This window comes from Leptopilina heterotoma, unplaced genomic scaffold (assembly GCF_015476425.1).
Source record: "Leptopilina heterotoma isolate Lh14 unplaced genomic scaffold, ASM1547642v1 Lhet_472, whole genome shotgun sequence".
Lineage (NCBI taxonomy): Eukaryota > Metazoa > Arthropoda > Insecta > Hymenoptera > Figitidae > Leptopilina > Leptopilina heterotoma.
In genome coordinates, this window is record NW_025111099.1 from 82,105 (window position 1) to 226,283 (window position 144,179).

A 144,179-nucleotide genomic window follows, 5' to 3' on the forward strand; every position below is an offset into this window, starting at 1 on the left:
AAGGAATGACGTAAACTAGGTAAACAAACATCATTTTCCAACTAATATTTCTCTGAAACAAAGATACACTTTTTACAAAAACCTGTCAACGCACAACGGGCAAGCACATAGCACATTCTAAATTACAATAATCAAAAAGATTTTTTAAATGAAAAATTGGAAAGGTTGAAAAGTAACATTGACAGGCTGCAAGAAGTGCTTATAGCCAGTGGCCAGTAGAGGGCAGAAGCATGCAGAGCGAGTACAATGGCACAGCTATTATGATATCGTTTGCTTTATACATTACCTTCCAATTTTTCATTTTATAACCGCATTACTGCATGAATCTGAACAATATTTTCGATTATTGTAATTTAGAAGATGCTTACCTATTGTAGTTGACATATTTTGTAAAAAGTGTCTGTGATTATTTAAAAATTAGTTGGAAAACGTTTGTTTACCTATTTCACGTCATTTAAACCAGTCACTGCCTTATTCTGTTGGGCGATAATCGAAGGCCTCACATAACCTCGAAATATCAGAGATCTTCCAACACCGTTAATCATATTTAATTCATTATTATATAATTAATAGAAACATTAACTATTAATTTATGTTGATAAGTTTAGAGTCATCAACGATGACAACAAACAAATATGTTCGTTATCGTCTGCTATACATGTGACAAAAGATTGACCAATTACCGAGTCTCCACCAATTCATGCGCAATGAACTGTTTCCCCCTTACCTACGACGGTCTAGACCCCGCAGCTTAGTGCTACGTCCATTTACTTCTTACGTCCATGGAAACATAGGAACACGTTCGATGGTTCGCTGGTTCGATGCTGTGATTGTTGCTAAATAAAAAATTTAAAATAAGAAATAAAAATGAACCAAATTAATTTAAATTGACAATTTTAATGTAATAAAATATTTTTTAGGTATTATTTATAACAGATATTTTAGTAATCTCAACAAAAAGTGCTCAACAAAACGATTTTGTTGACATTACAATATTATTTTTCTCAGTGTAGGACTTTATAAAAGACCCGGTTCAATGATGCTAACTCTCTCCTACTTGTTTAGTAACTTGATGTCTTTTACTGCTGTTCTGCTTTTTACTTGAAATAAGCCTCTCACATGTTCATTATAGAATATATGCATAAATGAATGTAAAGGTTAAAATAAAGGGTTTTTTTCGACGTTCAGGCTGACAGTGCTGTGAAAATAGCAAACGAGGTTGGTTAGTGAGTAAAATTGTGAATTTTGGTTGGCTAAAGTCTAAATTGACAGTTTTCGTGCTATCATTTGATGCCCCAGTAAGAAGAGGAAAATTGAAAAGAATTCAAAAGTTGTATTCTTCTCAATAGGCGAATTTACCTCGGATCTCTATTCCACGGGAACCATCAAAATTTCAGAAAAATCTTTTATTCTGAATTGACTTCACAAAATATAAAACGCGCATTCAAAAGAATGAGAAAGTACAACAAATCAGTAGAAATTTCTATTCCACTAAATTGACTTGAGGTTATGTTTCAAAACTTTTCATTAAACATAATTAAACTTGACGTTAAACATTAAACACTTCAAAATTTCTTTCAATAAGAGCATTTTACATCCTCTCTTTGCCTCGTGGCGCGTAGGCGCTTCCGTAGTTTCGGGATATAGCTCCTCCGACGGCCGCAAGCGGCCGTCTACGGTGCTAGTTTTTATATGTCCATTGTCCAAGTCCATTATTTTATTAATAATAATATTCAAATTTTTTCAGTTAATAATTTGCTTATTTATATTTGAAATGTTGACGTTTTTTTGACAATGCAAAATAAGATTTATTATGAGTACTTTCTCTTAACAAAAATAAAATTTATATATTCGCGCTCTTTTTAAATAACATACGACTGCAGCGCCACCTTCACATGTACAAACAATTTTAAAAACACCCTTCTATTAAGATTTTACATTCTCATTGCCCATTCTTTACTTTGATACTTTTCAATACACTCGACCTTTCCACTCCATGTCTTTTTTAAGAAAGGATACTTTTCAATACATTCGACCTTTCCACTCCATGTCTTTTTTAAGAAAGGATGTAAAGGCCTAAGCACAATAGGTTTGCGAAAGTCGTTCGCGAACGCAAAGCATGAGTTAGAAAAGGACAGTGATATATTTGTGTCCTTGTCTATCTCATGCGTCTCGTTCGCGAACGACATTCGCGAACCTACACTGTAAAAAAATCTGGTGTAAAATAACACGAAACTTGTAATTTCACACATCAAAATTATAGGTTGTACGTAGTAAATTTATTTCGTTCCAAAAGTAGTTTTACTATTTTTAATAATTTTACATTATACGACTATGTAATTTAATAGTTTTGTGTAAATTTACTACGTCCGACGTAGGAAAATTTGATCACTATGTCCGACGTGGTATTTTTACATTGCGTGTATTTCTACACTTTGACGTAATATTACGTCGCACGATCTGTACAATTACATGGCGAATGTAATTTTCTTATTCCTTTAAGATTTTCAAAAAATTTTCAAGTTTTTATAAATAACTCTAAAAAAGTGTATATAATGTACATTTATAGAAAGTATATGCTAATTTATAAGTAAATAATAATATTACAAAAAGTTTTGGGCTATATTTCATAAATACAAAAAGTTACGACTGAATATATTATTTCAAAAAATATTTGCAGGTTATGTAGATTACAGTCGGCGTGTAAAAATACCACGTCGGACATAGTGACCAAACTTTCCAACGTCGGACATAGTAAATTTACACCAGATTTTTTTACAGTGTATTGTGCGTTGGACTTAAAGGCCAACGCACAACTGCTTCGCGAACGTCGTTCGCGAATGTAAAGCATGAGTTAGAAAAGGACACAAATATGTCTCTGTCCTTTTCTGACCCAAGCATTGCGTTCGCGAACGACATTCGCGAAGTAGTTGTGCTTAGGCCTTAGGGTGCAATCCCATTACAGCAGAATACGTCGACCGAAAACAGAAAATCATGAGTGCAAAAGAGATAGATAGATATTATTGTTCTTTTCACTCTCATGATTTTCTGCTTTCGGTCGACGTATTCTGCATACATGGGATCGCACCCTTAGGGTGAAAAAAGAAAATAAATAAGCAGAAAATCATGAGAGTGAAAAGAACAACAATATCTATCTATCTCTTTTGCACTCATGATTTTCTGCTTTCGGTCGACATATTCTGTTCACATGGGATCTCACCCTTAGGGTGGAGTCTCATGACAGCGTTTTGCGTTGCGTCGTAATGGGAGAGAAAAAGACGCAAATATACGTTTGCTGCATTCTCTCTCATTACAACGCAACGCAAAACGCTGCCATGGGACTGCGGCCTTAAGATTTACATACATTTTGAGGTTAGAAAGCATATATCCCGAAACCGAACCAGTTGTGCTTAGGCCTTTACTTGAACTTGATTCAACATTTTACGCATGCGTCATGGAGCCACGCGATACAACACGCGATCGTCTTGCGCAGTGTGATTGGGAGATTCCGATGATTTTTTCAATGTTGCGTCTGTCGTCTCATGTTGTCTGACCAACTTTGTCTAGTTTTGGAATTGTTCAATTTAGTGAAACAAAGTTAGAAAGAACGAAAAGAAAGATTCCTTGCAGATTGAATGGGTTGGTCAATTATTTTATTTTTAGTCAATTGTAGCTTGTAGTTTTTAAAATTAAGTTTCAATTTAATTATTGACAAAGTTTTAAGTGAGTTATTTCTTTCAATGCAACTCCTTAATCCGGTATTTTCGGAATTTCTGACAAATAGTTAATTGTTAAAATTGAGTCTGCAGCATTTCAAAATTCCATTCAGTTTGTAATTATAGAGAGATATAATGAAATTAGAAGTAGAATATTTAACACAGGAGCATCTGACTGGCTTCGAAAATTATAAAGTAAGTAATCACTAATTTAATAATGTTTTTAGTTTACTGATTCTGAATGATAAAGTATATAACCTCAAAGTTATGAAGAATTTCATAAAGTTTAAATTTCCCGAAATTCTTAATCATGATTTCATTATACTTACAATAAAGAAAGAAATAAAAAATTCGAAAAAATCATTCTTTCATCCCTTTTGTACCGAATATAAAAAGATATCCTTTTCACTGAAATTATATATATATATATGAAGGGTGGCATGTCAAAGGAATCAGCGCCAATTTTTCGAAATTGAGATTTTTTCATTAAAAAGTCAAGTAAAGTTACTTGTAAAAGGATTTTCCGCTTAATTGCGTTTTAAAACTAGTTTTTAATCGAAATTACATTTACAAATTTACATAATTTTTATTTACAATGCATCACAAGTAAAAAACAAAAAAGTTTACAGTCAAAATTATGAATAATTTAAAAAGGTTAAAAACATTGTTTTATTTTTCATGTCCTTCAGTATATGTTAAATTCTGCTTTCAAATTTTATGTTCATTTAAGAATAGTTATATTCTTTAAGTCATTTTGAACAATTTGAATATTATTATTTTCGTAATATTTAAATATTCCGAATTCTATATTATATTATATTAAAAAACTAATTTCCCGCAGTTTATCTTTAAATTCTTTATTTTTTTTAAAGCAATTAATGTTAAAAGGAAAGATATGCATTTGACATAACAAAACTGCAACCTTTAAATTATTTTTCTATCTATAGAATAACATTTATTTTTTTAAATCTTAAATAAATAAATATGTACAATAATATATATTTTTTTGATTCTAGTATGTATTTTAATTATGAAATCCTCGGATATTATGATTTTTTCGACTATTTCAGGCATCACAGTTGGTCCCCTTATTTCAATTTTATCACCTTTTTGACGATTTGTCACCTTTTTCCCCTTTTTTGCTGATTTGTCCCTTTTTTCACCTTTTCTAATCAAAAGTAATCAAGTTTTTCTTTTTTTGAAATCTTTTTCAAAGTGTAATCATAAAATTTACTTTAGACACAATGTTATAGAATTTATTGAGCTTTATTTTTGATTTAGATAATTAACACCACAACATAATATAAATATGTCTTTTTATGTTATTGATTTAAATAACATATATTATTTACAAATTGTTTATAAATTTCTTCGCAATAATTTCATTATTTTCATAAATAATCAAACTCGTCGAAAGAATTTAATAATTTAAAAATTTGTTGATAACATTCTTTATGAGAATTTAATATTAAGAAACATTCAATTATTCAATATAAATTATTTATTTTTCGATTTAAATAATTGAATTCTCGTCGAATTTTCTAATAGAAATTGATTTAAAAGTGAATTTCAGTTAAAATTTTACATAATATTTGAATATTAAAAGCATTATAGCTAGAATTTTTAGAAGTAATTAAATTTTGAAATAGTTTTAAATTGAAATCTGAAAATCTGAATTTTTTATATTTTTAACTAACAATTCTGTAGAATTAATTTTTTTCAAAAAGTTTAATTGAAATTATTCGAAGTTTTTATTTTCTAATATCTATTTAATTGAAAAATTTCCGAATAGTCGAAATTTTGTAAAATTGAATTGTAAATAAATACATTTTTGAAAATTCTCAGAATTTTTGAAAAAATGACTATAAATAATTGATTTAAAGAAGAATTTTATGCTTAAAAATTCTAGAAAATAATAATTGAATTGAAATGATTAATATTATTTTGAAGAAATTACAGTAAAAATATTTCTTATTTATAACACCTACAAAATAATGATCTTATTATTCGATCATCTTTAATTATTATAATATATTGTTGAATTTCAAAAAGATATGAATTTGAATATTTTTTTATTTCTATTATTATTAGAGTGAATCAGAATATTCTTTAAGGTCAGGGAAAAAGTCAAAATTTTATAGAAGTTATATGATAAAAAATTTGAATTATATATGCAAGTTTTATAAACAAATAAATTTTTGTCCCCTTTTTGTACCCTTTTTGAGAAATAAGATTCCCCTTTTCACCTTTTTTGAGGAAAAAAGGTACTGTGATGCCTGTGTTTATCATTATTATACTACAGTATTACTACTAGTATTATAATATATGTTATAAATCGAAAATGAATCCTATGTAACTATTTTTTAAGGGCCTATTATATATGTTATAAATCGAAAATGAATCCTATATAACTATTTTTTAAAGGGCCTTTAGCCCTTTACCTAAATAAATAACACTTCATCTAAATAAATAAATAAAATATATCGAAACAGCTTTCTTATTTTTATATTAAAAGACTAGGAGAATTTTTAAATTTACTTATTTTCTTTGCTTTCTGTTAAGTCAGGAAATAAGTGCTTAACATCTTTTGACATGCGTTTTTCCAAGTACAAACATTGTTTTCTAATTTTATATTTTTTACTTTTTTAAAAATGAGTAGTTTAATATTGTTAATGGAATTTCACTAACAATTAGATCTGTTTTATTAGAAGTCGAGAAAACCGTATAACTAATTCATTTAATGAATCATATGACTAACAATTAGCAGGGTGGCCGCTGGACCGGGAAACCGGGAAATGACAGTGAATTTTTTTGGACAGGGAAAAACCGGGAAATGACAGTGAATTTTGATCTTGACCGGGATTTTGGAATTTTGTTTTTAAAAACACACATTACTTTGTGAGAAAAAATAGAAATATTTATTTTAAGACTTAGGTATTAACTATATTTCATTAAAAAAGATTGAATGATCTTCTATAAAATCTATTTATATTTTGTCAGAGAATTTTATAAAAAGTACTATAAAAATATTCAATTTCTAGAATTTATAAGAAAATTATGAATTTTGTTGTCCAACGTAACAGACTTAGAAAAAGAAAATATTAAATTTAATTTTAAATTCTTTCTATTTCTAACAATAATTAAACAAAATATAATTTTAATTAAATTTGTCAAAAAAATTTCAAAGAGAAAAAATTTCACATCCTATAAAATAATGAAAAATAAATCAATTTAAAAATTTTTTGCAATTAATATTATAACAAAACAAATAAGAATTATTAAAAATTTGAACTAATTAGAACAAAAGTGATACGAAATTTATAAAAATGAATTTTTGAATAATAAATAAAGTAAATAAAAATAAATAAAATTTCTTTTCTTAGAAAATAAATTTTAAAAAACCGTATTTTTCATTAATATCAATTAGTTTTTTTACAATTATTCATAAGCAAATTTTGCGATTTTTTAGAATGTTAAATTAATATTACTGTGCGATTCCATGGGAGATTTTAGTTTTTTCGGAGTAAGTAAACCAATTGCAATGAAATTTTGGAATTTAAATCTACACATAAAAAGACATATTTCCACCAAATATTACGTCAAAATATTCAGTAGTTTTTGAGATGTCAAAATTTTGGAAAAATTTTGAAATCGTTATATCTTCTTTCCATCTTAACCAAATCACTTAATTTTTTTTGGAGAAAATTCAGCATAAAAAAACGAAAAAGTTTTTTTTATATTATGTTTATACAAAATTTTTATAAACAAAAAAGTTATTAAATAATAATTGAATAACTTTTGAATAGCTTCACGGAATTGAATGAAATAAGCACTAAAATAATCTTACCTTTGATTTCTTTAAGATTCCGAAAAAAATACCTGGCAACGAGATTGTCTTCATATAATATTTTAAATATTTTTGTTCACTTATGAGCGCAAACATTAGAAGTTTCTGCTACTTTACGTGCAAATTTAGGTGCGAGTTTCCGGTTTCAGAGAGAGAGGTCTGCGCGCGCACCTGAATTTGCACGTAAAGTAGCAGAAACTTCTAATGTTTGCGCTCATAAGTGAACAAAAATATTTAAAATATTATATGAAGACAATCTCGTTGCCAGGTATTTTTTTCGGAATCTTAAAGAAATCAAAGGTAAGATTATTTTAGTGCTTATTTCATTCAATTCCGTGAAGCTGTTCAAAAGTTATTCAATTATTATTTAATAACTTTTTTGTTTATAAAAATTTTGTATAAACATAATATAAAAAACTTTTTCGTTTTTTTATGCTGAATTTTCTCCAAAAAAAATTAAGTGATTTGGTTAAGATGGAAAGAAGATATAACGATTTCAAAATTTTTCCAAAATTTTGACATCTCAAAAACTACTGAATATTTTGACGTAATATTTGGTGGAAATATGTCTTTTTATGTGTAGATTTAAATTCCAAAATTTCATTGCAATTGGTTTACTTACTCCGAAAAAACTAAAATCTCCCATGGAATCGCACTACTAATATTATTATAGACTGAATTTTAAAAAATTTCAAATTGAAGTTTTAGAAAAGTTGAATTTTAAAAGATTTTAATTAAAAATTCTGAATAATTTAGTCTTTAAAAATATTTTTATTCACATTTTTTCAAATTAGTTATGTTTTTAAATATGTAATATTTAATTAAAAAATTTTCAAATTATTCAATATTTCATGAAATTGTCTTGTAAACAAGTGGATTTTAGAAATATTTTAGTTATTTCTAGAATATAATTGAATTTAAATTTTGAAAATAATTTTTAATAAGTTGCAGTAGCAATTCTTAAAAATTATTCAAATTTAAAGGATTTGAAATTTGAATTTTTTTTGAAATTTGAATACCTACTATATGGAAAAATAATGGATTTTAATTAAATATTTATTTCAAAAAATCTATTTAAGTTCAAAATTATTTTTAGAGTAAACTAACATATTTTTAGGGTTTGGGAAAAAGTCAAAGTTTTGTCTAAAAATCAGGAAATTCTTTCAATCTTTCATGAAATAATTTATTTTCAGAGTTATTATTTATGACCGGGAAAAATAATTTATGACCGGGAATGGACCGGGAAATGACCGTGAATTTTTTTTTACAAAAAAAGTGGCCACCCTGAATTAGTGAAATTCTACAAAAACTGTAATAAAAATTCATAAACAATTAGTTTATTTTAGGGGCCATTCAAGTATTACGTAAGCATATTTTTCAGGTTTTTAGACCCCCCCCCCTCCCCCATCGTAAGATTTTTTATATCCATTAGCGCCATTTTTTCTAATGGAAATAAGCAATAGCTAGACCCCCCTCCCCCTTAAATGCTTACGTAATACTTGAATGGCCCCTTACTAATAAAAATTCAGAAAATAAGTCGTCCATGAAAATGGCCAACAGTATAATCAGTAAAATTTTACTATTAGTATTTTTTCACGAATTCAGATTTCAAGATCAAATTGAGTTAAAATAAGATACATTTTTTACAATGTTTATTTATTTATTTATTCAATCTTACACGGGTTCAAACGATCCCTTTTGTTTTAATGTTAATACTTTTATATTCTTAAGAAATAAATTAATATATGTGACGCGCTCTGAAGAGAGGTACTTAAAAAGCAAAAAATTTTATAGATTATGTTTGTAATTTTTTAAATAAAAATGTACAAAAGAGGATAAACTGTAAAACAATTTATAAAAACTAATTTTAGTTTTACACAATTAAACAGAAACTTTTAATTATGGTAAAAATAACACAACCAAACCAAAAAATTATTTGCTTTTTAAGTACCTTTCTTTGTAGCGTAACACATGTTTTAAAACAAAAATATTGCGCAATTTAATATTTACATTCACGCATTATTAGAATATATTCTTTTTTAATGTAAATTTTAACACAGAAATATTTTTTTGCAGTATAGTTGTATGGACACAAGTCCTATCAGCATTTACATCACTCATCCGTTTTGGAACAAAGTTGTTCAGGTAAATAAAATAATTCATATTATGTTTTATTATATATACTAGCACAAATAACGCGCGCGTGAAGTTTCTTGTTTCACTTTTAACATATATATAACAATAATGTAATTTTTACATTACATGTCACATGAAAATTAATAAAAGCGTAAATGCCAATGAGACGATAATGAAAAATATGTTCATTACATTATTTTTGACTTATTAATTATCAAAAATAAATTACATTTAATTAGAATTAATTATTTATTTGTTATTTTGTTTCTAATAGTTTTCTAGTCAAAATTAATTAATATTATTTTCATATCACTAACATTCAAAAATTCAATTATTCAGAAGAATTCTACACAAAATCACTATTTTTCTAAATTTATTCAGGGAAATCAGGAAAAAGTCAGAAAATTTTTTTAAAAGTGCTGGAATAATATAGGTAGGTAAACCTACAAGTACCACTTTCACAAAAAAATTTTTCTTCTATACCAGAATTAAGAACTAATTTAGTGCTAATTTAGTACCATATTTAAAAATTTAGAGCTGCTAAACTTTTTAAAAAAACGTATGGTACTGCCAGCTTGACGTATAGCTACAAGTACCATACCCTAAAAAATAACAATTTTTAAAAAACTTTTCCACAGGAATTTAGAACTAATTTAGTGCTCTAACATAGCATTAAAAAGAATTTTCCAAAAACTACCCTTAATCTCAAAAACTACCTAACGAAAAAAAAATATTTTTTCAAAATTTTTTTCATAGAAATTTAGAATTAATTTAGTGCTCTCACATAGAATTAAAAGGAGTATTTTAAAAAAACTACCCTTAACCTCAAAAACTACCTAATAAGAATTAAGAAACAAATTTAAAAAAAAAATTTTTCGATAGAATTTTAAAGCTAATAAAGTTCTCAAACTTAGTACTGAAAGATATTTTCTAAAAACTAATTTTAACCTGAGCTAATTTAGTGCTCAAACAATGCACAAGAAAAATTTTCAACAAAACTACCTTTTACCTCAAAAACTACAAGAAAATAAAGACATAATTATTTCTTAAAAATTTTTTCAGAGCAATTTAGAGATAATTGTGTGCTCAAGAATAGAAATTAAAAGTAATTCACAAAAACTACCTTTTACCTCAAAAACTATCTACAGAAATTAAAAAGGCACATATTTCCAAAATTCTTTTCATAGCATTTTAGAACTAATTTAGTGCTCTAACATAGCATTAAAAAGAATTTTCCAAAAACTACCCTTAACCCCTTGACTGTGAGGGTACGTCTATAGACGTACATTTGAAAGTGGGCTTCCAGTGTGAGGTATGTCTATAGACGTACATACAACAAAATTGATAAAAGGCAGAAAAAACAAGTAAATTTACGTCAAACATACGTTACTTATGGTATTTTCGACGCTGAATCCGAATCTGAAGTCAAATTTCGAAAATTTGAAAACCAAAATCCAATATGGCTGCTCAAAAGTAGACTGTTTTGAATGATACTTTTATTATATTAAATCTCAGGCAGCATACATTATCATATCAAAATAATATCTCACACAATTATATCAAAATGTTTTCGACGTCGCTGGTTACGAATATGAATTTCGATGACAGACTAATTTTTTTTTAATTCATTGAATTCGCTTGAAACTTGTTACTCGGGAGTTTTCGAGGTCGCTGATTCCGAATATGAAGTTAGATTTTTGAAATTCAAAATGGCGGATCCAAAATGGCGGACATATTTTTTTGAATTCATCGGATTCGCTTAAAACTTGTTACTCGGGGGTTTTCGAGGTCGCTGATTCCGAATATGAAGTTAGATTTTCGAAATTCAAAATGGCGATCGTATTTTTTGAATTTATCAGATTCGCTTGAAACTAGTCGTTACGTTTGAAATCGCTCGTAAAAAACGAAAAAAATAAGAATTTTTTTAAAAATACATGATAAATAAGTAAATACCTAAGTTGAGTCTTTCTTTTTTTATAAAAGCAGAGATTTTCCAAAATAAAGACATGATTTCTGAACACTCCCTATTCTTAGAATGTAATTTGCACAAGGCATATCGTCTTTTGTTTTGATATTTTACATTAATCAACTTTTCTATAATAAAATCGTCTTATTATCGTATATTCGTCTTATTAAAATTTTGGACACTCGTACATTTATAATATTCTTTGGATTTAATTTACTCAAATTGATTCGAGAAACAATAGGTATTAATCCGACTTCTAAGTGTTTACCTTTCGTTTATTTATTACTCGTGTTAGTTACAGTAACGAGTTTCAAGCTAATCCGATGAATTCAAAAAAATACGTCCGCCATTTTGGATCCGCCATTTTGAATTTTGAAAATCTAACTTTAGATTCGTCATCAGCGACCCCCAAAACTTAAGTGTACTGAATCTCACAAATTTTGGTTGCCAAAAAATTTCTTAACATCTTGGACCTACTTTAAAGATTTTTCTCTTCACAGCGAAGGAATTAATCTCAAAAACTACCTAACGAAAAAAAAAATATTTTTTCAAAATTTTTTTCATAGAAATTTAGAACTAATTTAGTGCTCTCACATAGAATTAAAAGGAGTATTTTACAAAAACTACCCTTAACCTCAAAAACTACCTAGCAAACATAAAAATGTATATTTTTTCAAAACTTTTTTCAAAGGAATTCAGAGCTAATTTAGTGCTCTAACAGAGCATTAAAAAGAATTTTCTAAAAAATACCCCTAACCTAAAAAAGTAGACAAAGGAAATAAAAAAGCATTTTTTAAAATTCTTTCTTCACAACAATTTAGAACTAATTAAGTGCTAATTTAGTACCATATATAAAAATTAAGAGCTGTTAAATTTCTCAAGAAAACGTATGGTACACTAAAAAGTAAGAATTTTTAAAAATCTCTTTCACAGGAATTGAGAATTAATTTAGTGCTCTAACATATCATTAAGAAGAATTTTGCAAAAAACTATCCTCAACCTCAAAAACTACCTAACACAAATAAAAAGGCATATTTTCAAAAACTTTTGCCATAGGAAAAATATTTTTTGCAACACTAACCTGTAAAATTGAATTTTACACACTGAAAACAGTGTGTAAAGTGATTTTCAGTGCGTAAAATGATTACTTTACGCATTCCCCAGCTGAAAAAAATCGCCTGGATTTTCCCATGGATTTTTCAGGTAGAAATCCATATGGAGATTTGAAACTATCCACATGAAATCCGCATGGATTGCCATGTGGATTTCCGCATGGATTTTTTTATATTCTTAATAAACTCCAAATATGAACGAAAACCTCTTTAAAAATGCAGAAAGTAGTGAGTGAGACCCCTTCCGGGTCTCAGAATTCGAATTTGATGTTTATTTTTGAAAATATTTAAAAATAGAAGAAATAGAAAATTTCCATGTGGCTTTCCATGTGAATTATTTCAAATCTCCTCATGGATTTCTGCGTAAATTTCCATGTGGAAAATCCAGACAAACTTTTTCAGTTGGGTCTAGTGACTGTTTGATGTGAAACAATGACATAAAGCTTTGAAACAACAATTTACAATCACATTTTTTTATTTTAGCTTCAAGAAAACTTAATTCACAGTTCCCCCAGTAATCTTTTGTTTCGAAAATTCTCAATAATTAAATAAACGAAATATTATTTCAATATAAATATTTTTAAAAATTCTGAAGTGTAGTAAAAGTTATAAACGTTAGTTAAATATGTAGAAAAGCAAAAATTATTTTTTAATACAGAACATAATATTACACAGAATTAGAAATTTCTATACTAAGTAGAAAATATGGAAACGTTTACTAATTCAATAGAACAATTTGCTAATTTCTAGTATAAACCTACTCAATTAACACTAGAAACTTAGTAATTTTATAGAAAAAAACCAATTATACGTATACCATACAATAAACTGCATACAAGCAAATTTTAATAATAAAATTATTAAATTTAATATGAAAACTGTATAAATCTAAACTGCATACCGTTAAACTGCACATAAGTAAACTGCACAAAAGTCTAATTTTCTATTAAATTTATAAATAATTAATATTAAAAAAACTCTACACAGTTAAAGTGTACATTGGTAAACTGCATACAAACTAAATTTAAAAAATTAAATTAAAAATTTATTTATTGTTCAATTGCACACCGTTAAACTAAACATTGCTGAACTGCATACAAAATAAATAAACAAATTTAAAAAATTTAATGTATCGTCAAATTGCAAATCGGTAAACTGCATACATATCGAATATATTCATAGAAGAGAACTTAGCTGTATATAGTTGATATGTATGCAGTTTACCGATGTGCAATTTGACGATACATTAAATTTTTTAAATTTGTTTATTTATTTTGTATGCAGTTCAGCAATGTTCAGTTTAACGGTGTGCAGTTGAACAATAAATAAATTTTTAATTTAATTTTTTAAATTTAGTTTGTATGCAGTTTACCAATATACACTTTAACTGTGTAGAGTTTTTTAATATTAATTATTTATAAATTTAATAGAAAATTAGACTTGTGTGCAGTTTACCAATGTGCAGTTTAACGGTATGCAGTTTAGATTTATACAGTTTTCAAATTAAATTTAATAATTTTATTATTAATACTTGCTTGTATGCAGTTTTCCAGTATGCAGTTTATTGTGGGCAGTTTTCCTGTATACAGTTGAATTGAGGGCAATTGATACCGCCCCCTAAATTAGCTATAAATTCCTATGAAATTTTTTTTTTAAATTTCGCCTTTTTATTTTCTGTAGGGTAAGTGCACTAATTCCTGCGGCATTTCAGCTAAGATATCCTTTGCGTAGAAAAAAAATATTTATAGCAAAGGAATTAAATTACAATTTTTTTAAATTAATTGTTTGTACTCTTAAGAAATTTTTACAAAAATTAATAGCCTATAAAATTAGAGCGTTTGATTATAATTAAATAATTAAAAAGTATATCAAAAGCTTCTAATTCTGCGGGCTGTGTCAATTGCTGCGCGTCAGTTTCTGTGGCCTTAATAACATACATTTAGATGTCATTTTGTCCACAGCAATTGAAGTACATGCATTTTACAAGCATGTTTCAATTTCTGCGGTAAGCAGAATTGAAAGTAAAATAATTAAACTAATTATATTTTTAATGTGTATCTTTATAGTAGATCATTGTATCACGTATTGATCAAAATAATTTTTCCAAACATTTTTAAACATAATTATTTTGTTAAATTATAAATAATTACACATTTCACAAACGCGCAGCAATTGACGCAGTTACCCTACTATCCGCGAGAAAATGATAGGCCCCTGAAAAATTTTTGAATTTGACTTGAAATATCTCTGTTAAAAAAATTATTTGAAAAAAATGAGACATATTTTTGGCAACTGTGGAATCTCATATATTTGTATACGAAAGGATAATATTGAAAAAAAAATTTTGTACCGTACAGGTGCAAAATTACATCACAGCGTACCCCATTTTTTGACAGTTTCAAAAATGGTCAACTTTGGTACAAGATTTTACACGGAAGCGATTATTCAAAAAATTCTAAAAAAGAACTACTTATTAACTGAATCTGTCAAAACGAATCTGCTTCATAATTATTAATAAATCTTAATTATTATTGTATTTATTAACAATAACAGGAGACAATGTTATCTCTGGTTCTAATAGTCTAATTGAAATAAATCAAATTGGAAGTTGTAAATAATTAATCTTTTTATTATCTTAGCTTATTAAAAAAAACGAAATTCTTCTATTAATTACATTTTTCAACATTTATTTGGACAGTTTTTTTTTCTTGAGAACAAGTGTAAAACGGTTGCAAAAACCCAATTTTTTTTGACAAAATCTTAACCCTGTCATAAATAATACTACGAACTTCTCCAAAATCAACTCAGAACAAAGCTTAGAATTTTTTTCACATAGGCTATACAGTGCATGCCAGATTTTTATTTATGACAGGGTTAAAATTTTGTCGAAAAAAATTGGGTTTTCGCAATCGTTTTACACTTGTTCTCAAGAAAAAAAAACTGTCTAAATAAATGTTGAAAAATGTAATTAATAGAAGAATTTCGTTTTTCTTAATGAGCTAAGATAATAAAAAGATTAATTATTTACAACTTCCATTTTGATTTATTTCAATTAGACTATTAGAACCAGAGATAACATTGTCTCCTATTATTGTTAATAAATACAATAATAATTAAGATTTTTTAATAATTATAAAGCAAATTCGTTTAGACAGATTCAGTTAATAAATAGTTCTTTTTCGAATTTTTTGAATAATCGCTTCCGTGTAAAATCTTGTACCAAAGTCGACCATTTTTGAAAATGTCGAAAAATGGGGTACACTGTGATGTAATTCTGCACCTGTACGGTGCAAAAATTTTTTTCCAATATTGGCCTTTCGTATACAAACATATAAGATTCCACGCTTTCCAAAAATATTTCTCATTTTTTTCAAATAATTTTTTCACGGAGATATTTCAAGTCAAATTCGAACATTTTTCAGGGGCCTATCATTTTCTCGCGGATAGTATAGGTAGTTTTTGAGGATGAGGATAGTTTTTGGAAAATTCTTCTTAATGATATGTTAGAGCACTAAATTAATTCTCAATTCCTGTGAAAGAGATTTTTAAAAATTCTTACTTTTTAGTGTACCATACGTTTTCTTAAATAGTTTAACTGCTTTAAATTTTTATATATGGTACTAAATTAGCATTAAATTAGTTCTAAATTCCTGTGAAAAAGTTTTTTAAAAATTCATATTTTTGAGGGTATGGTACTTGTAGCTATACGTCAAGCATATGTAGTACCATACGTTTTCTTAAGAAATTTAACAGCTCTAAAATTTTTATATATGGTACTAAATTAGCATTAAATTAGTTCTAAATTCCTGTCAAAAAGTTTTTTAAAAATCCATATTTTTGAGGGTATGGTACTTGTAGCTATACGTCAAGCATATGTAGTACCATACGTTTCCTTAAGAAGTTTAACAGCTCTTAATTTTTATATATGGTACTAAATTAGCACTTAATTAGTTCTAAATTGTTGTGAAGAAAGAATTTTAAAAAATGCCTTTTTATTTCCTTTGTCTACTTTTTTAGGTTAGGGGTATTTTTTAGAAAATTCTTTTTAATGCTCTGTTAGAGCACTAAATTAGCTCTAAATTCCTTTGAAAAAAGTTTTGAAAAAATATACATTTTTATGTTTGCTAGGTAGTTTTTGAGGTTAAGGGTAAAGGGTTAAGGGTTTAATTTTTGTAAAATACTCCTTTTAATTCTATGTGAGAGCACTAAATTAGTTCTAAATTTTTTATGAAAAAAATTTTGAAAAAATATTTTTTTTTCGTTAGGTAGTTTTTGAGATTAAGGGTAGTTTTTGGGAAATTCTTTCTAATGCTATGTTAGAGCACTAAATTAGTTCTAAATTCCTGTGGAAAAGTTTTTTAAAAATTGTTATTTTTTAGGGTATGGTACTTGTAGCTATACGTCAAGCTGGCAGTACCATACGTTTTTTTAAGAAGTTTAGCAGCTCTAAATTTTTAAATATGGTACTAAATTAGCACTAAATTAGTTCTAAATTCTGGTATAGAAGAAAATTTTTTTTGTAAAAGTGGTACTTGTAGGTTGACCTACCTGTTTCATCAAATTTAAATGAATAAAAAAATGTGTGCATCTGAGGGTTAATATACTAATCATGTTTACTGTGATAGCGGCATATTCATCAAACTTGTATATGAAGCAAATAGTTTCAAAAATTTTTTGAATAATTGGATGTTTTACCTCTTATCATGTACTAAAAGCACCCAAAGTTAGAGAATTTTAAATAAATTTGTATAAGCTAGAAATTTTTTTTTTGTGATTTCCAGGAAAAATTACATATATTTTCCATTTAAAATTTCAGTCGACTAGAGGCACTTGTTAATATTGTTCGATTTGCTTCTAACTTTCAGGAAAATTTTTTTTTATACCTTGATTAATTTTTTGGGGTGAGACCTATGATTTGGATACATTGCCAAAATAAGAACCACCCTACTATATGTGACCTGGACAGTGAAAAGGGACCTTACGTGCGAAAACAAGTTTTCGAGAAAACAGCAGTTAAAGTTTAACTTAGAAAAACCCTTGTAACTTTTTTAAATATTAATATTTTTTAATCAATTTAGGCTTATTTTCTTCACCGTGAATCACAGTATCTAAATAAATAACATAGAAGTAATAAAAATTTTTTTTAAATAATTTTTTATATAAATTAATAACAAACTCCCCAAACATAGAAAAAATAATCTAAGTTTTCTAGCTTGCAACAATAAGTATAAATAAGTGATACATGTTTGTAAGGGTTTTCGAGGCCGCTGATTACGAATATGATGTTAAATTAACAATTTGACAGTTGACAGCTGTCAACTTCTCTAAAAAGTGATCGTTTTTTGTAAAAAAAGACAGTAATAAGTTTTTTGAGGTCGCTGATTATGAATATGATATCAAATTTGAATTTTAACTGTTGACAGTTGTCAAAGAAACTGTCAACTTTTCTAAATAATAAAAAATTATCGTCTTCGTTATTTTAATTTGTATAATAACAAAAAATCAGTTTTTTCGTATCAACTTATGATTTTTTGGTTTTCACCATCTTAAAGAGCGTTTCAAACTCTATCCGAATCAACAAAAAAGTAAAAAATGATTTTTTGACACGTAAGGTCCCTTTTCATACTCCAGGTCACATATGACGGGTTCCATGTCAAGTGACCCAGGTCAAAAATTTACATGGAATATTTGAAAAATTTGTAGTTTCTGTAAAACAAAACGAAAATACGTTTTCTATTTTGGGTTTTGCTGCTGTTTTTCAACACTTTCTAATAGTGTGAACAAATGTAGAGAAAAAAAATTGTTTGACCTTGAAAAATTAAATTAAAAAATAAAATTTCATTTTTTTATCAAATGGGCAGTTTTTATTTTTTTTAAAAAAATTTTATCATAAAGGTGAGGTTTTTTCCTAAAAAAAATGTATAGGTCAAAACGTGGGACAAGAACTTTTAACTGGTCAAATTAAGCATTTACTTCTGCCGTGCACCGTCCCACAGTGGAATTTTTTTACAATTTACTATTAAAAAATGTCTATAGCTTACAATTTTTAACCGATTTGAGTGTTCTTTGTCTTAAATTAAAGGGGAATAAATTCTTAAGACATCCTTCGAGGCCGATTTTGGAGATTTTAATTATTTATAATTTTTTTTAAATCAAAGTTAACAAATTAATACACTTTTTTAAAAAAGGAGGTTTATTTTCTTATTCCGTTGATGCACATGATCTAAATAAATTTAAATTCATCCAATATGACCACCAGATAATTAATAAAGCATAAAATAATTTATTTCAATTGTTATAAACAATATATAGCCCAACAACGAGCAGGGGCGGTGGATTGCAGAAGTAAATGTTTATTTTGACCAGTTAAAAGTTCTTGTCCCACGTTTTGCCCTATACATTTTTTTTAGGAAAAAACCTCACCTTTATGATAAAAATTTTTTTTTTTAAATAAAAACTGTCCATTTGATGAAAAAATGAAATTTTATTTTTTAATTTAATTTTTCAAGGTCAAACATTTTTTTTCTCTACATTTGTTTACACCATTAGAAAGTGTTGAAAAACAGCAGAAAAACCCAAAATAGAAAACGTATTTTCGTTTTGTTTTAAAGAAACTACAAATTTTTCAAATATTCCATGTTAGACCAAAAATTTAAACTTTGACCCCCTCCAGTTTTTATATTTGTTTAAATAAATTAATAATATTTGGTATTTTTAATTGTATCTAATAGGACTACTGTTTCTGCAAAATTTTTACCCGATCGCAAACATTTAAAATTTTGACCTGGGTCACTTAACGTGGAACCCGTCATATATACTTTTCTTTGAATCAAATTAATTATATTTGATTTCAATAAAATTTTTCTCTATTTAAAATAATTTTTACTTAAAAACTTATTTTATAATCAGGGTGTCTATTAACCGGGAAATAGTCGGGATTTTAATTTAACCGGGAATAAGCAAGGAATCTTATGCCAAACTGTGAATTTTTTCACCAAATTAAAAAAAGATTTATTATTTTAATTTGTTTTTAAAAAATCGCTTTTCATTTCAATTTTTATAGATATTTATACTGTTCTCTAAATTTGAATTAGTTAAAAATAATTAATTTGATAGTAAAAAATCAGTCACTGATTCAAATATAGTATGTAAATAAATTAAAAAAGAATTATCGAATTAATAGAAATTTTGTGAAATTTAACTGAAAATAATTAAATTTGTTAAAGAATTTCATTAAAAACTTTTTAACAAATTGAATTTTCAAAGTATTTTAATTTATCTAATAATTGATAAATAATTGAATTTTACAAAGAGTCACATTCTAATGTATTCATGTTTCTTAGTGCGAAGATTAATAATTAAATTTTTTATTAGTTAATTTAAAAAAACAGACTTAAAATTTTTTAATAAAATTGAATTTTTGCAAAGTTTTTTTGAAAATTCTGAAACATAAGATTTTTGAAATTTTTCAATTTTATTGTTTCAAGATAATTGAATTTTTATAAACAAATAATTGAAAATTTTTGAAATTTCTTTACATTCTATTAAAAATAATTAAATTCTTTTAAAAAATTTTATTTAAGCTTTTCCAAAATAATTAAGGAAAGTTAAATTATAATTTCATTTTTAAAATATAAAGTCCCTTTTAAAGTTTTAAATCAATTTTTTGCTTTTAGAAATTATATTATTATTTCAATATAATTATAATTATTGAACTTCTCTTAAATTTCTGAATATTCAAATAATTGATATTTATTTATTTCGTGAGCAAATTAAATTTTTATTACTTATTAAAAACATAATTAATTATACTACTGTTTATTATTTACACAAATTTTAATAAAATTCTTCACAAGAATTAAATTATTTTTATAAATAACATTCTCTAGAAGGATTTAATTACATACTTTTATAAATAGTAAAATTCTTTGCAGAAATTCAATTTTTAATTAAAATTATTATTAAAAAACCATTTTCAAAAAATTTAAAGAAACTCGTCAAAAGAATTTAATTATTCATAAAAAGTCTAATAAAAATTTGTGAAGCCATTTGTAGATTTATTTATGTTCGAAATCAAATAATTTAAATTTGATGAGAAGAAAAACCGGGAAAAACCAGGAATTTATTTGAACGAAAATAGTAGACACCCTGATAATACCTACATTTAAAATAACACAGGTCAACGAAAAAAGACTTACTTTTTTTATGAGATATCGGAATGGTTTCCGATGTATTTTTGGACGCTGAACACGATCCCGACTTCCAAAATTGCCCATCACGTCAGGATTTTGAGAAAAGTGAGGGTAAAGACCCCAAAAACGCTTTTTTGAGGTTTTTCAACATTCTTTTTCTCTTTAACCTAACGTGTTAGAGACTTCCACATGGTCTTAAATTAAAGCTTGTAATGTACACTACAAGTCCCATATCCATAAAATAAAAAAAAATAAAATTTTTTTTTAAAAAAATGGGGTTGAAGACACCAAAAATGTGTGTTTTTGGATTGCTTTAATAGACTTCTTGCAATTGCTTGGATTCGCTTGAAAATGGTTGCTTAGGGTTTTTGGGGTCGCTGATTACAAATCTGATATTAGTTTTCAAAAATTCAAAATGGCGGAACCAAGATGGCAGACGTAATCATTTTCAAGCGAATCCAAGCAATTGCAAGAAGTCTATTAAAGCAATCCAAAAACACACATTTATGGTGTCTTCAACCCCATTTTTTGAAAAAAAATTTTTTTTTTTTTATTTTATGGATATGGGTCTTGTAGTGTACATTACAAGCTTTAATTTAAGACCATGTGGAAGTCTCTAACACGTTAGGTTAAAGAGAAAAAGAATGTTGAAAAACCTCAAAAAAGCGTTTTTGGGGTCTTTACCCTCACTTTTCTCAAAATCCTGACGTGATGGGCAATTTTGGAAGTCGGGATCGTGTTCAGCGTCCAAAAATACATCGGAAACCATTCCGATATCTCATAAAAAAAGTAAGTCTTTTTTTGTTGACCTGTGTAATTATTTATTTTTAAATTTTAAAATAGTTGTCGATAACGAATATTTATTGTTTTAATGATAAACATTATACCGGAGAGAAGCAATATGTTAAAATGAAGTATTAAAAATTCTTATTGAGATATGTTTCATTTAAAATAAACTTGTATTTCACTAGATTAGCTAGTGAAATATAAAATAAATTCAATAACAATTTTGTCAGATACGGAAAATTTAAGAAAGCGTAGTTAGCGAGCGAGTACTTTAACTTTGCATATTTATAAAAAAAACAATTTAAAAAAAAATGAAACGAAATAAATTGAATATTTATAAAATATTTTTAATAGTATTGTTTATTTATTTATTTGAAAATTATCGAGACAGCCCCTTGCGTACATTACAATTGTAACATATAAAGAAAGATACAATATCAAGGTTGGCGCCTTAAAAATTACAGCCAGCGATATAGGTCTAAACAATGTTGTAGTGAATCTTACAAGTGTGATCATAAAAATGAAGTAATATATTTAAATAATAAATTTGTTTCTCTGTTGAGTCTATTAAGAAATGAGATGTTGCCGTGATTAAGCCTACAAACTAACATAAAAGCATTTAGATTTCATCTTGATAAAAAAATTATTAAACAATTAACGATTTTTTAATTTTTTATAGTATTGTCGTCGAAAAAATGACAAAGAAAAAAAAGATGAGCCTTATCATTTCCTACAAGGTAGAACTTTGCAAAATTCAAAAATTAAAATTGTTTTCCATTTTTGGGCCGTTTATTGTTGTACTTTAGTTCGCGCCCTGTAACTATAGGAAAGTTTTTAAAAAATTGAACAAAAAATATTGAAAGTTTTACAGAAAATCTTATTGTGACTAGACGAATGTCTTTTATTTTAGGGTGTACTGTCCCCTTAAAATATTACTGAATGAAAAAATACGAATTTGAACAAAAGTTTTGAACAATTTTTGCTTTACGTAAATATATATTTTATAATTATCAATTTACAAAAATAATATATCTGACACGTGTCCAGGTAGCACAACATTTTTTTAGCAAGTTTGCAATGCAAAGTTTTTTTCTGCAAGTCTGTAGCAAACTTATGGCAAATAGTAAAATGTTCCCCTTTTGGCAAAGTTAAACTTAATTTGGGGAAGGAACCGTTTATCAAAATAATTAATAATATTTAAAATATTTTTTATATAAAGTTTAATGTGAATTATAAAATTAAAAAGAATGCACTGACATTCTTGTTGTTTTATTTAATAAACATGGATTGATTATTTTTTAATGTTATACATGTTGTTTTAGTTCTGTCCAAGATGGGTTGCTCCAAATGTCTTAACATTCTTTGGTTTTCTGTTTACTGCTTTGAATTTCGTCTTGTTTGCCATTTACGATTACTACCTCTATGCATCGAGTGATGATCAACCTGCATATCCACTAATTCCAAGATGGGTTTTTGCTGCGGCGGCCTTCAATATTTTTGTAGCACATACTCTTGGTAGGTTGATAAATAATATTTTTTATTATTATCAATAAAATTTTATCTTTTTACGTTTCAAGGGCACTGCCGTCCTTATCAGAAACTAACAATGTATTAAAATTTTTTTATAATAAATATTAACAATTATTCATAAATATCAATTACAAATTATTGTAGAAATTCAATTATTTTCAAAAGTAATAAAATTCTTTGCAGAAATTCAATTACGCTCAAAAATTTTAATACAATTCTTGGTCAAATTTCAATTAATTTCAAAAATTTTCCTATTGATTTTCAATATTTATTATTTTAATAAAATTTCCCAAAATATATATTTAATTGAAAAATATCCGAATAATTGAAATATTGTAAACAAATGAATTTGAAAATTCTCAAAGAAATTTTTCAAAAGTTATTATAAATAATTTATTCAAAGAAAAAATGTAGTTAATAAAACATTTTAAAAAATTTAATTTTGGAGAAGTTACAAATTATTGCAGAAATTCAATTATTTTCATAAATAATAAAAAATTGTAATTATTCTTAAAAATTTTATTAAAATTCGTCCAAAGAATTTAATTATTTAAAGTTGATAAAATTCTTTATGAGAATTCAATATTAAGAAACATTCAATTATTCAATAAATTATTTATTTGCATTTTATTTGTATTTAAATAATTGAATTCTCGTAGAATTTTCTAATAAAAATTAATTTAAAAATGAATTTCAGTTTAAATTTTAGATAATAATTTAATATTAAAAGCAATACCTATAGCGTGAATTTTAAGAAATAATAATTGAATGTTGAAATTATTTTTTTTTTAAATTATTTGAAGTTTTTATTTTCTAATATATATTTAATTGAAGAATTTATGAATAATTGAAATTTTGTAAAATTGAATATTTGTAAATAAATAGATTTGAAAATTGTCAAAGAACTTTTTCGAAAATTATTAATAATAATTGATTTAAAGAAGAATTTTAGTTAAAAATTCTTGAAAATAATAATTGAATTGAAATTATGAAAATAGTTTTGAAGAAGTACAATATTCTCATAATATAAAATAATGATTTTATAACTGGACCATCTTTAATTATTATAAACATGAAGAAATTTAATTTATAGTTTGAAGTAAAATGTTCTCTTATTTGACTCGGACTGATTATATTTTTGTCAGTAATTGGTCCGTGATTTTTTATTTTTGGTCTGTAAAGTCCGTATTTTGAAATACTTTTACTGGTTCGAGCCCTGAAATATATATAAAAAATATAACGTTTTACAAAGTTTAAAATACTTTTTATAAAATTGGAAAATTATAAAATGAAATTATTACCAGTAAAAATTATATTGAAAGTTTTAAATATCTAAATATCTAACATTTTAAAAAATTGGTAAATTTTTAAATATTCTGAGCAACGTGCATTGCTATTAGACACTAATTTATATCCACTTATTGTTAATAGGTTAATGACCTTACTTCTCTGTCCAACTTTTGTCATATTTTGTAATTCTCTTATATTCAATAAGTAATATCGTTATAACTATAATTAAATATTGTACTCTCATTACGGTTAATACTAATTAATTAGGGTTATACTTTAGTTTACGATAAAAATTAATTTTCAATTTTAGATGGAATTGACGGAAAACAGGCGCGACGAACACAAACGTCAGGTCCATTGGGTGAACTCTTTGATCATGGATTGGACAGTTGGACAACAATGCCAATTGCAGTTTGTACATTCTCAATATTTGGAAGAACAGATCACAGTGTTAATCCACTGCGAATGTACTTTATTCTCTGGACTGTTTTCCTCAATTTTTACCTGAGTCATTGGGAAAAATATAATACTGGAGTTTTATTCTTGCCTTGGAGTTACGACGCATCCATGTTGGTTGGTATAAAATGTTTTTTTCACAATTGACACTTGACCGTTTTCCGTGTGAATAATTTGACTCTAATAATAGAAAGTGTGCGTGCCGCTAAATGGGAAATAAGTATAAAATATTTCAATATATTTAACGATTATGTAATCATTTAAACTGTACAGCGATTCATTGATATGCAGAAAGCTTGCAACTATCTCGTAGCACATTTATGATTAAATCATATTTATGTGTGGGAATGATTAATATTTTCATAAACTTGCGTAACAATTTTATATCTTGTATAGGAATGATTCTATAATTACAAAAAACAATATTCTTTTTCAACCTTCCCGTATTAGTTAATTAAATGCTAACTAAAATATGTACTGAACTATTAATTATTTTTGCTGCACGAAAATTATAATGTTGACAAACACAATTGTACTTTCTATGATTAATTCACTTTTTTATTACGTTTTTTTTTTGAAATGTTACGTACATTTTGGAAGTTTTATCCTTTTAACGATTAAAAATTTTAGGAATATTATGGTTTCCGAAGTTACGCGTAACTTCGAGTTTTCTACAGAAATATACGTTCCGAACCCTGGGGATGTTTAATTCCTATAAAAACGTAGTTCTCATTTAAACGATTTAAAATTTCATGTAATTTTAAAGTGCTACCTATTAATAAAATAATTATAATTTGGTTTCAGGGGACAACTGTACTCTTTCTTGTAACATATATCTTTGGTCACAAATTGTGGAAGATTCAAATATATGGTGATATTTCTGTTAGTGAATTGATTGAAATACTCTTATATGTAAGTGCCATAGGTTCAAGTGTTCCAGTAGTTCTGTGGAACATTTATAAGTAAGTCTTGTAATATTTGTTGTTTTATTAGTTATATATTTAAACACAAATATTTTATTTAAAGAATTTATTTAAGAAGTATCTTTGATGTTATCATTACAGAGTCTATATTATAACTGAAACTATGGTAGCTAGTCGTGAAACGTATCACTACGTATTTACACGTAATAGATTAACTAGCGACATCTCGACATCTCCCTTTTTTTTATTTAGTTAATTAATTTTTTTTTTTTTTTTAAATAAAACAAAATGATTAAGTTACAACGTAGTCATTTAAATAATCAGGAGGCTTTACATTTCTACCGCTTCTCGTAGTTCGGTTTTCGAATGTAACTTTTTTTCGTACATAAGCTCTTCGTTGATTGTCTGGATTTACATTTCTGTCTGGCGGAGGCATTGGATCATTTGGGATAATTTCCGCTCTTTCTCTAACAATTTCTCGAGGAGTAACATTACTTGAAACTGGACTGTCGTAGTAGATTTCTGGGTTAATTACAAAATTTTGTTTGCGATCGAGTTTTAGAAACCTTCTATTTCGTATAAAGATTTTTCCCGTTTCAGTAATTATTTTATACGATCTCGGATTATTCGTGACATCTATAACTTTAGCTTTTTGCCAAGTTTTGTCTGAAAGTTGCAATCGAACATTATCATTAATTTTTAATTGTGAAAGATTTCTCGATTTTTTATCATAATACGCCTTTCCATATTCCTGCCGCTTTTTGAGTTCTTTATTTAACTTATTATTCTTTTTATTATCCGATTTTTCTATAAAATCAGGAAATATTCCGCGAATATTTTTTCCGATTAATGTTTTGTTTGGTGATGGAATTTTGTTTGAAATTGGAGTGTTTCTTAACTCCAAAAGCGCTAGGATAGGCCAGTCGGTGAGTGCAAAAAGTGCACATAAGTGCAACCTGAAAAGTCGAAGCAGTTTCTTGTAGTTTGAGGGCCCCAAATAAAAGCCCCATAGTTTGCACCACATTTCCGGTTGCGAAAAATGGTGTAAACAATCGCCAAAGTTCGAAAAACATGGTTTTTCGATGACTGTTGCTTCCGGTTAAATTTTAGGGGAAAAAGTTGTGATTGAAAGTTATAGAGCTTGGAAATAGCTTTCAAATGATTGGTCGCAAGTTAAAAAAGCTTAATTAGTTTAGTTGCAAATGAATTTAAACCATTAAAAATAGCACTTTTTTAATTGTTTAATAACTTTGTTAATAATTATCGAATTTGTTTCTAACTTCCCAGAAATATTCCCCTTGCAAAGCTGAATAAATCCCAAAAAAATTCAACTTGATCGGGTAAATAGTTTATGCATAATTCCATTTGTTAACTAAAAACATGTAATTTTTCAACGGAATTTCCCCACTTTTGGACCTGCGAATTTTTTTTTTTTTTTGGAGAGTACAGTTAAGGAGTCTAACTTTAATTCCATTCAAATGGGAAATTGATTTTTTTTATTTAAGTGCATAATAATAGACGTTAAAAAAGGGTATGTTTTTTTGACATAAACAAATGGAATAACTCGGCCAATTTTCACTTTATCGATTTCGTGTAAAGGGCATTTGATTTCATTTGTTTTCACAAAACTTTTCCAAAAAAAAAATCCGATCTAACTTCAAGAGGTGGAGAGTTAACTTTTTTTTAAAAAAAAATTCCTGACAAGTTAATCATTAATGTTTTTTATTGAAATTCGCACCACTTACAGTTTGATACATGTATTTTATGTAAAAAAATTAAACATAAGGTTTTGTGCATTTTTTTTAAATTTATAACAAGTAAAAGTAAATGTATCCATTTTTCAACCTCTGAACGGCGGAGTGGGGGTACCCGGAGGAGCGTGATTCTCGCCGCCGCAACTGAATTCAGCTGTTCAAATTTGCAAAAATGGTCATAACTTCGTTAATTATTTACCGATTTTTATCTTTCTTTTTTTAATTCGATGTATTTTTTTACGCTGAATCCAAAAATAATTTTATATGTTTTCAAAATACAATATTTTTAATAATAAAAAAGAAAATTTTTTTTAACAACAAATTTTTAATTATTATTTATCATATTTGACAAAAAATTCTTTTCGTACATATAATTCCATTAAATTTAAAATAATATTATGACATAAAAAAAATAAAATTATTTACTTATAAGTGTGTAGCATTGTTTAATTAATAGTTGAACAGGCGTGCATATGTGAACCTGATGCTACAAGCTTATATATAATTAATTTTAATTTTATTATGTCATAATATTATTTTAAATTCAATGGAATTATATGTACGAAAAGAATTTTTTGTCAAATATGATAAATAATAATTAAAAATTTGTTGTTAAAAATTTTTTCTTTTTTATTATTAAAAATATTGTATTTTGAAAACATATAAAATCATTTTTGGATTCGGCGTAAAAAAATACATCAAATTAAAAAAAGAAAGATAAAAATCGGTAAATAATTAACGAAGTTATGACCATTTTTGCAAATTTGAACGGCTGAATTCAGTTGTGGCGGCGAGAATCACGCTCCTCCGGGTACCCCCACTCCGCAGTTCAGAGGTTGAAAAATGGATACATTTACTTTTACTTGTTATAAATTTTTAAAAAATGCACAAAACCTTATGTTTAATTTTTTTACATAAAATACATGTATCAAACTGTAAGTGGTGCGAATTTCAATAAAAAACATTAATAATTAACTTGTCAGGAATTTTTTTTTTAAAAAAAGTTAACTCTCCACCTCTTGAAGTTAGATCAGATTTTTTTTTGGAAAAGTTTTGTGAAAACAAATAAAATCAAATGCCCTTGACACGAAATCGATAAAGTGAAAATTGGCTGAGTTATTCCATTTGTTTATGTCAAAAAAACATACCGTTTTTTAACGTCTATTACTATGCACTTAAATAAAAAAAATCAATTTCCCATTTAAATGGAACTAAAGTTAGACTCCTTAACTGTACTCTCCAAGAAAAAAAAACGAAATTCGCAGGTCCAAAAGTGGGGAAATTCCGTTGAAAAATTACATGTTTTTAGTTAACAAATGGAATTATGCATAAACTATTTACCCGATCAAGTTGAATTTTTTTGGGATTTATTCAGCCTCGCAAGGGGAATATTTCTGGGAAGTTAGAAACAAATTCGATAATTATTAACAAAGTTATTAAACAATTAAAAAAGTGCTATTTTTAATGGTTTAAATTCATTTGCAACTAAACTAATTAAGCTTTTTTAACTTGCGACCAATCATTTGAAAGCTATTTCCAAGCTCTATAACTTTCAATCACAACTTTTTCCCCTAAAATTTAACCGGAAGCAACAGTTATCGAAAAACCATGTTTTTCGAACTTTGGCGATTGTTTACACCATTTTTCGCAACCGGAAATGTGGTGCAAACTATGGGGCTTTTATTTGGGGCCCTCAAACTACAAGAAACTGCTTCGACTTTTCAGGTTGCACTTATGTGCACTTTTTGCACTCACCGACTGGCCTAGGAATGGATCTTTTCCGTCGTACATTGCTTTTTTCAGAATTTTCTTAACCGTTTGGACATGTCTTTCTACAAAACCATTACTTTGCGGATATCTCGGACTCGACGTTACATGTTCAAAATTCCAATCTTTTGCAAATTCTTTGAATTTTTTGCTACTAAATTGTGGACCATTATCAGATCTTACTACTTTTGGAATACCGAATCTCGCAAAATAAGATTTTAGTAGGTTTATTGTTGTTTCACTTGATTCGTCGTTTAACAAATTAAATTCGATATACTTCGAATGGTAGTCTACTACAATTATAAATGCTTTTTTATTTATATAAAACAAATCTGTGCCTACTATTTGCCACGATGAAGTAGGAATTTGGCTTGGCATCAATTCCTCTCTCGTATTACTTTTTTGGTATTTTTGACACGTTTCGCAATTAACAATTTTATCATCTATTTGTTTTGCCATACCAGGCCAATAGAGAATTTCTCGCGCTCTATTCTTGGTTTTTTCGCTTCCTAAGTGATAATAATGTAGTTTTTCCAACATGGTTTTTCGGAGTGATTTAGGAACAACTACTCGGTTATTGTTATATAACAATCCTTCGTTTTCGAATAAGTTTTCTCTAAACGCGTGATAAGGTTTGGCTTCGTCCGGTACATTTTTTCGATTTTCAGGCCAACCTTCTCTGATCAATTTAATTATTAACTGTAATTCTGCATCTTTTTTGGTTTCTTCGATGAATTCTAGTTTTCTTTTATCGCTCATATGTTCATTTAAATGTACATTTAATATTGTCGCATTTATGTCTGTATCTTCGGATCTTTCATCTAAATGTGCGCGTGATAACGTATCGGCTATTAACAATTCTTTTCCCGGTTTGTACTCTAAATTAACATCAAATGGTTGTAATCTAATTCGCATTTTTTGTAATCGTAATGGAATATCATTTAGTGGTTTCTTCATTATTGAAACTAACGGTTTGTGATCAGTTTCTACTTTGATCTCTCTACCTATGATAAATTGTCGATATCTTTCGCATCCTATGACAATTGCATAAAATTCTTTCTCAATTTGTGCCCACGCTTGTTGTGTTACAGTAAAAGCTTTCGACGCATACGCGATTGGATTATCATTTTGTAAAAGGACTGCACCTACTCCCGATTTGCTAGCATCTACACTCAATGTACAAGGTAAATTCGAATCATAATAATGCAATATCGGAGCATTCGTTAAACATTTTTTGATTTTTTCGAAAGATTCAGTATGTTTTTTCGTCCATGAAAATTCAACATTATTTTTCGTTAATTCGCGTAAAGGTGCTGTGATTTCTGATAAATTCAGAAAATTTACTTTTGAGATTCCGATTTTACTTTTTTCCAAATTGAATTTGACTCCCTTTTCTCGTGCGATTTTAAACACTTTTATTAATGTTTGTTCCATTTCATTTTCATCTTTTGCCCAGAGAAGCATATCATCGATAAAAATTTCTAAATTCGGAATATTTTTAAAAATTTCTTTATAAACTCGATGAAAAATTTCCGGACCAGTTTTAATACCGTATGGCATTCTAAGAAATCTGTAACGACCGAAAGGAGTTTGAAACGTTGTGAATTTGGAACTTTTTTCTGATAATTCAATTTGCCAAAATGCTCTCGAAGCGTCTAGAATTGTAAAGATTTTTGCGTTATTTACTTTTGAAACAATTTCCTCGAAAGTCGGAAGTGAAAAATGTTCTCTCATAAGACAAGTGTTAAGATGCTGCGGATCTAAAACAATAACCAAATCTTTATTTTCTTTTCTAACAATTGTATACGCATTTACAAATTCTGTCGGCTCCTCAATTTTAGCAATAATTTCATTGTTTTCCATTTTATCTAAAGAATTTTTAAAATCACCCATGATTTTAAATGGAACTTTTCTGCACGGCTCAATTTTTTCGGTATAATCAGGTTTTAATTTAAAATCATAAACATAATCAAGTTTACCTATTCCTTGAAACAAGTTTTTATTTTTATTTTTATATTTTTTTTTATTTTTTTAATCTTTCCGTAATTTTTGAATCAAAGTTAATTTTGTTTTCCGGTACTTTTACTAATGAAACGCGGTGCAAAAGTTGAAGATTTTCTATACTTTTTAGTCCTAATATTGGACTTGTGTTGTCACAATCTGCAATAAATATTTCAAGATCTATTTTATTTTCAAGAATTTTACAAGAAACTTTAATTTTACCTAATATTGGGATCTTTGTACCATTATAATTTGTTAATTTCGCGTTTGATTTTTCAATTTGAATTTGAGGACATACTATTTTATAATCTCGAGAATTCATTACGTTACATCCTGCACCAGTATCTAGTTTAAACGGAATTTTTTTATTAGTTTCAAGGAATGTAACATTTTCAACCTAACCAACATTTAAACTCGCTATTCCTATTGTTCCTAGAAAATAATTTTCACCAGTATTAATGTCAGTACATACCTGTTCGTCGACTACATTTACATTTTGTTTACTTCTACAAACCTGCGCAAAATGATTCGATTTCTTACATATTTTACACATTTTTCCATACGCTGGACAATTTTTCGGTTGGTGTTGATATCCACATCTAAAACACTGCTTGGTTCCTTGTCGACTTGTTTTCTGTTCCTGACACTGCGATTGATGGCGCTGCTGTGAAAATCCTTGTGTTGACGATGACTGGTTGAATTTTCTCGACTCGGCATTATTTGTGCTGGCTGCTTCTCTGCCTTTCTGTTGACTTCTTTGGTTTCCTTGATTTTTCTTTTGAAATTCATGTTTATTTCGATTTTGGAATTTCACTGCATCTACGTTCTTGCTACTTGGATCCTTTAACGTTTGTACTTGTTGACATGCAAGTTCTGACGCTCTACATAGACGCATGCACTTTTCCAAATTTAGATTTTCTTCTCTCAGTAAGCGATCCTTGAGAACAGTACTTTGAATACCACTTATTATACGATCTTTAATGAGACTTTCTTTAAGATTTCCGAACTCACAATCAACACTTAAACGTTTTAATTCAATGACGAATTCTTCTATGCTTTCACCATCCTTTTGAACACGTTGGAAAAATACATGTCTACTGACACTCTCGTTCTTTTTCGGCACGCAGTAAGCTTATCGAACGCTTCCAAAACTGCTTTATACTTGTCTTCTCGATCTTCTGGAATGTCGAAAGTTTCATACACTTCCTGGGCTTCTTCTCCAATTGAATAAAGAAGAATGGCAACCTTTGCGTCTTCTGATTTTCCGAGGCATTCCGTTGCTTCCATATAAATTTTAAGTTTCTTTTTCCATTTTTTCCAATTTTCAGATACGTTCCCATCAAAAGAAAGTGGTGGCGGTGGATTTAAGTTTAGTGGATTATTCGAATGCACTAAAACAACATTTTGATTTTGTTCCTCGTCTGCCATTGTGAATTATGTGGCAACACTGTATAGTTGGCGTCTCCTCGTGGAACACAATTTATTATTTTTTCTTAATCTATTATAGATTTAAAATACTTCATCACACTTTACATAGGCTCTTACGACTGCGCCATGTAATATTTGTTGTTTTATTAGTTATATATTTAAACACAAATATTTTATTTAAAGAATTTATTTAAGAAGTATCTTTGATGTTATCATTACAGAGTCTATATTATAACTGAAACTATGGTACTCTCTAAATCTGAATTAGTAGAATTCTACTAAGAAATAGTAAAATTTGACTAATTTTTAGTAGTTTTCATGGACGACTTTTCCCCTTTTTAATTAGTAGAATATTACTAATTCTTAGTAAAATTTTACTAATATTTTAGTAGAAATTCACTAATTAAAAATCACTCATTTCACTAAATGAATTAGTAAGACTGTTTTATCGACTATTAATAAAACAGTTCTACTAATTGTTAGTAGAATTCTACTAATCAATTAGTAATATATTACTAAATCATTTGGTGGACGACTTTTCACCATTTCATTAGTAACTTTCTACTAATTCAGATTTAGAGAGTAGCTAGTCGTGAAACGTATCACTACGTATTTACACGTAATAGATTAACTAGCGACATCTCGACAAGTCTTAATTTTAATTCTTTCAATTCTTTCATATAAATTTTTCTTTTGATTTTATTTTTATGAATAAAATCTTATTATAATTTCTAATAATTACAGGTCATATAGAGATAAATCTGGAAAAATGAGAAGTTTCTGGGAAGCCGTGAGGCCTTTGGTGCCTTTAGTTTTTCTTTTCGTCACAGCAACAATGTGGATTATCCATTCTCCAAATAATATTTTAGAACAGGATCCTAGAATTGTTTTCTTTGCCATTGGAACAATATTTTCTAATATCTGCGTAAGTACTAAATTATTATTCAAATTTTTTTAAATATTTAATCGTGTCTGTTAAGTGGTGAATTTTAATACGTATTATAACCCTTCCTGAAGTCAATCAATTCTACAATTTTTAATTTAACTTCATCTCTAAATCGCAATTATTTTAAATAATTTTCTGAAAGTTCTTCTAGAATTCAATTATTTGAATACAAAGACTCAATTTTTTATAATAATGTTTTTTCTAAAGTTATTAAGGTATAATATTTTCAAAAAATTATAATAAAGAAATTCATACAATTAATTTTTTAAAACTATTTTTAAATAGTTTTTAAAACACAATTTATTAATTATAAAGACAATTGAAAATTTTCCAAACAATCGAAATTAGTTAAAATCTATTAAAAATAATAGAATATTTGAAAAATATAAATAAAAATAATCAAATTTTTGAAGAATTTTTAATTATAAGTAAATTTTAATAAGTCTAAAAAAGTGAATTTTTATTTACTTTCTTCCAAGATAATTGAATTTAAAAAACCTAATTACGATAAAGCAATACTAAGCATTAGTTTTTAAAAATATTTTAATGTAATTTTTCGAAAATAATTGAATATCTTAAAAAATTTTTTGTATAATTTAAAAAATTAATTAATTTTTAATGAATTTTAATTAAAACTTTTGAAAATGATTTTTTTTCTCCAAAATGTTAAAGATAATTCTAAAATGTTATTATTTTTTTTATATACGTGGGCATATCTCTAGTACTTTCAAACTTTATGTTTCCGCTTATTATTATATTTCAAAAATTATAAAAACAATTTTGCAGTACCTTAATTTGATAAATAATTGTGCTCTTTAAATATATTATGTGTTTAAGAATAATTTTAATTAGGTAGGGAACGACAAAAGTAAGTAAAAGTGTCGAAATCGACAGTTTCTCGTGTGTGGCATTGACTTATAGTAGATGTAGTGGGGAGTATAAGGAACCAAAAAATCATTGAGACAATGATGTGCCTCAATTAAGATAAAAATGGTGTACTTTCAAACTTGTGAGACAACTTTTCTAAAATTTTGACAATTTAGCAATTAACTTGATATAACTTTTTTAACGAAGATTTTTAAGTATCTATATAACGGGGTTACATTGTCTACACAATAAGAAGTAATTTGAACCCTTACAGGAATATGTGCCACTTAAACATTAGGAGAACAGTGACTTTAAAAGTTAAATTTAGAAACGAAACTCGTAATAAAAAGCCACATTTTTGAAGGGCACATGTTGAATTTGACTTCTAATCACTTTTAACTCATTGTAATCTCTTCTCGCACACTATAAAAGTATACAGAAAAATCGTTAACCTCTATTCATAAAAAGTATATATCTAAGAAAGAATATGAGCTTCTACTGTCATAATCATTGTTTCATGGAAAAAGAAAGCATTAATTAAACTCGCAAGTTTGCGAGTTAGTTTAGAAAAAGTTAGTTAGTTTAAAAAAATTGTAAATAGCAAATCTAAAATGGCGGACGAAATTTTTAAATTAAAATTTAATTTTTAATTATCAGATTTTAATGTCTTTTGACATTTAAGGGTTTCCTGTTTTACTGATTACGAATTTGAAATAATTAAAAAAAAAATTTAAATACAAAATTGCATGATACTTGTTTTTTGAACTTCTCGTTATATAAAGATTCGAATGTAATTCAAGAATTGTTAAAAAAAATTTTACTAAGTTTTTATAGGTAATAGGACTTAAAATGTGGAAATTTTAACAGTGTTAAAGAATTTTAAAAATAAAAAAATTAATCAATTTTAAATTTCATTTTATTTTTATAAGCTCAATTTAATTTTAAATTATTTATTTAATTTATTATTTAAATTTAAATTTTATTCTGTTTTTAGAATTATAATCTTCTTTTTTTCTAAGTTTCCATGGTAATATTATTTGTAATGTGTCACAATGTTTTGATTGCCTAATGCAGATATTATTATGTATTTTATGTAAATAATTAATTATAGATAAAGAAAGGGAAGTAAAACTGTCAATTAAATTTTATTCATTTTTGGTCATACTGTTTGTACTTTTAATATAAAATAAAACTAGAAAATTTTTTAGAATATTAAAATAATTATTTTTATTTACTTTTATTGCTTTTTAATTATAATTAATCCCAAAATATTTTAAAAACCGTACTTAAAATATAAATAATTTTTATATGACATTTTGAAACCACTTTTAAAATTTTTTAAAAACTAAGTTCAGATTCGTAATCAGCGACCCCAAAAACCTCTTTACACCCACTTCTGTGCAAATTGAATTATTTTTTAAATTTTCATCCGCTATATTGTATCCGCTATTTTGAATTTAAAAAAACTAATATCATATTCGTAATCAGCGACCCCAAAAACCCAAAGATACCGATTGATGTGAAAATCCAATTGTATGAAAAATCTATGCATTTAGAAACATTTTCTTTGGGTTAAACTCATACACGAGGGGGTTAACGATGTGAAGAAATGAGTATCGCTAGGTTTTTTCTACTATGTATTTGATCAATACACAAGACAACAAAATTAATTTCAAGAATGTGCCTTGAAAAAAAAATTAAGTTTTCCAATACCTACACGGAAAAAAAATCAGCCTAATAATGCATGGAGTCTATTGGTTCGATTTTTACATGAGCCCATTTTGCAAATATCACACAGGAGTTTACTAAAAATGCATGGCTTTTGTGACTTTTGCCACAGCACCATGCGAAAATAGGATGGATTCCAAGCTAATCACGCATGGTAGTGTGCGTGCAATATACACAACAGACGCTCATGTGTTTTTAGCCTAGTATTTTTTTCCGTGTAAAAGTTTAAAATTTCTAGAGATATGCCCATGTATTTGAATTTTCGGAAATATGTTATTGAAAATAGTGAAAATATTGAATTTGAAACAATTAGAAGCTAAATTTAATTAATTTTTATTTTTAAATTTACATTTAAAGATTTTTCATTAAAATTTTTGATAATTCAATTATTTTCAAAATTTGCAATTAAAATTCTTTAAACGTTGATTTTTAAAAATTATAATAATAATACTTAAAAAAACAATTATTTTCAATTAAATTTTGCAAAATTTCAATTATTCAAAATGATTCTTATTGTAGATATATTTGGAAAATTTAACTATTTTAAAAAATGGTTCAAAAATAATTTTAGAAAGATTTGTTTATAGTTATGTTGCGCACTATAAAAATCGAAATAAGTTGCACTTTTATACTAAAAATTGTGGTATTTTGTTGTAAACAAAATTTTTGTCAGTAACGTCAGGGAAATGTCACGAAAAAAAATTTTTTGTCAGGGAAATTTAGAAAATTGAGATTTTTTCGACTATTTTCAAAAATTGCGACTTTTCCAACTTTTTTCCAAACATAGCAAGAAAATATCATTTTTTTAGTATGAAATGTAATTCGATTTTTGTAGTGCGAAAAATAACTATAAACAAATCTTTCAGAAATTATTTTTGAATTATTTTTCTATTTAAATTTTCGAAATATACAATTAAAAAGATTTCGAATAATTGCTATTTTGTAAAATTTAATTAAAAATAATTAATTTTTTTCCAGTATTTTGTTAAAATTTTTAAAAATCAACTTTTGATTAGTTATTACTTTTTATGATCTTTTGGAGCAAAAAGAAGCAATAAAAATGTTATTGTTAAACAAATTCTGAAATTGACTTGTGGAAAAATTGAAAATTTAAAATGTGACTTTTTCAAGTGCTTACAAATGAAATATTTTTATGGATAATTTAAGTTAAATTTTTTTTATAAGTTGCTTTTTTAATCAATTTTTATAATCAAAAAGGAATTTTTAAAATATCATGAATTAATATTTTTTTTCATCGATTTAAAAATATAGTTCAAAATTGAGCCTCCCAATTCAAGAACTCGCCCGACGCTCGGATGAACACTCTAACGCCAGTCAAACGTTAAGAAAAGTCACAAAAATTAAAATTTGAAATTTTGATTTTTTAGAAGCACTGCCTTGTAGGAAATTGAATAGCGCATCTTTTTTTCCTTTCAATTTTTTTCGTAGGATGAATATTGTCGGAAATAATGACGAAAAATGGTAAAATTTTGTTTTTCAAATTTCATTGCTTTTTAAAACATAAATCATCGTATCTTCGACAATTATTGTCGAATTGACTTCAAATTTGGTATGCAAGTCTATTTGGGTTCTGGGAAGACGATAAAATGATCAGAATGTAAAAATTTCCTAATTGTTCACTAATTTGTTAATGTAAATAAAGGCTTGTCAATTTTAGGTTAACTTACCTTCGTCGACAAAAAGTCTGCGGTGAACTTTCGAATTGAAAAAACTTCCAGTGAGACATTTGTTTATTAGTATATAAGGAAGTTTTTTGGAAAATATTAGATTGATTTAGTAAAAAATGTGGAAAATATTAAGGTTTAAAGACAGCGCGGAGAGCGCGACATCGAGTCGCGGCGTGCAAATATCACTAAACACCAACTTTATAGGACGTCAGTTGTTGAATTTGTTCTTATTACCTCGGTTATTACTCAGTACTTTAAAAAAAAGCATTAAATAAATTATTGGGATATAATTATAACGCTATGTTCAACATTATAACAAACATAAAAATTCTATAAATAATAAAGAACTAGCAACAATTCGCGCGGCTAACTTTTTACTACATTTTATAAATAAAATTAGCAATTTTAAAAATAATAGAATTTGAAAACTTTCTAATTTAAATTTTTGTTGAAAACACTAAAAAAATTCAATTTTGGAGAAATTACAAATAATTGCAGAAATTCTACTATTTTCAAAAAAAAAAATATGTAATAAAATTCTTCTTATAAAATTCAACTATGTACAAAATTTGAAAAAAAATTTTGTAAAAATCCCGATTATCTTTATAAATAACAAAATTCTTTTCCAAAGTTTAATTATTTTCCTAAATGTCAAACAAATTTAATGCTTTTTTTAAAGTACTGAGTAATAACCGAGGTAATAAGAACACATTCAACAACTGACGTCATATAAAGTTGGTGTTTAGTGATATTTGCACGCCGCGACTCGATGTCGCGCTCTCCGCGCTGTCTTTAAACCTTAATATTTTCCACATTTTTTACTAAATCAATATAATATTTTCCAAAAAACTTCCTTATATACTAATAAACAACTGTCTCACTGGAAGTTTTTTCAATTCGAAAGTTCACCGCAGACTTTTTGTCGACGAAGGTAAGTTAACCTAAAATTGACAAGCCTTTATTTACATTAACAAATTAGTGAACAATTAGGAAATTTTTACATTCTGATCATTTTATCGTCTTCCCAGAACCCAAATAGACTTGCATACCAAATTTGAAGTCAATTCGACAATAATTGTCGAAGATACGATGATTTATGTTTTAAAAAGCAATGAAATTTGAAAAACAAAATTTTACCATTTTTCGTCATTATTTCCGACAATATTCATCCTACGAAAAAAATTGAAAGGAAAAAAAGATGCGCTATTCAATTTCCTACAAGGCAGTGCTTCTAAAAAATCAAAATTTCAAATTTTAATTTTTGTGACTTTTCTTAACGTTTGACTGGCGTTAGAGTGTTCATCCGAGCGTCGGGCGAGTTCTTGAATTGGGAGGCTTATTGCAGTAGGTTGACTCACTTGACGGTTTGCAGGTCCGAAATGCGAATCCGCAATGATAATTTGGAGTAAATTTACACGATTTCCGAAATTCATTTTTTTCACATATCTTGCTTTTCGTTTGATTTTCAATTGATAAAAAAATTTTTATTTTTCAAAAATATTTTTTATTTAAAAAAAATTTTATTTATTAATAGGGTAAATGCACTAGTAGTCGGACACTCAAGGATACAATCTTAAATTATGCTTTTTTTCTTGAAATAGCAAATATCTACTGTGTTTATAAGCACATTATTAATTAAAGGAGTTCTTCAGGATTAAAAATCATATAAATTTGTTACAAATAGTTGAGTATTTAATAAAATATAAACATTTTAATAAAAAATTACGAATGCTTTAGTAGTCGGACACTTTTTCCCTTTGTTTCTATAGTCGGACATCTGTCAGATATTTTGGATTTATAAAGTAAAATAGATAATTTTTTAATTGCTATCGGCTGGAAAATGGAATTAAAGCATATTAGAAGTTATTAATATAATATTTAAACCCTATAAGATTTAATATTTATGAGTAATTATCAACAAAACTTTGTGCCACTCATCGCGCTACTCGAAAATGGTTGTATCTATAGTCGGACACCATGATTTTTAAAACATTAAATAAAATATTTCTTGTTTAATTATTTTCGAAAATAACACTATTTTAATAAAATATAAACTTCACACATTCGTCTAGTATACTTTTTAAAGTAACTATCACAATGCATTATTATTTATTTGCCAAAAAACACGGAAGTGTCCGACTACTAGTACTGTCCGACTATACCCGCACTTACCCTAAATTGTTTACAAAATTGAAATTAAAATTATTATGTTCAGAAACATTTAATGTAAGTGAAATTTAATAAATTTATTGGAGTTGTTCCATATTATTATGAATTTTTCAAGGTGGGTCAACCTGCAAGCCTTAATTTCGAAACGTTGATTTTACATCATTTTTAAAAATTGATGTAAAAATTTTATTTTTTTCTAATTTAAATTATCTATGGTTCAAATTTGTAGCTTTTTAGGTCCTCTTTCCGATGGTATGTTCATATAAATTATTATTTTTCTTTTTAATGAGTTATGAGAAAAAAGCTTAGGTGTGGCAACCTGTAAGCCCTTCCCCTAAATTTAAAAATGAAAATTAGCTTCTAATTTTTAAAAATTTAGTATTTTCAGTACTTTCAATTACATATTTCCGAAAATTCAAATACATATCTACATTTTGGAGAAAAAAATCACATTCAAATAATTTCATTAAAATTCACCAAAAAAATTTTTTTTTTAATATAATATTTAAGAAATTCAATTGCTTTTGAAAAATTACATTAAAATATTTTTAAAAACTACATAATTCTCAGAATTTTTTTATCATAATTTTTTAAGATTTAATTATCTTTGAATAAAGCAAATAAAAATGTACTTTTTTGGATTTATTAAAATTTCGGAGAAATCATGGTCATATTTACGATTAAATTTTGTCTGGAATTCAAGGAAAAGTCAGGGAAAAGGAAAATGAATTTTTTGTGGCAACCCTGTGGGTTGAAAATTTAAGTTTACAGATTAGATGACGTCAGAAGGAAATAAAAGTTGTAGAAAAAAAGGCTACGCGACCTTTTTTTTCCTCTGCGTCACCTAATCTTCAAACTTCGAGTTCCAAACAATTCACCCACTATAAACGAGAATTCGAGCATTTGTTTACCTCTAATTGCTATGTAAATATTTAATATTTTAAAAGTTTCTAAATTTAAATCTAAGCAAAATGTTGTGTCCACTTATTAGTTAATAAAACCAGTAATAGTAATAGAATAAGTTAATTAAAATTATATTCAGCTATCTTTTAGATCTATTAAGTATTTATTTTTCTTTTATTTACAGTGTCGATTGATAGTATCGCAAATGAGTAACACCAGGTGTGAAGTGTTACCTTGGGTACTGTTTCCTCTTGCTGTTGCATGTGTCGTTTCCTTCATCTCGCCTAATTTAGATCTTCAATCCATGTATTTGGTATCTGCTCTTGCATTTATAGCTCACATTCATTATGGAACGTGTGTGGTAAGTATTTTCATTAGCTTTCCTATTTCTACCATTTACTTATTTTCAATAACATTTTATCCCTTTCTTTTTTCTCAGGTTCGACAAATGTGCCGACACTTCCGAATTAAGACGTTCTCGATAAAAAATCATTCAGATTGATTGCTTGCCGACAATATATGCTAAAATCGAAGGCGAAAATTAAAAGCGAGTCGGGAAAGAGGAAAGATCTGAAATAAGCCAATTAATTATAAATTAAGCGTCAATTAACGCTTAATTCATTAAAATTTTGAATTTTAAATCTATTTATGTACAATATTTCAAATACTCGTGACTCATTAATTTTTCTTTTTTAAAATAATTTTTAATACTTTTTAAATAACTTTTTTTGTTTTGCTCTTTTCTTTTTTCTAGTCGATTATTTCATCACTATGACATTTAATTAGGAATTAATTTTGACTCGTGTTTAAATATTGGTAGTATAATCCTTTCGGTTTTAACATATATTGTCCCCAAATAGAATGTTAGACGTTTTTTTACCGGTTTCTTATTCTTTTTAGTTTGATTGCCGAAATGTTATTTCTTCGATACTGCCGATAGTCGTACGAAGAGATTAAAGAAAATGACACATTCGAAAGACGATAAATGAATTCTCGTGAGACTGTTGACAGTTGCGAATAATTTCCTCAACGATCTGATGTCGTCAATTAATTTTTTGAAATTTTCTTTTGAAAATTGAGATAATTTTTTTTTTTTTGTAAACTGAAATGTAAAATTTTATATTTCAGTTTCTAGTCATGCCTGTTGTTGTTCTCATTTAATCACTAACAAGAATTAAGCATTTTTGTTTAAAGAATGCGGATGGGGAGAAAATGATGTTTTTTTGAATTTGAATGAATTCGAGCGCGAATATATTTAAGGATTATGACTAGTGTCTGTTCCATTCCTCAAATTCGTGCTCGTTTAATTTTTTTTTGATTAATAGTTGAAGTGAGAGTCTCGGCGGCCAGTCAATAGACTTAAGAACATTCGACTTTCTTATCTCTCATTTATTTAACTAGTGTAAATTTTTTAAGCGTCACCAAAATGTCGGAAGTTGCCTGATTATTTTTTAACAAAAATGTACTTTTTAGAATTATAATTATGTACTTTTTAAATCTCGAGAAGACGAATTGTTTATGTCCATCAGTGACATTTTCAAACGGCATTTTCAAATGAATCGCATAATTTATCAAATAAACTTAATAAAATTGCAACTACGAAATATGTACAAACTAGTTAACGAATTGTGTGTAAATTAAGAATACTTGCACATCTATCAAATAAACAAAAATTGAAAAAGTGAAATGTATGTACATAAAGAATACATAAAATTAATTTTTACCAAAACATTGGTTTTATTTTTGTTGAACATAAAATAAATCCTAATCTTGATTTCTATCTAACGAAGAAAATTATTTAACAAAAGCTATGCTATTTTTTCATATTTTTTTTTTGATTTTGTAGAAACTCTTCTTTAATTTGTTCTCGTTCACTCGCAGTTGGAAGTTCAGGTCTAACTCCTTTCATTCTCCTTTCTCTTCTTATGTTGTCCTGAAAAAAATTAAATAAATTCTGAAAATGTTAATTGTTTGCTTATTGCTTCCTTATGGGAGAATTTTTATTAAACCATACAAAAAAATACATATTCCGATGTTTAAAGGTTGACAAAAGAGGATTTAAAGCTTCGATAGAAATTAAAAATTTTTAATTTCTATCCATCCTAATAGATTTATTGAAATAATTCAGAAACTAATATTTATACTTTCAACGTGTCAATTTAAAAATAACTATGTAAAAAAATTATAATTTTAGTTTTCGTAAAATTAAAAAAAAACTCTTTTCGGACCTCTTTACTTTTACTCTTGTTTCTTGATACTTTTATAATTTTTTCAACTTTTATCTTTTTATTTTATATAAGTAATGAACGGAAATAATATCATATTTCTCAAAACTTATGAATAAAATAGGTTTGTTAAAAATTCTATAACAAGGTGGCCACATGTCAGTAAAGTCAGGGAAATGTCAGGAAAACAAAATTTTTGTCAGTAAATTCTGGGAAATGAAAGAAAACAAAAATTTTTTTAAGGAAATTTAAGAAAATTGAGACTTTTATCTACTTATTTTTAAAAATTGCGACTTTTTAGACTTTTCTTCTAAATATTGCAACAAAATACCACATTTTTTAGTATAAAATTCAACTTGTTTCAATTTTAATATTGCAAAAACTAACTATAAACATATATTTTTCAAAAATTAATTTTGAATAATTTTTTAAGATAATTAAATTTTTTAAATATATCTATAATAAAAATCTTTTTGAATAATTGAAATTTTGTAAAATTTAATTAAAAATAATTCATTTTTCTCAAGTATTTTGTTACAATTTTTGAAAAATTTCAATTGCAAAATTTTGAAAATAATTTTATTATCAAAAATTTTTAAATGTAAAACTTAAAAATGAAAATTAATGAAAATTAGCTTCTATTTTTTTTACAATTCAATATTTTCAATTGCATATTTCCGAAAATTCAAATACATACAAAAAAAAAATAATATTTTAAAATTATTTTTAACATTTTGGAGAAAAAAATTATGTTCAAAATTTTTCATTAAAATTCATCAAAAAATTAATTAGTTATTTTAAATTATAAAAAAATTCTTTTAAGAAATTAAATTATTTTCGAAAAATTGCTTTAAAATATTTTTAAAAAGTAATTCTTAGAATTGTTTTTTCATAATTTTTTTAAGATTTAATTATCTTCGAACAAAGTAAATAAAAATTTACTTTCATAGACTTATTAAGCTTTCGGAGAAATCATGGCCATTTTTATAACTAAAATTCTTCAAAAATTTGATTATTTCTTTTATTTTTCAAAAATTCAAATATTCGTAAAAGATTTTACCAAATTTCAATTGATTAAACATTTTTCAATTGGATATAATTAAAAAAATTTTGTTTAAAAACTTTTGAAAAAAATTAATAAATTGTAAGAATTTCTTTATTATAATTTTTTGAAAATATTATACCTGAATAACTTAAGAAGAAAACATGGACTGTTACAATATTATAAAAAATTGAGTTTTTGTATTTAAATAATTGAATTCTAGAAGAATTTTCGGAAAATTATTTAAAATAATAAATTGATTTACAGATGAAGTTTATTTGAAAATTCCAGAAAATAATTTAATTCAGGTAAGGTTATAATTATAATTTTTAGAAATTAAAATAATTCATAAATTTTACTTATTCGTAAACTTTTATATTTTACTGTAAAAAGAATTTTGTCGGGGGAAATAATTTTAATGTCAGGGAAATTGATAAACTGAAAATTCTGACCACCCTGGATAAATATAAATTCTGTTAAATGAAAATTTTATATTAAGCGAAACTTCTAGTTAATTTGAATTCGATTTGACAAAAACTTTGTTGAGTAGACATTCTATTTTATGAAAAATTTGTATTAAATTTTGTTGAATAAAATTCAGTTCAATACTATACCTAATTATTGTACTTTATAAAATTCGAATTATATTGTAATTAAAACTACCTAATGGTTCCTATGAAATATTTATGTATACAGGAAATTTTTACCATTTTCTGTAATATATTTTGAGAATAGTTTTTTCAATTTTTAAACATTAGTAATTTTTTTGAAAGGATTATTTAAATATAATAATCATCGAATAATAATTAAAAACCGTTGAAAAATTAAAGTTGAAATTGTTATGTTCATTTCATGAAAACTTTGCTTTTTTATAAAAAAATATGATTTTTGAATTTGAGTTCAGAAGTCGTAAAGAAAAGTAAATCATTCGAGTTTGAAAATTTTCAGTAAGCCATGCTTCCATAAGAAAGCAATAATAATAATTGAATAGTGGCATGATAAAAGGGTTAAACGCCAATTTTTCGAAATTTGTTCATTAAAAAATCAAGTAAATCATGGAATTCTGCGCAGAAAAATTTATAAAAACCCAATTGTATTTCAAAAATGCAATTTAAAATATAAAAAGATCTCTATAAATGAATAACTTTTAGATTATTAGGCATTAATTTGACAAAACATTATGTATAAAGGACAATGCATATATAAATAAATAAACTTTACCCAGAATTCTCTGCATATTTTAATGTTTAAGAAATATTCATTGCACATTTCTCTATCGTAATTATTCTTTTCTAAACACTTATAAGACAAACGTTCTTCCTGTCATGAAAATAAGACATTTTATATTAAATTAACTTTAGTTTTTTTTTGTTTATTGATTATATTTATTTAAAAAAATTACTGAAATATTGTTAAAATTAAGAAAGGAACGTACTGTGTAACACGGATTATACCTTTCTCGGTATTCACGAGTTTTATCGCTAAGTTTTTTCAAATCTCTCATAACTGTGTTTGTATTTATAATTTAATACTGAACAAGAAGTTAAAAAAGATAAATTTGATAAAAAATTAATCCATAAATAGGTTATGTGTTACATAGCGATTAACTTGTGAAAAATAAGAAAACTTTATGTAAAACTAGAGGTTATTGATACAATTTCCAGCTAATTTGTTTGTATGTGAATTTATATATACATATATGTTTATTTAATTAACGTAATGTTTATATTGTGTTTATTATATTATTTTAAAAATGTAAATTGTAATGACAACTTTTATTTTATTTTTAAAGCCCTAACCACAATACGACTTTTAATTCCATGCACTATGCAGAGATAAGATAGGCATGCGTTGGCTTTATAAAGGCCTTTCTCCAATAGGTTTTAAAAACTCTGCGTCTGCGTCGGTTGCTATAGCAACACATGCTAAAATCAACGCAACGCAGTCATTCGCACACTTTTTAAAACCTATTGGAGAAAGGCCTTAATGGCCTTTTTCCAATAGGATCCGTAGCTTAGCTTAAAGTCTATATCACTATCCTTTTCACTTTTCATGAAATTCTGCTTTTGTTTTTAAGGCCAACGCTCCGCTCCCGTATTATTATGCCAGCCTGCAGGTTGTCATGGTAACACATAAGAGTAAGAGAGTCAGAAAATTCAAAAATTAAATAATGTTTTTTCTCTCTTACTCTCATTGCGCTTGTGAGCAGAGCTAAGAGAGTACCTTAACTTTCGAACCTTGGGCAGTAGTACGTGGCGCTGTATAGTTAGAATTTTTAGATTTTCCAATAAGAAGAGGACGATCTAGTCAAGAGTTTAATCAATGGTAAATATAAGATCGTGGATCGTCAATGGAGTTCGGTGACGAACTGCCAAAATCGGGTTACGAAAACGAACTAAATGTCACAGTGAAGTATCGAAACGGGCGCAAAGCTCGTAGTTGAAGAATCGCGCGGTGTGCTTTTATTATGTGTTTTGCATTAACCTCATTCACCTGAGAGCAACTTTTCGGGAGTTTTCGCGAGTTTTCCCAGAGAAGGCGAGACAGGGTGGTTTTATGGACTAAGCCAACTGGCGTTTCATCGAGCAGGTGTCTGTGACGTCACGAAACATGTTAACAGTCACCACAGTCACTTCCTAGAAATGTGCACGTTTTGAATCATAACGTCGCTTCGAAAAAAAACAATCGCGCTTCAAGAAGAACTCTCAAGTAACAACGAATCTTTACAAATATTGGAGGATTTCATTTTCGTCATTTGCTGATTTCTCATCGTAAATTTACATTTCCAAAACATGTCCAAGAGCAAACCTCATCATCACTTTGACAACGGCATTGTCGCTGTCAAAAGCAAGGTATTTACTTTCTCAAAAAAAAGTATTGTTTCGTTTCCCTTCTTGCTCCGATTTTGGCCGATCCGATAAGTAGAAACCTTGAAAGAAAGTTTGTGATTTAAAAAAAATTCACATTTCCGCTGTAATGTGTCATTAACTAAATCAATCAACCGATTTTAATTTCAGTTATTTGAGTTCATCAAAATTCGGAAATTAAATTCCTCTTTTTAGAACAAGTAAAATTGATTATCTAAAAATGCAGAAATTTATTTTATTAGGGTCAGTGCATTATAGGTATTTCATCTGTTCTTAGAAAAATCTGATACTCTGTATCAATGACTAAATATTCCCCTTTTTTCAATTTCGTCACCTTTTTCCCCTTTTTTTGGTAATTTGTTTCCTTTTTCTAATCAAAAATAAAGAAGTTTTTCTTTTTTTTTAAAATATAATTTAAAGTGGTAATAAAATTTAGACTCAATTTCAGAATTCAGTGCGTTTTATTTTTGATTTAGATTATTAACACCACACAATATAAATTATTTTTTGCCGTTTGTGTTTTAAATAATATAAAGTAAAGAATTTTCTACATTTTAAGGTGGTTTATCCAACACAATGTAGACTACTAGAAAAATAATTAATTAACATTTAAATAATTAAAATATTATTATTGTTATTAGGTATTAGTTTTTTATAGAAAAAATTACAAATATTCTAGAAAAAAATTGACAATAAAAATATTTATTTATTTTTATACAATTTTATACAATATTATAAAATATTTTATATTTTTTTTGTAAAATTTTCTAAAAATGATTCAATTTTAATGTGATATAAAATATTTTAAATATTTTTTCTTGAAAATTAATATTTTTTCTAAAAATTTTTATTAATATATGGAGCATTCCAGGCCAAATCGGAAATTATTTTGCTTTTGCATCTCAAATTTTTTTTAAACATTTTTTTTCTTTTACTTCTTTCTGTGTAAAATTGTGATTTGGTCAAATGACAAGTTAGACCTACCGTTTTCACTGTGTATATAAAAATTAAAAATTTTAAAATAAATAGATCCCATCGTTTGCCCACGATTGGACAAGGCTTTAAAATGGTTAATTTAGTGCTAGTTTCTTACAAAAAATTTTGAAAAAAATTAATCGATACATACATTGTTAAAAATGAAATTTTATTTTAAAAATTTGAAAATCTTATCGTAAATTATTTAAAATTTTTTGAAAAATATTTTTATTTAAAACTACGCGTGAAAACAAAACTTTTCATTATAAAAACGTCCAATTTGATCAATTTTTGACCGAGTTATAAGCATTTAAAAAAAAATTTACGTAAAAAACGTCATTTTTCAAAAATCTGTATCTCCTGAACCGCTTTATGAAAAAATTTGAAAAAAAATCAAGATAGCTCATTTCAAAGAGCACTAAAAGAAAAAAAATGTTTAAAAAAATTTGAGATGCAAAAGCAAAATGATTTCCGACTTGGCGTGGAATGCCCCATATATATAATTAATTATTAAAAATAATAGATTTATAGAAGAATTTTAGTTAAAATCACTAAAAACATTAATTAAATTTTGGAGAAGTTACAAATGACAGCAGAAATTCAATTCTTTTCAAAAGTAATAAAATTCTTCTCCAAAATTCAATTATTTTTTAAAAATTTTAATAAAGTTCTTGGCAAAATTTCAATTATCTTAAAAAAATTTCATCAATTCAATGATTTTCAATATAATTTTCCCAAAAAACTATTATTTTCATAAATAATAAAATTCGTCGCAGGATTTTAATTATTTTGAATATAATTCTAATTAAATTTCTCGAAAAATGTAATTAAAATTTGTCGAAATAATTCAATTATTTATTAATTTTTTTGATAAAATTCTTTATGAGAATTTGTTTTTAAGAAATATTCAATTATTCAAAAAATTATTTATTTATTTATTTAAATAATTGAATTCTCGTAGAATTTTATAATAAAAGTTGCTTTAAAAATGAATTTTAGTAAAGATTCAAATTATCTTTATAAATAATAAAACTCTTTTCCGAAATTCAATTCTTTTTATTAAATTTAAATAAAATTCTTGTCAAAAATTGAATTGTTTTCAAAAATTTTTTTTATTTCAAGGATTTTCGATATTTATTTATTTATTTTTGAAGCATACGGGCAAAAAGCCCATTCGCACGAAGTACTAATATAAATAAGATTCACAATTTAGCACGAAATTAGTTAGTTAATATATTCTAGTTAAATTAAATCTTCAAAAATTAATGCAGTTACTTAAAAAAAATTTTGATAAAAATTCAATATAGGAATTCAATTACTTTTATAAATTTCAATTATTTTTAATACAATTTTAATCGAATTCCTCGAAAAATGTAATTATTCTTAAAAATGTTATTGAAATTCTTCGAAAGAATTCAATTATTTAAGAATTTGTTGACAAAATTCTTTATGATAATTCAAGTTTAAGAAACATTCAATTATTCAATAAATTATTTATTTTTGTTTTCAAATAATTGAATTCTCGTAAAATTTTCTAATAAAAATTGATTTAAAATTGAATTTCAGTTTAAATTTTAGATAATAATTGAATATTAAAAGCATTGTAGTATGAATTTTTAGAAATAATTGAATTTTGAAAAGGTTTCAAATCTCTTTTCAAATTAAAATCTTTGAAAATCTGAATTTTTCATCGTTTTAAGTAACAATTCTCTAGAATTAATTTTTTTGAAAAAATGTAATTGAATTTTTTTTAAAATTATTTGAAGCATTTATTTTCTAATATATTAATAATTGTAAAGACATTCCGAATAATCCAAATTTCATAAAAGTGAATTTATTTTTAAAAAATGGATTTGAAAATTCTCAAAGAACTTTTTCAAAAATTATTAAAAATAATTGATTTGAAAAAGAATTTTATTTAGAAATTCTAGAAAATAATAATTAAATGGAAATGATAAAAAATTTCTTAAGAATTTAGAGTAACAATATTCTTATTATATAAAATAATGATTTTATCATTGAAGATATTCTTACATGAAGATATTCTTATAAGTTGTTAAATTTTAAATTAAACAATTTAAAATTTTTCAAATTATTAAAAATAAAAATGATTAAATATTTATTTGCGGCAAACCTAATTCTATTTTCCTATTGTTTATGTGATGTAAATATTTAAAAAGTTTCTTAATATTAAAGTTACTTTCTATCAAAGAATCAAAAACTATAAGAAATTTAAGTATTAATACATTATTAATAATATAACTTCTAACGTGAAAATTTAGTAGAAAAGCATGGAAATAAGATAGTACAATTTTTTTTAAAATTTGTACTATAACATTTGTTTAAAATGGTCTAATTTAATTATATAAGAAGATTACAATGTAAAAATAACCAAAATAATAAATAAAAATTGATTTTAAAACTTACCTAGGAATTGTCTAAAGTCACCACATTTTAATTACATTTTTATAGAAAGTTTGTAAATATTTAAAAATTTATATACATACACGGAAAAAAAAAGTTCGAGGATTATTCGGAAACTTCGTTCTTAACTCTTGGATACGGCGGGTAGTACACAGATAACTAAAGGTTGCCTCGTTGAAATATGTCATTTACTATTTCTCTACAAATTATAACTATTTCACCACTTCTCGGCAAACTGTTCTTGAAAAAGTCGGGAACTGTTCAAGAAAATCGAAAAGTTAGGCGAATGCAAGAAAAAATGGATTCTGCTTCCCCCCTCCCACTTCCCCTCCTTGACACGTCCGCACACACACACATTTATCCTTGAAGGTCACATACAATTTTTATTTTTTATTAAGTTTCTGAAATAGAAAAAACCATATTAGAGAAAAATTGACGGCGGCTGGAACAGAACTCGCGTACCCGAGAATAGAAGTCCGGCGTCTTATCCAGCTGAGCTAAACAGGCGAGTTAAATACCTCAGCATAAAGTAAATATATATAAGGCACGCAAGTCTTACTGACGGTGAGACTTGTTGAGACTGGTGCGCACAGTTTCTGCGCACCAAGATTCCTTGACGAGTTCCCGAAAATTTCAGAAACAGTTGCGGCCAGCGCCATGAACTTTACATGAGAAAGTAATGAAAAAGAGACTAATGGACTACACTGTAAAAAATTCTGGTGTATTAAAACATACTGAATGTAATTTTACACAGCAATATTATAGGCTGGACGTAGTAAATTTACTAAGTTTCAAAGTAGTTTTACTATTTTTAATAATTTTACTTTATATGACTATGTAATTTAATAGTTTTGTGTAAATTTACTACGTCCGACGTAGGAAAATTTGATCACTATGTCCAGCATGTTGTATTACACTCGTCTGTTTTTTTACTTTATTCTGTGAATTTACAATGGTCATGTAAAGTTACCACGGATACGTAAATTTACGTTGTATTGCATGTAAGATTACATGCCGCGTGTATTTTTCCTTTAGCGCGGAGTTAAATATATTATATGGATGCTTGCACATGCTCAAAATAAAGTGAACTGCCAACACCGACATTTTGCCTTTTTTGTGTTTTTATTATTAGTATATATATTTTAGTGTTTTCAATTAGTATTATTTAACAGATTACGCATTAGTTAAATTACATGCGGCATGTTTTTGAACAGAACGCTATTTGAAGCAACCCATTTTAACATTGAGCATGTAAAATAACATGCAGGTTATGTCAAATGATCAGCCATTTGTAAAATTACACGCTTGACGTAGTGATTTTCTTTTCCTACGTCGGACGTAGTAAATTTACATGAGAATTTTTTACAGTGTATTTATAGCTTTTTCTAATACAGTTCCCGAATTTCTTTCAAACATTCATTGATTACCATTGAATGTTCGTTGCTAGTTCAGAGCTGTTACCACGTATCCAAGAGTTAGGAAATAATTCCTGAAACATCTGGGAACTTTTTTTTTCCGTGTACTTTGAATGTGCGAAAGTGAGTGATTTTTTAATTTTATAATGTAGAAATGTGCAAAATTCTATCTTACATTCTAAATTATTTCCACGCTTTTTTATAAAATTTTCACAGCTGTCAAACTAACCTTCTTTCGAAGAAAATATGTGCAGTTAGTTTTATAAAATATTTGTCAAAAATGAATTGTAAGGATATTAATTAAGAGTCAATAATACGAAATGGATTAACCGATTATATTATTTCTTGATTTCATAATTTTTCATCTATTTGCATTAGTTTAAATTGGTTTAAATAAACATTAAGATATAATCGTATTTTCTTTAAAAAAGAAATGCTGTTTCTTACTCGCTAAAAATACGTACTTGTTGACATTTTTTTGATGTTAATGACACTATTTGATTTATTACTGATAACGAAATTGACAAAGTACTACATTTAATAACTTTTAATTCATATATATGCTCATATCAGTTATAATCATATAATATAATAAACAAGTTGTTCATTTCACGACCATTTAGCTTCCTCAATATATAAAAATTGCGGTTTTGCAAACTTTTGAAAAACTATGAACAAAAGGGTTCGCCCAGAAGATTTGTTAAACATAAAATTATATAAATCATTTATAAGTTGTTATATAAATATTTGGTGAAATTTACACTTTCATATGACAATTGCTTCTTTTTTATGATAGAATAATCATTTCAAAATATTAATATTAATATTAAATAAATTATGAAACAAATACAAAATTTGACTTTTTTGTGAAAAAGAAAAATATCTACACGGAGAAACTTTTAATACCACTAATTCTTAAAACTGGTGAGAAATTTTAGTATGTTAGGTTAGATTCAAGGGAAAAACGACATAGATTATAGAAATTGCTATTGAGACTATCAAAAACACTCATTCAGTATACATTTTACAGTTCTTCATAAGGAAACTAACGAAAATTAGTATGTTGTTTTAGAAAGAAAATAATAATTTTTGCAAAGTTGGGAAAGCCATGAATTAAAAAGAAACACAACAAATTAATTGTCTATAGATACTCATAGAGACGATAGTGATACTTGGATCTGATGGTAGATGGCATTAGTGTATGTCACTGTAACTGTAGGTAAATATATTTAACATGACGTAAGAACCTAACCTATATTATTAACGCACACACGCACACGCAAGTAAAGACACGACGATTGGTCACGGAAACCGAAAGATCGCACGATTCGTTATGGAGCACTCACAGCTCTGCCTGCCTGCGCAGGCAGTAATTGGAGTAAGAGAGAAAGTCTATTAGAGTGAAAGAGACAGTAAATTCAAATTTGTATTGCTGCCTACTAGCTGTGAGTGCGCCTTTAGAAGTACACAGCTGAATCGTCCTTATATATTAAACGAGTGGAAAAATATGTGCCTTCGAGAGAGAGCATTTTTTAAAATAACTTACTAATCAAATTATGTAAATAAGTAAAAGTCGTGAAAAAAATTATGTTATATTGAGGAACAGTTCTTGAATTTAATTTGGCATGAGGAAACATTCACGTTTATTAATAAAAGGTTTTTTTCTTTCATACACGTGTGAATTTCAACTTCGAAAACATAAGGGTTAGTTCGCGACGTCAGGTGCTGGACTCGGTGATGCTCGGGCGAAATCGGTTAAGTCCGCCCGCAGTCCTTCCAAAATTGGTATGTTACGTTAGAATGTCTGTTATATATTCTATCTATATGTGGAAAAAAGGTTAGAATTACCGTATTATTTCACAAACAAAAACTAGCATTTTATTCTTTTCTAAAGAAAAATAAGACTATTTCTAATGCAGATATTAATTTTTGTACACCGAAGGTTGCTTAATATATAACGAACTTATCATATTTTCGTATTAATGTTGAAATTATTAGCACAACGCACGAAAAATCCTCACATTCTAACGTACTTTTAGAATAAAGATAACCAAATATATTCAATATTAGAAGAAAAAGTTTCTCCGTGTATTAATTTTATAAATTTTGATAAAATATATACTTTGTATACATTAATCGATTCGTTTTCTTGTCAGGAATGTAATTTTGAGAATAATTAATAAAAATATTAACAAATAAAAAAATTATTTCAAAAAATACAAAAAAAAATTTTTCTGAATTTTAAAAAAATTGTATAAAAAAAAATTTTGTAGATATTTTCGAAAGTCCTTGTGTCAGATTTTAGGTATTAATGACTGCAATAAACCTGCAAAACTTCAGGACAATCCATCAAAATTTGTCTCGTCGACCAGGGGTTTAAAAAAATCCAGAATAACTATTCCTTACGTCTTGGACATCGCACTTTCAGAATCTGCAATTGAAATTTAAAAAAAAATCAAAAACCAAAAAGTTACGGACATTTTTTTGGGAAAAAACGTTGTTTTTTGAAATTTTTTTTTCCAAAATGAATTTTTTTCGAAAGTATTGAGTCCGAAGAAGTTCGTAAAACCTTGAAATATCACGTCCAAAATGTTTAAGCTTTCAGATAGAAAAGTTTATTTGCTTAAAATTCAAGATGGCGGATAAAAAATGGCGACCAAAAGTCAATTTTTTCATAATATAAAAACCCCTTGTACGAAATTTGTAAAAATTCTCAAATTCAGTTGAAACTGTTTACTCAAAGGTTTTTGGGGTCGTTGATTACGAATCTGAACATTGTTTTAAAAAATTTAAAATGGAGGATGCAATATGGCTGACGAATTTTCGAAAAGTTGCTCTAATTCGATTAATCTTAGGCTCAGTCTTCCGTACTCACTGCATGAAAACTGAGCCTTATGTTTTTGTCGCGTTAGGTTCCTTTCACCGTGAAGCGTCATATATCTATTTTTCACCAAAACATAATTTTTTTTTCGTTAAACTGTTAAAATTGAGCGGCCGGATCGTAGAAGGGCACGTAAATTTTTCTCGAGCGAAATCTAAGTCCCCTGAACACTCAAAATTCAACTTCTGAATTTAAATATTTTAAATACACATCCTTATAGAAAATTTCATTCCGCATCTTTTTTTCTTATGAAATTTTTTTCTATCTATTACCGTTTTCGAAATATTTTGGAAAAACTGTTTTTTTGAAAACTGTAAATTTAATGACATTTTTCACTTCAACTCGCGATATTTCAGACAATTTTAAAAATTTTTCAATGAAACAAAAATGAAAATACGTCTTAAGGTATTCTACGAATGATAAAAAAAGAAAAAAGTGGTTTTCTTTATAAACAAAATTGTTATTAATTTTTTTCTTTATTAATGTAAAAATCACGAACTACAATCTTCACGGCTCTCGTTTAACGGGCGAATTTTTAGTAACAGAGAACTTTCAGTAAGAAAGTTGTTCATTATGATCCAAAAAAGTTTTCTGGAAAATAATAAGGTTAATAATTAATTAGTGTCGAAATGGTAAATGTTTAAAGTTGCTAGCGACCAAACGCATAGCACGCGTCACTTGCCATAGTTGCTTGGGAGTGTTGTTTCATAGGTTAGGGGCCGTACACATAATACGTCACGCGATTTTTGACCATTTTTAACCCCTCCCTCCCCCTATGTCACACTTCGTCACAAACCTTGAACCCCCCCTCCCCCTATAACGTCACGTCACACACGTAAATTTTAATGTGAATTTTATACATTTGACATTATATATTATATATCCTACACTCAAAATTATTGAATCAGTTAAAAATATTTTTTTCTGACAATTAGTTAAAAATAACTGATGTTTCAATACAATTTTTTTTGATTGATTCATTTAGTCACGTTTAACTACCTACATATCACCGAAACTTTCCTAAAAATTTATTAAAGATTTACTCGCAAGCTTCGAAATATTTAAATGCAAAGTTTAGTGAAAATTGTGTAAAGATTTAAATATCCCACTTCAATAAATGTTTAACGCGAAACTTTCCTGAAAATATTCACGAAATTATAGTCGAAAATGTAATTAAAATGTTCAGGAATGTTTCAAGCTATATTTTTAAGAAAATTTGACGATAAACATTTATTGTAGTAAAAAATTTAAATTTTTACACAATTTTAACTAAACTTTGCAAGTAAATTTTTTGAAGTATGCAAGCAAATCTTTAATATACATATTTAGAAAAGTTTCGGTGTTTTGTGGATAATTTTTCAGTTATTTTTTTAACTGATTCAGAAGCAAAAAGTCAGTCACTGCTGATTGTCAGTTAAAACCAAGATTTTTAACTGATTCAAATTAAGAGAATATATTATTTATCATATTATATTATAAATAATAAATCAATAGATGTTAAATAGGTACATAATAGATATTAAATAGTTTAAAGCATTTTTAACTTGTTTTATTTAGAAAAAGTGACATTGTCACATATAATTTCTTATAATCTTTGAATTTAAAAGATTGTGACGTAACACATGAGTTCACCCCCCCCTCCCCCATGTCACACTTAGTCACAATTCTCAGACCCCCTCCCTCCCCCTAGCCGCGTGACGTATTATGTGTACGGCCCCTTATGGCCAGTGGCGCGTGCTATGCGTTTGGTCGCTAGCAACTTTAAACATTTACCATTTCGACACTAATTAATTATTAACCTTATTATTTTCCAGAAAACTTTTTTGGATCATAATGAACAACTTTCTCACTGGAAGTTCTCTGTTACTCAAAATTCGCCCGTTAAACGAGAGCCGTGAAGATTGTAGTTCGTGATTTTTACATTAATAAAGAAAAAAATTAATAACAATTTTGTTTATAAAGAAAACCACTTTTTTCTTTTTTTATCATTCGTAGAATACCTTAAGACGTATTTTCATTTTTGCTTCATTGAAAAATTTTTAAAATTGTCTGAAATATCGCGAGTTGAAGTGAAAAATGTCATTAAATTTACAGTTTTCAAAAAAACAGTTTTTCCAAAATATTTCGAAAACGGTAATAGATAGAAAAAAATTTCATAAGAAAAAAAGATGCGGAATGAAATTTTCTATAAGGATGTGTATTTGAAATATTTAAATTCAGAAGTTGAATTTTGAGTGTTCAGGGGACTTAGATTTCGCTCGAGAAAAATTTACGTGCCCTTCTACGATCCGGCCGCTCAATTGACGGGATTCTTTTGCATAAACTTTTTAATTCTCTTCCCTAGAAAAGTTTTATGGGATAGCAATAGAAAATATTAATGAGCCTTAATCGTATAAAATTGACTGTTTACATTTACCCCAAGATTTTAAAATTTCCCTAAAATTTAGGGTAAATGTTAAAAAGGAGAATTTCGCCAAAAATACATTAGATCTATATCCCTCTAATCGTAGGCTGACTTTTAAATCGCCTGAGGTCTTCTTATCCTACTTCGTGAAAAAAATATTAATTCAGAGTCAGGTTATTTAAACTCAGTTGACTATATAGGTTAGGTTTCCTTTCGTCTATATGGAGATTATGATATATATTTATGTGACTTATTTAGAGGCTTCTCCACAAGCCAAATGTGTTGTAATCCCGAAGGGTTCTGGTTGAAATAAATATTCAATATTTATTTTAATATCACACTCGACTACTTTATTCTTATCACAAGAGACAATTTACTGCTCAGTACTCTACTCTCAAAACCAATCTGCACTCCTATTCCCTGTTCTCGCGGTTCTCGCTTATTCTCCCCACAGACATGCGCATCACGCATTCAACCTAAAGGTACGTTGGTCCCCACATATACTCCCCTTCTAGTGACAACGATATATATAAAAAAAATTATTAACATTATTAAAATTCAAGACGATTTAACTAAATACATATAAACTTTTCATTTCTTATACTTTGAAACATACTGAAAATGAGGACGTAAAAAAAAATTATTCAGATTTCTGAGCAGTAAATCTTAAATACAAAAACGGTGTTAAAAAAAATATATAAATATCTCTTAGAAGTCGTAAATAAAAAATAACATATGTGACGCTCCACGAGAAAAGGGACCTTATGACTTACAGACGAATTTTGCAGGAGAGGCATTTAAAATGGAACCCCACTCTGATTGATCAAGACGTTTCATTGAAAGTCAGTCCCACTACTCACTTCACATTGATAGTTATCCATGTTAAACGAAGCGCATGAGTTGTACGTACATAACCTGTGTAGTTGTGTTAGAAAGTAGAGGGGCTGATTTTCTAAACAACCGGGTGTAAACACTCAAAAGGTTCATTTTTAAACATTGATAACAAAAATACCTGTAAGTAGAAATTATTTTTGCCTTTTGTATATGAAAGAGCAACTCAAAAAGTACGGAATGATATAAATAACTCAAAATTAATTTTTTTGCAGCTAAGGTCCCTTTTCTCGTGGAGCGTCACATATACACGGAAAAAAAAAGTACGTGAATCCTTCCTTGAAAGTGCTTGAATTTTGGATAGGACACAAAATACAAGGCTGTTCCATATACTTTTTATTAGAAAATATAGAAAAGTCCTAGAATTATTCTAGTACTAGTATGGGCAACAGTGTTTTTTAAATTTTAACGAAAAGTCATTTGTTCAGTTTTATAAAGTACGTGAAAGATTAGTTGACTGCGCTTGAAAATTCTGTAGAGCATGCGCAGTGTGCGTTGCGCGTTTTTACCCAAGGTAAATGCCAGCTGATCGTCTGTTTCCGTTTGTGTTAATTTCAGATGTGAATATACTATTATTTTATGAAAAACAAATAGTGTTAATATATATTTGTCTTCAAGAATTGACTTTCAAAAAAATATTTTTTATTTTGTGTTTCTCACAAAACAGAATGTTATGTAAGTCTCAGTTTTCAGTGAAATAGCATGTCCCAGAAGTCGTGAAAAATTTCACCATGTGGTATATAAGAACAATTCGATACGTACTTTTAAGTGTTAAGTGTGTGTTTATATTTAAGTTATACGCGAATATGTGTGTGTTATAGGTTAGTTCATAAGTGTTGACGAACGTCGAAAAGTGATACAATAATTGTTCTTTGTTTGTGTGATTAATTATAATCAATATATGTGAATGAATGAGTGAATTTCAGAAAAACTGTGTGAACAAGTGGAAATTATTTTTTTTATTTTACAGTTTTTTTGAAAGTCAATGAAATTCTCAAGCAAGGTACTAGAAATTTTCATTGACTGCTTTTGAAACTCTCATGCAAAAGTACTAGACTGTTTTTAGTATTTTGTGTCGTATCCAGAAGTCAAGTACCGAGTCAATGAAAAATTCACGTACTTTTTTTTTCCGTGTATACATTTTGTTTAGCTAATATTATAATTCGGTGATACTTATGAAATATTCTTATTTCTTTATAATACTGATCTTTTCGTTTCTTTTTAATACACTATATAATACTAAAAACGTAGATTGCTTAAAAAAATTTCTACTTTAATCGTTAAAAGTAACTTTCCTTCTCTTTAAAATGTTTGGTTGAAACTTTTTTGGTTTGTTACTAATTTTAGGTGTAGTCAAAATATAATCGTGATCAAGCATAACTTTTGTTCTACTCGCATTTTTCGAGTTTTCGTGATTAGTTACGACTTTAAAAAGATTATCGCGATTCTGAACTTCAGAATCAAGATCACGAGGATGCTCAACAACGAAAGGTTGCTCGTTTTCAGAAGGCACACGCACAGGAGTCGGTGGAGGCACGATTTCCTTAAGAGGATCATTGTTTCGCGGAAAATTTACTTGAGCCGGAATGGATGTTGGAGTTTGAGAATCATTCGTCTCATTCGGTCCCAACACAATAAATGCAGGCTTCAATCTTTCGACAGATACTGCTTTGTTCGTACCGTTAAAATCTATTTCAAAAACGCGATCAGATATGCGACCAACGATCCTGTGCGGACCGGAATAGGGAGGTTCCAGTGACTTCCTTACCCTATCAACACGTAAAAATACATGCGAACATGTAGTTAGATTTTTCGAAATAAATACTTTGCGTCTGTGATGATGAGCAACGGGTGCGGATTTTACTTCGCGCATATGTTGCCTTAAAATCCGTCAAAAAAGCTTCGGGATCACAAGTTATGTTGTCGGAAAGCCAAAATTCGCCCGGTAAACGTAAAGTTGTGCCATAAAGATACTCGGCGGCGGAAGCTCCGCACTCCATCACGGCTGATCGCAAGTGCATTTTTAATTTGATCGAAAGCTAATGAAGATTCTGAGTTCCAATCAATTTTGGTTTTATCATTTTTCTTCGGACTAACGAGATATTTATGCAAGGGTGCAAGAATTTGTACAGCGTGTGGAATACTACGACGATGGAAATTGATTAACCCCAAAAAACGACGCAATTCATGAACCGTTTCAGGACGAGGATAAGAAACAACTGCCTTTACTCTCTCTGTGGTTGGAAAAATTCCATTAGCGTTGATGGTATGGCCCAAAAATTCTAATTCTTGGCGACCGAATTGACACTTGTCAACATTTATACGAAGACCAAAGTCTCTCAGCCTTTGAAACACCATGTTGAGATGTTTCTCATGCTCAGTGACGTCAACTGAAGCAATAAGAACATCATCAACATAGGCGAATACAAAGCATAGATCTCCGAGAGCCTGGAATATATAACGTTGAAAGGTCTGGCCGGCATTCCTTAGACCGAAAATCATTCTACAGAATTCGAAGAGGCCGAAGGGTGTTATTACAGCCGTCTTATCAACAGCGAGATTGAAATGAGCCAAAAGATCAGCACCTATGATGGGTTGCGGAACTGATGCAACATAGAAATTCCAACTTAAGTCGCGTTTAATTCCGAGATCGAGAGTCATGCGTTTTTCACCGAATGTAGAGATGCGCGAATTATTAGCGGCGTATAAAACCACTTCGGAAGGTTTGATTTTTGAATTTTTTTCAGCCGGTATCAGAGAAACATCCGAACCGGTATCTATAAGAAAGAGCAAGCCGGAAACACGGTCGCGTATGTGAAGACGTTTAGAAGCTGAGTTTGATCCGATAGTCTCGACGCGGCAATTTCCCGAATTCTTCCCTTTTGCATGGTAGGAGCAAGGTTCTTTACAATGTTTTGCTGCTTCCGCGAATTTTCTATGATACCAACATTCCTGAGATTTAGAGTTTTCCGAATCCGGATTCCGTCCGCGATTACGCGATTTCGAGCGAGACCGAACATAGGATCGCTTTTTAGTATTTTTCGACATTTTTGCATCGATAGCATTTACGCGTTTCATTATACTTTCGAGTTGAGATTCAAAATTCCGAGAGGAAGAAGACGATCTAGGTTGAGGTGTTTGTTTCTCTGATGTGGAAGCAGAACAAGTGTATGAAGCATTCGTAGTTTCATAAACCTTGCCATCTAAATCGGCTAAGTCCTGTAGGTCGCTGACTCGAGAAACAGCTAAAATGGATTTGGTACTGACTGGCAGCTGATCTAAGAAAACTGACTTTATCACTTCCTCGTTGCATTGTGCGCCCACCAAACTTCTCAGACGAGTAAGAATTAATGAAGGTTTTCCGTCAGAAGGAAAATCTCCCTTCAAAAGTTGACGCAAACGAACCTCGGAAGAAACTGAATAAGCAGCTAAAATTCTTTGCTTAATTTTTTAAAAAATGTTCGCAGGACGCGGTGTAGTTATGATAATATCGCGAGCGCATAATAAAATTTCAGGGTCAAGTTCAGCAATAAGATATTCTGCTCTGGTTCCCTCGGAAGTGATGCGAGCGCTGTTGAATGCAGCTTCAATTTGTATAAACCATAATGCGGGGTCATTAGTTATGAAACGAGGTAGTCTAGGTGCACGAATAGGTTCGATGCGTGGATTATCCTGCAGTATTAGAAGATTCGCGTTAACTCGTGTTAATTCGTCCTGCAAGGCTCTAATCGCCTTTTCAGGCTCCACCTTTATCTCGCCATTGTCGTTTTCGCCGTCAGACTCAGTCATTTCGACTCTTAAATTCAACAAAGTGTTGATAATATAAGTTATGAAGAAAAAAAAATTAATAACAACAATAATGACCCGAAGCTCAACACCGCAGACGTAAAATGTCAAAAAGCGAGAAAAAAAAATTCCAAACGGTCAACCTCTCCCAACGATAAACATCAAACGAGAGAAGATAAAGAAGGAAAAAAGAACTCTTCTTTTTATTTTGCATAAAAAGATATGCAACTAAAATTTACTTGATCACGATATAGATGTTATATTGATTGACGAAAGTAAAAAAAAAATATGCAGATTAATTCCCAACACCGCGCATATCATTGGGTAAGACAAGAAAAAAATCTTAATGTCACGAGCTCGTAAGAAAGCGTTTAAAGACAATAGGGCATTTAACGTGCCAAAATTAAAATGTTTATTGTTTTTAATGAGATGAAAAGAGACGAAAGAAAAATTCGTGATTCTCTTGTAGAATTAACGTTTAAAAGTTTCACCTCTTAAGATAAAAAGAAGGAGAACATTTTGTTTTCTCACATAATAAAAATCAATTAAATGAAAATTTAGAAATTTAATTTGTTAAAATATAACTTAAAATTTGTTATTTAAGTTAACGAAAAAAAAATGAAAGATTTTTTTACTTTAAAATAAGAGAAAAAAAAGAAAACATTTTTTTAAAGAAGAGAAAAAAAATTATTTTACTAAGTTTTTTCGAAGATTGCTGCGGTGTGGTCCAACGGTGGGAGAACTGCCAAAACTTCCGGTAAGTACGGTCGATTTCCAGGAAGCACGAAGTCGAGGAGTCTGGCAGAAACGATGCAGGTCGGCTCGATTGGATTTTTAGCACTCGTCGGTTGTGCTGTTGATGAATGAAGCCGGAAATGACTCTTTGTGCGAAGACGCCAGAAGATTTCCGCTCACGCTCCAAAGACGCTCATGATTTTCCAGCAAATAGAAAAAATTAAACGGATCACAAGCTGAACCGTATTTCAGGGTTTTTTTTTAAACAAAGAAATAAATGGTTATACTGACCTAGCGTGGGTGAACAATGTTCACCCACGTACGAAGATCTGCGCTCAAAAAAAATGTAGGACTGCTTAACACCACAGGATGCGGAAGGTGAATCTTTTCCTCGAACTGGTCCTTTCTGGTAGCAGCAAACCCCTTGAGAAGATCTGATGTACGTAGTTGTTTAGGCAGTATGACATGTGCTGAATTTTGAAGTCCAAAATCGGCCAGATTTCTGGATTTTGTAAAAAATATTTCGTCGAAATTGGTGGAAATATTTTTTTTATAGTTGCAGAGATGTCCTTATAGTGAAAAAGATGCTCGATTGTCGAGATACGAGTGGAGTTCGTCTTAATGGTCGAGCACATGTGCCGAAAGTGAGGTTATGTAACTCATCAAAGTTGGAAAAAAGATAATATCTTTCGAATTTTTACGGCTGGAGATAGAGAAATTCTTCTCCGTTGAACGAAAGTTATTTTCCCAACTGTTCCAGGTGATGCTTCGTAGACCCAGGGCGAAAAAAAAATTTTTACGCTTCGAGACTCAAGTCGCGGGTCACCACTATGGAGATTATGATATATATTTATATGACTTATTGAGAGGCTTCTCCACAAGCCAAATGTGTTGTAATCTTGAAGGGTTCTGGTTGAAATAAATATTTAATATTTATTTTAATATCACACTCGACTACTTTATTCTTATCACAAGAGACAATTTACTGCTCAGTACTCTACTCTCAAAACCAATCTGCACTCCTATTCCCTGTTCTCGCGGTTCTCGCTTATTCTCCCCACAGACATGCGCATCACGCATTCAACCTAAAGGTACGTTGGTCCCCACATCTATAACAGCTCTAACCTCAACAATGAGTATACATTATTTATTATTAAATAAAAATTGAATTATAGACAATTTTTAAGTAATATGAATTTTGAACTAGTAAAGTAATTATGAAGTAAATTAATGTTATTTTAAGAACCTTTTAACCCATTAACGCCTAAAACAAGAAAATTCTTTGAGCAATTTCAACCTATGCTTTTATGAATAAAACGGATCATATTTTATACCAAAAGTATGTTCTTATAGGTTTTGAGTGTACTCTTTTCGATTCCGGTGTGAAAAAGGAATTTCGTTCAACCCAAAATTAAATATGGCGGTTTTTATTTCAAAAAACATAAAAAAATTACCAGGGTGTCCAGCTACCTTGAAAACCTTGAAAAGTACTTGAATTTTTTTTGCTCCTTGAAAACCTTGAAAAGTACTTGAATTTTATGACAAAACCTTGAAAAATTAAAATTCATAAAAGTGAGATTTATTTTCTTGATGTTTTAAATTGAATTCTCGTCAATATTTCAATTATCTTTATAAATATAAAAATTCTTCACCGAAATTCAATTATATTCAGGTACTTTAATAAAATTCATTGCAAAATAAAATTATTTTCATAAATAACAATATCAATCACGAGAATTCAATTATTTTAAAAATTCTTTACATTCTTCTCAAAAATTCAATTATTATTTTAAAAAAATCAAAATGAAAATTTTGGTCAACATTTCAATTATTATCTTTATAAGTAAATAACAATAATCTTCTACAAAGTTCAATTATTTTGTGGAATTTTAATAAAATTCATTGCAAAATTCAATAATTTTAATATAAATAATAGAATTCATCAGAAGAATTCAAATACTTTTAAAAATTTTAATAAAAATCATGGCAAATTTTCAAATTATTTTAAAAAAATGTTCTTTCTTCGATGGTTTTCAATATTCTATTATTTTAATAAAATTTCACGAAAGAATTTAATTATTAAACAAAAGTTTTTAAAATATTGTTCACAAACTTTCAATTATTTAAAAAAAAAATTTCTACATTTATTCAATTATTTAAAATAGAATTTGCATAAATTTTTTCGCAAAAATCAATTGTTTCAAAATTTGGCATTAAATTCTTCGAAGTAATTCAATTATTATTTTCAAAAGTAATAAAATTCAATTATTTTCAAAAATTTTAATAATATTCATTTAATAAAATTCGTTTTAAAATTTGGCATTCAATTCTTTGCAGTAATTTAATTATTTTCAAAAGTAATAAAATTTAATTATTTTCAAAAATTTTAATAAACCTCATTGCAAAATTTCAATGTATTTTCAAAAATTTTTCTTAATTTAATAATTTGTGTATCAATTATTTTTAATCGAAATTTCCAAAAGAATTCAATTATTTAAAAACAATTTTAATTGATGTTTCTTAAATCTATGTTCCTTATATTTCTAATATTTTATCAATAAATTGTATTTAAAGTTGTTTATGAATAACTATTGTATGTATGTAGAAATTATAAAATTGTTTATAAGTACTCCCTAAATTTTAATTAGTGAAAATATTTATTAATTTTAATTAGTTACTGACTTTTTGCTTTTTAATTAGTAACTTTCACTAAAAAATTAGTAGAAATGATTATTTATTAGTAAAATTTACTTCTTCAAAAGAAAAAAGTCAGTCACTAAATCAAATTATTATTTAAATTTAGAGAGTAAGTAAAAATTTACTTGAAATAAACTTATTGAGGAAAACTTATAAACAGAACTTACTCTATTAAAGCTCCTAAAGTTCTGAACGTTCAAATGAACGAAATTTATTTATTTCTTCTCCAAATTAAATTTTTATTGCAATTATTTTGCGTCACTATCCAAAAAATTAATAACTGAGTTTTTAACCGTAAATATTTCAGTTTTTAAATTTTTTGTGATTAGTAATTTATAAAAATATCTTTAATAAAAAATATTTCGTTCATTTGAACGTTCAAAACTTGGGGATCATCTCTATTACACTCGATTATAAATAACAAATATTTTGAAAATTAGTACCCTAAAAATGGACCTTGAAAAAAATTATTTTGCACCTTGAAAACCTTGAAAAGTCCTTGAATTTTTTTTAAAGAATCGCTGGACACCCTGATTACATTTTTTCAAGATTGATAATTATTTTTCCAATAAAACGTGTGTGTGAATAAAATTCCATTCTCAACTATAGGTGCAGTCAAATATGAAGCAAAATTTGAAAATTTTGATCTCTATTTTCCAGAATACCAAAATGTCATTTCTAATGTTTCGTATAAATTTAATCTACTTTGGAAATAAATGCCTTTTGAAGTTATAAGATTTATTTCAATAGTAATTTTTGATACAAGTGCGTAAAATAGGTTATTTCATGAGTGTGAGGTTTTCTACACGAGCCGCAGGTGAATTTTGCAAATCACACGATTGTCAGAAACGAAACCTAATTCAAAAAGAGTGAAAACATAAGGAAGCAGTTAAATTCGATTATTTGGTGTTAATGTTTAATAAAAAGAGAAGTTAAATGTAAACGATGGAAACTATTAGAAATATGCAACTTGTATGTAAAGTAACGCATGGTTAGTCAGAGGTATGTAAAGTTATCACCAATGAGTAAAATTTCTCATGCGTATTCACAACAGCGTATAAAGTAAACAGTAGTGCGTAATGTGATTTCTGTACACACTGTTTAATAATGAACTACTTTACACACAGTTAAGCGTGTGTAAAATTCAACTTTACAAGTTGGTATTGCAAAACGGTAATTTTTGGAAACCAGAATTACTTAAAAATTCAATTACTTGAAAGATGTAACCGCTGAAAGTTGTACTATAAAATTTGTAAATATATTTTTATACCAAAAACCAAACTTACCCTACACGTCGTTAATCATCTTTATAATTAATCTAATAAGATTTTTTAAATTTTCACTATTTCTAAAATAATTTTAAGTTTTGTTAATCAGTAGAAACAAAATATATTTTATTATCTAAAAAAATCTAGGTTTTAAGATTATTTTTATTCGTCAAATTAGAAGTTTCAGTAACTACTTCTTTTTACTAACTAACGAGTGTTAAGCTTGAGATTATGGTTCTTATGTGGAGAATAAGAAAACCATAGCTTATGAATGACTGAAAAAATGAGTTCCATCGTCTTAAAATATATTTCTAATAACTTGTTTTCATTATTTATCAGTTTGATGCGGATATTATCAGATTTTCAATAACTCGTAATGAGCCAATAAGTTATGAAGATTTTCGGAAGTTATTGACTGAAAGGCACGACATTGGACCTGACTTGAATGTTCACATTTTGTACACTGATCCTGCTGATCATGACTTATTGCCAATTAACAATGACAACAATCTCGCGAGGGCTCTACTCGCGGCGAAACCGCTTCTTCGAATCTGCATACAAAGAAAGGGTAAGTGCAATAAAAATAAACACTTCATAAAATTTAACATTTTATTTTTAGAAATATGTCGCTTTCATTTAATTAACATAAGTGAAACAAGTAGTACATTTAACGGTAGAAATCTACAATTGAGTAAAAGAAAGAAAGGATATACAGTGTGCAGTATCATTGGTCATTAAATCTTTTACTAACGACTATGGAATGTACAAGTAAACTCAATCAGATTTTCTAAGTCATTGTTTGCCCTCCAGAGAGAATAGTTTCTGTCTTTTTCATTCACCTCTCTTTTTCTTTCAATTAACGTTTTTTTCCTTTCAGTGAGTTTCATGAATCATACTTTTGCAAACAAACATATCTTCCTTAAGTACGCAATCTAATAATTTATTTTTAAACTTACAAAGTGTATTCATCTAATTATGCAAGGATCATTTTCAGAATACATTATTAAGAAGTAAAAAATTACCTTTTAAAATAATGTATTTAACGAAAGAATTTTTTTCATTTTACCAACAGGACACAGATTGGACACTTATTTGAAAAACTTTTGTAAATACATAAAGTAAACCAAAATTTTTAAGAATTTGTAAATCAATAGATTTATTTCACTAGAAATTTGATAATATACCTAATGTATTTAAAAAGTATAGATAGATTTTTTCAATAATTCTTTTAAAATTATTTTACAAAATAAAATAATTTTAGAAAGTAATTACAAAATGTAGAACCACTGCTAAGAAATTTTATTTTTCACAATTTTAAATTACATCGAAATTTGTCAAACAATCACAATAGGAAGTTTCAGGGTGGCCGCTGGACTGGGAAAAGCCGGGACATGACAGTTGATCTTGACCGGGAGTTTTGAAATTTTTTATTAAAAACACTGATTATTTTATAAGAAAACAAGTTGTTCATTTCATGATCATTAAGCTTCCTCAATATAATATATACCAATTGTTTAATTTTTTATTTTAGAATAATTATTTTAAAGTGTTAAGATAAAATGTCAAAAAATACAAAATTTCAATTTTTTGTGAAAATTTAAAATATTTATTAATTCTATAAATTTTGATAAAATATATACTTTATATACATGAATCAATTCGTTTTTATGTCAGGAATGCAATTTTGACAAGAATTAATAAAAATTTTAATATAGAAAAAAGTTACTTCAAAAAATCCAAAAATTATTTTTTCAAAAATTAAAAAATTGTAGAAAAAAAATTTTTTTTTAGATATTTTTGAAAATCCTTTTGTCTGATTTTTGGTATTCGTGACCGTAATACACCTACAAAATTTTATCAAAATCCGTCAAGACGTGTAAGAGAAAATTTGTCCACAAGAATCGGTGACATACACACACACACACATACATACACACACACACACACACACACATACATACACACATACATCCGGACATTTGTTCCTCTCGACGAATTATATATACTACACTTGAAAATTTGTAAAAATAATTGGTTCTAAAAAATTCGGAAATCGACATCACTATAAGGCTTCCTTTATGAGGAAGCAAAATGGAAATATTTATTTTATGACTTATTAATTATATTTCATTAAAAAAGATTGAATGATTTTTTATAAAATCGTTTTATTTTGTCAGGGAATTTTATGAAAAGTACCGGGAAAATATTCAATTTCTAGAATTTATAAGAAAATTATGAATTTTGTTATCCAACGTAACAGACTTAAAAAAAAGAAAATATTAAATTTAATTTAAAATTTTTTCTATTTCTAATAATAATTGAACAAAATACAATTTTAACTAAATTCATCTAAAAAATTTGAAAGCGAAAAAATTTTACATTCTATAAAATAGTGAATAATGAATCAATTTATGAATTTTTTTTGCAATAATATCATAAAACAAATTTGAATTAGTAAAAATTTGAACTAATTAGAACAAAAGTGATACGAATTTTCTAAAAATTAATTTTTAAGTAATAAATAAAGTAAATAAAAAATAAATAAAATTATTTTTTCTTAGAAAATAAATTTTTAAAAAACCGTATTTTGCATTAATTTTAATTCGTTTTTCTACAATAATTTATAAGTAACTATTTATATATTTTATAATTTTAAATTATTATTACTAATATTCATATGGATTGAATTTCAAAAAGTTTCAAATTAAAGTTTTAGAAAAGTTGAATATTGTAAAAAAATTTAATTAAAAATTCTGAATAAGTTAGTTTTTTGAAATATTTTAGTTAAAATTTCTAGAAAATAATTGAAATGAAATCTTGAAAATAATTTTTAATAAGTTACAGTAGTTATTCTTATAAATTATTCAATTTTAAAGGATTTGAAATTTATCAGGGTTGCCACAGGTCAGGGAAATCAGGGAAAGTCAGGGAATTTTGTTAAAAGTACTGGAAAATATTAAATTTTTAGAATTTATAAGAATTTTTTTTTTATTTATTTTTGAATTTTGGTGTCTTTTTTGTTTGCCTTATAAACTATGAAATTGACATGAATTCTAATACAAAACCTTCAATTTTTTCTATTTCCGACAATAATTATTTATTTTTAAATTACTGAGGAACTATCATAAAATTATTACTTATAAATTATTTAATGAATAATTTTAATTAATTAATTGGATTTGAAAAGAGTTGCGTTTACAATCTTTATAAATAGATGAACTTCAAAGATTTCAATTTGAAATTTTAGAAAATATCAATTTTTAATGAATTTAAAATTTTAAATAGGAATTTTAAGAACAACTTATTACAGAAATTCAATCATTTTCAAAAGTGATAAACTTCTTGACAAAATTTTAATTATTATCAAAAATTTTCCTCATTTCAAATATTTTTAATATCTAGGGGAGAGTGGGGCAAAGGCGCTATGCGGGGCAAAGACGTTTTTTAAAATATCTCTTTTATTTTCTGTCTATTCCAATTGGTATTAAAAATTAAGTTGCAATGCAATCAGACCAATTGATTAAAAAAAGAAAAACCTAAAAATATCAAATATTTAAAGAAATATAACAAAAAAATTGTTTTGCAAAAATAAAATGATAATTTTACTGAACAAACTTTTATTTTTTAAAACATAAGTTTAAGTATTTAATTTTTAAAAACGTAACATGTAAATAAATTAAATATTTCTCTACACAACTGGCGTGGTGTTTTAGTTTAATTTTGTATCTAAATATTTTTAATTTAAAGTAAAAAAAAGTTTGTTATGTGGGGCAAAGGCAATATTGAACATAATTTGGTTAAAAACAATTGAATATTCGAATTTTCTATGTATTTATCGTATTTATTCACAATATAAGGTTAAAATCACTAAAAGTTTTTATTTTCTATTTAAATAGTTTAATTCTTTTAATAATATGTTGTTAACCTTATGTTTCGTAAATATTATACTAATAAATATCACTTGTTAATTTTTTTAAGGCTTATAAATGCTTTCTTTTAGAAATATAAGCGAAAACGTCGCTGCCCCAGCGTGTGGGGCAAAGGCAATTTTTGCATTGTTTTTAAATTTCATTAAATAATGTATTTATAATTATAATATACTAAAAGACAACTATTAAAATTTCTTGTTGATTAGTTTTAGAATAATGAAAAACAAAGACCGCATAAATTTATTGCTTAATTTAAAAAATATACATCGATAAATGTAAACCTAGAGCCTTTGCCCCACTCTCCCCTACTATTTTAATACAATTTTCCAAAAATTTAATTATTTAAGGCTATGTCCAAGTTGTGAAATGTAAACAAACTAAAAGGTTACTACACAAGCACTAAAAACGCAATTTTGCGACAGCCAATTCTCCCACAAAAAATAACATTTTTACACTTTCTTTACGAAAATGGAAAATTAGAGTATCAAAGTTTCCAATAAAATTGTTTTTGACTATGAGCAATAAAAAGCAATTAGTAAAATAACTAATTAAAATGACCTGTAAAATGGCATTTTTGACGCGTCGCGAAAAATAAACTGTTTGAGTATATCAACCGCACGGATGATGAAGAAGGCTCATGTCAGCGATTGGACCTTCGACATGTGGAAAGGGAAATTTTTCCCTTTCCTCCTTGAAATTACAAGAGAAAGGGTAAAATCTTCTTCATCGTCCGTGCGGTTGATATAGTCAAACACTTTAATTTTTCGCGACGTGAACTCTGTTGCTCGCTGCGCGTGCGCAGACCGTACCAAGGTCGCAATGACATCACCATGCAAAAAGGCACATTTTGTTTTTGACTGAAACTCAGTGGTTTTCTCATTTTTTCAGTTATTCAAAGTTTAGTAACCAAATTCGATACTTTAGTTCACCATTTCCATAAAGAAAATGTGAATTTATATTGATTTACGCAAATAGGAACAGCGAAAAAATGCTTCATTATAGACCGAATAGTGAAGCATTTTTTCGCTGTTCCCATTTGCGTAAATCAATATAAATTCACATTCTCTTTATGGAAATGGCGAACTAAAGTATCGAATTTGGTTACTACACCTTGCATAGCTGAAAAAAATGAGAAAATAACTAAGTTTCATTCAAAACAAAATGTGCATTTTCGCATGGTGCTGTCAATGCATTCTTAGTTTTGGTTTTGAATGATACTCAGTGGTTTTCTCATTTTTTCAGTTATTCAAGGTTTAGTAACTAAATTCGATACTTTAGTCCGTCATTTCCATAAAGAAAATGTGAATTTATATTTATTTACGCAAATGGGAACAGCGAAAAAATGCTTCATTATAGAACGAATAGTGAAGCATTTTTTCGCTGTTCCCATTTGCGTAAATAAATATAAATTCACATTTTCTTTATGGAAATGGTGAACTAAAGTATCGAATTTGGTTACTAAACTTTGAATAACTAAAAAAATGAGAAAACCACTGAGTTTCAGTCAAAAACAAAATGTGCCTTTTTTCATGATGATGTCATTGCGACCTTGGTACGGTCTGCGCACGCGCAGCGAGCAACAGAGTTCACGTCGCGAAAAAATAAACTGACTATATCAACCGCACGGACGATGAAGAAGTTTTTACCCTTTCTCTTGTAATTTCAAGGAGGAAAAGGAAAAATTTACCCTTCCACATGTCGAAGGTCCAATCGCTGACATGAGCCTTCTCATCATCCGTGCGGTTGATATACTCAAACAGTTTATTTTTCGCGACGTGTCAAAAATGCCATTTTACAGGTCATTTTATTTAGTTATTTTACTAATTGCTTTTTATTGCTCATAGCCAAACATGATATTTTTGGACATTTTGAAACTCTAATTTTCCATTTTTGTAGAAAAAGTGTAAAATTGTTATTTTTTGTGGGATAATTGGCTGTCGAAAAATTGCGATTTTAGTGCTGGTATAGTAACCTTTTGGTTTGTTTACATTTCACAACTTGGACATAGCCTTAAACCAAATTTTAATAAAAATTTCACAGGAATTAAATTACTTAAACCAATTTTTTACAAATTTCTTCGCACCAATTCAATTATTTCGAAATTATAAATGCTTTATAAATTTGAAAAATTATAATAAAATTAATCATAGAATTAAACTATTTTCGTAAAATATATATATAACACTCTTCCTAGGAATACAATTATTGTCAAAAATGTTTGTAAAAATCTTTGAAACAATTCAATTATTTTCGTAAAAAATAAAATTCTTAGAAGCAATTCAATTATTTAAGAAATTTTAATAAAATTCTTCCCAAGAATTAAATTCTCTTCAAAAATAAAATTTTTGACAGGAATTAAATTATTTAAAAAAAAAATTAATAGAATTCTTCGTTAGATTTCAATTGTTTTCAATTCTGAGTTTTAAAAAATTCTGAGAAATTCAATTATTTAAACAAATTTTTAATAAAATTCGTTTCAAGAATTCAATTATTTTCATAAATAATAAAACTTATCGCAGAATTCAAATCTATCATGTTGATTAACAAACTATCAATATCAATGTTTACTATACTTTTATTTTTCATGGAATAATTTATTTTGAGAGTTATTCTTCATGACCGGGAATGGACCTGGAAATGACCGTGAATTTTTTTATGAAAATAGTGTCCACCCTGAAGTTTTTATCAATTCTATCTCTATGAGGAGGCAAAAGTTTAAATAATTCAAATTGTAATTTAAGAAAATTATTAAAACAATTTTAATGGTTTTATAGGTGACGATATCGACGACACAAATGGATACGGAACGATGAAGCCGAAGAATCTCATTTCGAGTATTTTAGGTGGGACACCTGCAAAAGCAAAGACTCCGATCATATCAAATCCTCATGATTTCCGACAGGTACAGTAAAAACTAATACTTTCTCATATGATGAGAATGTAAAAATAAATTTTGCGTTTTAATATTAATTTATTTCTAATTTTTCATTTTTTGATTATACATAAAAAACTAATGGAAATTGGTATTTCAACAGGTTTCTGCGATAATTGATGTAGACATTTTGCCTGAAACATGTCGCCGTGTTCGATTGTTAAAACACGGCTCTGACAAGCCCTTAGGATTTTATATTAAGGACGGTGAAAGTTTTAGAGTATTACCACCTTCGGCAGGAGGTGGAATTGAAAAAGTACCCGGAGTTTTTATCAGTAGATTAGTGCCTGGCGGTTTGGCGGAAAGTACTGGACTTTTGGCAGTTAACGACGAAGTTTTAGAAGTCAATGGCATCGAAGTCGCCGGGAAAACTCTTGATCAGGTTTTTGAAACCTTGTGTTTTTTCTATTTTAACAATTTTACTTGAAATTTATTTATACATTTTATTTTATATTATATTATATTTATTTCACTAATGTAGAAAAGTTTTTGATAATATATAAAGAAAAACTAAGATCAATTAAAATTCTTGAATATAAAATTGACATATATTTATCTTCATTAGGTGACTGACATGATGATTGCCAATTCATCGAATTTGATAATTACTGTAAAACCGGCCAATCAACGGGCAGCCTTGACTGCTCCGCGACGAGGTTCATTTTCGCGAAATAGTCAAGTGTCATCAGGAAGTCACCAATCAACACAAAGCGCAGCCACCGGCAGTGACGAAGACGCTGATGAAATAGTTGATTTGACTGGCGTGACGCTACACGACGACGCTACCAGTTCTTCTTCCCATCATTTACACCATCATCATCATCATTCACACAGTCATTTTAGCCACGATCAGGGAGTGTTGCATCTTTAAGAAAAGAGTCACGAGAATAATTGATGACTTTTCCGAATTATCCTCAATTAGAAACATTCAATTTTTACTTAAACCTCTCAATTTGTTTACATTGAAAACTGTAGGAAACTAATGAGAAAGAAATAATTGCTATACATAAATTGATAAAATTATTCCTTAAATAGGAAATTATTTCTTCAGTTGAAAGACGTTTTCTTTGTTCATATATAAGAAAAAAATTTTTTTGAGAAAACTTTGAAAAGATGGATTAAATTTGAGAGAAAGGGAGAGCTTTAGTGTGTTCAAAATTCACTGAGAGTAAATCAATTTTCAAGATTAAGATTAGTATAATATTGAAACGAAGGAATATTGTCTGACATTTTTAATATTGAATTTTCAATGAATTGAAATTTTTAACGTCGTCTTCCTATTTAAATGCAAAATATTGATCGAATTTATATTTTATTAAATTAGAATGTTTCCTTTAAATTATAATCTAAATTACTCAATAATTCAAATTTTTCATCTGAAACAAATTGCATTTTTAAGTAGAATAAACTTAATTCATATCTTTACATTAAAATTTAAAAAAAAGATGTTAAAATTTTGAAATACCTGAAGTTCTGTAAAGTATTTGAATGACATTTTTTAATACTTTTTAAAGTATATTTAGAAAATGTAAACAAATGTGCCTAAGCTATTTAGACAATTTTGAAACAAATTAAAGATAATTTGTTTGGTTCATTTTCATATATAATCTGAAGTATGCATATTTTTTTCTAAAATTTGATAAAAGATTAAAAATTAGATTAATATGTTTTAACTTGCTTTATTGGAATAATTTAAAAAAAATTCAATATATTTTAACTCCTATAATTATTTTCAAAGTGTTAATAATTTTTTTCAATTATTTAAATTAAAGAAAAAATTTAAGTTTATTTAAAAAGTACCTATTTTAATTATATAGTGAATTCACTTTTCATTATATTTTTAATTGTTTTAAATGTTACAATGTTTTGTTTTTTATATTATAAAATAATATTTTTTAATCCTTTTTCCCAACTTATTGACGATTATTTCAGTATTATTTCAGTATTTTTTAATTTTTTCAAGCTTTCACTTAATTTGAAAAATATAATTTATTCATTTGACTGATTTTTTAATTTAATTTCTATAATTTTCTAATTTTTTTTTGTTAATGTTTCGAAAAATTGATATTTATGAAAATTCAATAAAACATATGTTAGGAAATATTTATTCGTCTTAAAATTAAATAAGTATGCTCAATGCTACTTTTGTCTGCTCCAAGTTTTTTACATTATATAAATATATATACACACAAATATATAAATATATATTTTTTAAATTAGAGATACTTTAAATAAATTAGAAAGAAACGAGTATTAATCGCAGCGTCTCAAGTATTAAATCAAGTACTTAATTAGGGATCAAGTGTACTTAAAAAGAGGTGAAGAGTCATTTTACATTTTTTTTCATTTTTTTTAACGGCTCACTACGGCTGGACTGTATTTTGATCCGGCTTTAGATATTTATCCATTTTACCTTTTAACTGCATCGAATTGTACATAATATAATAATAAAAAAAGGAGAAGACGAGTTTTTGATTAAAGAAAAAACCAAAAAAAAGGATAAATTTTGGATGATCGAATTAATTATATTATTGTCTGTAAATAAAAGTCGATTATCCTCAAGAAATGATAACTTTTCTATGCCGTTTTTAATAATTATAAAAAAACGAGAAACAAAAAGGGGCCTTATAATAATCGCCTTTCGATTATGATTCAAGAGAAAAATCTATGTGCCTCTAATTTCTTTTTTCTTTTTCTCCTTTTCTTTTAACTTTGTTTCTTTTTTTATTCGCACGAATATTTTTCGTGTTCGTTTCCGTTTTTATTCTAAATGAATGAATACTTAGCACGTTGAAGTTTTCGAATTTTAAAAAAACCCGTCTTTTTACAAATGTTACTTGTTATCTAATCGAGCAATAGATATTAAATCCTAATGTATTTTAACGAATTTTAGTGTTTAAGGATTAATTTTTCAGAATACTTGATAGTATTCTTGTACATATTTTGATGAGTTTTTATTGATAATTTGAAAAAATATTTTAATGAGACATATCAGAAACCATTTTTATGGGGTTGTTTCAAATATCTTCAGTTTCCTTTTTAATTTTTTAAGTGTGAGATATTATCATTTAATTCTTTTTTCTAATTTGAATTTACGACTTTGTTAGAACAATTTTAAACCTTTCGAGAAAAAAAGTCTTTTATTTTGGAATGTTTTGCTGTTGAGATAAAAATAAAAAATGTTACTAAAAATGAATTGTTTATAAACAAATAATTAGAATTATGGTTATTTATGAGACAAGTGCGAAAATAACTAACATTAATTTTAATGAATTTAAATAAAACATTTTAAAATTGTCAATTACATGTTACTCCTTAAAAATAATTATTAATTTTTCGAAACGTTCAACATTTTTTTAATTATATTCTTAAGACTTCAGTCCAAAGTATAATTACAAATTATTTTATTATAACTTTATTTCAATTAAAATATGTAAATGACTGAATTTTTCCAATTATCAAACAACAAAAGTTAATGAAATAAATGAAATGACCCTATTTTTAGAATTTAAGATATATTGAAAATACTCGAATCTTATTAAACGGAAAAAAGTCAAATGCCTTTTAGCAGTTGTTGAAGAAAAAGATTTTTTATTGTATATAAAAAAGCATAGCTTTTGTAGTGCCTTCGAAAATCGGAAATTATCTTTTGTAACAACATACGAAATATATTTCCGCCATACATTCCATTTCAATTGGAGCATGATTAAATTTTCTGCTCTTTTTAACATTTTTTTGGCTTTACTTCCTTTCCTGTGATTATAAATCAACGTAAATGACTTGAAAATATATTAAAATAAAATGTTTTTAATTGTAGTTTAAATATAAAAAAATATAAATTTTTCAATTAATTTGAGCAGCTTTACAATAATTTAAGTATTTTAAAATTGTAATTTCAGTGCTTTAAAAACAAAAATGGTATTTCTTCAAAGAATTTGGTTATTTTTCAAATTTTTTGAATCTCTGTAGGTAATATAAAAAAAAGTATATTCTCAACGAAAACATATCTTTGGAAATTTTTTAACGATGTATAATTTTTAACAATTCTTTACTGAAATGTAATATTTCAACCGACTACTGTGTAATACTTAATCTACTTATATTTAATGACGATGTAATAAAATATTTTACTCAAAAAAATTGTTTTCATTTTAGAATTTTAAAGTTCAGAGATGAGATTTCTATGTAAAATATAATTTATTGAAATTTAATTATTCAAATTTATTGTCATTTAATTAAAATAAAAATAAATTTAAATTAATTAAAAAATAATAATTGTTCACATTAAAAATTTTCTAGATGGTTTTTTGTTTTGTCACTATGGATTAAATAATAATTTTGACAGTTTACAAAAAGCAAAACAAATATATATCTCTCTAACCTTTTTCTTTATAAAGTATGAAAAAATTATTATAAAATCGAATAATTGGATATCATTAAAATACGCAGAAATATCGTGAATCAAGTTATTATTAATGAAAGTGAAAAGGAAGAATAGTTAGAAAGATAAACAATTAGATAAAAAATGTCATATATTGATCACGGATCACGGATTTTTAGCGACGCAAAAGGATTATCCATGAGTTATGGGGATTTTGTTTTACCAAGGAAAAGATCGGAAGGCAGGTTAAAAACTCACGATTCCTGTACAGATATCAGAGCATGGAGTTTAAATCCTACGGAAAATTCTCGATATTTTCGAGAAGTCGCCGAAGATATTCCAAATGTTTGTTTTTAAATCTTTAATATTATATATTATTAATTTTATACCTATACATATTTTTTATTATAATTTTATTTTTTAATTTCATACTTGTTTGTATTATAATTTACTTTAATAACTGGTATCATATTGTTTCATTAAAATATAATTATTTATTAGAGAATACACTTTGTAATGATTGTAAATTGTTAAATGATACGGCCGATGCTCGTCGGAACTGGTTCGTGAATTAAATTTCAAACAGTTAGAATTTACGAATTTACGTAAACTGTATAAATAATAACAAATCGTCTGTAAGAAAGGTTTAATAAACAAAATATTAAAATCGTAGAACAAAATATGAAAACGTCGAATAACACTTCGTTACGTATTTTGTTGGTTCGAGATTGATGTTTACAAAAAATTAAATACGGTTTACGCCAGAAATAAACGTTCTTTTCGCGGTTTTCGAACTGTACTCGCGTTTTTCAAAATTTGAACTACCTTAAAATTTAAATTTGCTAATAGTTGAAGTAAAATAATCATTAATTAATTATTAATAAATATTCTTCTTAGAAACAATTTAAAATTTTTTTCCAAGAATTCAATTATTTTCACAAATAATAAAAACCTTGGCTGAAATTCAAATATTTTTAAAATCTACAAATTTAATAATATAAAATTTCTCAAAAGAATTCAATTATTTAAAAAAAATTAATAAAATACTTCACAATAATTTAATTAATATCATGAATAATAACATTTTCACAGGAATTCAATTATATGAAAATTATAATTTGCAAAAAAAAATTTTGAAAATAAATTATTCAAAAAATATTTACATAAAATACTGTGGAAGAAATTAATATTTTTCTCAAATTTTGATAACAATTCTTTATAAGCATTAAATTATATTCATAAATAATTAAATTTATTGCAAGAATACAATTATTTATAAAATACAGTTTTAATTTAATTATTCGAAGTAATTGAATTATTCTTTTGAATTTTTATAAATCTCTTTAAGGGGGAAACCACATTAGAACGCTGTTTTTTAGCCGTTTTTCGCGAATTTTTCTTTTAAGTAAGAATTTTTTGGAATGAAATAAAACATTTCCACCATATTGTTCATATATTTAACTGTAACTCATATTTTTTAAGCGTTTATATAAAAAATCTGCTGCTCCGCCGGAGTTCATGACTGCTGTGCAGTCCTGAGCCCACAAATTTTGTCCGAAAGCAAAAAATCAAGTTTATTAACATTTTATAAATATTTTATTGTTAAGTGAACTAACTTTTAAGTGAAAATATTGAAAATTGAAAAATTGACACTACTTTTAAAAAAAATTTGATTTTTTGCCTATTTTTTGCAACTTTTTTATTTAAAAAAAGGTACTAAAATTTTTTTTTTTCTTTTCAAGTTTAGTTCTCTTAATAATAAATTTAATAACTAACACTTTCCAATTTTTCATTTTAAAATTGGTCAATAACTTTTTGAGCTACACTGCACGGTAATTTCAAAAATCCTGTTTGGAGAAAAACGCATTTGAGAAAAAAGTATCAAAAAATTGATATTTATACAAAAAATTTTTTTTAAAGTGATTACACTTTAATCGGCTATTCCAGCACTATATATATCCCTTCATGTGCTTCATAAGTATCATGTAAGTCTAATAATTCCTCTTTTCGTGACTTTCTGCTCTCCTTAGTCTCAAAAGTGCTACGCTTATTCTATTAAACTACGGTAACCTGGAGCGCGCTCCGTTCATCGCTAGTACAGCGAGGACTTCGAATTTTGCTCTAAAATTTTTTTTAGCCTATTGTTGAATACCTTAACTAACAATTTATGCAAAAAAGAAAAAATCGATTTTTTCAGACGTCTAATGTGGTTTCCCCCCTTAAACAAATTCAATTATTTACAAAAATTTTAATAAAGTCCTTCACAAGAATCAAATTATTTTAACAAATAAAAAAAATTTTCACAGGAATTCAATTATTTGAAGAAATTTACAGAAATTCGTTGTAAGAATTCAATTATTTTTATAAATAAAAAATATTCTTCACAGAAATTCCGAACTTCGATTTTCCGTCAGGCACGGGACCAACACCTTGACGGAAAACCAAAATGACGGATAGTCGAAGTTACAAGTGATTTGAGATTTTTATAACCTATACTTGTCTATATTTTGGACTTCAACATGTAAACAAACAATTTTACAAAACAATTACACAATTAGTTTAAAATTTGTATTAAAAAAATACGTAACATCTTATTTTTTTATGTAAAAAAGCCGAAAACAGACTGAAGAAAATATCTAAACTGCAGGAAATTAGAGGTTATGGCTGCTTAGATATTTCTCTTCAGAGAAATATATTGGTATAAAGTTGCAAAGTCAATTTTTTAAATAAAAAAAAAAAATGATCTTGGACAGTGACGGATAACCGCGGTGACGATAGACCGAGAGACGGAAAATCGAAGTTCCACTGTAGTTAAAAACATTTACTGAAATTCATTGCAAAGAATTCAATTATTTTTATAAATACTAAAGTTCTTCACAGAAATTCAATTATTTAAAAAAATGTACTGAAATTCGATGCAAGAATTCAATTATTTTTATAAATAATAAAATTCTTCACGCGAATTCAATTATTTTTAATACAATTTTAAACAAATTCCTTGAAAAATGTAATTATTTAAAAAAATTTATTAAAATTTTAAGAAAAAAATCATTTTAGGGGAGAGTTTCCAGTTGTGAGACAGTCAATTTTTTTTAACATGCAATATTAAAAAGCCGATTGGTTTATATAAAAACATTTCTTTTTATATGAGCCAACTTTTTCGTGTACGCCGAAGCGGATATTGTTTTTGTTAAATACCAACACTGTGTGTGATAATCGACTAAAGAGCGTTTTTTCAATAAATGCAAAGTACTTTTTTCCAAGTTAATTAATTGGAAAAGGTAAATGTAATGCATTTTCTTTTAGTGTTTTCCTTATATTTTGTGATGCAATATTGCATTGTTCCAATCTACGGCTGAAAATAATTTAATTTTCCTTTTTCAAAATAGCGCCGATTTCTGGGTGTGAGACACAGCATATCACCAGTTGTGAGACGGTGTCAACACCCATCTGGGCAGCATAAAAAATACGACTTTGCAGGCATACTATTTAAATGTTGTTTTGATTTTTTTTCTAGTATTTTTGGGCATGTCAAGTGGAAAAAAGTCAATTGATTCAGAAGAAATCAATTTTAATGCTCTTGTTGAAGCTATTAAATTCTGTTTATTTGATAGTCATATTTTGGCGAATAAATATTATTATTTAGTATATAATAATATATATTATTAATAATATATTTAATTATTTCTACTAAACATAACGTTTTATGTCAAACTTATTAAATTTTAGCAATTTTTAATGAGTGTCTCACAACTGGAGACATTTTTTTTTTTAAAAAAGCGATGTGCTCGGAAAATGTATTGTAAAATTTTTTGAGTTCATCGAAACACTATACTTTCTTTTAATAAAAGTTGCGTATTTCTGTTACCTTTCGAACGGTGTATTTTATTTACAATTTCGTTTACCCGTTTACAATTTACGGGTCAAAAATAAAACCCGTCTTACAAGTGGAGACTCTCCCCTACATAATTTTGATAAAATTATTTATAATAATTATAATTTACAATTATTTATATATAACCTATAACTTTATTTATACTCTCCCTGTTTTTGCATAGAGTTCGAGACTCAAAAAATACATAGTTCGAGACTCAACAAATACATAATACTTGAACCTAATTAAGGGGTAAGGCCACTGTAAACGCTAAAAAACCCAGTTTTTAAGAATTTTTTTTGATAGAAAGAAAGGGAATACAATTATAAGAATGTAGTACGTTATTAGTCATATATTGAACTAAAAAAATATAAATTTTTAACAAAAAAGATACAAAATTGCAGAGTTACGGACATTTTAATAAGTTGCTTTTTTAAGAGCTCCACGGCACGCAGCACATAAGGTGCAAAATAGCTAGAGAAACACGTAGGAGATTTAAAAAATATTGATTTTTGTAAAATTGTCAAGCATTTGAAAAAAGACTCATTTTTTGACCAAAAAAACAGCACTAAATTGTTTATAACAAATGTATAAATTAAGTTATTGAAAATCCCCTACGTGTTTCTTTTTGAAATGTTATTATAAAGATGTAAGAAAAAACTCAATTAAAAATATTAAAAATTCTCTGGTTAAAAAACCGAACAGATTTCGGACTAATTCGAAATTTGTCCGAAACAATGCGGTTTATGGTCAGGTTTTTGTCACCCGAAATTAATCTGGAAAAATTCGAACTCTATACGGTTTGTGAACAACTAGTGAAACCGGAGTTGGTCCGATGAAGTCCGAAATTAATCAGTTAATTTTAACTAGTGAATCCGGAATTAGTCCGAAACAGTCAAAAATTAGTCCAGACAATTTAGTGAATGTTAATAAAAAAATAATTATACAAGTTACACATATTAATTATTATTACTTTATGGTACATTTAACATATTTTTCGATTTACCTATCGCAATTTTATTTACATTAACTTAAAATTTCTAACGCTTGGGGATTCGAACCTACACCTATCTAACATTATATCGCACCGAAATCGAATACACTAACCACTATACCACGCTCGCATGGGAGTTCAAATTCATAATAGAATTTATATGAAGTGCCACGAAAAGAAATGACAAGAAACTAACACATCAGTGTTAATTTTAATATTGAAACAAGATAACTAATAATACTAGTAAATTTGTAAAAACAAATTGACTACAGAATTAAATATTTTATTTACCATAAGTAAATACCCTGAATAAAAAGTGGGACCGATTTCGGACTAATCCGGAATTTGTCCGCAACAGTACGGTTTATTGTGGAGTTTTTCTTACCATGAATTAAGTTTGAAATCAATACCGTTTTTTATAACTATTGAATCCGTAATTAGTCCGGTTTAGTCTGCAGTTAGTCAGATCATATGCAGCTAGTAAATGCAGAAGTAATCTGGTTGGTTTAACCAGTGAATCCGCAGCTAATCCGAAACAGTCTGCTTATGGACAGGTTTTTGTCGCTCGGAATTTGTCGGGATAAATTCAAACTCAATGCGGTTTGTGTATAACCAGTGAATCCGGAATTAGTCCGATCTAGTCCGAAGTTAGTCTGATAATACGCAACTTGCAAATGTGAAATTATTAATTCCGGAATTAATCTGGTTTTGGTCAGGTTTTTGTCATACGAAATTATAATTATAGTTTGAATTTATCTGCATTTAATACCAATTGTTTTTAATATACAAATTCAATATTATACCAAAATCATTCCGGATTAAGTCTTTGAATTGGATTGAATATGGATTGTTTTGAACTGTCTGTGGATTGTATATATTTACAAATTCTTATAATAATAAGACTTATTAAGAAGAAAGAAGCTGTCAGATTATGGTGTTTGGATCAGATATTATTCGGATTGACGCTGACTATTACCGGACTCTTTGCATACAGATTTTGGATTGTTCCATACTTGTTTCGGATTAAATCTTTTAACTGGATTATATTCGGATTATTGCGGACTGATTTCGTATTATTTACATATTGATTTCAGATTATTTCGTATTTATTTTAGATGAGTTTTTTGACGGACATAATTTCGGATTGTTGCGTAATAATTACGGACTTAATTCATAGACATTCAAGATTACTCCAGACTGATTTTTAGGATTCACAATTTCACTCGGATTGATGTTAGATTAACGCGAACCATTTTCGTGCAATTATCGGACTAATCCACACTAATATACCCGGATTACTCCGAAATTTTTACCAGGGATGTAATATGATTCGGGTGGCCGTCTATTACCGGATTCTTAGCATACATATTTCAAATTGTTTCGTATCTGTTTCGGAATATGATTTTACCACGCTAATTCCGAATTGAAGCGGACTAATGTCGGATTCTTTGTGTACAGATTTCGGATTATTTCGTATTTGTTTCGGATTATACCTTTTAGTTGGATTAAATCCGGATTGTTGCAGACAATTTTCGGATTCTTAGCATACAGATTTCGGATTGTTTCGTACTTCTTTCGGAATAGGATTTTGCCACACTTAATTTCAAATTGTTGCGGACTAATACCAGATTTCTAGCTTACAGAGTTCGGATTGCTCCGGACATTTTGCGGATTAAGTTTTTTTAACTAGATTAAACTCGGATTGTTGCGGACTGATTCCGTATTCTTTACATATTGATATCGGATAATTCCGTACTTATTTTAGAAGAATTCTTTACCGGTCATAAATTTAGATTGTTGCGGACTAATTACGGACTGAATTCGTAGACATTCAGGATTACTCCGGAGTGTTTTCGGATTCAGGTTTTCGTTCAGATTGATATCAGACTAGCGCGGATCATTTTCGGACCTTTTTTGTACAATTTTCGGACTAATCCGTACTAATCTTGTCCGTATTTAATCCGGAATTAGTCCGAAATTTTTACCAGGGTTGTTTCAGTTATGCTGCGTGTCGATTTTAAAAAACGTGTTTTGAGAAATACGCGTTTAAAGTTTTGGGATATATACAACATACCTATGAAAAAATGAAAATTTTTACTATTAAACATTTTTTACCATTAATCTGTAATAAAAGCATCTATATGATTATACAGTACGAAAACCTACCACGTCAGTCATATCCCATGAGTGGGAGTGAGACAGACTTATGCGATTCCCATACTTTCCTATGACTGACGGGTAGCTTTTCTTACTGTAGATATCATTCTGTATTTGTATCATCATCATCTGATCGGTGTCTGCCCAACAGGTAGCCATCAGACGTAAAAGGTCTCGAAATTTCAATGAAATAGATTTCGGACACGTATAAAACCTTTTGCTTTTTATTCTACAAGGTGCAAAGAATTTTTTCAGCTAATAAAAAAAATTGATGTTTTGAAAATTCTACAGTGGCCTTACCTCTTAACTGTTTACCTTACTCTCTAACGCAATTTAATAATATCTAATCATACATCCCTACGTAGTTTTACAATCTAAACTTATCCTATTTTCAACCAGTGCCAGAGCTTCCGTTTCCAGTTCCAGTAGGCCCTTTTTGGCATCGTCATATTACTTGATTTTATTTCCCTCCAGACGTTTACGATGCGATGTTACAATAAGCCCTTTTTCCTTTTTTCTCTCCAACATTCCAAATCATTCATTTATCTTTCACCCTGACAACATCAAAATCGGGTTGTGGTAGGTGTTTCTAGGTCTCTTGTAGATTAAGAATCTTTCAAATTTGAAATATTAACTGATCCCTTTTTTGAAATGATTAATAAATTGATGTCAGTTTTTAAAAATTCAAGATGGCAAATCCAAGATGGCGAACGGAAAAAATTGAAACTTAATCGGATTTGCTGTAAACTTGATACTCATAGGTTTTTAGGGTCTCTGACCATAAATCTGATGTTAGTTTTTAAAAATTCACGTGGCGTATGCAATATGAAGGACGACAAAATTGAAAATCAATCGAGTTTGATAGAAACTTGTTATTCATTATTTTCCAGAGTGGCTGATGACAAATCTAATTTTACTTTTAAAAAATTCAAAATTTTTGGATTCGCTATCTTGGATTTTTAAAAACTGACGTCAGATTCGTCATCACCGACCTTCAAAACTCTAGCAGGGTGTCTCCCTACTGGAAAATCCTATATAGGTACCTACAAGGAATCCTATATGGATCCCATGTAAATTCTTCTAGGATTCTTTATAGGAATCTATAAAAGTTCCTACTAAGAAAACCCCTATAGGAGTATTCCTATTAGGAGTCCTTATAGATTCCTGTAGGTCTCCTATAGGATGACCTATAGGATCATATACCTATATAGGATCTTATGTGGATCCCTATAAGAATAACCTACAAGAATTCATATACTTTCCTATATAGGATCCTATACAGGTCAGACAATAAATTTTTAAAAAAATTTAAGTAGGATACCTATGGGGCAAAATTCCTCAACTGTCCAGGTCAAAAAATGAATTTTCTCTAAACTTTGCTAAAATGTTACTATTATTAGTAGAAGTGTAAATATAAATTTTTTTTGAATTTGATAAAATATTTTTTGAGTTATGGAGTTTCAAAATTTTGATTTTTTTGAAAATATCTTTTTTTCAATTTAATATATTGATAAGTAAAATTAATCAAATTTAAAGTATGAATAGTGATTTTTAAAGGGGTTTTCACGGGTTATAAGCTGGTGATGAAAAAAGTTGTTTTCTTTCAATTTGACCTTGAAATTCAAGGTCAAATTCTTAATTTCAATATACCTCAAAATCGATGTTTTTTATTTTTTTCTAACCTATCCCAATCGAAGGCTTACCTTTTTTCCTATGAGCCATGTAAACATCATAGTAGGACCATGGAAATTTTCAAGGAAAATAATAATTTATCATTATTTTACATAGAAAATGATGATTTATAATTAATTTCTTCAAAAATTTCCATGGTCCTACTATGATGTTTACATGCCTCATAGGAAAAAAGGTAAGCCTTCGATTGGGATAGGTTAGAAAAAAATAAAAAACATCGATTTTGAGGTATATTGAAAGTAAGAATTTGACCTTGCATTTCAAGGTCAAATTGAAAGAAAACAACTTTTTTTCATCACCAGCTTATAACCCGTGAAAACCCCTTTAAAAATCACTATTCATACTTTAAATTTGATTAATTTTACTTATCAATATATTAAATTGAAAAAAAGATATTTTCAAAAAAATAAAAATTTTGAAACTCCATAACTCAAAAAATATTTTATCAAATTCAAAAAAAATTTATATTTACACTTCTACTAATAATAGTAACATTTTAGCAAAGTTTAGAGAAAATTCATTTTTTGACCTGGGCAGTTGAGGAATTTTGCCCCCTATAAAGGATTTTCCAGTAGGGCTAACAAGGATTGCGAAAAAAATTCCCTGACTTCTCCCTGACTTTTTACTTATTTGTATTTTATTACTTATTTTATTTTTGCATTTTTGGGACAAAAATATGGTAACGGACATATTTAACAATAAATTAATATCTAATGATGTGTAGAAAAAAATGGTAATACAATTTGTTTAAGTTTTATTAGATTAAAAAAATGTTTAATTAACAAAAAATTTTAATTTTTTTATAAATTTATAGAAATTTCCCTGACTTTGAATTAAATTCTCTGACATTTCCTGACTTTCCCATGACTTTTCCCTGACTTTTCCATGACTTCCCTGACCGTTAGACACCCTGTCTAAAATAACAAGTTTCATACAAGTGTTTTCGATTTTGAAGATTAAAAGTGTACCTATCACTTGTCCCAACGTAAAAGGGTTTTTATTGTGTTATTTGGAAAGCTTTTGATGCCTACTATTTAGAAATGTAATAAAAAACCTGCGACGCCTGGGCCCAAAAATCGGCCTAATTGACCCTCTTCATGTACAGTTAAAAATACAAAAATATTGATAACTAAAATAGGGATCATTTAGGATTTCAAATTTTACAGATTCTTAAGGCAGTAGTCTCCTTCAGAAGGCGAAAAAAAGCGTTTTTTCAGGAATTTTTTTGAAAGGGAAAGAAATGATTGCGGTAAACGAAACTCTTGGGTGATATTCTACTGTGTTTGAGCTTAAAAAACCAACTTTTATTTTTAAAAAATATTTAAATTCTTCTTAGTAACAACGATTTTTATGGAGCGCTGCAGTCTGTATTTTTACATCGGTGCCGGTGATGGAGGTCGTACGATGCAACTGAAACAGTCAAACCAAATTTTTTTTTACTTTTTATAAGTGTCTTTTCTATTTGAACTAAAAAATACCAAAGAAATTAAAAAATTCCAAATTTTTTCGAAGTTTGAAAAAAAGTTCACTTTAAAAAAAAAATTCACTTTAAGGTGCAAAAAAAATAGTTTCAATAATACTTTAGTCCAACTATTTTAGTTCAAATAGAAGATAATTTAATACTGAAGCGAGAACACTTTGATTTTTGTCAATCGGACAAAAATTCTTTTTGCTATCACCTGCACCGTTTTCTATGACGTGTGAAAATAAAAATTCGAGAAAAAGTGATTTAAAGTTTTATGTCCAAAAATACAATTTTTAGGATACTTACACTAATTAAATTTTAATCAGCTATTCCTGGCCCATATAGTAGTCCTTCCTCTTCTTTGAAGAACTTAATTTTGTCGAAGATTTTTTTCTCGTCGAGCTGTCTGAGCCTCCTTGCTCGAAAATGACAAGCGCCGGTTTTCCCTCGTTATGCGCTCCGCATCGATATTATCGGCAAAATTTTTGCATTGCTGCCCGATAACAGTATCGAGCAGCTGCATAGTGGTCAGCACAGATGCATAGGCCTCGTTAAAAATGCCTGCAGCCAAATTTGCCGCTATTTCGACGATTTTAGAGCCGGAATTGACGTGATTTGGGTTTAAGCGCCACACAAGCGAATTGAACGCTCCGTTCGAATTTTGAGTGTGTGTATACACCTTTTCAGTTGAATACAAGGAGATACAAGGTTAGGTAAACAATAGAACGCATGAAGGGGCGGAGCGCGCGCGTTGGGGTCTGCCCGAGCATTCACATGTGCTCGACGATCGGTCACAAAATCTGTTCTACCTTCGAAAATATATCAAATTGGCCTCTAAAATTTTAAAGACATATTCTTGGATAATTTTGGAATAGATTTAAGACACACGAAAAGGTCGGTTTTTTTAAGCTTATAAAGGAGACTACTGCCTTAATGTACAAACGACCTAGAAACACCTTCCACAACCCGATTTTGAATCCATTTTAATCTCATTTCTTTCTCTTTCGAGACCACTGTGTGTACTTACCTAAAATTCATTAAATCTAATCAATTTTAAACAGGATGGAAAAGTTGTGCCTTTCAATGTTCTGATAGATAATTTAATCAAAATGGGATCACAGACACAGGAGGAACTTGAATCAGTAAAACGAGAACTGGAAAATTACAAATCTTTAAAATTAACGTTTAAACAAAAAGAAGAACTGCAAACGCTTGTAATATTTTTTAATTTAGTTATTTTTTAAGTTAGCTATATTTGATTTTTTAGTAGTATTACTACTTAAAGTTAATGATTAATTTACCAGTAAGTCGCCGGAATGGGGGGAGACCCGTCAGGGCAGGAAAGGAATCTTGGTTTCCGACATGTTGACCGCGAATGGGCTGGTGGTGTTAAACCGAGGCCACAAGTTCACGTTTAGGAAGGGAGAATAGGGATCTATCCTCGATTTAACAATCGCATCTCCCCGCCTGGCCCGCAGAATAAGAGAATGGAGGGTACTAAATGAGGAAACATTAAGTGACCAGCAGTGCATAGAGTTTTTGGTCTCCGAGGAATATCCTAGAGGACGCGTAGCACCAAAAAATGCCCGTGTAGAAATTTCGCTATGGCCCGGATCAGGGACAGATCGGGCCTTCCCTATTAGAGAATGAAACACACGGTCCGATATGGCCCTGATCCACATTTGATCGTCGCCCCTATCTGGTCCAGGTCGGGCCGTGTGTTTCATTCCCTAATATGGCCATAGTAGGGAAATTTCTACACGGGAGGTAGCAAGGGCGCCTCTTGGAACCTAAGGAGACTAAACAGGGAGAAGCTGGCGGAATCCCTAAAATAGTCGCGACTTAATTGTAAATCAAACTGGGTGAGGAAACCAGCTTCTTTTAAGGGTATAGTGAGAGAGGCAAGGCAAGTGATTGTACAAGCTTGTGACCAATCTATGCCTCGACGGCAAAAAAGAAAAACTGGTAAGGGATCTATGTACTGGTGGAGTGAAGAACTTGCCTGCCTTTGAAGAGAATGTCACGCAGCTAGGAGGAAATTTACCCATTCTAAGGGAAAGCTCGAGCTGCGAGAAACATGGAATAAAGCCAGGCGTACTTCTAAGCAGGCCATGAAAAGTAGCCAACGCATACCGAGCGAAATCTTAATAAAGGTTGTTGCGGTGGATCCAGATTTGCCTCTTGACATCTTTAATATGTGCTTGAAAACCGGAAAGTTTTTCGGCCACTGGGAAACGCAGAAGTTGTCCCTTCTCAAGAAAGGCGATAAACCTCTGGATAAGTTCACATCGTTCAGACCAATTTGCTTATTGGATACAATTGGAAAATTTCTAGAAGAAATGGTTCTGCAGAGACTTCAGGAAATCCTGATAGACAAAAATAGCATATCGAAGAATTAATTTGGCTTTCGCAAAGGTCGGTCAACAGTTGACGCAATACTCACTGTTGTAAACAACGCTAAGAAAGTCAAAGAGGACAAGAAGAAGGGATTCTGTGCGCTTGTTTCCATCGACATACTTAATGCATTTAACTCTGCAAAGTAGGACAATTGCATCGAGGCGATGCGTCGTAAAGCGGGGTATTAACCTATCTGTTACGAATGTTCGACAACTATCTCAGCGACAGATGGATTGAATACAAGAGCGATGCATGTGATCTCAAACATGAAATGACATGCGGAGCTCCGCAAGGATCAAAGGTAGGTCCATTCATATGGAACGTCATGTACGATGACTTCCTTAGAATTGAGTTACCTGAAGATACAATAATGGTTGGCTTTGCGGACGACGTCATTATAGTATGTGGCGCGTGGACCCCTCGGATTCTAGAAGTTTTCTCAACGAAAGCTTGAGGCGAGCAAAGCTCTTGTTAGACCTCAACGGTCTACAAATGGCTACAGAGAAGACTGAAGCTTTGCTTGTCACAAGCAAAAGATCCTTTGAGGTCCCGAAGATAGGGATAGGATAGACTGAAGTCTCCTGGGGAAATAGTTTAAAGCACCGGGAAGTGATCAACGAAAGCTTGAGGCGAGCAAAGCTCTTGTTAGATCTCAACGGTCTACAAATGGCTACAGAGAAGACAGAAGCTTTTCTTGTCACAAGCAAAAGATCCTTTGAGGTCCCGAAGATTGGGATAGGATGGACTGAAGTCTCCTGGGGAAATAGTTTAAAGCACCAGGAAGTGACGTTGGATCGAAAATTAAAGTTCGACCAACATGCTAAGATCACATCACTGTATGCCGTCGACTGTATGGGGAACCTATCAAGGATGATGCCCAATGTCGGTGGCCCCAGGGTAAAGAAATGGCAATTAGTGGTGACCGTGGTTCAAGCAAGGCAGCTTTACGCTGCCCCTGCATGGACTAAGTCCCTAAAGAACTGCGGCATCTCTGATGAGCTACTCTCTGCGCAGGGTGGATGTGCGCGGAGAGTGGTTTCAGCTTATAAAGCAGATTCAACGAGCGCTGCTCTGGTTCTTGCGAGTTTCCTGCCAGTGGACTTACTGGCGAGGGAAAGACAGGAGGAGGTATTTCAGCTTAACAAAGATCGAGTTACCTCCCAAGAACAACAGAGTAGGAATCTTGCTTAAACGGTTAATCGCAAAGAGGCGAGATGTAGACTCGTTGAAAGATAGCAAGAAAGATGGTATGGGGATCTTAAAAGAAGGTGGACATATCGCCTGATCCCCCACCTCGCCACTTGGATAGGAAGAGAGCACGGATAAGTTGGCTACTACGTGGCACAAGTGTTGTCAGGTCACTGATGTTTCCGACAGTACCTTCATAGGTTTAAGATTAAGAGAGAAGCAAAATGCGCCTACTGTGATGCTGCAGTGGATGACGCGGAGCATACTCTCTTTCATTGCGGACACTGGTGTCTACCATGGTAAAGAACGTGGTCTCGTGAAAGCATTTTAAATCCTTCATTATTAAAATAATGGAGGAAAAAGATAGAGACAGAAGACGAGGTTAACCGGAGGAATCCAGTGCTCAGCTGTATGTAAGCGTGGGGGGAGGAAGACATTTACTTTTCCTCCCACCCACGCTACAACATAGCTTGAGTGGATTAAAAGGAAGTCAAAGCAGGATAAAGGGACCACCACTTGCGAAGTTCAAGGCCTGAGGTAGTTCCACAGGTGGTTCAAGTGTCCCAAAATAAGACGGGAGTGGTTGTTAGTAGGTCATAACCTGGGTTTTTTTTATCCAGATATCTGAATTTACAGATTTTTCACTTTCGACTAAAAACAAAAAAGAATAATTTACTATTAATTCCAATAAACACATTGTTTTTATAATTTTTAAAATTTATTTAGATTCTTGATAACAATTTGATTTTTTTTTTCTTTAAATGGTCTTGAATTTTCAAATAAAACACCAAAACATTTTTTAATTCTTTAAATAAACTGTTTCATATAATCTTTGTTTCTTGGTAACTTTAGACAAATACAATTGATGATGAAGACAAGGAGAAGAAAAAATCGCTTTTGAAAATTATAAAAGAAACATTTTTGAGCGATAATGGTAAGAGAAATTTTTTAAATACGGTCAGAATTCGTAGAAGTTTCACGAAAAATGAAAAGTAATTTTATAATCGAAATGTTAAAAAATATTTATTTTTAGACTTAGGAATATGTCTACCAAACAACAGAAAACAATTTTTTTAACCCACTTGCACAAAAATGGCGCTTTCTGATAGCAGATGGCAGGAAGTAAAGTCATTCATTTGTCGTATCGTATGAAAATGGCAACCATTTTCTCCCATGGGCAAAAATAACAGCTGACCTCATGTGTTATTTTTGCCCATGGGAAAAAATGTCCGCCATTTCCATACAAGTCGAACAAGTGAATGACTTTTATTCCCTGTCGTCTGCTATCTGAAATCGACACTTTTGTTCATTAGGAATAAAAAATATCGTAAGTAACACGGGAATAAAGGCAGACTATTTCTTTACGATGACTTTTATGACACGAGTAGAGGTCGAGGGCGCCCTCGACCGAGGGCTGTCTTTATCCCTTTAATAACAATTTTATTTATTCTAAATGAATGCACCGATTTAAATAAACCAAGCGGTAATACAAAAGAGATGAATTATATTTCCGTTTAGAATTAGAAAATTTTTATTTTTTAAAAGTTATTTAAATTGTTTATAAACAATTTATTTTTTAATGTTCTACGCTTTTTAGAAATTAAAAAAAACTCTAAAAAATCAAACTCAGCTGAGAAAATATATATAAACGACAAATATTTTTAAAGTCATGATAAAAATTATATTGCACGGATTTCATGTATTTTCAGAATTATAACATTATTATCACCGTCGTAAAGAACACTATTAAATTAACATTTTGCAATTAAATAACCATAAAATTAATCAAAAACTAAGTGTAGTGCTGATGCATGTTGAGATCATTTAGTAGATACGTTCCTGAGGCCGAATAGAAATTTTTTTTTAACATTTCGGTTAAAAAGAAATACTTTTTATTTTTCGTGAAAAAGCTGCGGCAAGTACCATGCAAAAAATGCCCGTTTTTCGTACTTTGAATTAAAAAATTTTTTTTTATGCCAACTGGTCAAATTTCAAGGTGAGTATATGCTCCATTTAGCAAATACACTGGAAGGACCGTACGAACTGTTTTGCGATAGAGTACCATTATTTTACCACTGAATTTTTTAAAGGGACCAGAGTGTTTTTAATAGACAGTACTGCCACAACTTTACGACTCCCTCTTTGACCCTCGACGGCCCCATATACAAACGATGTAAACATGCTACCGCTGATCGAGCTACCGCTGATTGGGCTTCTAGTGTATAGAGGGTCAAAGTTGACCATGTTCAATAAAAAAAATATAGCGATTTCATATGATATTGACTTTAAATTCCATGCACAGGGCATGCGTTGGCTAATACAGAATGTATATCACGCCATTACCAGGTAGTAGTAGTAGTAGTAGTAGTATTTAACATTGGCACTATACTGGCGTTGCGCTGTGTATATTCGGCCATGACCAGGTATATGAGTGGAGCTTAATGTTGAATCTGTGAACATAAGAACGGTGGCACGAACGCCAACCTACTCCCGCGTGCGCAACCAGGGGGCACGAGAACCCCTGATCGCGCCCACGGGAGCAAGTCAGCGCGTAGAGTATTTAAATCTGGATGTTGGCTCGTTTTAAAAATCTGAAGATATGGTAAACTACTCTAGGAGAGGGATTGATTAGAAATTGGTAACTACAAAAAGGTGGGGGGCACTTTAGAGCTCTTGACAGTGCTTTGAAAAGCTCTGGTCGAAATGCGTCAAATCTGGGGCATGCCCAGAGGATGTGATCAAGATCTTCCTCTACTCCCGGACTGCAGGAGCAGTCACCGAAGAGAATATAATTTTTCCTGGCTAAGCTAGAACCTAAATTATAATGATTCGATCGCGCACGGCATAGCGAAACAATCCACGCTCTACGAGCTACAAAATTCGCGAACCACGGTTTTCTTTGAGGTTTGTAAAAAAGTTGTGTGTAGTAATAATGGGAGTTGTATGTCTAATTCATTAGGATTCGAACACGCTTCATTTGCCGCCTTATCAGCCAATTCGTTGCCCTCGATTCCCGAGTGACCAGGAACCCAGGCCAATATTGTCGGTCGATTCAAATCAGAAAGGATCTTAAGGCGATTTCTAATCGCAAAAATGATGTAGGATTTGATTTTATATGTGCATTTAGAGTTTAAATTTTGAAGAACGCTAAGTGAGTCTAAAAAGATTATTGTGTTAGTAAGATTAGAATCAATTATGTAATCAAGAGTAAATAAGATAGCAAATGCTTCAAGAGAAAAAATAGTTGCATGGTGAGAAATTTTAATTTTAGAAAAAATATTTAATGTTGGAGAAACAAAGGAACATCATTACTTCTAATGAGTTCGCTGCAATTTTTCGCTTCTTCAAAAGCAATTAAGAGAGGATAATTATATTTAACATTCGACTTATAAATGAGGCGCAAAAGTTCTGAGAGTCTGTCCGGTAAAGGGTGGTTTGAATTAAAGAAAGTTCTACAAAGGTACTTCTTTGCCAGGAAATTAAATCTAGATCTTAAGGGGGGTTCACAACATTCAGCCTGCATTACGTTGATAGGGGTGCTATTTTGAAGTCGAAGAGCTTGGTTGCGGATTTTTTCAAGACGACCCTAGGTAGATGCTTTGTTGACGCGAAAACGTCAAGAATCCGTCAAAAGTTGACGTTAACAAAAAAAGTGTTTTAAATACAAAAATATGATAAAGTAAGTATTGGGTTTTGTAGAAAAAGTGTTTATAAATCGTTTATGACCTTATTTGTTACAAATTAATGTAAAATAAGTGAAATAAAAGATAAAATATGATAAAGTAAGTATTGGATTTTGTAGAAAAAGTGTTTATAAATCGTTTATGACCTTATTTGTTACAAATTAATGTAAAATAAGTGAAATAAAAGATAAAATATGTGAAAATGTCAAGTGAATGTGTATTGATAAATTGGTGTGTGTTTTAGAGGAAAGTGTTGTTGACATGACTTTTTAATGTATGATAAATAGTGAAAAATTGTAATTTTGTTGTTATAAAGTGTAATAATTAATGAAAGTTGATGTTTTAATATTATGAATAATGTATATAGCAGCTGAAAATAGCAAAGGACGGTTACCTACACGCTTTTGATATGTCGCCGCGCATTTTACACGACAGATGGCGGGAGTGACATTTGTCCATACGTATTTTATCACATGAAAATTAAACCAAAAATACTATTTTTATAGTGCAAGATACTTATTACCTTTTTTTTGTTTATACTCCTGCCCTATTGGCCTTACGCACTTCGACAAGAAACCCCGAGAAATACTTTTTTGAAATAAGCATAACCATTCTACTTATGAAATTTTCTATATATTAACCTAATTTGCGTCTACAGCCGACTTTTATTAGGAGTACTCGCATTCCGCCTGGACCACCCGTCAATGGGTTTTCTCGCCAGAGAAGAGGAAAACTGTAGAAAGCCTCTCCTGAGTACAACCGGTTTATCGACAGTCGAGTTCTAATGGTGTGTACCGGACAATAATCGACGGTGCACATCATTATACCTCGACGTCAAACCTCCCGCTCAGATTTTCTCACGTGCCGGAAAAATACCAAGCCAAATGGGCGCGAACCAAGGGTACTTATACCCTTAGTCCTTAAACGACCGCCAAGCGAGGCATCTATCCGACTGAGCTAATCTGTCGACTTATTACCTTTCTTTAAATCATTTAAATTCAAAAAAATAATGATAAATTTAAAGTAAAATGATAAATAATATACCCACTTAATTTATCAATAATTACTATTAAAGAATACAGCACGAAATACATGGTAAAAAACTCTGTCAACTTTCTTGCTTTTAGTAAACAGAAAGAGTTTTAATCTTATATTTATTGACAAAAAAACTGTTTTCTGTTTTATCACATTCAAAACAAGAAATAGGAAAACCAACTTTTCAAGGTGATTTTTATTTAACCCTTTGCGGCATGCATAACATTATAGCATTAATTTAAAAATCACAAATGCTTATGAGGGTTTTTAGGGTCGCTGATTACGAATCTGAAGTCCGTTTTCCAAAATTCAAGATGGCGGATCCAATATGGCGGACAAATTTTTTTAGAATTAATCGAAATTGCTTAAAAATCGTTACTCGGGAGTTTTCGGGGTCGCTGTTCACGAATCTGAAGTCCGTTCTTCAAAATTCAAGATGGCGGATCCAATATGGCGGACGAATTTTTTTAGAATTGATCGAAATCGCTTAAAAATAGTTACTCGGGGGTTTTCGGGGTCGCTGATCACGAATCTGAAGTCCGTTTTCCAAAATTCAAAATGGTGGATCCAATATGGCGGACGAAAATTTTTTAGAATTGATCGAAATCGCTTGAAAATCATTACTTGGGGGTTTTTGGGGTCGCTGATTACGAACCTGAAGTCCGTTTTCCAAAATTCAAAATGGTGGATCCAATATGGCGGACGAAGTTTTTTAGAATTGATCGAAATCGCTTGAAAGTCGTTACTCGGGGGTTTTTGGGGTCGCTGATTACGAATCTGAAATTAGTTTCAATAAATAAACGTTAAATTATTGAATAATTGTACCGTCGGCATTTTCGTTACCCGATGTACACCGCGGGGAGGTTGCACGATCGGGATTTGTACATCGTTTAGCCCTGAAAAGGGCAGTTTGGTAAATACTGTTCAAAACTTTATAATAATCAAATTGAGCTGTTTATTTCCTAATAAAATTAACTAATTAATTAAAATTAGCAGATTTTAATTGCTATTATAAAGTTTTTGATGTCTCTTGCTTTGAACAAGTGAATTTTTTTTCAGCAGTGGTAAGCAGCGAAGCAATTTCTTGTGGGAAACAGGCAGAGTGGTACATTGCAAGTTTTACACATCCATGATGTTCGCTTTTGGTCGGCTTTAGTACTGCAATGAGCGCAGCGTCTAGGTCAAGCGATAATTTTAGGCATATGAGCTGATTGACTTTTTCTTTTTTCCTCTGACACTTTTGGTTTGTAAGAAGAGATTGTAATTAATTTACGTTTCTTCCTAGTTGAACTTGGTAGTTTGTGTCCTACCAATGCATCTACTAAACGTAGCGTAAAAAAGACAAGTTCTAATTCAGCATTATTTGACTGACCGCATACCTACGGTGATGGTAACAAACAATAAACAAAATACTATCCATAGTTTGACGAAACAAATGACAAGCGCAAAAAAGACAAGTTATAAATCAGCAATATTTGACTAAACGCATATTTACGTTGATTATAACAAACAATAAACAAAACACTGTTAAAAGTTCAAAGAAACTAAAATACTAACTGGACTCAAGCAAATGAATTTTACTGAAAGCGAATTGCTTCGCTGCTTACCACTGCTGAAAATAAAATTCAATTGTTGAAAGCAAGACACATCAAAACTTTATAATAGCAATTAAAATCCGCTGATTTTAATTAATTAGTTAATTTTATTAGGAAATAAACAGCTCAATTTGATTATTATAAAGTTTTGAACAGTATTTACCAAACTGCCCTTTTCAGGGCTAAACGATGTACAAATCCCGATCGTGCAACCTCCCCGCGGTGTACATCAGGTAACGCAAATTCCGACGGTACAATTATTTAATAATTTAACGTTTATTTATTGAAAGTAATTTCAGATTCGTAATCAGCGACCCCGAAAACCCCCGAGTAACGACTTTCAAGCGATTTCGATCAATTCTAAAAAAATTCGTCCGCCATATTAGGTCCGCCATCTTGAATTTTGGAAAACGGACTTTAGATTCGTAATCAGCGACCCCAAAAACCCCCGAGTGAAGACTTTCAATCAATGTCGATTGAATTTAAAAAAAAAATTTTTTTGTTCTTTCATTTATTTATTTATAGTTGTTTATAATTTCACGTAACCTCATTCGCTATCAATTTTTCGACATTTAACAATGTTTTGATTATTAATAAACAAAGATTTTTGAATTTTACTTGAACAAGACTGTATATAAACAGATATTTTCACAATATAAAAGGTGATAATCTGGGTTACCACTATGCCGCAAGGGGTTAAATCAATTCTAGAAGTTGTATAATTGTATAGTGGACTTAACATTTTTTTAATTTAATTAATTACAAAGACAATTATTAGTATTCAATAAAATATAAAAAATTAAAAAGCTGAAAATATAAATAATTATACTAAGACAGATAAATTAGGCAATTTTTTCCCGTTTTTTTAAACTTATTAGAAAATTTACTTTTTAGACCAATTAAAATGAGATTCTAACTCCTCCTACTTTAAGAAAGCAATTTTTTTATTCGTTGGTTCAACAGTACAAAAAGGGAGTGAATATTTAATTTTTTAAAGTTACATTTAGACTTAACCCATTAAGAAAAAAAAGACTTCTGGCCAATAAAAATAAACTCCTATTTTCAAAATGCAATTTTATATTTGTTGGTTGAGTTAAACAAAATAGAAAAAATAATTAATATTTGAAAAATAAAACATTATTCCAACCCCCAAAAGGAAAAATGGATGTTTTAGACCAATTAAAATAAAATTTAAACTCTTCCATCTTAAAGAAAGTTATTTTCTATTCGTAAGTACAATAGAACAAAATAAAGAAAATATTATTAAGTAGATAAATATATAAAATTTAGTATCAACCCCTCACGAAAAAATAGACTGCTATTAGCCAAAAAAAGATTCAAACTCCTCCTATTTTCAAAATCATATTTTCTATTTGTTGGTTAAAAATGGAGAAAAAATTAATAATTAAAAAATAAATCATATTAATTCCAACCCTCAAAAGGAAAAATGGATGTTTTAGACCAATCCTATTTTTAGGAAAGGGTTGTGGTTAAATTTATTTTTTTTTGAAATTATAAATATTCTTCCATTTTTTCAACTGAACCAACAAATAAAAAAAATAGCTTTCTTTAAGAGGGAGGAGTTTAAATTTTATTTTAATTGGTCTAAATCATCCATTTTTCCTTTTGGGGGTTGGAATTATATGTTTTTTTCAAATATCAATTTTTCTCTATTTTGTTTAACTCAACCAACAAATAGAAAAGTTGATTAGAAAAATTAATTTTGAAAATAGGAGGAGTTTGAATCTTTTTTGGGCTAATAGCAGTCTATTTTTTCGTGAGGGGTTGATACTAAATTTTATATATTTATCTACTTAATAATATTTTCTCCATTTTGTTCTATTGTACCCACGAATAGAAAATAACTTTCTTTAAGATAGAGGAGTTTAAATTTTATTTTAATTGGTCTAAAACATCCATTTTTCCTTTTGGGGGTTGGAATAATGTTTTATTTTTCAAATATTAATTATTTTTTCTATTTTGCTTAACTCAACCAACAAATATAAGATTGCATTTTGAAAATACGAGGAGTTTATTTTTATTGGCAACTTTTTTTTCTTAATGGGTTAAGTCTAAATGTAACTTTCAAAAATTTTTATTTTTTCTTTTTTTTATATATCCGTTTATAATTTTATCTTCTGACTTTTTACACTTAATTACACATTTGTTATTTTTAATTATTGTTGTGCTGTTAATTCCGCTTTATATTGAAATAGTTTTAAATTTTTAACTATTAACGCAGGATAACCGCAGAGAAAAGCAGAAAGTCGCACTAGCGACAGAGTTGGAGCGCCACCCTCGAAGGCTAAAGTCTTACGACAGTTCCGAGGGAGGGTAAAGGGCTCCAGAAGAAGGGTTACGGGTTTTAGTGGGTCGGGCTGGCAGTAGGTCGCCAGTTTATTAAATTTACTATTTTATATATTTATTTTTCAATTTTTTTATTTCCTTTTGTTTTATCACACCAACCCCACATAACCTTGGAGTGCGGAGTCCAAGGTATCTGTAGGCAGATTTCCCAAAATTCCCTAAGCAAAAAAAAAAAAAAAAAAAACTTTCAAAAATTAAATATTCACTCCCTTTTTGTACTGTTGAACCAACGAATAAAAAAATTGCTTTCTTAAAGTAGGAGGAGTTAGAATCTCATTTTAATTGGTCTAAAAAGTAAATTTTCTAATAAGTTTAAAAAAACGGGAAAAAATTGCCTAATTTATCTGTCTTAGTATAATTATTTATATTTTCTGCTTTTTTATTTTTTATATTTTATTGAATACTAATAATTGTCTTTGTAATTAATTAAATTAAAAAAAGGTTAAGTCCAGTATACAATCATACAACTTCTAGAATTGATTTAAATAAAAATCACCTTGAAAAGTTGGTTTTCCTATTTCTTGTTTTGAATGTGATAAAACAGAAAACAGTTTTTTTGTCAATAAATATAGGATTAAAACTCTTTCTGTTTACTAAAAGCAAGAAAGTTGACAGAGAGTTTTTTACTATGTATTTCGTGCTGTGTTCTTTAATAGTAATTATTGATAAATTAAGTGGGTATATTATTATCATTTTACTTTAAATTTATCATTATTTTTTTGAATTCAAATGATTTAAAGAAAGGTAATAAGTCGACAGATTAGCTCAGTCGGATAGATGCCTCGCTTGGCGGTCGTTTAAGGACCAAGGGTATAAGTACCCTTGGTTCGCGCCCATTTGGCTTGATATTTTTCCGGCACGTGAGAAAATCTGAGCGGGAGGTTTGACGTCGAGGTATAATGATGTGCAACGTCGATTATTGTCCGGTACACACCATTAGAACTCGACTGTCGATAAACCGGTTGTACTCGGGAGAGGTTTTCTACAGTTTTCCTCTTCTCTGGCGAGAAAACCCATTGACGGGTGGTCCAGGCGGAATGCGAGTACTCCTAATAAAAGTCGGCTGTAGACGCAAATTAGGTTAATATATAGAAAATTTCATAAGTAGAATGGTTATGCTTATTTCAAAAAAGTATTTCTCGGGGTTTCTTGTCAAAGTGCGTAAGGCCAATAGGGCAGGATTATAAACAAAAAAAAGGTAATAAGTATCTTGCACTATAAAAATAGTATTTTTTGTTTAATTTTCATGTGATAAAATACGTATGGACAAATGTCACTCCCGCCATCTGTCGTGTAAAATGCGCGGCGACATATCAAAAGCGTGTAGGTAACCGTCCTTTGCTATTTTCAGCTGCTATATATTCATTATTCATACTATTAAAACATCAACTTTCATTAATTAGTACACTTTATAACAACAAAATTACAATTTTTCACCATTTATCATACATTAAAAAGTCATGTCAACAACACTTTCCTTGAAAACACACACCAATTTATCAATACACATTCACTTGACATTTTCACATATTTTATCTTTTATTTCAATTATTTTACATTAATTTGTAACAAATAAGGTCATAAACGATTTATAAACACTTTTTCTACAAAATCCAATACTTACTTTATCATATTTTTGTATTTAAAACACTTTTTCCAAAATCAGATCCACTACTAATTAAGGAGTCAAAAATGTGAAGCAACAGTTTGGGGTCCGCTCCCCACCATGTGCCTCTGAGTACTTTTAAGACATTTAAAATTTTTCTATTTTTGTCGCATAAATAACTAAAGTGAGAATGGGATGAACTGGATTGATTAAAGGTTATACCGAGGTATTTAGCTGAAGATGAGGGTTTGATGATAATATTATTTAAAGATAAAGTGAGTGTGGGATCGTCCAAGTTGATTTTCTTGTTGGCAAAAATAACCAACTTAGTTTATTCTGGCCAGACTTACAGTTCTCTGTCCAACAGATAAGTGGAGAGTGAATTTAATCTAGTTTGAAGTGAAGTTATGATTGGATTCAGATTGGAGGATCGGCAAGTGACCGTTAGGTCATCTGCGAATTCTAAAATTATGCAATCTGGAGGAATGCAGGAATGGAGGTTTCTAGTATAAATAGCATATTTAGTGGGACTAAGGATGCTATCTTAAGGTAGTCCGGTTGTGCTAGTTCTAGGGCCAATTATTTCTCCATTAACTTTTATAAACATATTTTTGCATTTTACAGAATTGTAAATAAAGTGTGATATAGTTTTGGGGATGCCTATTGATCGTAGGTCTTCGACTAGGATGTTAGGAACTACGCTTGGGAAGGCACCTTTTAGGTCAAGTAAACTCATGCTGAGCCAAACCGGTCCATATTTCCGTCGAAATCAATGTAAGGTTATCCGTACACGATCTACCCTTTCTACAACCAAATTGATATGGGCTCAGGATCTTGTTACGTTCGATATATTAACTTAATCTATTGTAAATGACTTTTTCTGTGATTTTAAAGAGACAGGAAGCTAAAGAGATATGACGGAATTTACCAGGTGTCAATTTTGGAAGGAAAAAAATTAGAAAGCTATTCCATGTGGGGGAAAAACACAATTACAAATGATTCTATTAAGAATTGATAAAAAGGCTGAAAGGGCTTCATCTGGGAAGTGTTTGATAATATTGTAATCTATTTTGTCGAGACCCGGAGATGATTTGGTTTTAGCTGAAGCAATTGCTATTTTAAGTTCTTCTAAAGAAAAGGGAGCTTCTAAAAAGGGATTGTGAGCAAAATTGCTAGGAAAATTGTCATGGAAAACCGTTAGGGGGTAGAGTACATCGATTAAGGAATGGAGTTTACTTATTACTTCCTTATCTGCCGAGCATGAAGCTATTGGTGGTTGAGTAAAGCGATGCTTAAAGCTTTTGATAACTGACCAAATTTTTGAAAGAGAAGTATGTCTATTAAGAGTTTCACAAAATGATTTAAAAGATTGGCGTTTAGCTTCTTTAATCGTCCGCTTAACTATTGCTTCCGATTTCTTGTATTCAAGAAAATTTGTGTAATTGGAAGACTTTTTATAATTTGATAGTACTAATTTACGTTAATTTTGATTGCTTCTTCACATTTATTATCCCACCAAGGCGCAGGGACAAAGGACCTTTTGTGTAGAGTATTGTTACGCTGAGTTGAATAAATAGGTTTACGTTGAGGACAAATACTGTTAATTGAATTGTCGACAAGGTCTGTGAAATTATTATAGTCAGAAATTGGTTCTGAAGTGTTTAAAATATCAGGATTAGAGTTTATCGATAAACAAAGATTTTCTGTGAAGTGTGGCCATTTTATCGCTTTAAGATTATACTTATGCGAAGAAAACGGGGAAATTGGTATTGAAATGCCTAGAGATGTAAAAATTGGGAAGTGATCACTACCTAATGCATCATCATGAACAGTCCAGGAAGAAAGTGTGTATAAATCTGAGGTAACAAAAGTTAGGTCTAACGCCGAATCAGGGTTCGGAGGACGGCCTATATGAGTAAAGGAACCGTTATTTAAAAGAATGAAGTCAGTGGTGTCTAGTTGATCGCATAAGTTATTCCCATTAAAGCAAGTCTGAGAACCGCCCCACAAAGTACTGTGACAATTAAAGTCACCTCCTAAGAAGACGGATCTAAAGCCTGAATTTTTAATAGAATTGAAGAGAGATTTCCAACAGTTAACAGGCGTTTGCTTTTCTGGGACTCTATAAATAGAGATTATTAAAAGTTTACCTAAAGAGGATTCTATTGAGACAGCTAAGGTCTCAAGTACATCCTCCTGAGTGTAAATTGTTTGAATTTTAGAAAAGGTTAAATTTTTACGGATGGCAACAGCAAGGCCGCCACCTTCATTTACGGATCTGTCAGATTAAATAATGTTAAACTGTTTTAAAGTGTTAAGATTATCGCGTTTATCTGGTTTCAGAAATGTTTCGCAGAGAAGAAGGATATCGAATTTACTGTTGAGTTTGTGAATTTCGTGTGTCTTATTAAAGACACCACGACAATTCCATTGCAGTATGTTTAGTTTAGGGAGATTGTCCATTATTGTGATTGTGATTTGTAGGTTCAAGTAAAAGTCGGAGGCTTTCTGTAATTTTTGTGAAGAGTGCTTGGTTATTTTTAGCAGTTTCAGGAGAGGAGTTGGAGGAAAGGTTAGGTGACATGGTTGTTCAACCAAGAAAGGAAGGAGGAGAGGGATTCTATGGGGGGGAGAAGGATCAACTGGAGGAGGTGTGTGAGTTGAAGAGCTAGTTGCAGGGTTGGAAATTGCAAAACCATTGGGTAAGAGACTTGGCGACCTACCATTGTTCCAGTTGGTGGCGAAAAAAGATGATGATGTGTTTTTTGAAGATTTATGATCTTTTGAAGATGATTGTGTGTAGTTCTTTTTAGAAGATACTTGTGAGAACGTACGTCTTTGAGAATCGTGATTGTCAGTCTGGGATGTGGAAGGAGTTCGGCAGTCACCTAGATCAGGAAATTTCGAGAAGTCGAAGGTACCCGATAAATTCGAGTTTTTCTTCGGTCGCAGAATTTGTTTGGCTTCATCGAAAGAGGTTTTGTGAAGTGTCGCGTAATAGCGGACTTCCTTTTGAAAGATAAATTCTGGGCATAGTTTTGAAGTCTCTTTGTGTGGGCCATTACAGTTCACACATTTCGGAGGTCCTGATGCGTTGGTGCATTGATTTACATCGTCATGTGGCGTTAAGCTACCGCATTTACGGCATCTAGTCTTTGACCGGCAGTGTTTAGCAATGTGTCCAAAACGCAGGCATTTAAGACACATGCGAGGGTCAGGAATGTATGGACGAACCAGGCTAGAGCCCTTAAAGATGGCAACACGTTCTAGGAGAGTGGTGCGCTGAAAAGTGAGATGGATGGTAGTCGAAGGTTCGTAGGAAGTGGGTTTTCCTTCTTCGATTTTTTTGCGATTGAATCTCATTGCGTCGATAATTTTGCAATCTCTGTTAATATGACCCAAGATTTCCGCGTTCTCGAGAATATCGTCAATAGAGATGTCTGTTCCGATACCGTTAATAATTTCTTGACACGTACCAAAGCTAGAAGGAATTATGGCAATTGGGCCTTTAGATTTCAAAGAAGTGTCAGACACGATTTGATTTGCTGCTCAACCGCCGTTCAACAAGACACGAACTTTACCGCGACCGCTCGGGTGAATACTTACAATTCTACCGGGGTAAAGAGTGTGAAGCATCTTACCTACCGACACGTGGTTTAGATCTTTTGATGCATCTGGTGATTTCGGATCACGCTGAATAAAAACCGGACAATTACCCTTGTTTGTGTTCTCGTATTTCGAAGGTTTTCGAATTTTTCCGTCGCCTTTATTGGACGCATTTGTCGAATTGGTTTTTTTCTTGATTTTATCGCTTGCATCGCAAACGCGCTTTGCTGAGGGGTCTGGATTTGACGACGTTGAATTATGACGCGATCTACTGTTTTTGCTGTTACTTTGAATAAAAAGCAAACCTTTCGCAGCTTTCTCCACTTCCGGATCAATGTTTGCATGTTCATTCACCCCGTCAATAAGCATATCGGACATATCCGAGTCCATGCTTCGGTATCGCACGCACAGCCCGGTGGCTGGCGTTAACCTAGAAGAGAGCGCACAAGATAAAAAAAGGCAATATAAATACTCTATGAAAACTCAACAGACAACCCAATATTGGTTGAGAATCAATCTAATTACCACTGAGCACAAATTATCTCGAAAAACAGAACAAAATTTTACAAGTAAAAATAACACGTGTGTTCGATCCGAGTGTACAAACGGAAGTCCGCTATTACCAGGTGTTGTGAGATGATGTTACGTTATTTGTTTTACAGATGTTTACGTAGTTTAAATTCGGAACGTTTATTAGGCGGGAAGATCAAACATAGGAAATTGTTAAATCTTTAAATTTGTAATTTAGCTTCATTTAAGAAGTCGAAAAGATGAGAAAGTATATTTGGCGATGGTTCTGTTAGAAGAATTTTGCTAGAAAAGGGTGCTATACATTTAAGGTCTTTCGAAAGGCGTGTTATCAATTTTGGGCGTATATTATCAAATCTAGGGCAGTTCCAGAGGACGTGTTCTAAATCTTCATTTAATTGGCGATTGCAGGAGCAGATAGGAGATTGTATTATGTTTTTTCTATAGAGACTTTCCTTTAGATAATGGTGATTGCTTCGCATACGACATATTGTCACAATCCATTCTCTTTTAAAGTTTAATGATGCAAACCAAGGTTTTTTACGGAAACAGTAAAATTTTTCAGTATAATGTACTTCAAAAGAAAGACCTCTAGTGAGATAGTATTCATCACTTTTTATATTAAGGCATTCTTTAGATATAGATGCAAAGTCTGTATGAGGAAGACCAAAATTTAAAGGTGGAGCATTTACTGATGCAAGTTTTGCAGCTTCATCAGCAATTTCGTTTCCCTCCAGGCCTAAATGAGCCGGGATCCAAACAAGAGAAATATCGTAATTAAAAAATTTTAAGGTAGATAACCGGTTCCTAATTATATAATATATAAAATACGATTTTATGTGGTTAGGATTGGGGGTAGAGATGCTTTTTAATACACTTAGAGCATCATAGAATATTGCAACTTTTCTGTGATTATTTTTAACAATATAATCAAGGGTTAGGATAATAGCGAGTGCTTCTGCGGTAAATATAGACGCTGTTTATTTAATTTTCCAAGATTATAAAGACTCTTTCGAGGGACAAACTGAAGCACAACCTACACTTCTTTCACTTAATGATTTTGAGTCGTCTGTGTAGAAACATAAGTATTCTTTAAAATCATTGTTTATTATATCTTTAAATAATAAAGGGGGGTTAACAGAATTTTTAACAGTTGGACCAATATTAAGTTCGATTTGCGGAATAAATAGATGGTCGTTATACGAGAATTCATAATAAGGATGTAGGTATGCTTTTTGTAAATGTTGTATATGTGGAAATATTGATAGATAGGATGATAGCGAGCATAACGTTAATTGGTGTGCTCATTCTATAGCCTAAAGCTAGTCTAATGGCACTATTTCTTAATTTTTCAAGTTTTCTAAATAATTTTTCATTTTTAAAACAAAAAATAAGACAATCATATTCTATGCAACTTCTGATTAATGCTCTGTATATTGTGAGGAGAATGTAAGGGTGTGCACCCCACCATGTGCCTATCAAAAATTTAATTATATTTAATGTTTTATTAATGGCAAAATGATGATCAAAAGAGAGTTTATAATCGAAGGTAATTCCTAAAAATTTTGTATGAGTGGATGGATAAATATTAAATTCATTTATTTTAAGGAAAGATTAGGATTATTAATATCTATTTTTAATTTGTTAAAGAGGATTAATTTAGTTTTCTGTGGGCAAATATATAATCCTCTGTTAAAAAGATACTCCGAGAGAATATTTAAACAATTTTGAAGAACTTCTATAAATTTTTTTGCGTCTTTGTTTCTATAGGATATTGCGATGTCATCAGCGAATTCAATCATTTTACATTCAGGAGGAATGATAGAATGAAGTTTCCGAGTATAAATGGAATATAAGGATGGACTTAGAATGCATCCTTGCGGAAGTCCCACTGTACTGATCCTAGGACCAATGATTTTTCCATTAATAATGAAAAATATATTTTTGCATTATATATAAATTTGGTGATGGAAAGAGGAATTCCTATATCTCTTAGGTCTTCAGCCAGAATTTGAGGAATAACACTGGGAAAGGCCCTTTTTAAATCTAAAAATAGAACTGAAGTGACTTCCTTTTTAACAAAACCTGTCCAAATTTTTGTCGTTATAAGGGAAAGATTGTCAGCACAAGATTTACCTTTACGGAATCCAAATTGTGTTGGGGATAAAAGAAGATTATTTTAAAGAAACCAACTGAGTCTGTTGTGTATTAATTTTTCCATTAATTTTAGCATGCACGAGGTAAGGGCGATAGGTCAAAATGAGCCTGGGGATGATTTAGGTATGAAAAAGATTAGAAAGTTATTCCAAGAGGCTGTAAATGTATCCGAAGAGATAATTTGGTTGAATATATCCAGTAAAATTATTTGTTTCTTTGGGGAATCTTTTAATTATCTCATTTTTAATTTTGTCTAAGCCGGGAGATGTATTAGTTTTCAGAGATGGAATAGCAATGTCTAATTCGTTAGCATTAAAAGGTGTTTCGAAAAAGTTGTTTGTTTGGAAATTATCAGGAAAAGAATCAAAAAAGGCTGTTGGAGGACACATTTCTTTTGCCAAATCTTGAAGGTTTGAAATAGTTTCCGTATCTGCTGAACAGGATCCTGTAGTAGGTTGGGAAAATTTATTTTTAAAAGCTTTGACTGTTCTCCAAACTCTGGAGATTGGAGTAGTCTTATTTAAATTGTTACAAAATTCATGAAAAGATTCTTTCCTGGCTTTAATGAAAGTACGTTTGGCTATAGCCTCGCATTTTTTATATTGTTTATAATTTTCGTAATTAGACTGTTTTCTAAATTTTGAAGCAGCATCTTTTCTATCTTGGACAACTTTATCACACTCTTTATTGCACCACGGAGCAGGAATAAAAGTTTTTTGATTCGAAACAGATTTGCGTTCTGAATCTTTATGTTGGGGAGTGTTAGGCGTTGCTAAATTTATTGCTTGATCTACACATTGCACAAAAAGGTTATATTTATCTATAGGTTCTAATGTTTGAGAGTGAAATTTATCAAGATTTGAAGTGAAAGAGTTTTTTAAGTTAGAGTCAAATAGAATCCATTCAATTTTTTTCGGATTGTATTTATGTGTAGAGAATTTGGAAATGAGAACTTGAATGCCTAATTTTGTAATCACTGGATAGTGGTCACTTCCTAAAGGACCATCTCTGACTTCTTGTAAACAAATTGTATATAAATTAGAACTAATGAAAGAGAGATCTAAGATGGAAGGATTTTCATTAAGTCTGTTGACAAGGGTTGACTTCCCATTATTTAAGCAAATAACATCAGCGTCAATCAGGGCTTCGTAAAAAGATTCGCCATTCCTGCAATAGCTGTTACTGCCCCAAAGGTAGTGATGTGCATTAAAGTAACCGCCAATAAATGTATAATTTGAATTCACTCTGGATACTGAATCGAAGAAGTCTCTCCATGAGTCTTCTGAAATAATATTGTCATTAGAGGGGGCTCTGTAAACAGGTCTAAAGAAGAGTTTATAGAAATAGAGAGAGTCTCTAAACAATTTTCTATATTGGTGATAGTGGAGATTCTAGTGAAATTAATCCCTTTCTTAATCGCGATGGCAAGACCTCCGCGATTGAGATTGGGTCTATCGGCTCTAATGAAATTGAAATTTGATCCTAAAGAAAAGAAATTATTAGGTTTTAAAAAGGTTTCTGATAGTAATAGAATATCGAAATCTTTGGGGAGTGTTATTAGCCATTTTGTGATTTATTGAAGAGATTTAATAGTGTTGTGAAATTTGAAGTTAGATTATTCACAAGATTATTAACTTCTTCTGTTTCAGATGAAGTGTTATAATGAATTGTTTCACGGAAATTAGAAAGACTGTGGATTAAGAAATCTAATCTTGTTGCTGCATTGTTAGTCGGGTGAGATTGATTTGTTTCGGTGACGAGAACCTCATCTTCTTCCGAGGAGGAAAGAAGAACAGGAGAACTATCTAATAATGTACTTGGGAGAGTGAGGTTATGTTTGTTCAAGATTGTATCTCTTGACTTTCAGTTGTTTTGAGAAATTTTTGAGTGTGAATGGAATTGAGTTAGTTCGATTTGCTTTTTATAGGTTTAATGTTTTGTGTTATAGGTGGACGCGAGCCAAATGATTTTGCGAAGGAATTTTCATTTGTCGAAATTGATTCATTTAGAGTTGTTTGACAGTCTCCAAGGTTTGGGAAATCACTAAAGTTTGGTTTAAGACTTTGTGATTGAGCAGTTTGAGAGGAATTTTTGTGTTTTAATGGTCGAAGCACTTGTTTTGCTTCGTCGAAGGTTAATCGATGTGCAGCTGCGTACATTCTAAAATCTTTTTAAAAATTATGTTCACTACAATCTTTGGAATTCGGCTTTATGTTTTCCATCACAATGAACACATTTGAGATCACAAGAAACATTGTCACCGTGGTATTTTTGTCCGCACTGTTTACATCTTCTATTGCCCTTGCATTGATTGCTTATTAGGGTGGTCCAAAAAACTAAAAGTCAGAATTTTTTTGCTCTTACCCCCCAGAATTGAAGTTTGTAGGAAAAAAAGTACCCCTGTTTTTTTCCTCATAATAAAATAATATTAACCCGTGCCTCAAAGCCCCTCAATTTTCTTATGTATTTTAAATGAGAAAAAAAACATTTTTCGTAAATTTAATATAAAATCTAGAGAAATTTTTTTTTTTCACTCGGTTAAGGATGTTTTTCTTCTAGAGTATTTAAGGAATAAAATCCTTTTACATATTTAACAAATTTTTTATTTTCTATATTTTTTTTTTTTTTTTGAAAAATTCTCAAAAAGCAAAAAACGGTAATTTATTATTTTTTATTCGTTATTATAATTTTTTCTCATTGATTGTAATACAATGGTTTTATGAATTTAATATTTGATAGATTCATAAAAGCCAATTGAATTACAATAGATGAGAAAAAATGATAATACGTAATAAAAAATAATATATTACCGTTTTTTGAGAATTTTTCAAAACTAAAAAAAAATAAAAAAAAATATGTTAAATATGTCAAAGGATTTTTTTTCTTAAACACTCTAGAAAAAAAGTATCCTTAACCGAGTGAAAAAAAATTTTCTCTAGATTTTATATTAATTTTACGAAAAGTGGTTTTTTTCTCATTTAAAATACATAAGAAATTTGAAAGACTTTGAGGCATGGGTTAATATTATTTTATTATGAAGAAAAAAAAAAGGGGTATTTTTTTTCCTACAAACTTCAATCCTGGGGGGTGAGAGCAAAAAAATTCCGACTTTTTTTTTCTTAACGTATTTTTGGACCACCCTATTGCTTATGTGTCCGTATCAAAGGCAGTTTCAACACATTTTAATTGCTGGTACATAAGGTTCCACGTGTAAATAGTATTATAAATTGCTACTAAAGAAGGAAGTGAGTTTCCTTTAAATGTTGCGACAAGTGAGCGAGACGGAACATATTAATGACTGACTTTCAGTGGAATTTCACTCATTCAGATTTAGAGAGTGTCTAGTTGTTTCTTCTTTTAGTGGATGGGTGTAATATTGCGTATTAGAAGTCTCTACTTTTTTGGATTAAAGTATAATCAGTCTTATTGTTTGTTTTAGTAGATAGTCCATATTTATTAAACACAAAGTTGGTGTGCTTCGTCACAGGCCGTTTTCGGCACTCGCCCCGGGTTAACTTCCGGTTAACGGTGATTGGTTAGATCCAACAGAATGTTATTGATGATTGGATAATTGTTAACCCTGGGTGAATGCCGAAAACAGACATAGTGTTGCCATTTATTTCATTTATAATCAGTGCAAAATTTGAAAATTTTCAGTTATAGGGAAAGGTCGCCGGTTGTGGGCACGCTCCGGTTGTGGGCACCCCTACGTAAACTTCAACGGCAAGCAGACTTTACTGATCTAAGTATTGCAAGTCGTGTTAGTTGACAATACGGACTTTTCGTATTGATGACGAAACAAATATAAGCATTTGTGTAATAACTGTGAGCATAATAAAGAAAATTTGCATTAAATAAATAAAAAAGTAATTTTGTATTGTTTTCGAAGAGCAAGATATGGGTGTAGATTCGTTCAGAAAAAAAGGTTTAATTTTTTTTTGCAGTGTTGTCACTATATTTTGTGATTTACCTTCGTGTTTAACCAAAATCCTGCATCACAAAATTTCTTGGTCTTTTTAAAAAAATGACTGTCATTCCCGGTTGTGGGCACCTTTATGTTAAGGAAATTACAGTAATTACAGTAACGTTACGTGCTACTTGAGATTAGATCTGACATATTGGATCCACAATATTCAATTTTTACAATTTGACTTCAGATTCGTAATCGTCAGTCAAAAATCTTGAATGAGCCATTTCGACTTTTTTTAAACATTATTATCAGTGCCGGATTAAGGGGGGGGCCAGGAGGGGCCATTGACTTGGGCCTCACTTTTTAGGGGTCCTCCAAATTGTTAAATAAAAATAAACACAGAAAGGCTTGATGAAATCTCAAATATATATTTTTATTATTACCTAATTTTTTAAATTGGATACTTATTTAAATTTTGTGCTATAATTATATATGTATAAAATGTGTGCTCTGAAGTTTGAGGCATATTGTGTATTCGGATATAATGTCAATTTTTCTAAATGTTTTTATTGGTCCATCTGAAATGGATATGTTTTGCCCTTTATTTCAAATGTAATATAATTTGAATATCTTCGTTAAACATTTTAAAAATGTTATATCTACTCTCTAAATCTGAATCAGTGAACTTCCACTGAAGATGAGTGAAATTTAAGTTTGAATCACTGGCTTTATTCTCGCGAATTGAATCAGTGGAGTTTCACTAAAAATCAGTTAAAAATTACAGAAATATCAGTCTTTTTTTATTGATTAGCCAATCAAAAAATTATTGGAAATTTCTGTCACGCATATTAAAAATTTCAGTTAATTTTTAATTGTCCAATCAGTGGAAAATGAATAAAATTTCAATTCAATGTTCAAAAATAAAATTATAATAATATATTGTATTTTAATTAACGAGGCAAACAAATCTTTACAAAAAGTGAATATGTATTTTAGTTAATTCAAGTGGCATAGGGCCTCAAAAATTATTATGTCCTAGGCCTCAATTTGCCAATTAATCCTCAATTTGCCTCAATTTACTGATTATTATTCAAGCATAACTATGAAATCGAGGTCGCCATGACGTTCGGAACGGAATAATAGTGTGATTTGTGAAAGGGTGTCTTTAGTTAGTAAATTTAACTTTGCGGTTGCGAAACATTGTTAGTTGGTGGATTCTCGTGTTTATTTTATTTAGTTTTTAGCCTTCAAGTGAACGGATTACTTACTACTTAATTCACATTTTGAGAAGTAGCGGCTCGAGGCCATGGCCTCAGAGGACGCGGGGGTGTCTCCCCCAAAAGATAAAAACCATGAAAACATCTCCGAAGATGCTTTTAACGGAGCCTCTATCTTAATGGACGTAAGTCAGTCTCAATCCGCTAATCTTGATGAAAACATCCGTGGAAAAAAAGGAAAGCAATTGGTTCTGCAGAAGAACAATTTCTTCCAAATGAGAATGCAATGGATAATTCCTTTGATAAAAACGATGAAAACAAAAATGGCGATTCTAATATCATTAAAAACTAGCTGTCGGACCCGTTTTCGACGGGTTTTAGTTCCGGCTAATACATTTGATAGGGTTTCTACTAGCCGGGAATTAAATTTTACTGGGAAAAACTAATAATTAGTTACCATTAACTATTTCGTGAGGAAAATATTACTATTTCAATCAGTGACAGATTTTTTTCTATCAAATTTGATATTCAGGAACAGTATTTGGCAACTTGTAGTACTTTGTGCGTTTGTAGTACTGCAACTAATGTATTAAAAATTAATCCTCAATTTACACCAGCTTTTGGAGTCAAAGAAGAGTCTAATTATAAATAATTGTGTCACAATTAGACAATTAGACAATAAAAATTAAAGTAAAAAGCAGTTTTTAAAATCAAATTAATATAATAAAACTTTTTTAATTTGATAAGAAAATTCCCGGTTTTTCCTGGTCAAATTAAACTCCCGGCTATTTATCGGTATCCCCGCGCAATTGGTAGACACTCTGTCAATTCTATTATGGTAAACTAAATCCCGTCAATGACTGGTACTAGTATATAACATATTTTCTTAAAAAAGAGTATTTTCATAAAATAAAAATAACCCCAAAAATACTACTGAATTAAACTTGATAGTAATTAATAACAATTATAATTTTTTCGATTTTTTGATATGGAAAATATTTTTATACTTACATCTTAGTCATATCATTTTTTGTGCAAAATTATGCTAAAATATGACTAAATTACATGTAACACTCAATTATACAGAGTTTAAAAGCAAATCATCAAAACATGTAAAATTTGTGATTTTTAAAATTTTTTGAAAACATTTTTATACTTTAATCTTAGTTATAAGATATTATTTTTTGAAAAATTATGCTAAAATGTGACTAAATAACATGTAATACTCAATTATAGAGAGTTTAAAAGCAATTCATTAAAAAATATAAAATTTGAAAAATTTCGATTTTTTGAATTTTTTAAAAAAAATTTTATACTTACATCTTAGTTATAGGACATTATTTTTGGCAAAACTATTTTAAAATGTGACTAAATAACATGTTATACTCAATTATAGAAAGTTTGAAAGCATTTTTTAAAAAAATGTAAAATTTGAAAATTTTTGGTTTTTGAATTTTTCGAAAAAATTGAATATCTCCCGTTCTAATTAATATTTTTCAAATCTGTAAATTTATAAACCTTCCTTGGCCCAAGGTCTAACATTCTGCCAAATTTGGTTTCAAATGGTTCAGCCGTTTTTAAGTGATGTGCGAACAAAGATTCTGTGACATACCGACATACATACATACATACATACACGAAATTTTTTATTGGTATATTTGGCATCCTTGAAGCCTAAAACGAATAATTATGTGCGAAATTTAAAGTTCTGAGCAATGTACAGACAAAAGTCTGATTTTATATATACAGAAGATGGCAACAGTGGTGACAAAACTGCCTCTCCTCCTCCTCCCTCTCCACCTCCTCGCTACGATTAGAAAATCTTGAGTAATTGTAGAGTAATAATTGACAACATGTAAACTAATTCACCCCCGAAAAAACTAGACCGTCTGAAATTTGCAAAACTCCTCAACGCAAGATACAAAGGATCAATTGTTGATGTCAAAAGTTCTGGCTGGGGAAAATTGGCAGTCATTGGCAATTCAGCTAAAACAGCAAACTTTATTGAAAAGTTCCGTAAAATATAAGGAACAAATATTCTCCGTGCAGTTCCTTTTATGCCCATGCTGGCTTCGACCCTTTTCGCCCACCTTTATCCAATAATATTAGCCCTATTTCTACTCCTGCTTCTCATCTCTTACAGCCATCCAGTCTACTTTCCATCCACTTTTAACCATCCATAACCAAACCAAAATCTTTTTAACTCATTTTCCACCTATTTCATCTTCAACAAATCCATTCAATACTATACTCACTCTTTTCTATTCTCCCTCCCTTCTTTCCCATTTAGACTATTATACACCTCTTGCTTCAACCACTTTACCCGTATCATCCCTCACACAATACTTAACACCAGGCTTGGCCACGGGAGCCGCTCGAGAGCATAAGGCGAGGAGAACCGTACCCCACCATGCAGGCTCTCAAGGAGAGTCTCCATGGTGGGGGACGCCTCATGCTCCCGAGCTGCTCCTGTGACCAGGCCTACTTTACACCATCCTCCCAAATACAATCTCTAACCATTTTAACCTCCTTTCCATTGACTCTCTCAGTTCACGCTCTTTCTCTCAATGACCACATCATTCTTCTCTCTCTCCAACTTCTATCCTCATCTATTCTTATCACACTTCTTTTTACCCTTATCACACCCATTTTCTCTGCCTCACTACCCAACTCCACCAGCCATAATTTTGGTACATCATTCTCGCCCATTCCTATCGCTTATTAACATTTACACTGACCCCCACCCACGCCAACACTTTTTCCACCTCTCTTTTACCCTCCAACACGCCTACATTTATGCCTCTGACCACAACATTCTTTTTCCTTTTCTACTACATCCACACGCCTTGTCAAATCTGCCATTTTCCACTTCAACATGTCATATTCACTTCCCTCAATTCTCTGTCCCTTGCTTCCCCATCTTCACATATATCCATCAAATCTCCCTTCACTCTCTTAGATCCTTCATCCATCGCATCTTTCAACATTAATACCGTAAACTGGGGCTATTAGAAACACCGGGGCTATTAGGAACAAAATTCTGTTTTCGGGTGGAGTTGATGCTATAGGCACCGTTTATCGATAAATTGTGTTACTTGCTTTTGAAAAATTGTTGCTGCGGTAACTGGCAACACTTTTCAATGCAATAATTGTGATTATTAAATATTTTGTGAACAATAGTAGCTTGTAAGTGACTTAATGTGTTTTAGTGAAGTTTCAAACGTAGAAAACATTTGATTGCTGATGTGAGTTGTTTCATTTTTAACATCTCAAAGTGATTGTTTTTTATTAATGGGATTTCTTATGGTAAACTTTATTGAGTTCACTAAGTAATAAATACGTTTATTTTGTATTTACAGTAAGATTTTAGAAACAAAAACCAAAATTAACAAACGGCGGGTATATAAGGAACACAATTATTTCTTCCGAATTGTTAAAGTGTGTAATTTCTTTTGTTTTTTATCACCTAATTTTGTTTTTAGTGTTCAATGATGGTTCGAAATTGTAAAAGAGTGTGGTACCGACAAGTCGCAAAAAACGAATAGTGATTCCATCATCGACCTCTACTATGATACCAGCAACGTTTAAAACACACATTCGCTCTTTTAGTTTTGTTTTTACATTTGTTTTATATTCTGTGTTTGCTTTCGAGCAATAAAAAATAACTTCTTTAATTTAAAATACGTTTTCTAATGGTTTTTACCACCTTGTTCCTAATAGCCCCATTTTATAAATTCGAAAAAATGCGTCTTTTTCTTTTTTTTGTTTAAAATTCCAGCTTTGATCAAGGCAATAATTTAACCCTTTAATGTGCTCGCCAAGATCAAGAAAAGAAACAAAAAATTAAGGCAATATTTTAATACACAGAAAAGTTGCAAGACTTTAAAGTTAAGATCTGTTCCTAATAGCCCCAGTTTACGGTACTAATTCTAATAAATCCATACAATCCTCACACGTCACCTTTTTCATTGTTTTCTATTCCTCTTTCAAATACTGCTGCCTTTTTCTCACTCTCGCTTACACTACTTGAGTCAGACTCAACCATTCCAGAAATCTACCTTATCACTCAATATTTTCGACTGTCTCTCTCTCCTCTGTCCCACTTCAAGCAACCTAACTTCACAATACGCACCACAAACCCCCGACAAACAAGTTTGTATAGAATCCCACGAAGTTTTACAAATTTTTATATACACTACCGGCGGAAATTGTGCGACCGCTAATATTCGAGCTATTAAAAAACACACCCGCACAGAAAGAGTGATAACTCCGTTAAAAATGAAGCTAGATGCTTTTTTTTAATTGAATTGGAAAGCTTATTAAATTTCCAATGAAATGACACCATTTTAAGTTGTATTGCATAAGTAAGAATCGAGATATCATGTTATAAAGACAAAAAAATAATTCTAGTTTTTTAGGAATTTCTTACCCCGACTTTGACTTATGGCAAAATTTAGAAAAGTTGATGAAAAAAATTGTTACTCTCACAGACTATTCCTTGTAATCTAAGCTTTAAATAGAGACCAAGAACAGCAAGAAATATTTACGGGTTCCCAAGATATTACAAAAAGAGTCGGACCGTGCGAAGCAAAATTTTCAATCATCGATTTCTCTAATTCGCCGTTTTGTCTATTTAAAGCTTACGATACAAGGAATAGTTTGTGAAAGTAACAATTTTTTTTATCAAGTTTTCTAAATTTTGCCAGGAGTCAAAGTCAGGGTAAGAAATTCCTAAAAAACTAGAATTATTTTTTTGTCTTTATAACATGATATCTCGATTCCTACTTATGCAATACAACTTAAAATAGTGTCATTTCATTAAAAATTTAATAAGCTTTCCAAATACAATTTGAAAAAAGCATCTAGCTTCATTTTTGACGAAGTTATCACTCTTTATGTGAGGGTGTGTTTGTTAATAGCTCGAGATGTTAGCGGTTGCACAATTTCCCCCGGTAGTGTACATTATTATTTGAGTATAACTGTAAAATCGCTATATTTCTTTATAGAACATGTTCATCTTTGACTCCTCATATTTTCTAAAAGTGACATTTGCTCACTTTGAAATTTTGCAGGGATTATTGGGTCATTAATATATTGGGTCATTTCCATTTAACATAAAAAAGTTTTTAAATTTGAGGTACGAAAAACAGTAATTTTTTTGCAGAGGCTGTTTTACAAATTCTGACCCAATATTATTCTTTTATTATTTTTTCTTCCTTAATAAATATCCTTATTGATTACAACAGTTATGTTTTCTTAATTTTCTTTCAATTAAATACAGTTTCAAAGCTTGATGGCGTTAATAAAGATGTTTCAGTTCAAGCGCAACCGTCTGTTTTGGAATTGGCTGTCCAATATGATTCTTCAATGCATGAAAGTAAAAAAATGAGCAAAGAAGTTAGTTTCTTTAATTTTATAAACTTAACTTCATAAAAATACAGTTATTTTTGTTACAAGTGTGCATAAATAGGGGAAGCGAGACTCGTGCCTCTCGTACCGAAAGTTTAGCGCACAAGCGAAGCGAGTGCTCACTACTCGACACTCCCCTATGTACGCATGCGTAATACACACTATTTTCAAAAAGAAGTTGTGCCAAAAACGAGACACTTCAGTCATAAGCACAATAGAGTCGGGTGCGTGAAACGACTGCGAGATATGGGCCTCCTAACCTTAAACTATATGTGCTTAGAGTGCTCGCACAAGACATGTTACAGTGAGCATGATACGCTACACTGAGAGAAAAGAAGGTGCACTGCTGTTCATTTGGAGGTTGTGTATCGCAATTAAAATTTGGATCAACTGCGCACTCTAAAGGGGCGTGTAACGCGCCCCTTTAGAGCGCGCTGCTGACTCTTGACTCGTGGGACGCAGCGAGACCGCATGGTCAAATAACCTAGGTTATGGAGACCATGCGAGCTCACTGCGTCCCATGTCAAGAGTCAGCAGCGCGCTCTAAAGGGGCGCGTTACACGCCCCTTTAGAGTGCGCAGTTGATCCAAATTTTAATTGCGATACACAACCTCCAAATGAACAGCAGTGCACCTTCTTTTCTCTGTGTACAAATGAGTTAAAAGGAGATAGATAAATCATTGTGTCCTTTTCTATCCCATTCTACACGTACCTAGCACCGACATTTCTTGGGCGAACAGCTTTCCATAAGCACTTTGTGCCAATGTTAAGAAGCAAATATCTATTCCAAGCGAAAGCACTACACGACGTAGACGTAGTAGAGGGTTTAAGCTTTAATTTAGCACTTATGACAAGTCTGTAGCACCTCGAATTTACAAGGTAGAAATTTTCAAAAACTGACAAAAACGTGACTTTTACCCTCACTTCTCTCAAAATCCTGATGTGATGGGAGTTTTTCGTTGCCAGATTCAAATTCAGCGCACCAAAAACTACTGGAAATGACTTCTTGATCTCAGGCAATAGAAATTTTATTTTTTGAAGGCTCTGTTTTTAAACTTCTTGTAATCTAACATTTTTAAACACGCTTGATTATCTTCATTGATGGTTGTTGATTTCTTTTGGCGTTGTCTAAAGTCTTTCAAGTTATCTCAGAGATGTTGCCTCCTTATTTGCTTCTGCGATACCAATAAATTCAGCTTCTGTTGACGAAAGAGCAACGCAATCTTTCTTCTTTGATGCCCAACTTATTGTTGCTCGACTGAACTCAAACGTACCCCGTGTCCAAAGGAATTTTTGAAATGATAAATAATTAACAATATTTTAGAATGGCTTCTTATAAGCAAAAAACAGAGTTTGCAACTGTTGTTTCTGTGATTATAAGCCTAAAACAATTCATTTCAAATAAAACTACCTTAAATTATGTTACTTATTCCGTTTAGGAATTAGTCGTTCAAAAGATGGGTGTCCACCTTGGGACCCCTTACTCTAATTATTATTTTCAAATTATATAGTTACAATGAAAGAAAGCCATCGGAAAGTACATACCAAGTTCGGGCAAATTTATTTTAATCTATCTTGTACGCCCGATAAGTGACCCTGCATAATGCTAGCGTGATCAGCCCCAAAACCTTACAACGTTTACGTACAGTATTTCATTTGTATTCAATAATCCTTTCACAGCATTAAATATTCTTTCAGCAGTTTCATCAGGCAGTTTAATCAAGTCAAAAATCTGTCTTAAACAGTTGAATTTATCCATATCCTTGCGATGACAACCAAACTTTTTATAGTTGAGACATCCGTCGCGTCGTTTCATCAATAATATAACTAAATTGGTTTTGTTTTAACTCTATCACTAAATTATTTTTTAAGAAATCTTATTCATAGCAAGATTCGATCATTTTGTTCTGCCAGTTGTGAATCATAAATAAATGTGCCTGCACGCTGGCAACAAACTGTCAGCTAACCGAAAAGAAAGATTATTTTCACATATGAAACATGTAACCTTAATTTCAGCATCGGTCACCCTATCTTCTAATATGGCTGTATTCAATCATTCGGTGACATTTGAAAAATTTGAAATTTTTGTAATATTCGAAATATGATTTTAACTATTAGCATGTCTTAGGATATGAAATGCACTTCCGGATATTTTCGTATTACAAATTGTACACACTGATGATCCACCACATTCTACATCCAATTTAAATTCACTTAGTCAATTCACAGTTTATATTTTTTTCTTTGGTTTGAAATTCAATACTTGTGTTTCTCCGACAATAGTAGAGTCGTTATCAGAGTTTAATTGTCTGATTGGATCTTTTTCTAAGTCTGTGACGAAGGTACTTTTTGTAATCATATTTCTGTTAGTATCGACATTTTCAGTGTCAGAATCTTGTCGAATAGTATATTTAATATACTAATAATATAACCTAAAATTCATCGATGAAATACTTGCTTTATACGGTGATTGTTTAACAAAGTCTTTGTTTCTTTTTAATATTAAAATTTATAGAGTAGACTATTCTTTAAAAAAATTTTTTTTAATCTAATATTAAACACAAGATTAGATCGTGTTGAACAATTTATAGTTTATCTTTCCAGTATCAGTAATCAAAGAATTTTATCTAAAGTCAAACATTTCAAGTCGGTGATAGGCTCAGCTGAAAAAAAATGGAGGCAGGGAAGGATCATGCAATTCAGAGTTCTTAAATTTGATTGGCTTTTCTAATAGCAAATATCCAAAATATGGAAAGTTTCTGTTTTACAGCCAATCGTATAAAAGTATATATATTGCAAACTCTATAAAGAAATTCTACTAAATATATCAAAGAGGTACTTAGAGTATTGCTCTTGTGTAAATTGTATTAGTTTAGTACAATTGAACTGTAGGTGGCAACCATTTTCTTTTGACCAACGTCATCGTAAGATCATCCTACCGAGCTTCCATAGTCGTTATTAAAGAACTATATGAATCCGTTAAGCTAATAAAAATAACTGAAATAAATGTATCGTTGTCTAAAATTTTTCTGCTAGTTGCTAATTTATCTTTAGTATCAACCATAGAATTTATGTGTTTTTATAAATCTCTGCCTTCAGGTACTTATTTATTAAATAAACTTTTAACATAAAAATGTCCCTTTTCAGATAATGAGACCAGTACCCTTCTAGGCACGGGTCGCCTGAACTCAGTTTAACCCCAAGTTTTTGCTACTTCTGTTTTTTTTGTGCAAATGTATTCTTTAGGGTTCAAATAATAAGAAAACATTTTTTTTAAAATCATTTAACGAGCTATTCTATTTTGCGAGCCAAAAATTGAGAACATTACAGTTGATTTTTTAAATATTACTTTTTTAAGGTGAATTCAAAAAGCTCTTTGATGCAAAATGAATTTAAGTGTAAAAGAAATATTTATTTGGATCTATTTAAACATAAAAGAAACAAAACGTTATTGATGAAAGAAATAATCAATTAAAAAATACATAATTACCTAGAAAAGGTAACAAATTTATACATGATGACTGTTATACTCAATTACAGCTTTTAATAATCTTGTTTGGTACTCAGGATGGTTTTCAGATACCCGATATTTTTCCCACATTGTTTTAAAATCAGAATGAACTGATTCCATCGCTTGTTCTCCGTAAAATCCTAGCCCTCTCTTAGAACTTGTACAGAATTCTTCAATATGGTAAAATACGGCATGAACCTTTGGTGTAACTGATATTCCCAAAGCTAAGTAGCTCGCCTTGAATTTTTGAATGGATTCGACGTAAGGTGATTTCAATTCTGTTCCAAAACACTCATTAACGACGCTATGGAAGTGCTGAAGAGTGTCTACGTATTTTAAACAGCCTAAAGAGCAAATCGATCGAAGAGTATCCACTTTGTTCAATAATATTTTACAGGAATTGCCTTTAAAACCGGTGCCTCCATGAGTAACTTCTCGTTGCACATTGCACAAATTTGTCCATTTATTCGTTTCTTCTTTAAATTCATCCTGCATGTGGCTCACAATTTTATTTACAACTCCAAGCATTAAATGAAGTTCTGGAGGGGGAATGATCTTCAAAATTCTTGTATCAGCGTCGCCAGTAAAAACTGGAATGTTGACACAATTTTTGTAGTTTTTCGCATTTTTCATGACTGATCCCGCTTTTTTCCAAGCTTCAAAATTAGAAAATGTGTTTCCTATAGTTCGGAACGGTCCCTCACTTTCTAAATTTTTATTTTCACAGAAACACCATGTGCAAGGGTGAGACGATGAATGAGACATAATCCCTAACAAAATGTTAGCCAATTTCAAATCGGTCGCTATTGTTCCTTGAAAATTATTTATTTGCAGCATTCTCCATATTTCTGCGACATTTTCATAATTTTCTTGAGCAGATTTGGCAATCGCGAGGATGAACAATTTCTTGACGCCAGAATCTTTGAATGATTTAGCACAAACACCATCTTCATATTTCTGACGTTTTGTTTCTCTTCGACCATCATCGGATTCTTCAATAGCTTGCACAGATAAACAGACTTTCAGAAAACCCCCTCCACCGTCAATTCCAAATTTCAAATGTTCATTCTTAACCTCACGCTTATTTTCGATAAATGCAATAAAGCTTTCAAGATCGTTGCAATGCACAATGGGACATTTAATAACTGTACTCACTTTTGCCTTAGTTGTAACGAAATCCATAATTTTAGAAGAAAAAAAATCTTTAACTTCCTGATTTTTTTGTTTGAGTGTTTCTCTCAATCCAGGCTGAATAATTGTGCGATTTTTACTTGCAACCCTCAAAGCAGTTGCTATTCCAAGAGTAGTCTTGGAACTAAGGTTAAACTTCGTTTTCATTTTCACGATATCGTTTGTACTTATCGAACTAGTAGCAGCAGCAACTGAAGTGTTTTTATTATTAACCGAATTTGTAATTAATTGCAAAGGTTTACCTCCGCGCAGCCGTGTAAGTGAGATGAGTGAATCCTGCTCTTTAGATTTTTCATCAACCTTATTAGAAGCTATGTGACTAATTAAAGATGAGGCTAACTGCTCTTTGGCTTTCTGACTAAATGTTGTGTCTACAAAACTGCAAATATTTTCTACTTGAGCTGTCTTAGTACATTTGTGAATAGTTCCTCGTTTAATTTCCGTAAAGCAATTTGAACAACGTTTTTCATTTTTCATAGCATTCGATTTCTTTTTATTCAAACGTGGCATGGTAGCATTTGATCTTGCAAGCTCGCACAAGTAGCACTGACAAATATCTTTAGTTTGAGATCTTGTAGATAAAACTCTACTCTGAAAATTTGTAAAATCTGGTAATTTCAAAGTTTTAAGTTTTACTTGTCCTGAACCACTACTTGATATTCCGCGGTACACATTTGTTTTGCAAGTACCACACAGAACATTGGGTAACCTTTGATCACTTAAAAAAATTTCTATTTCACACTGCAGCACTTTTTCTAAATTCGATTTTAACGTGCTTTCCACTTTGAACATTACTTTATTCTTTTTAAAACATAAAAAACAAATTTTATTTCGATTCTCTTCATGTGAAAATGCGTGATTCGCATGAGATGTTTTTTCGATTTTTGACATTTTGTGACACGAAATTACATTTTACCAATGCATGTGAAAGTCGATAAACAAACGAAAGCGCAAGCTAAAATATTGTCATGGAAACATCTTAAAAATTTCGCTTTTTTGAATTTTGTATAAATAATCTGATTGATTTATAAAAGTGTTTAAACAAATATAATTCTGTTTTTACGTATTTCAGAGTGTGTACATGTTGGTGCAAATACACGTAAGTCAACGTACACAGAGAAAAATAAATTTGCTTTTACATGGATAACTAATTATTAGTTATAGAAGTTAATAATTAGCTATTACAGTAAAAATTAGCTGTAAGACTTAATTATTAACTGTAATAGCTAAAAATAATTACTATCCATATAAAAGCAATTAAGGTTAGGTAAGGTAGTTAAGAATTAGCTAAAATAGCTAACTTTTTTTCCAAGTACATATTAAATAAGCACGAAATAGTATGACGAATTATTTTTCAAATTTTGGCTCGCAAAATAGAATAGCTCGTTAAATGATTTAAAAAAAATGTTTTCTTATTATTTGAACCCTAAAGAATACATTTGCACAAAAAAAACAGAAGTAGCAAAAGCTTGGGGTTAAACTGAGTTCAGGCGACCCGTGTAGGTGCTGAGAAAACGAGGTAGAGAAGAACCATTTCCCAAGTATTTACAGGAAGTAATAGTTTCCAAATTCTGTACATATTAGTAGTTAGCAGAAATATCATTGCTCCTTATGAGACGTCCAACCCTATCCTTATATTGTTAAGATTATAAAATTCTTTTGGCGTTGGTTTACATTTGGTACAGCTCTGTGCGGATTTCGTACTCGTTAGGATTTTCATAAACATGATTTGCAATAGATAATGAATTATCCATTAAGAAAGCAAAAGCCTTTAACGGGGTTTTCTTTTCTATTGCATTCTTTTCAGATGTTTTTATCAAGTTCCCAGGCAGAAAAGTTGGAGGTGTGCCAGCACTAACGACCGGCATGGTACTGAACCGGTTGTAAAGTCGGACATATGCCGGTACCGGCAAAAAGGTACCGGGCCGGATATGAAATAAATACCTGCCCAGTACCGGCCCGGTGGTAAATGTGGATTTCTACCGGTACTGGTAGTGTGTACCGGGCCGGATGATTGAAAATATCTGGCCCAGCACCGGCCCGGTACTATAATTTACTTCTTTTTTTATACCGCCCAAGGAGATTTGCCGGTGATAATATTTGTACCGGCCCAGCACCGGCGTATCACCGGCCCGGTACTATAATTTACTTCTGTTTTTATACCGCCGAAGGAGATTTGCCGGTGATAATATTTTTACCGGACCAGCACCGGCGTATCACCGGCCCGGTACTATAATTTACTTCTGTTTTTATACCGCCGAAGGAGATTTGCCGGTGATAATATTTGTACCGGCCCAGCACCGGCGTATCACCGTCCCGGTACTATAATTTACTTCTGTTTTTATACCGCCGAAGGAGATTTGCCGGTGATAATATTTTTACCGGCCCAGCACCGGCGTATCACCGGCCCGGTACTGTCATTTCGCTCTGTTTTATACCGCCGACGGAGATTTGCCGGTGATAATATTTGTACCGGCCCAGCACCGGCGTATCACCGTCCCGGTACTATAATTTACTTCTGTTTTTATACCGCCGAAGGAGATTTGCCGGTGATAATATTTTTACCGGCCCAGCACCGGCGTAGCACCGGCCCGGTACTGTCATTTCGCTCTGGTTTATACCGCCGTAGGAGATTTGCCGGTGATAATATTTGTACTGGCCCAGCACCGGCGTATCACCGGCCCGGTACTGTCATTTCGCTCTGGTTTATACCGCCGAAGGAGATTTGCCGGTGATAATATTTGTACCGGCCCAGAACCGGCGTATCACCGGCCCGTTACTGTCATTTCGCTCTGTTTTATACTGCCGACGGAGATTTGCCGTTGATAATATTTTTACCGGCCCAGCACCGGCCCAGCACAAAAATTTACTTAATGCTTTCTACTGGCACAGAAGTTTTGCCGACAAAAATATTAGTACTAACCCAGTGTCCTCCCGGTTGTTTGCCAATGTTAAACTATCAGAAAAAGAATTAAAGAAAGAAAAAAAATTTGAAAATTAATTTATTAATTAATTTATTAATTTAATTATTAATAATAAATTAATTAGTTAGTTGTGCCGGCAATTATATTAATACCGAGTAGGTTGCTTATTAGTGCCGGCTCGGTATTTAACCGGTGAATAGGGCGGTTATTATTATTTATAATTACTATTTTTATTTATTTATTTTTAATAATTTAAATTGAATTAAAATAAATTAGAAATACAAATACTGGCCCGGTACCTCACCGGTTAAATATTAGTGCCGGCCCGGTACTGCTGCCAGGTGGAATGTCGGTTGGACTTTATAAGCTCACTTTGCATTTACTTTCCATATGCAGGTTTAGGTTTGCGGATGTGGTGTCGACTTTGCAGCCTCAGGGTGCGGAGTTCAATTCCTCGAGTCTTCAGATTTTTCTATAATTGTTTATGTTTCTCTGTTTCAGCATTTAATATATTTACTGTTTCCAATTTAAAATTAATAATAACATTGATAATAATAATAATAATTAAACAATTAATCAGACTGAAATATAATTTTTTTAACCGGCCCGGTACCACACCGGTTGTTTTTTAGTGCCGGCCCGGTACGGTTGCCGGATACCTACCGAAGTTATCATCCGGCAATTTACCGGTACTGCGCCGGTGGAATGAACAGACTTATGCCGGTACTGGACCAGTACCTAGCCGGTTGTGCAGCCGGTAATAAACCGGCACCAAATGCCTTCCAACAATAACCGGGCCAGTACCGCCCTGGTGGATTATTCGGTACCGGCCTGGTACGTATGCCAGATACCTGCCGCAGTTATCATCCGGCAATTTGCCGGTACCAAGACGGTGAAAATTGCGGTCTTATGCCGGTACCGCCCCGGCACTTATAATCCGCCGTTTGTACCGGGCCGGTACCATCCCGGTCGTCAATTTCTACCTGGGTTATAGAATTTATATCTGCAGAACGAAATTAACTTTTACTTATTTCTTCTACTACTGCTGTAACATTATGTTACAGAAGAAAGTGACTTTCTACTAGAACATGCTTCTACTTTTGTACTTAACTTAGATAAAAAATATTCTGAATCAATACATTCTTTATTTTTTAACTGAAATCGTATTGCTGATTGAAGACAAATTAAATCTTCCGCCTTTAAATCTGTTTTATTTTTGTCATGTTTAGCAAATATCAAACTAATTAGGTCTGCTTCTGGTGATTTTGTAAAAAAATCTGTCATTTTTCTCTTCATGACTTTCATGTAATAAAAGTAAAATAGGACAATTTCTAAAACTTAGTCTAATGTATACTGCATTCGACACGGAAAAAAAATCTCGCTTTAATAGTATGACACTACCTATACTAATTTCACATGGACTATAGTCACGCTTCAAAGGCATGAAAACATACTGAAAAAGCGTGGACCTGCGGTTTAATAATTGTATAATATATTAATTTTTGATTACTGCGAAAATGAATCAAAATGTCCAGGTTTATGAACTTTTTTTCCTAGAACGAAATTATCCCTTTTACAGGACACATCGACAACTTCAGAAACAACAACAAGGGACGAGAAATCATTTTGCTCTGTAAATTCAGAATTTGCAATTGAAAGCGGTAGTGTAACAAGTCGATTGTCTCATGAAAGGAATATTAATACCTCAATTATTATTGAAAAAGAATCTAAGATAATTGCACTTGAGCATGAAGTTGAGGTGAGTGAAATTAACTGCTTAAGTAAATTATTTTATTGAAATTAAGTTTTTTATTTGTTAATAATTTTTTGTATGTTTGTTTTCTAAAATTTATTTATCTTAGTGTTTATTATTACATGCTTTTTAAAATATTAATTTCCATTTTATTCCTTTATTGGCAATTTTAATTTTTTATTATACATAGGGTAGGGTGGTACAAAGCTGATCTCCTGTTTTCCTTTAAAACCATTATGTAATTTTTGTAATTTTTAGTTTTAAGAAAGTTTAAAATGCAACAATACCGTTTCGCATTTTATAAACCGCATCGTTTCTTGTCTCTAACATTTTTATCATTTCCACAATTTTTTTATCTTTAGAGATCATTCACAAATTACGTCACGCGAATTTTGGCTTTTTTTTACCCCCCCTTCCCCATGTCATCACAAAAGAATTAACCCCCTCAATGTGACATCACATACATTAAATCTCCCCCCACCTAAGAAAATATTAAAAAACAAATTTGTTATTATTGATAATTTTTCATTTATTTGTATTATAAACAGTTTTTATAAAAATTAATATTTGAGAATAGACTAGCTTTTCAATACTACTAATTTTTTTTAAATTTCATTTGTAAACTTTAAAATAATATTCAATGTAAATTTCAACGTCAACTTTTTCTTAAAAAGGATTTTTTAAATGCTCTTTTACGCTAACTAGAGAAGGTGTTTCTTTGTATTCGAACTTTGGTATGATTGTTTCTTCATCTATCCATTCTGCATCATCTTGATTTTCCATATTGCGAATAATTATCATCAACTCTGTTTGTCGTTGATCTGCTACCCTTATTGGACGAACTTGTGGAATAGCTGATACTATACCACACACCCACATAGCACATTAATTTTCTGCAAATTTGCGGCAAGTTATCAAAGCCAAATTCGAAAACTTGCCTGGCAAATTTGCAGCAAACTTGCGGAAAATACCAAAATGTCCGTTTGGATGCAAGTTTGCAGAGCAAATCTAGAGCCGCGCACTACATTTATGTCACCTTCTCTATAAGGGAAGGCAACGTTTATCAAAATACATACATTTTGAATACAAAAAGATTTTTTTTGAAATTTTTAGGTTTTTTGAAAGTTTGCTGCAAATTTTCCTCAAGTTTGCTACAAAATTATCTGCCAGTTTAATACGCAAGTTTTCTGCAAAGAGTGACGCTAAAAACACCTGTTTTTTAGCCCATTTTTCGGACCGCGAATTTTTCAATCAAACATATTCTAAAATGCGCCGTAAAAAGGGATATTAATTTCATAACCATTTTGAAGGGAGCATATCCTTTGTTTTTTGGATATAGTGTTAAAATGGGGGTTTAGAGGGGTTACAAGGGGTTAAAATACCAAAAATTAAATATGCTCAGATTCGCTGGAAACTGGTTACTCGGGGGTTTTCGGGGTCGCTGATTACGAATCCAATATCAGTTTTTCAAAATTCAAAATGGCGGATCCAATATGGCGGACGACTTTTTCTAAAATTGCTCAGATTCGCTTGAAACTAATTACTCAGGGGTTTTTGGGGTCGCTGATTACGAATCCAATATCAGTTTTTCAAAATTCAAAATGGCGGATCCAATATGGCGGACAAGATTTTAAAAAATTTGCTTGAATTCGCTTAAAATTGGTTACTCAGGGGTTTTTGGGGTCGCTGATTACGAATCCAATATCAGTTTTTCAAAATCTAAAATGGCGGATCCAATATGGCGGATAATTTTTTTAAAAATCACATCTTATTGCTTGAAACTTGTTACTCAGGGGTTTTTGGGGTTGCTGATTACGAATCCAATATCAGTTTTTCAAAATTCAAAATGGCGGATCCAATATGGCGGATAATTTTTTAAAAAATTGATCAGATTTGCTTGAAACTGGTTACTCAGGGGTTTTCGGGATCTTTGATTACGAATCCGATGTCAGTTTCTCAAAATTTTAAATGGCGGACAATTTTTTTAAAGTACTCGGATTCGCTAGAAATATCCTACTCGAAAGTTTTTAAATTTTAATGACTTTGTTGTCTCTTTAGTTTTCTTAATTACAAGAGAACACCGAATTATTTTAAAAAATATAAAAAGAATGTGTAATTTTTGTTAGATTAAATTATACAAAGAATTATTAAAAACTAAAGTAAGCCTTACATATGAACATTTATTATTAATTATATAAAAATACATTTTAATTATTTACAACGTAAATTACGAATGCGACGAAAATAACATATATTCAATAAAGATAATCTGTTCTACACACATTGAAAACATTTTTTTAAAATACATGCATCCTTAAAATATAATAAAATGTAAAAAAATAAACGTGACTTAGATAATTTTTGTAGTAAAGGATCATAATCCAAGCGTAATGATCAATCAATTTAATTCTTTTTTGCTTTAGGAATCGTTATAGATATATTGCATACATCAGGATTAGGTACATTTATTCCACGGTATTGCGCATATCCAAGATACCACACAATTGTCATTACATGACTGCAACAACCTGCAGTTCAAGCACCACTTTCGCAGGTGCAATAATACTCACAGATCGCGTCTCTGCTAGTTTTAGCCTTATCAATTAAAACAAAAATGTAGTGATGCTTACCTCCACGATAGCGAGATTTCATGTAAGCTTTAACCCCTTCAGTGTGTAGCTAAAATATAACAAAATGGTCCCAAAATGTGTAAGATCTTCTTGTAAATAAATTTTCATGACAATAGGTACTAAGGGGTTTTTGGGGTCGCTGATTACGATTCCGGTGTTAGTTTTCAAAAATTCAAAATGGCGGATCCAAAATGGCGGACACGATTTTGAAAAATTCATTGGATTCGCTTAAAAATCGTTACTCGGGGGTTTTCGTGGTCGCTGATTACGAATCTGACATTAGTTTTTTAAAATTCAAAATGGCGGATTCCAAATAGCGGTCACGATTTTGAAAAATTCATTCGATACGCTTAAAATTCGTTATTCGGTGGTTTTTGGGGTCGCTGATTACGAATCTGTTATTAGCTTTTCAAAGTTTAAATGGTAAGAATTATTAAAAGAATTTATCCACTTTTGAAATTTGTCAAAATTTTTGGCGGCCATTTTGGATGACAAATTATATGTTCTTAAAATCTTACTTAAAATCTTACTTTAGAATCGTGATTAGCGACACCAAAAACCCCCGAGTAAAAATTTTTAAAAGAATTTATCCACTTTTGAAATTTTTCAAAATTTTTGGCGGCCATTTTGGATGAAAAATTATGTATTCTGAAAATATGACTTCAGAATCGTGATCAGCGACCCCAAAAATCCCCGAGTAAGAATTTTTAAAAGAATTTATCCACTTTTGAAATTTTTCAAAATTTTTGGCGGCCATTTTGGATGAAAAATTATTTATTTTGAAAATCTGACTTCAGAATCGTGATCAGCGACCCCAAAAACCCCCGAGTAAAAATTTTTGCGAATATACGTTAAGATGTTTTCTTGTTCGGGCCAAGACTTAAATAATAAAGGTCATCCATTGAAAGTTCTGGAAATCCGATTTGTCGATTATTCTCTTCATTATCTAATAAATAATATTCAACTTGGAGAAACGGTGCTCGGAGTTGAGAAAGATTAAATTCTTTTACAATAAGTAGTAAACGATTTGGAACGTTCAATCGTGATTTTAGAATTTGTGCTACATCCGTATGCATTGTATCACTCAGAATTGGTTTGTGAAATAAATTCAGGAGTGCGAATGATATAAGCAGAGATTGAAAATCGTGCATTAAAGTTGCATTATGAGCTGGTAAAGAGAAGATTTTGAATTTCTTTTTCCAACGACCAAAAAGATGTTCTATCACCCAGCGACATTTGGTTACACATCGCGAAGCATTTGCTTCTTCAGTAGAAAGTTGACCAAGCCCTGGGCATTTAACATTTAATTTTTTATTGTTAGTTAGAAAGCCTAAAACGTCGCGAAAGCCTCTGTCAACTAACATGGTATCACCTTCATAAATTGTACTTAATTCATTTGGGTATCGTTGAAAGCAGTCTTCTAATATGGTTGCATCATTATGCGTTGCATCAAATGGTCCCAATACGAAAAGAACATATCCATCAGGTGAACAGCCTACCATGGGTTAAACTAGCGGCATTTTTTTCTGCTCGCTCCACAACTGTTTCTGACCTGCAAAATTAGCTGATTTCTGTGCAAGACGATAAGTAGCATCGAATACAGTACATGCTTTATTTTCGGGAATGTCGAATAATATTTTTGACATATTTGTGGTATGATCAATAAGTACTGAACGATCGTTATTGTTGATAAACTGTGGCACTAAATTCTCTAAAAGATTTTCTCTTGCTAGTGTCATATAATTTGTAATAGATTGCCTCGAAACACCAAATAGAAATGATAATTGCTCATTGGACAAAGCAGTTCGTAATTTACATAAGAAAGAAGCAACATGTTTAGGCTTACATGTCTTACAATAACTGCATATAAGCTGGAATTGTTCTTTATCGTAAGCGAACCAGCTTTTAAATGTATCGTTGTCAAAAGAATCCAGGTTATCTATATCAAATATTATTTTTTTCTTACCTCTCAAACATTGATAGCATTCAAAAATGAGATCACTAGCTTCTTTTTGCTCTTCAGCATTTAATTCTTGGGAGATTTGCTTTACAAGTGTCCAGTAGTTTAAAATTCCAACATGCTCGCTGCACATACGAGCATTGAATTTGGTCACGAATTTGTACTCTGTGAGTAGTTCATCTCGAATAACTTTTGGAATTGACATTAAATTGCAAGGGTTTTTACAACCAAATGAGCATCGCGTATGAGAATTGATACCTTTACGCCAAATAGATAAATCTGGATCATTATTTTGATTATTATCAAAGTTCAGGATGTCTGATTGACTGCTTAATACGTAACAAGGTTTGCATATTTTGCTGTTTTCTGCAATATCACTTAGTTCATCTAATTTTCGTTTGGTTCCATTACCTTTTCTTATGTTATTGATAACATTCAACGGTATGTCATTTAGGGAATAAAACTTATCTTCTTTTTTTTTCTTTTGTTTTTCGCAACCAAGACAAGAAATGAAAGGCATTATGCTTTACATGGAAAGGAATACCAAAAAAAAGAAAGAAAGAAAACAAAAACTTCTGGTTAAGACTTTAAGTTGAATTGGTTATACAAAAGAACACATCAGTTAGGTTATGTTAGTGAAACACATGTTAAGCGGAGCCACGTTAAGGCTGATTCACACGCAAGAGTCCCCACGAAACAATTCACCCACTTTTCCTAGACAGGGCTCGGAAAGAATGGTTCGTTTTATTGCAGGGCACGAAAGGAATAGAATATTAAGGTTTGTTCACACATCACCTGACTGCTAGTTGTCATGCTAGTTACCTTTGTTTGATTCCAGTACTGCCAATCTTACAGTTGGTATAAGCAAACAATACCAAACGGTTTGGCAGTGGTAATTATGGAATATTTATTATATAATCATACTTATTATAATAATATTTCATTTATAACAATTAATAAAATATTTATTTTTATATGTATTTAATTTAATAAATTACACTATGTGGTAATTTGTGCATACGATATTTTTAAAAAAACCAGATTTATGTCAGCAATCGCAAAAAATTTCATTCAGCGTTAGGCAGCCAAAACCATATCACTCATTGCAAAACTAAACATAAAAAAAACTTTTGTTCCACGTTATTTTAATATTGTAAATAACTTAGCGTTTCTGAAATGTCAATAAAAAACAAAGGAACATAAATAACAAAAAAGGCAAAAAAAACCCAACGTAACCAGTTTCAAGCAATAAGATGTGATTTTTAAAAAAATTATCCGCCATATTAGATCCGCCATTTTAGATTTTGAAAAACTGATATTGGATTCGTAATCAGCGACCCCAAAAACCCCTGAGTAATTAGTTTCAAGCGAATCTGATCAATTTTAGAAAAAGTCGTCCGCCATATTGGATCCGCCATTTTAGATTTTGAAAAACTGATATTTATATCGCAGCAATCTTTCTTTTCTCTTACTTGTATTTAGCCTCAAACTTGATATTCTTTAAAGTGGACTTAATCTCAATTCAATATTTCTGTTTTACAATAAATGGGGACTACGCCCTTTAATTCACAAAAGGATAAAAATTCTTTAGTCTTTATGACTCACAATATATATATCACGTTCAGGTACTTTGCCTGAATTAAACTGCCCAACTTAGTTTCGCCAAGTTTACGCGGGCAACTGCCCAGATTTCTCCTTGTCAATTCTTTTTATTGATTGACAATTAGGTGGGGAAATCCTCAATGCAGTTTATTCTGACAGCTTGCAGAATTTGGTACTTGCGAAATTTAGATTCTGACCACTTCGTTGTTGTGCAATAATTTACAAATAATTGAAAGAAACCCTGCCTTGCGATATTAACACAAAAAGAAAAATGTACTTTGCTTAATTTATTTGTGCTAATTACCCGATTAAAAGTGGGTTGTTAAGAATTTTGCTTAATGTTGGAATTTATTGGTGTTGCTAATAAATATGTATTTTTGTGTAAGAACGATAATTGTGTTTTTAGGTTACAAGTCAAAATTATTAAATGGATTCTATATAATTCAATTAAAATTCGTTGTTTCTATGTAAATATAAATGTTACGAAGTCATACGTAACAACTGCCCCCCTTTTATTAGGCTGACGTCCCTTGTCAGCTGCTAAGAAAATCTGCGTGTGGTTGTGTCGTGGTCCTGATGTATCTTTCTTTGTTGTAGAGGTATTTAACTCTTTCGAGTTTTACAAATAATATATCCTTGATATAATTTTTACATAGATTTCTGTAAGATAAGTATTTTATTACAAAAAAATCTTTCTCTGATATCAGTGATTTTTAATAATTGATGAATTCTGTTAGTGCTTTTTGTAGTTTGCTAATTTTATTAAATGCAAAAAATAAACATGTGGATGCTTATTTAATTGATTGTTTTTTAATATTAAAATCAGAGAAAAATTTTTATGCATAGGACATGAGAACAAAATTGTTGTTACTGCCCCCCTTTTATTAGACTGACGTGCCTTGGCAGCCTTTTTTTACAATATAAATATTTTCGTTGATTTATGTTAATATTTGAAATGATTCTTTTAAATAAAGGCAAACTTTTTGTTTAAAAAAACTCGTTTCCTCTTTTTTTGTTTTAGGAAGATTTTTAAGTATCTTAGATTGCTTTTATTTGAGTTAGTTTACAGCGGTAGAAAATTTTGGCGTTGATTTGTAAATTGTTTGTTTGTATTTAATACATTTTTTTAGATTTAAAAATTTTTAACTTTTTAGACATGTAGCGTAGAAAAAAGTGTTTCCTTTTTTAAATTTAATTTCATTGTATTTCATCAAATGAAACATTTGTTTTATTTCTAGATAAATAACCTTTTTTTTATTTTATTGGCAATGTTTATGGTTTTTATAATTTTAGTTAACGTTTTATTTCAACTGTTTAAATTTTTTTTTAAATTGTATATAAGTACGCAATTTCTATTAATTTTAAACGAAGAATACATTTGAAAATTATTCTTTGAACAAACTTAATAACCTAACTTTACAATATTTAAATTTAATTTTAATATAACTTTTTCAACTCAAAAAAAAAATATTTTGCTTACAATGTTTGTTGTTATTTCACAAGATTTGCTAATTCGTTAGGAAAAATTATAATTCGTAGTGATTTTATAAGGTTGTTTTACAAAAAGAAAATTATTTTTTTTCTAACATTAGGATATTTTTTGTATTTTTATAATAAAATGAAATTTAAATTCCGTTACCATTTCCTTCTAAATTTTGTAAGTAATTCTTAATTAATTTTGTAAATTCTGATATTAAAAATGTAATCAAAATAATCGCAAATTTTTGTGTACATTGAATTATTATATCATAATTTTTCCTAGCTATGTAGCTAGAAAAATTTGGATTTATTATAATTTTGAGAAAAAATATATATGGCCTTAGTTTAACATTATTTTGTTCATAAAGTTTAGTACGATGTATCGAAAAAGATGCAAACCAAATTGAAGGATATAAAATTGTTCTTTAATTCCACAAAATGCATTAATTTAAAGAAATAATGTTGAATTATTGGCTAACACTGTTTCTTTATTACATTTTTTCGCAGTATCATTTAGAAATTGCTAAACAATAAGAATTTATAGAAATAAACTAAAAAAAAATTTTAACTTATTTCTCTTCGTTCCATGTGTTGTCGTTTATTAATAGTTTTTCAAAAAGAATATATTTTAAATTATGACAAGATATATTTTTATATGAATTTTTAAGTTTTTATGGAACTTTGAATGTGCTTGGATTTGTGGAAATACTATAAAAAATAGTTTAGTAACTTTAAGCAAAGTAAAATTGTTATTACAAAAATTTTCTCGTTTTCATTAGATGCAAGTACAAAACGACATTATTTTTTTTTAGTTTTCAACGAGAAAAATAAATAGATTTTTTTTAAAGAAAAATAATTTTATTTAATATTAAAGTTTATAAATTAATACTGTTAAGCTTGTTAATTTATGTTATTGATAATATACAATAGTTTCATTTATGCTCAAAATTTAAAGCATTCCTTTTAATATTATTTAGTCCATAATAGTTTTAAGCTGTTATGAGAAAAATAGAATTATTTAAAAACTACGATTTAGCATAATTTAATCAGAGCATCAATGAAACATAATATTTTAAAAATATTTTAACCAATAATATACTTATTTTTTATAGAATAGCATAGTATTGGTATTTTGAAATTCATCTCGAATAAACTTTTGGTTAATTTTGTTAATATTAATAAAAAACCATATATACAAATGTTTAAAACAATATTATAACTTTTTGTTGATTTTTATACATAATTGTAGAAAAATAAACATTTTAATCAGGTAATTATTTATTTTTAAATTAAATTTTTCTGAGTACCAATTTTTAGTAAAGGTGTTTTTTTAAGTTTCCTGTATTCAGAGAAAAACATTATTTTAAAACTTGTTATATAAAAAAATTTGTTTCTTTAATATTCTAGTACTTTGGACAAACTTTATTTGTTAGCAAGTGATTATGCAATATTATTCCAAATTAGTATAGCAATTTGTACTGTGTTAGTATTTGACTCATTACTTATTCTTTTTTTTGGATTACCTTTTTCTTTCAAGAAAAGTATTAACAAATTTTTAGTCTTTTGTTTCATTTGTTATACTATTAATTTTATATCCTATTTTATCCTTTGTTATATATTGAATTAGTTGTCATTTAATGTTCTCAATTTTAACCTTACTTTGTCTACTTTAGACGAGAATAAAATAGAGTATAGAATAATGTTTTAACAGAATAAGAAAAGAATTATAATCCTTAAGAATTCATGATTATATTACAATTAGTTTATGAGATTTTTTTTTTTAAATAGTAAATTTAATATTTTACCCAAACAGACTGTGAAAGATATTTCTTGCTTAGGCTTACATTATGACTCCCTCTGCTTGAGTTTACCTATGTCTAACCTATTCCTAACCTCTCTGATTTAACTCTTGCTTCTAGTTCCCTCCATGTTTTGTCTCGTAATTTATTTTCCTCAAAATAAAACGCATTTAATTTTTGCTTTAAATGCCCTTTCGTATTTAATCTTTCTTTTTGGATTTTATGAACCCATTTTCTTTTATTAACTACTTTTAATTTCGGTTGTACTAAATTGAATGACATTGACCCTGGTATACGCAAATTTTGCTGAGTGGCACTGTTTATTAGCGTCATCTTTCCATTACTTTCCGTGTCCAGTTTATCAGTTTTCAGTTCAATTGTAAATTCATCTGGTACATTCTCTGTCTCATTGTCTTCATATATTATTAGTAGCTGTTTTTCCTCAGAATAATCTTGAATTATTGATACAAAGTTGTTGGATTTTTTGTTTAAAGTTTGGACCTCTTCTAATATCTCTTGATTTACACTCGTGACAGAAGAAATTGTCATATTCCTTGCAGGATTTTCGTCTTTATGTGACATTTCTATTGGATGCTTGGCATTTTTACTTATTGTTGCATCCCTAAATTCTTCTAATTTTCTTCCTTTTTCATTTTTGCTGCTTAATTGCTCTTGAGTTCTTTCTTCTTTCAGAATTTTTGTATTATTGAAGTTACTAATAGTAATATGTTCTTCTTTTTCTCTTGATTTTTCGCTTTCTGTTTCAAATTGTTGTTCATTTACAGAGGGTGAGACATTATAATCAGATTGTTTTTCATCCTCTAAAGAGTGTCTACAAATTCCTTTACTTCGAAATAATCATTTTTAAAAAATGGTTCCTCATAGTTCATATACGATTCTTTGTAATTAGTATATCCATAATCCTTCTGCCGCTCTATTCTGAAATCATCTTGTATATCGTTGTATCTTCTGTATTCATTTTTGAAATTGAATTCTTGTTCTTGTTCAGCAAATCTATATTGTAAATTTCTTGAATCGATGTTATACTCTTCAAAATTCCTATCGCTGTTATAGAAATTTCCTTTTTCGTACCCCTGTGATGTCATGTTCATACTTTGATAATTTTTTTTGAAATTCATGTTTCTATTTTGGTTGTTGATACCGTTATTACTATAGGTTCTGCTATTAAATCTTTGATCCTGTCGTTGATTCCTTTTTTGCCGATGGTGGTTCCATTGTTGTTTGTAACTATTGAGTGTAACTTGTTCATACTCATTAAATTGTTTGTTTTTATTTTGGCGATAATATTGATTTTCATAATCAGCCTCCTCTTTAATATCATCAAAATATTGATCATAACAATTATCTTTCTTTCTATGTTCCTCTTGTCCCTGGTTATGGTTGTCATGATGTTGCTTTTCATACTCTTCATTTTTGTAAACATTTTTACGATCGCCTATTTTAAAATTGCATCCTTCCGATTTCCATCTTTCTATGTCACCACTAAGTAACAATTTTGAGTACAATGACATTGTTCATTCTATATAATTTAAACATAATAGATGAATAGTAAATAATTCATTTTTTTAACGCATCTGTACTTCGTTTTTAATTATTTTAGTTTCAAAATATGCAATATCTATTATTAAGACAAATCTTTTTCATTCCTTTTTTTCCTCTTTTGCTTTTACAAATTTGTTTTGTATTTAAAATAAATGTTTCTTGTTTAGGCATAGGTATAACGAATGTCAAACTCTACTAACAACGGAACGGGGAGACTGTGGTCCGTTGTGAGATGTATGACTTAATTCAATATTAATTAAAATTTTATAATTAAATAATATTGAACAGATTCATTAAAATACAAAATTACAGAATATTCAATGCTCTAAATACATTTATTTTCGCTTGAAGAAATAAATTCTAAGCGTACTTAAAAGTTTGAGCGTATGAATGTTACAATAAACTTTTAATAAATTAAAAATATATTGAATTACACTTCCGTAATTTTGGGGAGGAAATTCAAATGAAATAAAATAAATATTTAAGATTAAACCTTTTTCTGTTTTTATTTTAAACAGAAAATAAAAGGAAAATATTTTTAAAAAAAATTTTTTTTAAAAATAATATGTCATGAGGAACAAAAAAGATTTTGAAAGAAAATTTTACTTTAAATATTGTTTCTCAGTGTGATAGTCTATTCTAACAAGAAATTACTATTGTTTTTTTTTAAACTTGCTCTTCTTATTCTCTTATTTTGTTGACTCAGAAAATACTTAAATTCGTTTTCAGACATATAATTATTACAAAACAGTAACTCTTGAAAAAAAATAAACAGGTTGATATTTCTCTTTAAATGAAAGAAAAGAAATACTACCTACAATATTCAGACTTGCGAAATTTCATTGAGACCTACTACTCGCGTACGCACGGCCTTGTGCGGTAACCTGATCCCGTTTCGTATTTCTGTAACTTACTTCAATTTTGCATTACTAATCTAAATCTTTTAACTCAATTAATATTATTTTAACGAACAAAATTTTATAATTATAAAATTTTCTTCACTAAAATTTCTTTTCTTCTTTCTTATATAAAAATGCAATTACAAATTTAAACGAACAATATACTTTTTATTTTTCTCAAACAGCAACTAGTTTATTTATTTTTCGCATAAATCTCAGTTTTGCTTAATTGCAAATATTCATTTATTTCTGTACTTCAATCTAAACGTCTATTCTTGCAGTTTCAAACTATCTAGATTCTCTAAAATTTTTTCGAGAGAATTATTTTTATTGTCGTTACTATATTTTGATTTGTTTTCCACGAATAGTACGCGTTTAACTAAATTTACTTGTTCTAAAATGTATTTACTTCGGACTGCTCTTGCGAATTTTATTCCTTCTTGCCTATTGTTTTTTTTTACTATCTGAACTATTCATTGAGAAAAGAAAACTATAAACTACAACATGAATGTTATAACAATTATACGTTGATTTAAAATGATTATTTAACCGTAGGAAAAATGTTTAAAAATTTTATTTAAACCGTGAATATTTTCGATAATTTTAGTCCCTTCACTTGCCCAAGTGGCTACACACTTCCGGCAAGGTTAATTCAGGGAATTGGGCACGTTTATTATAGAAACCAGAGCTTGCCGATGCAAGGATGGTTACTCTTTCCCTACAGTTCGATTTTAACGAACTAAAAAAAAATCTACTACCCGCACAATATCTAATTTATATTCACTGTAAATAAAAAACAATTAAAATTTCATGTACAAACATATATATATATAGTCAATGATAGTATCAGTGTGTAAATATGTGTAATGTGTAAAAAAAAATTTTTTTTTTTTTTTAATTATAAATTCCCAAAATTCTACCCTTATAATTTAGAGGGAAAAATCCCACCGCTGCCACCAGTTGTTACGAATAGGATTTAATTTAATAAAAGTAAAATAGATAAATTATTTTATTATCAATTTAAATCTGTCGTGATAACGAAAAATGCTCTTCAGCAAATTAAATAAATTTGAATAGGTAGGGGACTTTTCCACTCTCACAATTATTGATATCAATTGTGTAGTTACAATTAATAAGAATAGAAATTATTGGTTAAATTAATATTTATTTAATTATCAGATTTACATATATTTTATAAACCTTTAATTTTCCAATATATAAATGTTCTGGGATTAAAATATAAATTATAATAAAAAAAAGAATGTGAATATTCTTTTTAGTAAAATCTCATGAAATCAACTTATGAAAATTTACGTATTTCTTTGAAAATTGATTTGTGTATATGAGTGTAATGTGAAATTATTTACTCACTTTTAATCGTTATGTTTGCTTCTTTTATTTGTATTTATATCGCAGCAATCTTCCTTTTCTCTTACTTGTATTTAGCCTCAAACTTGATATTCTTTAAAGTGGACTTAATCTCAATTCAATATTTCTGTTTTACAATAAATGGGGACTACGCCCTTTAATTCACAAAAGGATAAAAATTCTTTAGTCTTTATGACTCACAATATATATATCACGTTCAGGTACTTTGCCTGAATTAAACTGCCCAACTTAGTTTCGCCAAGTTTACGCGGGCAACTGCCCAGATTTCTCCTTGTCAATTCTTTTTATTGATTGACAATTAGGTGGGGAAATCCTCAATGCAGTTTATTCTGACAGCTTGCAGAATTTGGTACTTGCGAAATTTAGATTCTGACCACTTCGTTGTTGTGCAATAATTTACAAATAATTGAAAGAAACCCTGCCTTGCGATATTAACACAAAAAGAAAAATGTACTTTGCTTAATTTATTTGTGCTAATTACCCGATTAAAAGTGGGTTGTTAAGAATTTTGCTTAATGTTGGAATTTATTGGTGTTGCTAATAAATATGTATTTTTGTGTAAGAACGATAATTGTGTTTTTAGGTTACAAGTCAAAATTATTAAATGGATTCTATATAATTCAATTAAAATTCGTTGTTTCTATGTAAATATAAATGTTACGAAGTCATACGTAACACTGAAATTCCAACCCCCGGGAGCAGGTGTAAGGGGGTGGTAGCGGGAAAATGGCCGATGAGAAAAATTTTTCATGGTCATATTCGGTTTCAGCGACCCCAAAAACATGGGGATAGGGGGGTGTGACCTCTGGGTTTTGACTTTTTTATTTTTTTGTGTGCCTGTGTTATCAAAGTGCAATTTTTTATTTGTTGGTTGAGTTAAAGAAAATGGAGAAAATAATTAATATTTAAAAAATAACACATATATTACCAACCCCCAAAGAAAAAATGGATGATTTAAACCAATAAAAATAATAAACAAACTTCTTCCATTTTCAAAATCAATTTTTGTATTTGTTGGTTGAGTTAAACAAAATGGAGAAAAAATTAATATTTAAATAATAAATCATATAATTCCAACCCCCAAAAAGAAAAATGGATGATTTAGACCAATTAAAATAAAATTTAAACTCCTCCTTCTTAAAGAAAAATATTTTTTATTTGTGGCTTCAATAGAACAAAATGGAGAAATTATTAATATTTAAAAAATAAAAAATTTAGTCCTAACCCCCAAAAGATAAAATGGATATTTAAGACCAATTAAATTAAAAATTAAACTCCTCCCTTTTAATAAAAACTATTTTTCATTCGTAGGTTCAAAAGAACGAAATGGAGAAAATATTAAACTTTAAAAAATATAAGTCTTAACCCCTTAAGGCAAAAAACTGCTATTAGCCAATAAAAAAATCAAACTCCTCCTAAATTTTTATTTCGTTCTTTTGAACCCACGAATGAAAAATAGTTTTTATTAAAAGGGAGGAGTTTAATTTTTAATTTAATTGGTCTTAAATATCCATTTTATCTTTTGGGGGTTGGGACTAAATTTTATATTTTTTAAATATTAATATTTTCTCCATTTTGTTTTATTGAAGCCACAAATAAAAAATTTTTTTCTTTAAGAAGGAGGAGTTTAAATTTTATTTTATTTGGTCTAAATCATCCATTTTTCTTTTTGGGGGTTGGAATTATATGTTTTATAACCGACAGATTAGCTCAGTCGGATAGATGCCTCGCTTGGCGGTCGTTTAAGGACCAAGGGTATAAGTACCCTTGGTTCGCGCCCATTTGGCTTGGTATTTTTCCGGCACGTGAGAAAATCTGAGCGGGAGGTTTGACGTCGAGGTATAATGATGTGCACCGTCGATTATTGTCCGGTTCACACCATTAGAACTCGACTGTCGATAAACCGGTTGTACTCAGGAGAGGTTTTCTACAGTTTCCCTCTTCTCTATCGAGAAAACCCATTGACGGGTGGTCCAGGCGGAATGCGAGTACTCCTAATAAAAGTCGGCTGTAGACGCAAATTAGGTTAATATATAGAAAATTTCATAAGTAGAATGGTTATGCTTAATCCAAAAAAGTATTTCTCGGGGACTCTTGTCGAAGTGCGTAAGGCCAATAGGGCAGGAGTATAACCCTTTCACGCCCATGGGACATATACGTCCCACCTACAAAAACCTCAATATCTTTAAAGAAACTTAATATTTTTAAGTCTAATTTAGTGCGTTCTCTTCAGGAAGAATAGAGCTTTAAAAATAAGTAACTTAGATCATGTTAAAAAATTCCTATTGTTTAAAAAAATTCATAAATTATTGTTAAAAATCATGAATTTTTACAATATTTTAAAATCGCCTAAAAATTGTTACTCGGGGGTTTTTGGGGTCGCTGGTTACTAATCCGGTGCTAGTTTTTCAAAATTCAAAATGGCGGATAAAATATGGCGGACGACAAATGTAAAAATTAAACGGATTAGCATAAAACTTGTTACTCGGGGGTTTTTAGGGTCGCTTATTACGAATATAATATCAGTTTTTTAAAATTCAAA

The 144,179-nt window shown here is 29.5% G+C and overlaps 4 protein-coding genes across 4 annotated transcripts; 3 read left to right on the forward strand and 1 right to left on the reverse strand.

Annotated features, from left to right (window-relative positions):
- Positions 1–3,492: 3,492 nt before the first annotated feature.
- On the forward strand, positions 3,493–42,934 carry LOC122507546 (ethanolaminephosphotransferase 1-like). Its single transcript, XM_043620331.1, has 8 exons — positions 3,493–3,911; positions 9,640–9,708; positions 23,078–23,270; positions 24,886–25,148; positions 25,836–25,993; positions 33,649–33,829; positions 41,390–41,566; positions 41,645–42,934. Exons 1-8 carry the CDS (start codon positions 3,852–3,854, stop codon positions 41,705–41,707), a joined length of 1,164 nt encoding a protein of 387 aa, XP_043476266.1. The 5' UTR covers positions 3,493–3,851; the 3' UTR covers positions 41,708–42,934.
- LOC122507550 (coiled-coil-helix-coiled-coil-helix domain-containing protein 7) lies at positions 42,919–46,288 on the reverse strand. Its single transcript, XM_043620334.1, has 3 exons — positions 45,908–46,288; positions 45,694–45,792; positions 42,919–43,138 (listed from the first exon to the last, which is right to left on the reverse strand). Exons 1-3 carry the CDS (start codon positions 45,974–45,976, stop codon positions 43,019–43,021), a joined length of 288 nt encoding a protein of 95 aa, XP_043476269.1. The 5' UTR covers positions 45,977–46,288; the 3' UTR covers positions 42,919–43,018.
- Positions 46,289–46,778: 490 nt separating this feature from the next.
- Positions 46,779–75,019, forward strand: LOC122507549 (partitioning defective 6 homolog gamma). The gene is made up of 5 exons (XM_043620333.1): positions 46,779–47,324; positions 67,155–67,383; positions 73,519–73,646; positions 73,780–74,058; positions 74,242–75,019. Exons 1-5 carry the CDS (start codon positions 47,265–47,267, stop codon positions 74,545–74,547), a joined length of 1,002 nt encoding a protein of 333 aa, XP_043476268.1. The 5' UTR covers positions 46,779–47,264; the 3' UTR covers positions 74,548–75,019.
- Positions 75,020–91,302: 16,283 nt separating this feature from the next.
- On the forward strand, positions 91,303–91,827 carry LOC122507552. Its single transcript, XM_043620337.1, has one exon. The coding sequence runs from the start codon at positions 91,303–91,305 to the stop codon at positions 91,825–91,827; it is 525 nt and encodes a 174-aa protein (XP_043476272.1).
- Positions 91,828–144,179: the final 52,352 nt, after the last annotated feature.

Excerpts from the sequence above, each read along its gene's own strand:
- LOC122507546 (XM_043620331.1), top strand. The coding sequence starts at position 3,852 with ATGAAATTAGAAGTAGAATATTTAACACAGGAGCATCTGACTGGCTTC. Across the intron at positions 33,830-41,389 it reads CAATATTTTCTAATATCTGC|TGTCGATTGATAGTATCGCA; the intron begins GTAAGTACTAAA and ends TTTTATTTACAG. Across the intron at positions 41,567-41,644 it reads TTCATTATGGAACGTGTGTG|GTTCGACAAATGTGCCGACA; the intron begins GTAAGTATTTTC and ends CTTTTTTCTCAG.
- LOC122507550 (XM_043620334.1), bottom strand. The coding sequence starts at position 45,976 with ATGAGAGATTTGAAAAAACTTAGCGATAAAACTCGTGAATACCGAGAA. Across the intron at positions 45,793-45,907 it reads GGTATAATCCGTGTTACACA|GAAGAACGTTTGTCTTATAA; the intron begins GTACGTTCCTTT and ends TTTTCATGACAG. Across the intron at positions 43,139-45,693 it reads AAATATGCAGAGAATTCTGG|GACAACATAAGAAGAGAAAG; the intron begins GTAAAGTTTATT and ends AATTTTTTTCAG.
- LOC122507549 (XM_043620333.1), top strand. The coding sequence starts at position 47,265 with ATGTCCAAGAGCAAACCTCATCATCACTTTGACAACGGCATTGTCGCT. Across the intron at positions 67,384-73,518 it reads AATCTGCATACAAAGAAAGG|GTGACGATATCGACGACACA; the intron begins GTAAGTGCAATA and ends ATGGTTTTATAG. Across the intron at positions 73,647-73,779 it reads ATCCTCATGATTTCCGACAG|GTTTCTGCGATAATTGATGT; the intron begins GTACAGTAAAAA and ends GTATTTCAACAG.
- LOC122507552 (XM_043620337.1), top strand. The coding sequence starts at position 91,303 with ATGGCTACAGAGAAGACAGAAGCTTTTCTTGTCACAAGCAAAAGATCC.